This window comes from Panthera pardus, unplaced genomic scaffold (assembly GCF_024362965.1).
Source record: "Panthera pardus isolate Hobbes unplaced genomic scaffold, ASM2436296v1 HiC_scaffold_27, whole genome shotgun sequence".
Classification (NCBI taxonomy): Eukaryota; Metazoa; Chordata; class Mammalia; order Carnivora; family Felidae; genus Panthera; species Panthera pardus.
The window spans coordinates 79,027,263-79,150,654 of NW_026526843.1; the positions used below are offsets into that span (position 1 = coordinate 79,027,263).

Genomic DNA, 123,392 nt, shown 5'->3' on the forward strand with positions numbered 1-123,392 from the left:
CACACTTTAACTCAATGTGCTCCAAACTGAATTTAGTCTCTTCTTCCCCACCAAACCTGCTTTTCCTTCCGTACACTCCAGTTCAGTCAATGGCACCATCATCCACTCTTGACACCCAACCCAGAAATGAACTCACACTCCCTTCACTCATTCACCTATTTTCAATGAGTTCCCAAGCCCTGCCTATTCAACATCCAAAATATCCCACTTATCTAATCCTTTTCCACCTATGTTGCAGCTATCCTGATTCAGGCCTCATCTTTGTTTCATTACTAATGCAACAGCCTCCTCCCTCCTGTCTTCCCTTTTTTCCCTTTTTATTATGTAAGGCTTCACAACATTGTATGTCATCTTTGTGCAGGGGCCATGTTAATCTTATCTGTGTCTTTCCAATTTTATTATATGTGTGGCCAAAGTCAGCCACCCCCCTCCCCCTTAAGCTAAGAAAGCTTTAGCTGCAGGGCATGTCACTTGTCATATGGTCACATGGTCATATGTTTTTATAAAGTTTGCAGAATATATTTAAACCACAATTGATTAAAACCACTGTCCCCTTCCACTAGTTTCCCTAGTCACATTTTCTCTTGTATTAGGTGGTGTTGGAGCTGCTTCAGACATTTTTGAGATCCAGCTGAATGGAAGTTGATTGAAGGGGGGATACATTTAGTTTCATTTTAGTGAGACATTTCTATATGGTTTGTATCTCTTCTTTATAGTTATTACCTAGGTGTAGGAATAGCTTCTAGAAATACTCTACCTTTGAGCCTAATTTTGTATTCACAAGTCCATATTCTTTTCTTAAATTTTTTTTTTTACATTTATTTATTTTTGAGAGACAGAGAGAGACTGAGCACAAATGGGGGAGGGGAGAGAGAGAATGAGACACAGAATCCGAAGCAGGTTCCAGGCTCTGAGATGTCAGCATAGAGCCCTATGCGGGGCTCAAACTCACAAATGGTGAGATCATGATCTGAGCCAAAGTCGGACGCCCAACCGACCAAGCCACCCAGGCACCCCTCTATTCTTTTCTTAAAGACCTACCTCACAAACTGTATAAGCTTCAGGTCCCACTAATCCTGAATTTTCCCCTGGCTCAGATGCAAATGTGACTTTTGAGTTGCTTTTGCTCAAAAACCTTTAGTGGTTTGTTATTGTTTACAGGATAAAATATAACATTTAACTTCTTTTTGTAAATGTTTTTCCGTGTGCCTCCATGCATTTGTGCATGTTGATCCTTCAGTGAACTCTTATATAGCCTTCAGGTCTCCCTGAAACCTTCCTTGACAGCACCAAGTTGCTTCTGAGGCACTTTCATGACTTTATTTTGCACTTTGCAAGAGGTAGATATATGCTTACTGGACCTTGCAATCCCAATTGTTGGTTTGCATGTTTGCCTTCTGCACTGGCTGGCAATTTCCCCACTGGAGTCCCTCTTCATCATGGTATCCCCACGGTCTAAACCACCATCACTTAGGAAATTGATGTGCATACACACATTTTCTTGTTTAAAGTGGTGGTGCCCTTTAAAAAATGAAATAGTAAAAGGATTCCTAGAGAATATTCTAGAATGTCAGAGAACACCAGCGCCATCTTCTATGTCTGTGGAGTTCCATTCATTCAACCTCTTCTCCCACCCACTCTCAGGCTAGTCAGAAAACACTGGGACTTGTGCATAAAAATCATGGCACAGTATCTGAACCAAACTGAACTGAAATGGTGGGGTCAAAGAATAGAGAGTTCAGAGGGAGCTGGGAAGTACACAAAAGCTTTACGGAGGGACTAGGACCAAGGGACCGACTGAGGGACCGACAAGAGACAACTCGGGGCGGGGGGGGTGGGGTGGGAGAGGGGGTAGTAGAGGGTGCAAAGTTCAACTTCCCAGCTCTGATACTGAAGCCACTTGGCGTCCTTAAACCCATGTCTTCACTTGAACAGAGCTTTCCTTGTAGGGTGAAGAATAAACGATTCGGAGACCATGCAAAAGAGACCAGCCACAGAATGTGCTCAACAAACGGGAGCTACTGTGAGTACTCCATCTCTATCCTGGCCGAAGCCCGCCCCCGCGGCGACCCATTAGCTTTGCAGTTTGCAGTCACTGAGTTCACCTCCTCTCATAGGACGAGAAGGCTGCGGAGGAGGAGGAGGAAGTAGGAGAGGAGGGGTGGAGGGACAGTGATTTTGTGGGGGGGGGGGGGGGGGGTGGTGACGAGGGAGGAGGAAGGAGGGTGCTTAACTCCCTGTTGGCCCGGAGGAGGAGGAAGGCTTGGAAGGCTCTGGCCCCACTCAAAATGGAGCCAAGTGACTGCCTCGCCTAAGATGGTAGCTTAAGGTCCTCAGCCTTGATTGGGTACCTAGAAGAAACGAGCGGGTCCAAAGGTAGCCGAATCCCGTCCCCCTTTCTCAAGGTGGCGCCCCGCCTCTGCTGGCGTCACGCGGGAGCCGCTGGCCTCCCTTCCCCGCCTCTGTCGCGGTTACCTCGTGTGCCCAGCCCTCATAAGATGGCGGTCTGGTAGCCTCCCCGCGGCGGCGCCGCCACTCTCAACATGGTAGCTGTTTACCCCATATTTCTCCTCCCCTCTCCGCTTCAACTTCCTCCTTGTTTTGAATAAACTTTATTGACTACTTCGAATTGCCTACCATCGCCACCGGGTTTCTCCCGGCAGCTTTTCCGGCAGTTTTTCCTCCGACCTGGCCGCCGGTTATTCTCATTTCTCTTGCTTTGCTCGCAGCGATCTCCAGCCGGCCCAGGGACGACGCCGTTTGCCCGCTCCCCGGGCGGCCGCCGGACTAGGCCCGAGCTGCGGGCTCCAGTAGGCCCTAACAACCGGGCCCGGGGCAAAACCGTGGAGAAAGCTGCTCTGAAGTACCGCCGGGCGCCCAGGGCCGCGCAACCCAGCGGGTGGTTCTGGGGGAAGGCTAGCAAGATTCGCAGCGTTGCCGTGACGATCCCAGAATTCGGCGCGCGCCGCCGGTGGGGCCGGAACTGCTTGCCGATCCTCCGCTGAGCTAGGTGCTGAGGCGCTCCGGAGCAAGCCCGGCAGCCGGCGCGTCGGTGGAACAGAACTCCGCTAGTGTGAGCGATCCCTGTAGCTTTGCAGATGAGGAGGTCCCTGTAGGGTTCAGGGCAAAAGCCATTCTTGTCAGGTTTGGGGCGTGAGGAGGTTCCTGTCATTTTGGGCGGTGTGAAGAGATCTCGTAAGTTTCGGGGGCTGCAAGAATATTCCTGTCAGTCTTGAGATCTGTGATGAGATCTCTGTCAGTTTGGGGGGACAGGGGAGTCCTCGTCACTCTGAGGGGGCTGTGAGGAGATGCCTGTCCGTTCCCGAGCCGGAGTGGGGGGGGCGGGTGAGATCCTTGCTTAGTTGCGGGAGTGTGAAGAAATTCTAGTCAGTTTCAGGGGTTTAGAGGAGATCCTTTTTAGTTTTGGGGGTGCAACTCGGAGCCCTGTCGTCTTCGAAGTAGAGGACGATCTGATCTTTTCTAGAATTGAGATTTATTTAATTTGTTGGGGTGATGAGACTACTGACTGGTTGGGGATGGAATGATTTTGAAAGTGAAGGAGAAGACCATTTCAACTCTCAGCACGACCCCAGAACTGTGATTTGAGTTGGGCGCCTAGTCTTGTCTGCCTTGTTCCTGAAGGCATCGAGGTGATTCTCGAGTAATCTGAGGCGACTTCCAGGGATCCCTCATCTCTCTCTAGTTGCCCCTATTTTGGGAGTGAGAGAAAGGGCTTTTTCTAAGGTACCCCAGCCTATTTATTTTGCCTCTGGTTTGCGTCATAATAAAGAGAGCCCTGGGAAGCAAGGTTGCTAGCAAGGAGAGGGTTCAGTAAGGGATTAAAGAAGCTTCCTGAAAAGGCGTCAGATATTTCCCTGAAACCCGGAAAGAAGTTATCACTGACTCAGGGGGCCGATGGAGCTGGGGGGCGGGGGAGAAACCTCGACGGCCAAATGCCGTCCTTTATTTGTTAAAAACATTCTGGTGGCCGGTGGACTTTTCTCCGATTGCCCCCTACTGCCACACCAGCTGTGTTGCATCCCGGCAGCACTAACTGCCCATTTGTGAACTGAGGGTTGGTACCCTGGGGGACCTGATTCATTCGGTAAAAAGTGTTGTTTGTGCCCAGCTATCGTCCAGAAAGGACGCGTGGTGCTGCCTCCTGCTTCTCTTGACGCTACGAACCTGGCCCGCCGCAGAGCGCTCCAAGGCCGGGCGAAGATGGCCTCAGTACCAGTGTATTGCCTCTGCCGGCTGCCTTATGATGTGACCCGCTTCATGATCGAGTGTGACATGTGCCAGGACTGGTTTCATGGCAGGTAAGGAGGGCAGTCCAGACTGGACAGGTGCTCACTTGCACGCTCCTTTCTCAGTCCTGTTTTAGGTTCCTGCTCAGAAACTTTTCCCCCTTCTCTGGCCAAGAATTAGCTCCAACCCACCTCCCAGACCCATGTTTTTTCATCCTTCCTTGCAAGACCAGGGCGTAGCTCACAATGACCTCTGGTGTCTCCTCTTTTTTTCTATCCCATGTGTTTCTTCTTTGTCCCCTTTTTTATTTTAGGAAGTGTTCTCTTTCCAGCCACAAAGAATGTATCATTTTTGTATGCTGGCAGTTGTGTTTTGCCTCAGATTCCGGCTTCTTGGGAGACAGTGCTGTATTTTTGAAATAATTGAAACAAACATGGATTTCAATTGTGCCTTTCAACTTACTATCAGAGTGTCCTTTGGCAAGTTGCTTTGCCTCTCTGAACCTCATGGTCTTTGCCTATAAAATATATCTAATACATCTGTCCTGATGATTTGAAGCGTTTTGCATGCATTCAGCAGGTGGAGGCAGAAATGCAATAGTACTTTATTTCTTCAGTATTTATCTGCAGAACCATCCAACTAAATTGAAGTAAGCAGAAGAGGTATTGGGTAAAACAGCAGGAGCGAAACCACTAATGAATTTCCTCCAGTTAACCATGTGTGCACAGAAGCATCTGTCACCCAGGATTCCAGAGAAGTTAGTGTGTGGGAAGAAACTGATGTTCTCTCGTTGTTGGGACTTAAGGCCCAGTTATGGAAAGAAAACCATGAGAGGAATTTTTGCACTGGAGTACAGTATGATAGATTCCACAATTTTCAGTTGTCACTAGTCCCTTCTGAATGAGCTCCTGTTGTCCCAGCCAAACTGAAGGTTCTGGTACTGCTATGCTAAAATTCTGCTCTCAGCAGGGACGGCCCCTTGCAGCGCCTTCAAATTCATGTTCAGCTGATCTTTATTATTTATTGTGTGCCAGGTGCAGAGTTCTTTTTACTGCTTCATGTGATTTCACTTAAGAGAGGACAGACCTAGAGGGTGGGGCCTTTTTCTTTCCTCTGGAAATAAGCGGGATCAAGATGATTTTCAGGATTCCTGGTATCTTTGCTAGTGCTGATCAAGTCACTCCTCTGTTTAAAATTCTTTTGGTGGTTCCCCTACAGAATAAAATTCAGTCTCCTTTGTGTGACAGACAAGACCTTTTGTGATCTACTTGTTCAGTCTCATTTCCCGCCACTCCTCCTCCTGGTTCTTTCTTTATGTCCCAGCAAGACTGAACTACTTATAGTTCTGGGAAAATTTTATACTCCTTTATCCCTCTTTTTCTTTGTGCATGCAATTCCTACTAATGTCCTCCCTTTTATAGGTCATGGCATACCTCCTCTGTAAAAGGCCTCCTTCCTCCTGGTTCCCATTGTACTTTGTGTACATCCTTATTGAAAGTAATTATTTCATCATATCATAGTTATTAATAAACCTGTGTCACTCATTAGCCAGAGTTATTTGAGGGCAGAGATGTCATCTTTTCATTTTTGGTATCCCCAGAACCTAGTTTAGTGCTGAACAGGTAATAGATATACTGAGTGAATTTTTGAATGAATGAATGAATGAATGAATGGGCCTTCTTAAAATAAGCTATTGCCTGTGGCCTTTGCTTTGGATTATGTGAGAAGTGTGTAGATTCAAACCTGGAAAGTGAACTGCCCACAGTATAGAGACTCTAACTCCATAGTCTAGGAACAGAAAACCGGAACAAATGCTTTCTGAGTGCTTACTATATGCCAGGCCCCATGACAGGGACTTTGCATAAATTATTTGAATCCACACCCAATTAAAAGTTAGGTATTTCTTTTTTAAATAATGTTTTAAGTTTTTTCCTGATTATATGTGTGAGACATGCTCATTGTAGAAAAGACAAAAATAATAAGGAAATCAAAATCATCTATGAATCTGCTGTCCAGCATAATCCCCTATTAAATGTTTTGTTGCATTATCTCCTGTCTTTTGACTTAGGATATAAACCTATATTTTTATAACATGGGATTGTATTATAAATACCATTTGTAGCCTGACTTTTATTCCTATTTAACATTCTACTGTGAGTATTTTACCAGGTTGTCAAATATTCATGTAAATCTCATTTCTGATATCCCACCATATATCTATGTGTCATCAATTACTTGGTCATTTCTTCTGTGGTTGGATACTTAACATCATTTCTACTTTTTTATAATATGTTATGAGGGAAACTTTGGGAGTTCTGGAAATGTTTTTCATTTTGATACAAGTTGCTGGTCAAAACAAAAAGAGAAACATGGTGAACATTGTTGCACAGTGTTCTTGTTGACATTTAGAAAGAACACCACTGAGGCCATTATGAATTGCAAATTTACAAATGTAGAAATGGGTTTATGGGATAGGCTCCTCCTTAATTACATTTCTGTGGTGAATCATGGGTTTCTGCGAAGACCCTGACACAGGTTAATTGCCTTATTTTTTTTTCTATGAAAGAGACCACGTTTTTATCTCTTCTCATTCCTCTCTCTATGGGCTAGCAGAAAACAAGGAAGTCATCTAAGAATCAGGTCCTGGTGGGCTGCTCTTGCTTAACCCATGCGTTGTGTGCACATGCACACACACCAGGCTCACAGTGCTCCATATAAGATTGTACTTAAGCACAATCGAAAATTAAATATTGTGGACTTTTCATGGTTGCTCACAACATTTAAGCCCACAGATGCCTTATAGGTGATATAAATCTGTTCACATCTCTGATGATTTCCATAGGCTAGGCTGCTTCAAGTCCAGTTAGGGATTAATAATGCCAAGTTACTTCCTGGAAGATGACTATTCCATTTTGCTGCTGAGAATCTAGAATTCATGGAATTACTTTCTAAGTCTGGATTTGAACTTAGAATTATCTGGTTCCAGAGTCCAAGTTCTCAAAAGTGGAAAAAAGTTGATGTTAACTTTTTTTCTCCTGTGAAGGGCTGGGTTTTTGCAAATCACTTTGATTTGTAGAACAATGGTTCTGAAACTTTAGCATGGATCAGAATCACTTGAAAGACCTATTAAAAGACAAGATAGGTAGGCCCCACTTGCAGGGTTTCTGATTTAGTAGGTGAGTGGGGGGCCACCCTCAGAACCACTGATTAGAGCATTATTCTGTCTCAATTCCTTCCCTATCTGTGGAGTGTGACAGCTTCTGGTTTGGGGGATGGGTGTGCTAACATTTTGTTCTCAAAGTATGGTTCATTAACTGGGAATTTTTTAAAAATGTGAATTCTTGGGCTGGGACCCAGCAATCTCTATTTAACAAAACGAAAGATTCTGATGCACCCTAATTTTTGAGAATAATTGTTGTACACTGGTGAAGAATTAGTTTGTGAGCATTGACTTCTGGGGCTTTGGCAAAACCTCACCACTTTGCAGTTTTCCTATCTATAAAGGAAGTGCTGGTTGGCACATCTCCAAGGGGGGGGCGTGGCTGAGGTGTGGACTCGAAACTCTAGAGGAAATGGCACTGGCTTCAGAACTGGGTTCGAATTCTGACTCTTTAGCAAAGGATTTCAACTCTGTGAAGCCTCAGTTTCCCCAGGAGTGGTTGTAATGATTTAAATAAAATGATAATGGCCTTTGTTTATTGAGTACTAGCTAATGTGCCTGTCACTATGCTAAATACTTTGCTTAATTATCTTTATTTGATCTTTTTTTGGTTTTAAAATTATGGATTAAATTTATTTAATAGTTTTAGGACAATGAAAGTTCTCTAATACCAGATGTATTGTGGTAGTTTATGCTTTCCAAAGCATTGATACATTTCATCTAGGTTGTCAAATTTAAGTGTGTAGAATTGTTCAAAATATTACTACCCTTTTGATATCTGTAGGCTGGCTCTGTGGTGATATTTCATTCCTGATACTGAAAAATTCTCTTTATTTCTCAAACTTCATAGACGTTTGTCAGTTTTATCGATCTTTTCAAAGAACAAGCTTTTTGTTTCATTGACTTTCTCTATTGTCTTTCTTTCTGTTTTCAATCTGGATTTCTGCCTTTATTATTTCCTTCCTCCTGTTTTGGGTTTATTTTCTTACCTAATTTCTTGAGGTGGGAGCTTAGGTTATTGATTTAAGTCTTTACCTGTTTTCTAATGTAAGCATTTAGTGTTATCAATTTAGCTATGTCCCACAAATTTTGGTATGTTTTCCTTTTCATGTAGTTCAGTGTAATTTTTAATTTCCTTAGAGACTTCATGTTTGACCTAAGAATTGCATAGCAGTGTGTTGTTTAGTTTCCAAGTGTTTGTAGATTTTCCTGTTACTATTCAGCTACTGATTTCTTATTGGTTCCATAGTGATCAGAGAATATACTCTGTATGATTGCAATTTCTTTAAATATATTGAGGTTTGTTTTATGGCCAAGGATATGGTCTGTCTTGGTAAATGTTCCATGGTCACATGAAAATAATCCTATTGTTGGGTTGAGTTATTTTTTTTTTTATAAATGTTGCTTTACTCCTGTTGGTTGATGGTGTTTCCTGAATTCTTCTCTGTCCTTGGCTGATTTTCTAACTAGTTCAGTCAGTTGTTGAGAAGGACGTATTGAAGTGTCCAGCTACAAGTGTTGATTTGTCTGTTTCCTTTCAGTTCTATCATTTATTGCTTCACATTTTGCAGCTTTGTTGTTTGATGCATATGCATTTAGGATTGCTACATCTCAGTGGATTGACCTTTTATCATTATGTGATGTGCTTCTCTGTCTCTGATAATTTTTTTGCATGCAAGTCTACTTTATGTCATATCAGTGTAGCCACTCCACTTTCTTTGGATTAAAGTTTGCACGGTATATCCTTTTTCATCCCTTTACTTTCAGCTTCTATCATTGTATATAAGGTGAGTTTCTTGTAGACAGCATATAGTTCGGTATTATATTTATCCCCTTTTGGTATATTTAGACCATTTCTGCTTAATGTAGTTATTGATAGCTTAGGGCTCAAGTCTGTCATTTTTGTTTTGTTTTATTTTCTGTTTGTTTCCTCTGTTCTTTGTTTTCTTTATCCTACCCCCCTGTGGGTTACTTACACCTTTTCTAGAATTCCACTTTGGCTTATACATTGTGTTTTTGAATATAGATATATATAGCTTTGTATAGCTTTTTTAATGCTTGCTCTAAGTATTAACATAATACTTACATAACTTATTACCATCAACCAGTATTGACATTTTACCAGTTTGAGTGAAGAGTAGAAGAAACCTTACTTCCCTTTAAATTCCTTTATGCTACCCTGTTTATAACATAATTATCTTAAATTATTTTGTCTATATACATTGAGAAATACATCAGACAGTGTTATAATTTTTGTTTCAACTGTCAAACATGATTTAGAAAACTCAAGAGGAGAAGGAAAGCATATTGTAGTTACCCAGGTATTTACTCCTTCCCTTGTTCTGTCTTCCTGATCTTCCCAAAGATTCTTTTTATCATTTCCTTTCTTTTTAAATTTTTATTTTACTTTTTTGATGTTTATTTTTGAGAGAGAGAGAGAGAGTGAGAGCAGGGAAGGGGCAGAGAGAGGGAGACACAGAATCTGAAGCAGGCTCAGGTTCTGAGGTGTCAGCACAGAGCCTGAAATGGGGCTGGAACTCCCAAACCATGAGATCATGAACTGAGCCTAAGTTGGAGGTTTAACCAACTGAGCCACCCAGGTGCCCCATTTCCTTTCTTTTTAGAGAGCTTCATTTAGCCATTTTTCTAGGATAGTTCTACTGGCAACAAATACTCTTAGTTTTCCTTCATATGAGAATGTCTTGATTTCTCTTGGATTCCTGAAGGTCTTTTCATTTGATATTAGATCCTGGGTTTTTAGTTCTTTTCCTTCAGCACTTGAAAACTATTGTGCTACTTCCCCTGTGGCCTCCATTGTTTCTGATGAGAGATCCTTGGTCATTTGAATTGGTGTTCTCCTTTAGGTAATGTGTCATTTCTTTATCACTGCTTTAAAGATTTTTCCTTTGTCTTTTGTGTTCAGGAATTTGATTATGCTGTTTTTCAGTGTAGAAATATTTCAGATTGTCTTTTGTTTTAGTTGTCTTTTTTTATTTAAAAAATTTTTAAAACATTTATTCATTTTGGAGAGAGAAAAACAGCATGAGTGGGGGAGGGGCAGAGAGAGTGGGAGACACAGAATCTGAAGCAGGCTCCAGGCTCTGAGCTGTCAGCAGAGAGCCTGACGCGGGGCTCAAACTCCCAGACCACGAGAACATGACCTGAGCTGAAGTCAGGACATGTAACTGACTGAGCCACTCTGGCACCCCTGTCTTTGGTTTTGGTCTTATAGGTTGTTTAAGCTCTGTTCATAATTTTTTAATCTATTTTTCTTTCAATTTTATTGAGATATAATTGACATACAGTACTATATGATTTTAAGGTGTAGAGTATAATTACTTGGCTTATATATATTGTGAAATGATTACCACGGTAAGTTTAGTTAATATCCATCACTTCATATAAATACCTCCCAGAAGAAAGGAAAGAGGTTTTTTTCCCTTGTGATGAGAACTTTTAGGATTTACTCTCTAAGCAACTTTAATAAGATTTACAATACAGCAGTGTTAACTATAGTCATCATATTGTACATTATATCCCTAGTACTTAGTTATCTTATAACTGGAAGTTTGTACCTTTTGACAACTTTCTCCAATTCACCCATCCCCAGTTCCCCCCACTTCTGGTAACCACAAGTCTTATCTCTTTTACTATGAGTTTGTGGTTTATTTTGTTTTGTTTAGATTCCACATAAAAGATCATAAGTTATCTTTTTCTGACTGACTTATATAATGTAATGCCCTCAGGGTTTGACCATGTTGTTGCAAATGATAGGATTTCCTTTTTTTATGGCTTAATGAAATAGTGTTTCAGTGTGTGTGTGTGTGACATTTTCTTTGTCCATTCATCTTTTGGTAGACACTTAGGTTTGTTCCATGACTTGGTTATTGTAAATCATGATGCACTGAACATGGGGGTGCAGATATTTCTGCAACATAGTGATTTTGTTTTCCTTTGATATTTACCTAGAAGTGGAATTGTTACATCATATGGTAGTTCATTTAAATTTTTGAAGAACCTCCATTTTTTTTCCACAGTGGCTGTACCAATTTAAAATCCCACCAGCAGTGTACAAGGATTCCTTGTATGGACTTTTTTAATGATATTTTTCCAGTCTATGAACACAGGTTATCTTTCCATTTATTTGTGTCTTCAGTTTCTTTCATTGATATAGTTCTCAGTGTAGAGATTTTTCACCTTCTTGGTTATTTTTATTCCTAGTTTTTGATGCTATTGTAATTTTTTTGATGCTATTGTATGTTTTTTTGATGCTATTATATGTATTGTATTGTATGTTTTTATTTCCATAGTTTTTGATGCTATTGTAAGTGGGCTGATTTTTTTTTGTTTCTTTTTTAGATAATTTGTTTTAGTATGTAGAAATGCTACTGATTTTTGTATATTAATTTTGTATCCTGCAACTTTACCTAATTGATTAATTAGATCTGAGTTTCTTGGTGGAGTCTTTACAATTTTCTATATCATGTCATCTGCAGACAACTTTACATCTTCCTTTGTAATTTTGATGCCTTTTATTTCTTTTTCTTGCCTGATTGCCCTGGCTGGGATTTATAGTACTGTGTTGAATAGGAGTGGTGACAATGGGCACCCTTGTCTTGTTCTCGATCTTAGAGGAAAAGTTTTAAACCTTTCACCATTGAATATGATGTCAACTGTGGGCTTGACATATATGGCCTTTATTATGTTAAGTCACGTTTTCTTCTATAACCCATTTTTTGAGAGTTTTTATCATGAACAAATGTTGAATTTTATCAGATACTTTTTCTGTACTTTTTGAGATGATCACATGGTTTTTTTCTTCCATTCTATTAATGTGATGTATCACCTTTATTGATTTGCTTATACTGAAACATTCTTGCATCCTAAGGATAAATCCCACTTGATCATGGTAAATGCTTATTTTAATATATTGCTGAATTCATTTTGCTAGTGTTTTATTGAGATTTTTACATCTATATTCATTAGGGATATTAGCCTGTAGTTTTCTTTTCTTGTAGTATCTTTTAGTGTCTTCGTCTGGTTTTGGTATCAGGATAATGCTGGCCTCATAAAATGAGTTTGAGAGTCTTCCCTCTTCTTTGATATTTTTGGAGAGTTTGAGAAGAATTGAAATTCTTCTTTAAATATTTGGGTAAAACTCACTAGTGAAGCCCTCTAGTCCTGGGCTTTTCTTAACTGGGAATTTTGTTATTGCTGATTCAGTCTCCTTACTAGTAATTTGTTCAGACTTTCTATTTTTTCCCAATTCAGTCTTGGTAGATTGTATATTTCTAAGAATTTATCCATTTCTTGTAGATTGTCCAATTTATTAGTGTAGAGTTGTTCATAGTTCAGTCTATTTTCTTTCTGTTCAAAATTGGATAATTTCTATTCTGCCTTCAGGTTTACTGTTTTTTTCCTCTTGTCTCCATTTTGCTGTTGAGCCCATGCAATGAATTTTCATTAAACTTATCGTAGCGTTCTCTTCTAAAAGTGCCATTGATTCTTTTCTGTATCTTCTACTTTGCGGAAGTTCTTTATTTTTTGCGGACGTTTTCTATCTATTCATTTGTTTCAGGCATGTTTGTAATTGTTCCTTGAAGCATTTTTTATGATTACTCCTTTAAAAATCCTTGTCAGGTAATTCCAACATCTGTGTCATCTCAGTGTTGAGATTATTGATTTCCTTTGCTCATTCAAGTTGTGATTTTCCTTGTTCTTGATATAATAAGTGATTATTTTCATTATATCCTGGATATTTTGGGTATGATGTTAGGAGATTCGGGTATTATTACATCTTCTGTTTTTGCAGGCCTCTTTAGACACTGCAATTTTAGTGGCAGGGGAAGAGGGTACCCCTTAGTTACTGACAGGTAGGAGTGGAAGTCCAGGTCTCTTAGTCTCTGTTGACACCCACTACTTCAGGTCCTATTGTCCCTAGTCAGGTTGCTTTCTTCTCTAAGTTCACACATGCAGTAAGTGGCAGAGGTGATTCAAACCCAGGCAGTTTGGCTCCCAAGGCTGTACTTTTACCTCTGTGCTATATTGCCTGTGAATACTATACAGAATGCCCTGCTTAGTTGTGGAGAATAAATGTGATAATATACATATAACTCATAGCTCAGTTTTCTCCTCAGTTCCTTTTATGCAGGCTTCAAATTTGGTTGTTTTCTCCTCATCCCCTTAACCTGATCTGTTTACTTTTTACCACTTATGAAACCTCTGGCACCACTTGTCCATCTCTCCCTCTAGAATGTCTACTCCATGAGGGCAGTGGCTGTTCTCAATCAATATTTACTAAGTTTATGCATTTACTTTATTAACAAATATTGGTTGAGTGTCTACCATGTACCAGGCTCTGTGGTACATGTTGGGGATAATTCATCTTAATCTTGAGACCTGGTGCTGTGATAATTTGCCTCTTCACTAAGGAAGCAAATTAGCATCTAGGACCCTTGGTCTCAGTGATAATTATTGAGACAGTGCAGCCACAAGTCTGATTTTCATCCGTCTGTCTTCCTGATGTGAGGAATTATCTAGCCCAATGAATGTTTGTTGAATTGAGTTGAAGAATAAATAAAACAAGACTGGAAGATGGATAAGGTGAGGACTTCTGGTGAATGAGATTGATGCTGTCAAATGTAGTGGGGCAGGTAGCAAGTGAATGAGCAGTTGTAAGTCCACGTGACGAGTGCCAAAATAGGGATAGTGTGTCGGGGGGAGTGCCATGGCAGCAGGGAAGAGGAAGAGCAGGAATGTTTTAGGCATAGGGAGCCATGTGTGATGAGACCCATAGAACTGAAAGAGCATGGCACTGAGAGTCCAGGTGGCTTTTCAATTTTTTTTTCATGTTTGTTTATTTTTGAGAGGGGGGAGGGGCAGAGAGAGAGGGAGACACAGAATCAAAAGCAGGTTCCAGGCTCTGAGCTGTCAGCACAGAGCCTGACATGGCTCCAGGCTCAAACTCACAAGCCATGATATCGTGACTTGAGGCAAAGTCAGACCCAGCTGGCTTTTCAGAGCAGGGCTGATGTCATGGGTGTGTGACCAGTCACACAGAGCCTCATATTTGGAAGGGGACACCATGCTTGAGGTTTAATGTTTTATGGTTGTTTTGAAATTCTTAATAATTTTACCTGTTTGTATGTGAAATTTATGTTTTGCATGTGAAATCCAGTGGGACAATGGATTGTTTCTTAGGGACTTAGAGCTTTAGCTCACATGTGGTCCTACCTCCTACTGCCTCCCTACTCCCTGAACAGATTCTCAGTTGGCTGCCTGGGGCACCAGGTCTGGATGCAGGTGCAAGAGAGTCAGCGTTGAGTGCATGCATCCTGTGCACTGAGTCACAGGGTGTGGCCTGTACTTCCCCTTTGAGTATCCTCATGCCCAGGGAGCATGACAATAAATAACAAATAAAAAGGCCTATAACAAGTTGAGAGACTGTGGAAGAAAGGAAAATAGATTTTTTTCCTCTGTGTTATGAACAAGAGGCTCCTGATTTTCATTTGCACCAGGCCTTATAAGTTATGTAGCTGACGCTGCTCGTGAGAAGCCAGAGTTGAGGCCAGAGAGGCAAGGCTTGTAGACCATGGTAAGTTTATACTTTAAACATAAGAAAAATAGGAAGGCTGTGAGGGGTTTTGAGCAAGGGTTGACAAAATCAAATGGGTGGGTTTTTAAAAAGATTATTTATTTATTTGTTTATTTATTTATTTTGAGAGAGAGCACACATGCGTGTGCTCACACACATACCCGCGCACGCACAAGCAGGGGGAGGGGCAGAGAGAAAGGGAGAGAGAATCCCAAGCAGGCTCTGCACTGTCAGCGGGGCTTGAACTCACAAACCGTGAGATCATGACCTGAGCTGAAATCAAGAGTCAGATGCTTAACCTACTGAGCCACCCCAGGTGCCCCTCAAATTGGTGTTTTTAAAAGTGGTCCCTTTGGCTGTAGTGTGGAGGGCCAGTTGGGTGAAGACAGAGTAGAGGCCAGGAGCCCAGTTGGAGGGCAGGACAGTAATCCTAGCTGGAGATAACAGGGGCCTGGATTAGGGCGGGGGCAATAAGGATGACAGAAGGGCACAATTGATAGCTAATCAAGAGATAGAATTGCTAGGACATGATAGCTTGAATGATACAGAGCACTTTCTATGTATGAAGCAGTGTTGTAAACACCTTCTATGGATTAACTCATTTATTTTTGATAACAACTTTGTGATGTACATACAATTTTTATCCCCACCTTAGGGATGAGGAAACTGAGGCACAGAGGTAACATGCTCAAGTTCCCATACTAATAAGTGGCAGTTACAGCTAGGATATAAACTCAGGCAGTCTGAGGTTATGGTGCCACTTGCCAAGAGAGGGAGTATGTTGGGGGGGGCAGGCCGAGGGAGGAATTGAATTTGGACATGTGAAATTTGAAACATGTAAAGAGTCTATCCAGTAGAAGTACCAGGAAGCATTTCTAGGGAGGGGTCTGGAACTCAGCAGAGAGATCTAGCTTGCCGTCATAGGTGCATAAGGGGCACATTGAGCTCTGGGAGTGAGATCGACAAGGGAAAGTGAGGAGAGAAGAAGGCCTAGGAGCATCAATATTTAAGGAGTGGATAGGACAAAAAGGGTGCATTGGGAAACAGAAGGAGCAGCCAGAGACATAATTAAGATCACATCACATCCCTGCTTACAATTCTCCTATGGATTTCACCCAGTTCTTCACTCAGGAAAAGCCAACATCCTTTACGATGGCCTATGAGACCCTACTATGTGAGCCCATTACCTTTCTGACCTGTTACTGTCCCCCTTACACTCTCTATTCCAGAATACTGTCCTCCTCTGTTGCTTCAGTAATCTGGGCACACTACTACCACAGAGCTTTTGTACTTGCTATTCTCTCTACTTGGGATGCTCTTCCCTCATATCCATATGGCTTGCTTCCTTACTCCCTTCAGGTCCTTATTCAAAAGTTATTTTGTCAGTGAGTTCGTATGTAAGATTTCAGTACCTATTGGCTTCCTTACCTAAAATTTCAATACCATTGCTATCCCCTTACCCCACTTGTGTGTGTGTGTGTGTGTGTGTGTGTGTACACATGCACATATATTCCCCTTCCTGCTTTATTTTTCTACTTGGTTCTTCTCACTATTATACAATGTATCTCACTGATTACGTGGATTTATTTTGTTTCTTAAAAAAAAATTTTTTTGACGTTTATTTATTATTGAGAGACAGAGAGACACAAAGCGTGAGCAGGGGAGGGGCCGAGAGATGGAGAGACACAGAATCTGAAGCAGGCTCCAGGCTCTGAGCTGTCAGCACAGAGCCCGACGTGGGGCTCGAACCCACAAACCATGAGATCATGACCTGAGCCGAAGTGGGACGCTTAACCGACTGAGCCACCCAGGCACCCTGGATTTATTTTGTTTCTTGTTTGCTTCTGCCACTACAATGGTATCAGCTCCAGGAGGGCAGGGATTTCTGTATGCTTTGCTCTATGTCCTTACCTCCCTAGCAGTTGGACCAGGGCCTGGAAGATGCTCAGTAATGGGTTTTAAAAAAATTTTAATGTGTATTTATTTTTGAGAGAGACAGAGTATGAGTGGGGGAGGGGCAGAGGAAGAGGGAGACAATCTGAAGCAGGCTTCAGGCTCTGAGCTATCAGCACAGAGCCCGAGGCAGGGCTTGAACTCACAAACTGCGAGATCATGACCTGAGCCGAAGTTGGACGTTTAACCGACTGAGCCACCCAGGCTCCCCTCAATAATGTTAACTGAAGAAATGGGCATCAGGCAAATGGGGTGTTATAGAAGTCAAGGGTAGAGAACTTGTCAAGTGGGGAGAGAGCACAGGGTCAGCACTGTGTGCTAATACTGCTAAGAGATCAAGTGAGATAAAGGAGAGGAGTACTTATTGCATGTATCAATAAGGAAGTCAGAACATTGATGAACTCTGTTTTAAAGAAGGTGGGGACTAAAATCAGACTGCAGCAGGGTGAGAAAGTATACATAACAACTCTAGAAAATGCCTCTTATAAGTTTGGCTCTGATAGAACATCTCTGGGTAATACCAGGTGGCAAGAAGTAGGTAGACTTTTTAGTGTATACAGTTTTGTACCTTTTGAGTTTTGTGCCATTACTAACTGATAACTATTCAAATAAGTCAGTATCAACCTGCATACAAAGAAGATATTTGGCTGTGAAGTGGCAGAGGGGCAGACAGGAGAGAGGGTCTTATCTTTTTTAATTGTTTAAATGCTATTGTGAAGGGGAAGGAAGGGAGGGAGGAAGAGGTTGAAGATACTGAAGAAAGAAGGGATAATTGATTGAGAAGATTAAAAAAAGATGGGAACCTGGGTGGAAAAGCCAACTTTGGAAAGATTGAAGGATATTTCTTTCATTGTAACCAGAGGAAAGGATGGGTACAGAAGGAGGTAGATTTGGTGTGGAAAGTTGAGATAGTTCCCATCTGATTACTTCATCTTGTCTAAGAAGTAGGCAGGGTCATTTTCTGAAAGAGGTGGGAGGTAATGGGACCATGGATTTTATATAACCACTGTGAATGATGGGAGAGAGAATTGAGCAGGGAAATATAGGAGGATTCTGAGGAAACATGACCCAGATATTTTTTCAATAGACTTTATTTTTTAGAGTAGTTTAAAGTTCACAGTCAAATTGAGAGGAAGTTACAGATATTTCCCATATTCCTCTTGCCCCCACATGTGTAGCCTCTCCCATTATCAGCATTCCTCACCAGAGTGGTACATTACCATTGACAAACCTACACTGACACATGATTATCACTCAAAGTCCATAGTTTACAACAGTGTTTACTGTTGGTGTTGTACATTCTATGGGTTTGGACAAATGTATAATGACATGCATTCACTGTTATAGCATTTTAGTATCATGCAGAATAGTTTCACTGCCTTAAAAAAATTCTCTGTGCTCTACCTATTCATCTCTCTCTCCCCGATAACCTCTGGCAATCAGTTTTTACTGTCCCCATGGTTTTGCCCTTCCCATAATGTCATATAGTTGGAATCTATAATGCATAGCCTTTTCAGATTGGCTTCTTTCACTTCATAATATGTGTTCAGGTTTCCTCCATGCCTTTTCCTGGCTTGATAGCTCCTTTCTTTTTAGTGCTGAATAAACATTTCATTGGATATACCACAGTTTATCCATTCACCTATTGAAGGACATCATAATTGCTTCCAAATTTTGGCATTTATGAAAAAAGATGCTATAAACATCCATGTGTAGGTTTGTGTTCAGTTCCTTTGAGTAAATGCCAAGGAGCATGATTGATGGATTGTATGTTAAGAGTATGTTCAGTTTTTTAAGAAATTGCCAAACTGTCTTCCAAAATGGCTGTACCATTTTGCATTCCCACCAGCAGTGAATGAGAGTTCCTTTTGCTCTACCTCCTCCTTAGCATTTAGTGTTGTCAGTGTTCTGAATTTTGGCTATTCTGATAGATGATGTATAGTGGTATCTCATAGTTGTTTTAATTTTAATTTTCCTAACATATGATGTGGAGCCCCTTTTTATATGCTTATTTTCCATCTGCATATATTCTTCGGTGAGGTTTCTGTAGAGATCTTTTGCCCATTTTTAAATCAGGTTTGTTTTATTGCTAATTTTTAGGAGTTCTTTGTATATTTTAGATAGCATCCTTTATCAAATATGTGTTTATGCAGTTGTTTACTCCCAGTCTTTGGCTTGTCTTGTTTTTCTCTTGACAGTATCTTTCAAAGATCATATTTTTAATTTTAATGAAGTCTGTTTTATCAATTCTTTTTTTCATGGATCATGCCTTTGGTATTACATCTAAAAATAATTATTGCTATGCCCAAGCTCATTTAGATTTTTATCCTATGTTCTAGGAGTGTTGTACTTTCGCATTTTACATTTAGGTCTGTGATCCATTTTGAGTTCCGTTTTTGTGAAGTGTACAAGTTCTGTGTCAAGATTCATTCATTTGCATGTGGATGTCCAGTTTCAGTACCATTTGTTGAAAAGACTATCTTTTTGCCCCATTGTACTACTTTTGCTCTTTGTCAAAGATTAGTTGACCATATTTATGTAGGTCTACTTCTGGGCTCTCTATTCTGTTTTATTGATCTGTTTGTCTATCTTTCATCTATACCACACTGTCTTGATTACTGTAGCTTTATGGTGAGTCCTGAAATCAGGTAGCATCAGTCTTCCAACTTTGTTCTTTTCATTTGATATTGTGTTGGCTATGCTGTGACTCAGATATTTTGGACAGTGTGAATTTATTGTGGTGCTGATCCAGTGGTGATTTTTCTCCAGCCATGTCCAATGGTCCAGTGTTACATAGTTGGATTGAGCCAGGGTTGGAATGTGCACGTGGGAGTGATGGAAAGGCAGTGGGGCAAGGGAGTTGAGGATATCTGTTGGAGAATGGCTGAAGTGAGGAATGCTGGAATCTAAGCTAGATAGGGAAGAAGGGTGAAGTTAAGAATAGATGAAGAGGTGAAAAGTAGGCTCAAGGGATTTTGAGAGCAAAGAACAGGTGTAATGAATAAGAGTTGGATGATTATATTTGTGGTCACAAGTATGCTGTATGAATTTCATATTCTAGATGTGGAGCTATTGCAAGTATTGACAAGGGCTGGATGATGACCATGAGAATTGATAGCTGAAAGGGAAGTGGAGACACCAGCCTCTGAAGATAAGGAGGTCAAAGAGCTAAGAAGAGGCCAGTGTGTTGGGCCTCTGCATCAGTACTAACATCATGTGGGATGTTGGCAGGACTTGGGATGGAGAAGAATCTGTGAACAGGTTCTTAAATGAGTGAAAGGGGTATGTTGGGGAGCTGAGGAGCTGACAGTGAAGAGGAGTGGAAAGAGGCATGTCTAGATGATATGAAGCTCAAAGGAGTAAGAGATCTGGGGCGCCTGGGTGGCTCAGCTGGTTAAGCATCTGACTCTTGATTTCAGCTCAGGTCATGATCTCGTGGTTCATGGGTTTGAGCCCCTCATCAGGCTCTGCGTTGACAGTGCGGAGCCTGCTTGGGATTCTCTCTCTCCTCTGCTCCTCCCCCACTCGCTCATGCTCTCTCTCTCAAACATTTTTTTAAAAAGGAGTAAGAGATCATACACGGGGTAGAGGAGAGATGATCTCTCACTGGAGAGTGAGGGGAATGTCTGCTTCCAACACAGCCCTGAGTTACATAAGGGTCTGGTAGAATGCATAACTTCTGCCTGATTGGGGTTCTAGCACAGTGCTTCTTAGATGTTCTGTGGTGAAGAACCAGGTTTGTCTGGTTTTTAAAATTTCCAAACAATAATGGACCAATCATTTGGTACAATAAAAAATGAATTACTAGAAAAATGGATGAACCAAAAAAGCTGTACAAAATATAAGCCCCAATTTCTTATTGTTAGATTCAACAGAGATAAAATTACTCAGCCAAATTGTCATAAAAGTTTGTGGATGCTCATGCTGACTTTTTGTACTTATTACAGACCTGTGGTGAACAGTTCACGTATCAGCATTAGTCTGTGGACCACACCGAGTGGCACTTGTATAGAGAAGATGGCTTCTCCTAGGAGAAGCTGTGGTCAATTAAGCCAGGAAGGTGAAGAAGGGGTTTGTTGAAGGGGTTATGAATTAGATGGGTTTACCAAGAAATGGGGTTGCTTGGGGATACAAGAGAAAAGTTAGGAATGTTGATGACCAGTGGATGTTTGGGGGTGGAGAAAGTACATAGCTATATGGGATGAAAGTTCAGGAGAGAGGGATGAATAGTGGGTCCTTCTTGAGCAGTGTCCAAGGCTAATGGGTGTGAGACAGAGAAAGCATGTGGTCTGACAAAGTGAGTTAATGCTACAAGGTCTGGGGAATATATTTAAAGAAAGTTTAGGCAGGTGAAGGGTGAGATGTGCTTCTCTGTGCTCACTGTGCTAAGCACTTTATTTATTATTTTATTTATTATTTTTTATTCTCAAGTTAAGGTACAGTGTAGTCTTGGCTTCAGGAGTAAAACCCAGTGATTCATCACATATGTGTAATATGTGCTCATCCCAACAAGTGCCCTCCTTAATGCCCATTATCCATTTAACCCATACCCCCACCCCTCTACCCCCATCAACCCTCAGTTCTCTGTATTTAAGAATCTCTTATGGTTTGCTTCCCTCATTATTTTTCCTTCCCTTCCCCTATGTTCACCTGTTAAGCTTCTCAAATTCCACATATGAGTGAAATCATATGATACCTGTCTTTCTCTGGCTATTTCGCTTAGTGGCAAGATTTTATTCTTTTTGATCATTGAGTAGTAGTTCATTGTATATATATACCACATCTTCTTAATCCATTCATCAGTTGATGGACATTTGGGCTCTTTCCATAGTTTGGGTATTGTTGATAATGCGGCTATAGCCATTGGGGTGCATGCACCCTTTCTATCAGCATGTTTGTATCCTTTGGATAAATTCCTAGTAGTGCAATTACTGGCTCATAGGGTATTCTGTTTTTAATAAAAAAAATTTTTTTAATGTTTATTCATTTTTGAGAGACAGAGAGAGACAGAGCATGAGTGGCGGAAGGGCAGAGAGAGAAGGAGACACGGAATCCAAAGCAGGCTCCAGAGTCCGACGGAGGACCTGAACTCACGAGCCATGAGATCATGACCTGAGCTCAAGTCAGACACTTTACCAACTGAGCCACCCAGCCGCCCCTCTGTTTTTAATTTTTTGAGGAACCTCCATACTGTTTTCCAGAGTGTGTGCCAAGCACTTTAAATACATTATCTGAGCCCTTAGAAAAACTCTACCAAGTTGATGGTGATATCCCCAATTTATTGATATGCAGCAGATTTACAGACACAGGATTAGCAGTTAGCAGTTGGGACAGGGGTGGGGTCCTGATCCCAAGAAGTCAGTTTGTGAGCATGATCTTGGAGGAAAAAGTTGGAGTTCTGCTCTATTTTTATGCTCCCTGCTGTGTGTGGCTGACCAAGGATTTTAGGAGTTTGATCTTAGCCAGAAGTTATTAGGAGGGCTGCTAATGACTTTGGTGAGGAAGGATTTACTTTTGTGAGATGAACAGCTCACATAAACTTAAACTCAAATTTTCAAAATTAAATAAACATTACATACATACATACATACATACACATTACATTATGAAATAAGTAACATGTTCATTGTAGAGCATTAGAAAATACAAATAAGAGAAAAATGACCTGTAATCCTTCACTCAGAACCACTGTTGATTATAAAATACTCTTTTCAGTCCTTTTCATTTAATCAAGTAAAATAGTTCAGTAAAGTTTAAAGTTTTGATTATATGTTGAAGTCAGAATATTTTAGATATATTGGTTAAATTAAATTTTAAAATTAATTTCACCTGTTTCTTTTTACTTTTTTTTTTATTTTAGAGAGAGTGAGTGTGCACAAGCAGGGGAGAAGGGCAGAAGGAGGGAGAGAGATAGAATCGTAAGCAGGCTCCATTTTCAGTGTGGAGCCCGACATGGGGCTTCATCCCATGACTCTGGGATCATGACCTGAGCCGAAATTAAGAGTCAGGACACTCAACTGACTGAGCCACCCAGGCACCCCTCTTTTTACCTTTTTAATGTGATTATTAGAACACTTAAACTTATATATCTGGCTCACATTATATTTCTGTTGGACAGCACTGTTTTAGAATCTCTTCTAGCTTTTACCATTCTAAGTCTTTTTTTAAAATGTTTTACATGTTTATTTATTTTTGAGAGAGAGACAGTGTGAGCCGAAGAGGGGCAGAGAGAGGAGATACAGAATCTGGAGCAGGCTCCAGTCTCTGAGCTGTCAGCACAGAACCCGATGTGGAGCTCAGACTCACGAACCGTGAGATCATGACCTGAGCTGATGTTGGATGCTTAATCGACTGAGCCACCCAGGCGCCCCCCCCATTCTGAGTCTTAATGAAGCTTTGCTGTCTGTACATTTTTAGCTCTGTCATAATTGTTGTAGACCAGTGTGGTCCAATATAACTTTTTGCATTGGTGAAAGTGTTTGATAATCTGCCAAGTAGGGTAACCTCTAGCCATGTGTGGCTATTGAGCATTTGAAATGTAGCTAGATGATGCAGGGACAGCATTTAAAATTTTATTGAATTAATTTAAATGTAAATAGCTATGTATACTGGACAGCACAGTTTTAGACCTTACGAAAAATAAAATTCCCATAAACGTTGGCTGTTTTTCTCTTTTCTAGTTGTGTTGGCGTTGAAGAAGAGAAAGCTGCTGACATTGACCTCTACCACTGCCCCAACTGTGAAGTCTTACATGGGCCCTCCATTAGTAAGTAGATCTTAGAGTTTTCAAGAGAAAGTGGTCCAGAGGTGAGACAAAACGAAGGAAGCTTGAAAGGAAGATTGCCTTTGTCTGAGCGCTTGGGAAATAGCAAAAGCCTGTGTAGGCCCAGCAGGTTAGCAGCTGCCCCAGTGAGAGGGCAGAATTGCAGAGCTTTACCTCCCTCTCTTCCTAGGGAATTCCCAGAGGAAGCACCAACCTCACCAGGAACTTTTCCTGAGTATGTGAGGGCCTCGTTGACTTCAGGTGCTCCAAGGGGTTGTTAGACTGGAAGAGAAGCAGGATCTGCTGAGGCCTTTGCTCTTGGAACCCTACATAGTTCATGGCCATTCTGACTCAGTCTTGTGTCTTTCTCTGGCTTAGTGAAAAAACGCCGTGTATCTTCGAAAGGGCATGATACACACAAGGGGAAGCCAGTGAAGACCGGAAGTCCTACATTCATTAGAGAGCTCCGGAGTAGGACCTTTGACAGGTGAGGGTTGGTGAATGCCAGGGCTCTGGGAGGCTAGGATTCGTTTCTTCCCAACTTTGCCACTGGCTGTCTCATTAGATGCCTCCCCCATTTAGGAATGTTCCCTCTGGGAGGAATCTTCTGTTTTAGTCATTTTTCTAAGAAACATTGTTAGAGTTTCATCCTACATGCGGAGTACATTAAGGTCCACTTGTAAAAACTTTTGTTAGATTGGGAGGCAGTTTTCACCTGTTAGAGGATATTTGCATGCACCCAAGGAATGCTTCCACTAGGAGTCTAAAGATCAAAAAGTTCAATTCTCTCATTGTAGACAAGAGGAAACTCTTTTTAAGAATAAAAAAAATATGTTTGGTCATGTATTTCTTTTAAATAAAAAAAGTTTTCTCCCTTTTAATGTGTTTTTAAAAATTGTTTAATTTTTATTTTAAAATTAAACTCTGTGCCCAACTTGGGGCTTGAACTCACAACCCTGAGATTAAGAGTCACATGCTCTACTGACTGAGCCAGTCAGGTGGTTTATTTTTCCCTTTTAAAAATATTAAAATGAGCTTATTAAAAAGAAGTTCCTTACACAAAAATAATGAATTAGAAAAAGTAATGAATAAGGCACTCACTTTTGCTTGGTTTTTAATTCATGCAACCATTTTCAGCTTTCTTGTAATTGAAATGTTACTTAGAATTATGTGTTTCTTCACCTTAATATCTTTTGATTTGTTTGTTCAGAGACAGTGAGTCTCCTTTCTGTCCCAGACCCCTCAGATCCCTTCTTTAGTCAACGAGTTTCTTGTACATTCTTCCAGAAATAGGTTTTACTTATATAAATGTGCGTGTGTGTGTGTGTATCCTACTTTTCTAAAAAAAAGCATAAATACACTCAGTGTTCTTCATCTTGCTTTTTTTTAAACCTAAATTATATATCTCGGAGCTCAGTCCATACCAGCACATACTGGTGGTTTTCATTCTTTTTCATGGATGTTTAGTATTCCATTGTATGGATATTTATTTACTTATTTAACCAATCCTCTATTGATGTACACTTAAATTGATTCTAGTATTTTGCTGTTAGAAAAAAATGATGCAGTGAATGTCTTTGTACTTTTTTGCATATGTGGATTAAGTATATGTGTAGATTTACTAACTAAAAGTGAAGTTGTAAGACTAAAGATTATGTGCTTTAAAAATGTTTATAAATGTTGCCAACTTGTTTCCAAAGTGACTGTACCATTTCTTATTCCCACTAGATAGTGTGTGAGGATGGCTGTTTCCCTATATCCTGACCAACACTGTTTATTATCAAACTCTTTGCCTTTCCGATAAGATAAAATATGAAATGTTTCCACTTGCATTTAGTTATGAAGAAGGCGCATATTTTTGTGCCTTTGTAAGTCATCTTTATTTCTCTGTTTATTTCCTGCTTATTTGACAATTTTTCTATTGGGTTACTGCCCGTTTTTTACTGATTTATAATAGATTTTCTTACAGAAAATTTTATTTAAGCATTTATTTGCTGAAGTATAATTAACATACAGTATTATATTAGTTTCAGCTATATAATATAATGATTTAGCAATTCTATCCATTACTTAGTTCTCATGATCCACATATGAGTAAAATCATATGATATTTGTCTTTTCATATCTGACTTATTTCACTTAGTATTATACTCTCTAGGACCATCCATGTTGTTGCAGATGGCAAGATCTGATTCTTTTTATGGCCAAGAAATATTCCATTGTATATATATACCACATCTTCTGTATCCATTCAGTAATATTCCATCATATATATATACCACATCTTTTGTATCCATTCATCTATGCAGGGACATTTGGGTTGCTTCTGTATATTAGCTATTGTAAATAAGGCTACATTAAATAATGAGATTATCGCCTTATAACTGTCAGAATGGTGAGAATAAGAAAGACAAGAAATGACAGGTGTTACAGAGGATGTAGAGAAAAAGGAACCCTTGTACACTGTTGGTGGGAATGCAAACTCGTGTAGCCACTGTGGAAAACAGTATGGAGGTTCCTCAAATAATTAAAGATAGAAATTTTTTATGATCCAGTAATTCTACTACTGGGTATTTACCCAAAGAACATGAAAACATGAATTCAAAAAGGTATATTCACCCCTATATTTCCTTGTAGGAAATTTTAATTTTTATGTAGTTAAATTTATTTATTGCTATTTTTAATGACTAGTGGGCCTTGTCTCTCCCATGTTTTTTCTACTATATGGCTTCATTTTTTCAAGTTTTTATTTAAATTCTAGTTAGTTAACATATATGGTAAAATTGGTTTCAGGTGTAAAATTTAGTGATTTATCACTTATATATAACACTCAGTGCTCATCACAAGTGCCCCTCCTTAATATCCATCACCCATTTACCCCACCCCCCACCCACATCCCACATGCACCTCTCTCCTTCAACCCTCAGTTTGTTTTCTATAGTTAAGGGTCTCTTATGGATTGCTTCCCTCTCTTTTTTTCCCCCTTCCTTCCCATATGTTCATCTGTTTAGTTTCTTAAATTCCACATATAAATGGAATCATATGTTATTTATCTTTCTCTGACTACTTTGCTTAGCATAATACACTCTAGCTTCATCCGCATCATTGCAAATGACAAGATTTCATTCTTTTTTTTTTTTAATTTTTGTTTTTACATTTATTTATTTTTGAGAAACAGTGAGATAAAGCATGAGCGGGGGAGGGGCAGAGAGAGAAGGAGACACAGAATCCAAAGCAGGCTCCAGACTCTGAGTAAGTGGTCAGCACAGAGCCTGATGCAGGGCTGGGACCCACGAACTGTGAGATCATGACCTGAGCTGAAGTTGGACCCTCAACCGACTGAGCCACCCAGGTACCCCTCATTCTTTTTTTTTTTTAATTTTATAAATTTTGAGAAAGAAAGAGATCACTCATGCGTGTGAGCAGGGGAGGAGGAGGAAGAGAAGGAGGGAGGAAGGGAGAGAGAGAGATTGAGAGAGAGAGAGAGAGAGAGAGAGAGAGAGAATCTCAAGCAGGCTCTGCACTGTCAACACAGAGTCCAATGTGGTGCTCAATCTTGCGATCTGTGAGATCATGACCTGAGCCAAAATCAAGAGTAGGATGCTTAACTGACTGAGCCACCTAGGCGCCCCAAGATTTCATTTTTTTTTGATGGCCGAGTAATATTTCATTGTATATATACACCATTGTATGTATACACCACATCCTCTTTATCAATTCATCAGTCGATAGACATTTGAGCTTTTTCCATAGTTTGGCTATTGGTGATAATGCTGCTATAAACATCGGGGTGCATATACCCCTTCGAATCAATATTTTTGGGTATTTTGGGTAAATAGCTAGTAGTGCAATTGCTGGGTCATAGGGTAGTTCTATTTTTTATTTTTTTAAGGAATCTCCATACTGTTTTCCAGAGTAGCTGCACCAGTTTGCATTCCCCCCCAACAGTGTAAGAAGGTTCCCCTTTCTCTAAATCCTCACCAACATCTGTTGTTTCCTGTTTCTAGTTAGCCATTCTGACAGGTGTGAGGTGGTATCTCATTTGGTTTTGATTTGTATCTCCCTGATGATGAGTTATGTTGAGCATCTTTTCATGTGTCTATTAGCCACCTATATGTCTTCTTTGGAAAAATGAACAAAACTAAAAGGCAGCCTGTGGAATGGGAGAAGATATTTGCAAATGATGTATCTGATAAAGGATTAGTATCCAAAATCTATAAAGAACTTATCAAACTCAACACCCCAAAAATAAATAATCCAGTTAAGAAATGGACAGAAGACATGAACATTTTTCCAAAGAAGACATACAGATGGCTTCATTTTTTTTTTCAATTTAAATGTTGATCCATCTAGAATTATGTTAAGAGAAAGATAGACATTGAGCTTAATATTTTTCCAGTTGCTTGTTCCAACACAACTTGGTCAAATAGTCCATCTTCCTCCAACATGATTTAAAAAAATAAAAACTCCTGTTTTCTAGTTAATTACATACATGTGTTGAGAAATTGGTTGTAAAAATTGTTTTTTTAATCAGTCTTTTATTTTTTATTTATGTTAATTCCAGTATAGTTAACATACAGTGTTCTGTTAGTTTCAGGTGTACAGTATAGTGATTGACCAATTGTATACATTACTCAGTGGTCTTCAAGATAAGTGTACTCTTAAACCCCCTTCACCTATTTCCCCCATCCCCCCCCACTTACTTCCCCTCTGATAACCATGTTTATTCTCTGTAGTTAAGAATCTGTTTTTTGATTTGTCTATTTATTTTTCCTTTGTTTGGTTTCTTAAATTCCACATATAAGTAAAATCATCTGGTATTTGTCTTTTTCTGACTAACTTATTTCACTTAGCATTATACTCTATAGCTCTGTCCATGTTGTTGCAAATGGTAAGATTTCATTCTTTTTTACGGCTGAATAATATTCCAATGTATATATATGCCATTATATGTATATGTGTGTGTGTGTGTGTGTGTGTGTGTATACACATCTTCTTTATCCATTCATCTATTGATGGACATTTAGGTTGCTTCCATAATTTGACTATTGTAAATAATGCTGCAATAAAATAGGGGTACATGTTATCCTTTCAAATTAGTGTTTTCATATTCTTTGGGTAAGTACCCAGGAGTGTGATTACTAGATTATATGGTAGTTCTGTTTTTATTTTTTTGAGGGACCTCCATACCGTTTTTCACAGTGGCTGCACCAGTTTGCATTCCCGCCAACAGTACATGAGGGTTCCAGTTTGCCCACATCCTCACCAACACTTGTTGTTTCTTGTGTTTTTGATTTCAGCCATTCTGACGGGTATAAGGTGATATCTCATTGTAGTTTGGATTTGCATTTCCCTGGTGATGAGTTATGTTGAACATCTTTTCATGTGTCTATTGGCCGTGTGTATGCCCTCTTTGAAGAAGTGTTTGTTCATGTCTTCTGCCCATTTTTAAATTGGATTACTTGCATTTTGTGTGTGTGTGTTCAGGGTGTAAGTTCTTTATATATTTTGGATACTAACCCTTTATTGGATATGTCATTTGCAAATCAGTCTTTTTTATTTGCCAGTGTTTTAAATGGGTGACCCTGCTCTGGGTTAGAGTAAATTAACTAAAATTGCAGATACATCTTTTCTTTCTGGGCAGGTTATTGACTGATTTCTTCTTTTGCCATTCAGAGAAGAGTATGCTATTAACAAGATATCCTTGGGTTAGCTCCCCACCTCTGCCAGTGACCTGGCTTCTTACCTTGGATAAGTCATTTCTTCCCTGGCACATGAGGTATATGCCATTAGTTTACAGTCCACATTAAGGTCTGCTCAGGAAGGCCCCACCCCTTGGGTGAATGGCAGCATCAAGTGAAGCCTTTAGTGTCAGTGCCTCTGGGGCTCAGGCTTTCTCTCATGTGGCCCACAGCTCAGATGAAGTGATTCTGAAGCCCACTGGAAGTCAGCTGACTGTGGAATTCTTGGAGGAGAATAGCTTCAGTGTGCCCATCCTAGTCTTGAAGAAGGATGGATTGGGGATGACGCTGCCTTCACCATCATTCACTGTGAGGGATGTGGAACACTATGTTGGTAAGAAAGATGAACTATCCTAACTGTGACATCATTCACTCCCATCAAGACCAGTGACCCTTTGCTTCCAGTCTATCTTTGCATTTCTTTTCTGGCCATCTTGGGAATATGAGGTAAAGTGCTTTGCCCGGAGTCAGTCTTTGGCAAAACTAGGACCAAAATCCTGGTTTTCTTTTCCTTTTCCTCCTTAATAGGCCCCGAGCCCGCAGGCTGAGCCCCACTTTTTTTTTTACCAGGGAAATTCCAGGGATCATGGGAGTCTCCCTTCTTTTTTTTTTTTTTAATTTTTTTAACCTTTTTATTTATTTTTGAGACAGAGAGACAGAGCATGAATGGGGAGGGGCAGAGAGAGAGGGAGACACAGAATCGGAAGCAGGCTCCAGGCTCCGAGCCATCAGCCCAGAGCCCGACGCGGGGCTCGAACTCACTGACTGCGAGATCGTGACCTGAGCTGAAGTCGGACGCTTAACCGACTGAGCCACCCAGGCGCCCCGGGAGTCTCCCTTCTTTTGAGATAAGAAAGCCTCTGATTTTTGCCCTCATGTGCCAGTTGTCTTCTGAGCATTAAATTTTGGGGATAGGAAGAAAAATGAGGGAATAGGCCCAGGCATGTGGATTGTATCATGAGTGAGACTGTATGTCAGGCAGTTGTGTTACTCTAATAGGCCTGGACCCAGCACATTGGTATAAGGAGAGCGTGAGGGATTCCTACATACATACATACATACAAATACAGTGTGTGTGGTGAGAAGTTTTGAGTGTCAGTCCATTCTACGGACAGGTGAAGGGGGGAGGGAGGCTTCCCCGGTCCCTGAGACCACTTGGTGCAGAATCTATCTTTTTATTCTAGGTTCTGACAAAGAGATTGATGTGATTGATGTGACCCGCCAGGCTGACTGCAAGATGAAGCTTGGTGATTTTGTGAAATACTATTATAGTGGGAAGAGGGAGAAAGTCCTCAATGTCATTAGTTTGGAATTCTCTGATACCAGGTAGGAGGAACAGGGGTAAGTAAAAAGCCTAACAAAGTCCCTGGCACTTGTGATATACTGAGTATAAGTGTTCCTTTTTCCCTTCCTCTTGGTAGTTTCTTCCTTTGGGATGATGAGCTGGTTTATACTTTCTAGGGTAGCTCTTCCCATTATAACAACCAAATTGTATTTCTCTTCTACAGTTTCTAACATTGGATAGATTATACAGTAGCTATTTTAATTAATTTTTGTCTCCAAGACCCAGGACAGCTTTCTTAGACTTTTTTTTTTTTTTGTATTTAGATTGTAGTGTGGTCACTATTTAATTCCCAGTATAGGTCCTCTGTCCCTGGAAATAGATTTACTGAATTACCCCCAAGTAGTTTCTCTAAGGGTAAGGTTACTTAGATATAAAAGAAAAAAGAGCTTTTTATAACCTTTAAATGATTCTATCTGGACTCATGCACTCAGTAGATACATGTAGTCTTCTCTGTGCTCAGAAATGCGGGAAATTCCCCAAATTGTAACATATCTTTTTGCACTTAGAAAACTTATTGTCTGATTATGTACTTTTTTAACTTTTAATTTTGACATAATTATAGATTTACAGGAAGTTGCAAAAATCTGTACAGGGTGTCCTGTGTATTCTTCAACCAGTTTCCATCAATGGCAACATTTTGAATAACTATACAATATTAAAATCCTTGCTGTTGGTGTTAACATCAGAGTTAACAACCTGAGGGTTTTTTTTAAAGCTGTGTTTGTTTGTATCTCACTTCATCTTGAACGGCTATTTGAGGTAGCTTACAGAGATACAGAGAGGAAAGAATAGACAAAAATGGCACAAAAGGAAAATAAAAGTCGAGAAATAGGATGCATCTGGTGGGTAATCTGCACACAAAATGCGTGTATGAGTGTCTGGATAGTTGTTAGAGAAGGACTGTAGCGTTTTCAGTGAATTTCCTGAAAGTAAGGACAAGGAAGGAGTGCAATATCATAAGGTTTGTGGTTTTACGTAAGATAAAAACAACCAGATGTTGGGGAGAAACACTACCTGAAACTGAGCCCTTGAAAGGTTTCTCTAATGGTTCCTCATAAAGAAGACATTAAGACATGGGGACAGTACAATAACTGTTATTGACTCAGTGCCAAGTGAGTGGACCCAGGTGAAGGGAGTTATGAGCATTTTGTGGAGGAAATGACCTCCTTTGACTGGGGAATGCTGTGGAGCTGGGACTTGGGACTTCTAGAGCTGAGAGGAATGAGGATGCTGACCAGACTTATAGAAATAAGTATCCTATGTGCCCTTGGGGATCCTGTGGAAAGGACTTCTTTGTCTTATTTGACTCTCACTGGGATGGGGAGCATTTTATTCAGGCTTTAATCTTTAATTCCCAATCAGCTGACCTCTGCTCTCCACCCCTTCCTTGCTAGGCTTTCTAACCTTGTGGAGACTCCCAAGATTGTTCGGAAGCTCTCGTGGGTGGAGAACTTGTGGCCAGAGGAGTGTATATTTGAGAGGCCCAATGTGCAAAAGTACTGCCTCATGAGTGTGCGGGATAGCTATACAGACTTTCACATTGACTTTGGTGGCACCTCGGTCTGGTACCATGTGCTCAAGGTAGGAATGAATGTGGCTTCTAGAGGTAGCCTGGCCTTGGGCCACCTCTTTGTTTCAGGTGGCAGCACAGAAGAGGCTGCTGAGGTCTACCTGCCTCCCAGATTCTGTTTGGGTGACATTTCCATATAACTACTCTATCAGGGTTGGGCACTAAGTGGATATGCCATATAAACTGTCTCTACAGTTTTGATGCTTAACATTTTTTTGAATAACAGCAGATGCCTAAGGTTTTCTGGCTGTCCATTGAACCAATCTATACTCCTATGACTATGTATAGAAATGTTCATATTTACTGCAGATTCTTGGTAACATGAGAAACTTCCCATCCCCCATCCTTATTGAGGTATAATTTATACACCATAAAATTAATATGTTCTAAATGTATAGTTTGATGAGTTTTGACATTGTATGTAGTTGCATAACTGCCACCACCAAGATAGAGCATATATAGAACAAGTTTTTTTTAATGTTTATTTATTTATTTTGAGAGAGAGACCATGTGCAACAAGTAGGGCAGGGTCAGAGAGATAGAGAGAGAGAGAATCCCAAGCAGGCTTTGCACTGTCAGCACAGAGCCCGATGTGGGGCTTGATCTCACGAACCGTGAGATCATGACCTGAGCTGAAACTAAGAGTTGGACACTTAACCAATTGAGCCACCCAGGTGCCCATGACAGGTTGTTTTTTTTTTTTTTTTTAATGTTAGCCTTCCTATGGGTAGTTTCCCTTTTAGTGATTGTTTCAATTTTGTAATTAGCATATTGATTATCAGTGACTATGAAGGATTTTTAAAGTCTGGAAAACAATTTTTTTTAATCTTTATTTATTTTTGGGAGAGAGAGAGACAGAGACAGACAAGCGAGCAAGTGGGAGATGAACAGAGAGAGAGGGAGACACAGTATCCGAAGTAGGCTCCAGGCTGTCAGCACAGAGCCCAACCCAGGGCTTGAACTCATGAACCGTGAGTTCATGACCTGAGCTGAAGTCAGATGCTTAACTGACTGAGCCACCCAGGCACCCCTGGAAAACAAATTTCTTAATTTTGATTCTTTTCCACCATCATACTATTTATTTTTCTTATCAGAAATGCCAAGGAAAGAGCAGAAGACTTGGATATGGCTCTTGTCCAAATGATCACAAATCCTAAACTAGTTGTTTTCACTGGTTTATCATGAAATGGGAGCATGTAAATCACTGCTATGCAAATGTTAGATTTAACTTTTTCATTTTAAAATAATTCCTTTTTTATAGAAAAATTGCAGAAATGGTAGGAAGAATGCCTGTGTGCCCTTCACTTAGATTCCCCAAATGTTACATTTTATTATATTCTTTCTATAAAGCAAACATAATAATAAAATATATATATATGTATATATATATATTTTCTGAAACATTTGAGAGTAGTTGCAAACATGTGTCCCTTTATAATTCAGTGCATATTTCTTGAAAATAAGGGCATTCTCGTATATAACTGCAGTATAGTTATCAAAATCAGAAAATCAATATTGATAGGATACTGTTATCTAATCTACAGATCTGAATGAAATTTCTCCAATTGTACAATAGATAATTTCTAGTGTTATTGCTTTTCTCCATTGAAATTTATTATCAGGAAATATTGGTTAAACTAATCAGCTGTAGGTTGAGGATATTTTTGTGCTGGTGGGCTTTTATTTCTTTTCAACCAAATAATCTGGTGATTGTCTAGGCAAAACATAATTAGGAAATAAAATGTTTTTCCAACAGATAATCACCTAACATATAATCTTGTAGAAGTCCTTGGGCAATTACTGAACTTTTAAACTTTTATTAGCTTTGATTGCAGGTGTGAGAAGGAACACTCTCTGTAAATGGCATTTAAAGGCAAATTCAATTTTCTCATCAGTAATGTGGCCTTAAATTCTCCTAGGGCTAGTAGTATTGATCTACTCATCTATAGAGGCCATTTTTCATTTGACTTTGCATCTAAAGTAGAAGCTTTTGGTGTATATTTGTCCTAAGTTGAACAATTTTGTTTGGAATGCCCTTTCCAAATCATTTTTTGTCAATGTTAACAGTGGCTCAAAAGCACAAAGTGCAAAAGGAGCTTTTGAAGTTTTCCAAATCCGCATAAAAATGATTATTGGATGGGTTTGGGGGAGAATCTGTCATATTACGTGGTCTTGGAGCATGGGAGAGAAAATATCCTTTTGGAGACCCTCTGGAGGATTTTTATGGAAATTGTTGATGTTTTTGGCACTTAAACCTGTTTTGTTTCAGGGTGAGAAGATCTTCTACCTGATCCGCCCAACAAATGCCAATCTGACTCTCTTTGAGTGCTGGAGCAGCTCCTCTAACCAGAATGAGATGTTTTTTGGGGACCAGGTGGACAAGTGCTATAAATGTTCCGTGAAGCAAGGACAGACACTTTTCATTCCTACAGGTCTTCCCTGGGCCCCCTCTGGGAGGGTTTGAGGAGGGCTGGAAGAGGAAGGGAGGTTGTGGTACCAGAGGTAGACCCTTCCTATAATATATTGATCCGATTATGTGGGAAAACCCTCTCATATCAGCTGATGACTCAGAATTGGACCTTAAGAAAATGCATGTGATGGCTAGTAGGCAGCATAGTTCCTTGGGGAGATTGCAGGTGGGAAGGTACAGGAAGAGGTTGATGGACCTCTTGCACTGGGCTATGCCAACTTGGTGGACAGATAGAGAATAGGTCTCTCAGCCCCATGGCTCTAGGAATAGTGACTGGGAGGCTGGCCTTGCAGTCTATAAATCAGAATTACCTGGGGTGGGGATGGGGCTTCCCCTCCCCGCCCCTAAACAATACATGCCTAGGCTTTACCCCTAGCATTATGGATTTTTAGGTCTGGGGTGGGATCTGAGTGTATGTTTTGAAAAAGTGCCCCCAGTTGTCTCAATTTGGGGAAGTTGACATCTTTACCATGTTGAGTCTTTGATGGACCCAGTATGTCTTTCCATTTATTTAGATCCTCCTTGATTTCTTTTCTTTTAGTTTTTTAATGTTTATTTCTTTTTGAGAGAGACAGAATGCAAGCAGGGGAGGGGCAGAAAGAGAGGGAGACACAGAATCCAAAGCAGGCTCCGGGCTCTGAGCTGTCAGCACAGAGCCTGACACAGGGCTCAAACTCCCGAACTGTGAGATTAAGACCTGAGCCAAAGTCAGACGCATAACTGACTGAGCCACTTCAGGTGCTCCTTCCTTGATTTCTTAAACTTCATTCTTTGATTTCAGAATTAATGTTAAATTTTCTCAAACCTTTGGTAGAATTCTCTAGTGCAGTCACATGGACCTGGAGATTTCTTTTGTGGGGAAGTTTTTAATTAACATTCAATTTCCTTAAACTTTAGAGGTTATTCAAATTATCTGTTTCATATTGGGTGAGCTATGGTAGTTTGTGCTTTTTTTTTCAGTAATAAAGAATTTTATTTTTATTTTTATTTTTTTTTCAATATATGAAATTTATTGTCAAATTGGTTTCCATACAACACCCAGTGCTCATCCCAAAAGGTGCCCTCCTCAATACCCATCACCCACCCTCCCCTCCCTCCCACCCCCCATCAACCCTCAGTTTGTTCTCAGTTTTTAACAGTCTCCTTTGCTTTGGCTCTCTTCCACTCTAACCTCTTTTTTTTTTTTCCTTCCCCTCCCCCATGGGTTTCTCTTAAGTTTCTCAGGGTCCACATAAGAGTGAAACCATATGGTATCTGTCTTTCTCTGTATGGCTTATTTCACTTAGCATCATACTCTCCAGTTCCATCCACGTTGCTACGAAAGGCCATATTTCATTCTTTCTCATTGCCACATAGTATCCCATTGTGTATATAGACCACAATTTCTTTATCCATTCATCAGTTGATGGACATTTAGGCTCTTTCCATAATTTGGCTATTGTTGAGAGTGCTGCTATAAACATTGGGGTACAAGTGCCCCTATGCATCAGTACTCCTGTATCCCTTGGGTAAATTCCTAGCAGTGCTATTGCTGGGTCATAGGGTAGGTCTATTTTTAATTTTCTGACGAACCTCCACACTGTTTTCCAGAGTGGCTGCACCAGTTTGCATTCCCACCAACAGTGCAAGAGGGTTCCCATTTCTCCACATCCTCGCCAGCATCTATAGTCTCCTGATTTGTTCATTTTGGCCACTCTGACTGGCGTGAGGTGATATCTGAGTGTGGTTTTGATTTGTATTTCCCTGATAAGGAGCGACGTTGAACATCTTTTCATGTGCCTGTTGGCCATCCGGATGTCTTCTTTAGAGAAATGTCTATTCATGTTTTCTGCCCATTTCTTCACTGGGTTATTTGTTTTTCGGGTGTGGAGTTTGGTGAGCTCTTTAGATTTTGGATACTAGCCCTTTGTCCGATATGTCATTTGCAAATATCTTTTCCCATTCCGTTGGTTGCCTTTTAGTTTTGTTGGTTGTTTCCTTTGCTGTGCAGAAGCTTTTTATCTTCATAAGGTCCCAGTAATTCACTTTTGCTTTTAATTCCCTTGCCTTTGGGGATGTGTCGAGTAAGAGATTGCTACGGCTGAGGTCAGAGAGGTCTTTTCCTGCTTTCTCCTCTAGGGTTTTGATGGTTTCCTGTCTCACATTCAGGTCCTTTATCCATTTTCAGTTTATGTTTGTGAATGGTGTCAGAAAGTGGTCTAGTTTCAACCTTCTGCATGTTGCTGTCCAGTTCTCCCAGCGCCATTTGTTAAAGAGACTGTCTTTTTTCCATTGGATGTTCTTTCCTGCTTTGTCAAAGATGAGTTGGCCATACATTTGTGGGTCTAGTTCTGGGGTTTCTATTCTATTCCATTGGTCTATGTGTCTGTTTTTGTGCCAATACCATGCTGTCTTGGTGACTACAGCTTTGTAGTAGAGGCTAAAGTCTGGGATTGTGATGCCTCCTGCTTTGGTCTTCTTCAAAATTACTTTGGCTATTCAGGGCCTTTTGTGGTTCCATATGAATTTTAGGATGGCTTGTTCTAGCTTCGAGAAGAATGCTGGTGCAATTTTGATTGGGATTGCATTGAATGTGTAGATAGCTTTGGGTAGGATTGACATTTTGACAATATTTATTCTTCCAATCCATGAGCAGGGAATGCCTTTTCCATTTCTTTATATCTTCTTCGATTACCTTCATAAGCTTTCTATAGTTTTCAGCATACAGATCTTTTACATCTTTGGTTAGATTTATTCCTAGGTATTTTATGCTCTTGATGCAATTGTGAATGGGATCAGTTTCTTTATTTGTCTTTCTGTTGCTTCATTGTTAGTGTATAAGAATGCAATTGATTTCTGTACATTGATTTTGTATCCTGCAACTTTGCTGAATTCATGTATCAGTTCTAGCAGACTTTTGGTGGAGTCTATCGGATTTTCCATGTATAATATCATGTCATCTGCAAAAAGCGAAAGCTTGACTTCATCTTTGCCAATTTTGATGCCTTTGATTTCCCTTTGTTGTCTGATTGCTGATGCTAGAACTTCCAACACTATATTAAACAACAGTGGTGAGAGTGGGCATCCCTGTCGTGTTCCTGATCTCAGGGAAAAAGCTCTCAGTTTTTCCCCATTGAGGATGATGTTAGCTGTGGGCTTTTCATAAATGGCTTTGATGATCTTTAAGTATGTTCCTTCTATCCCGACTTTCTCAAGGGTTTTTATTAAGAAAGGGTGCTGGATTTTGTCAAAGGCCTTTTCTGCATCGATTGACAGGATCATATGGTTCTTCTCTTTTTTTTTTTATTAATGGGATGTATCACGTTGATTGATTTGCGAATGTTGAACCAGCCCTGCATCCCAGGAATGAATCCCACTTGATCATGGTGAATAATTCTTTTTATATGCTGTTGAATTCGATTTGCTAGTATCTTATTGAGAATTTTTGCATCCATATTCATCAGGGATATTGGCCTGTAGTTCTCTTTTTTTACTGGGTCTCTGTCTGGTTTAGGAATCAAAGTAATACTGGCTTCATAGAATGAGTCTGGAAGTTTTCCTTCCCTTTCTATTTCTTGGAATAGCTTGAGAAGGATAGGTATTATCTCTGCTTTAAACATCTGGTAGAACTCCCCTGGGAAGCCATCTGGTCCTGGACTCTTATTTGTTGGGAGATTTTTGATAACCAGTTCAATTTCTTCGCTGGTTCTGGGTCTGTTCAAGCTTTCTATTTCCTCCTGATTGAGTTTTGGAAGAGTGTGGGTGTTTAGAAATTTGTCCATTTCTTCCAGGTTGTCCAATTTGCTGGCATATAATTTTTCATAGTATTCCCTGATAATTGTTTGTATCTCTGAGGGATTGGTTGTAATAATCCCATTTTCATTCATGATTTTATTGATTTGGATCATCTCCCTTTTCTTTTTGAGAAGCCTGGCTAGAGGTTTGTCAAGTTTGTTTATTTTTTCAAAAAACCAACTCTTGGTTTCATTGATCTGCTCTACAGTTTTTTTAGATTCTATATTGTTTATTTCTGCTCTGATCTTTATTATTTGTCTTCTTCTGCTGGGTTTAGGCTGCCTTTGCTGTTCTGCTTCTATTTCCTTTAGGTGTGCTGTTAGATTTTGTATTTGGGATTTTTCTTGTTTCTTGAGATAGGCCTGGATTGCAATGTATTTTCCTCTCAGGACTGCCTTCGCTGCGTCCCAAAGCGTTTGGATTGTTGTATTTTCATTTTCGTTTGTTTCCGTATATTTTTTAATTTCTTCTCTAATTGCCTGGTTGACCCACTCATTCTTTAATAAGGTATTCTTTAACCTCCATGCTTTTGGAGGTTTTCCAGACTTTTTCCTGTGGTTGATTTCAAGCTTCATAGCATTGTGGTCTGAAAGTATGCATGGTATAATTTCAATTCTTGTGAACTTATGAAGGGCTGTTTTGTGACCCAGTATATGATCTATCTTGGAGAATGTTCCATGTGCACTCGAGAAGAAAGTATATTCTGTTGCTTTGGGATGCAGAGTTCTAAATAGATCTCTCAAGTCCATCTGATCCAATGTATCATTCAGGGCCCTTGTTTCTTTATTGACCGTGTGTCTAGATGATCTATCCATTTCTGTAAGTGGAATGTTAAAGTCCCCTGCAATGACCACATTCTTATCAATAAGGTTGCTTATGTTTATGAGTAATTGTTTTATATATTTGGGGGCTCTGGTATTCGGCGCATAGACATTTATAATTGTTAACTCTTCCTGGTGGATAGACCCTGTAATTATTATATAATGCCCTTCTTCATCTCTTGTTACAGCCTTTAATTTAAAGTCTAGTTTGTCTGATATAAGTATGGCTACTCCAGCTTTCTTTTGGCTTCCAGTAGCATGATAAATAGTTCTCCATCCCCTCACTCTCAATCTAAAGGTGTCCTCAGGTCTAACATGAGTCTCTTGTAGACAGCAAATAGATGGGTCTTGTTTTTTTATCCATTCTGATACCCTGTGTCTTTTGGTTGGCGCATTTAATCCATTTACATTCAGTGTTATTATAGAAAGATACGGGTTTAGAGTCATTGTGATGTCTGTATGTTTTATGCTTGTAGCGATGTCTCTGGTACTCTGTCTCACAGGATCCCCCTTAGGATCTCTTGTAGGGCTGGTTTCGTGGTGACAAATTCCTTCAGTTTTTGTTTGTTTGGGAAGACCTTTATCTCTCTTTCTCTTCTAAATGACAGACTTGCTGGATAAAGGATTCTCGGCTGCATATTTTTTCTGTTTAGCACACTGAAGATATCGTGCCAATCCTCTCTGGCCTGCCAAGTTTCAAAAGAGAGATCAGTCACGAGTCTTACAGGTCTCCCTTTATATGTTAGGGCACATTTACTCCTTGCTGCTTTCAGAATTTTCTCTTTATCCTTGTATTTTGCCAGTTTCACTATGATATGTCGTGCAGAAGATCGATTCAAGTTACGTCTGAAGGGAGTTCTCTGTGCCTCTTGGATTTCAATGCCTTTTTCTTTCCCCAGTTCAGGGAAGTTCTCAGCTATTATTTCTTCAATTACCCCTTCAGCACCTTTCCCTCTCTCTTCCTCCTCTGGGATACCAATTATGCGTATATTATTTCTTTTTAGTGTATCACTTAGTTCTCTAATTTTCCCCTCATACTCCTGGATTTTTTTATCTCTCTTTCGCTCAGCTTCCTCTTTTTCCATAACTTTATCTTCTAGTTCACCTATTTTCTCCTCTGCCTCTTCAATCCGAGCCGTGGTGGTTTCCATTTTGTTTTGCATTTCGTTTAAAGCATTTTTCAGCTCCTTGTGACTGTTCCTTAGTCCCTTGATCTCTGTAGCAAGAGATTCTCTGCTGTCCTCTATACTGTTTTCAAGCCCAGCGATTAGTTCTATGACTATTATTCTAAATTCACTTTCTGTTATATTATTTAAATCCTTTTTGATCAGTTCATTGGCTGTTGTTATTTCCTGGAGATTCTTCTGTGGGGAATTCTTCCGTTTGGTCATTTTGGATAGTCCCTGGAGTGGTGAGGACCTGCAGGGCACTTCCCCTGTGCTGTCTTGAATAACTTGCATTGGTGGGCGGGCCGCAGTCAGACCTGATGTCTGCCCCCAGCCCACCTGCCGGGGCCACAGTCAGACTGGTGTGTGCCTTCTCTTCCCCTCTCCTAGGGGCGGGATTCACTGTGGGGTGGCGTGGCCATCTGGGCTACTTGCACACTGCCAGGCTTTTGGTGCTGGGGATCTGGCGTATTAGCTGGGGTGGGTAGGCAAGGTGCATGGGGGCAGGAGGGGCAGGCTTAGCTCGCTTCTCCTTAGGTGATCCACTTCAGGAGGGGCCCTGTGGCAGCGGGAGGGCGTCAGATCTGCTGCTGGAGGTTTGGCTCCACAGAAGCACAGAGTTGGGTGTTTGCGGGGAGCGAGCAAGTTCCCTGGCAGGAATTGGTTCCCTTTGGGATTTTGGCTGGGGGATGGTTGAGTGAGATGGCGCTGGCGAGCGCCTTTGTTCCCCACCAAGCTGAGCTCTGTCGTCCGGGGGCTCAGCAACTCTCCCTCCCTTTGTCCTCCAGCCTTCCCGCTTTCTGAGCAGAGCTGTTAACTTATGACCTCCCAGACGCTAAGTCACGCTTGCTGTCGGAACACAGTCCGTCAGGCCCCTCCGCTTTTGCCAGCCAGACTCCGGGGCTCTGCTTGGCCAGCGAGCCGCCCCTCCGCCCTGGCTCCCTCCCGCCAGTCCGTGGAGCGCGCACCGCCTCGCCGCCCTTCCTACCCTCTTCCGTGGGCCTCTCGTGTGCGCTTGGCTCCGGAGACTCCGTTCTGCTAATCCTCTGGCGTTTTTCTGGGTTAGTTAGGCAGGTGTAGGTGGAATCTAAGTGATCAGCAGGATGCGCGGTGAGCCCAGCGTCCTCTTATGCCGCCATCTTCCCTCTCCTCTCAGTTTGTGCTTTTTAAGGAATTGGTCCATTTTATCTAAGTTGTTAAATTTATGTATGCAGAGTTGTTGATTGTATTTTCTTATTATCCTTTTGATGTCTTCCAAGTCTCTAGTGATATCCTCTGTTTCTTTTTTTTTTAAATTTTTTATGTTTATTTATTCATTTTGAGAGAGAGAACAGGGAGAGGGGAGAGAGAGAGAGAGAGAGAGAGAGAGAGAGAGAGAGAGAGAATGAATGAGAGAATATCCCAAGCAGGCTCTGAGCTGCCAGCACAGAGTCCACCACCTTGGGGCTTGATCCCACTACTGTGAAATCATGACCTGAGCTGAAACCAAGAGTAAGATGCTCAACTGACTGAGCCACCCAGGCACCCTGATATCCTTGGTTTCATTCCTGGTATTAGTTTTTTGTGCCTTTTCTTATTCTGTGTCAATCTGATGGATGTTTGTCAATTTTTCAAACTTTTTAAAGAAACAGTTTCTGTCTCAATTGATTTTTTTCTGTTTATGTTTTCAGCTTCATTGATTTCTGCTTTTATCTTTGTTTTTCCTTCCTCTGCTTGCTGTGGGTTTATTTTGCTCCTTCTAGTCTTGAGACAAGAGCTTAGATTATTTTCAGACTTTACCTCTTTTGTAATGTAAGCATTTAGTGCTGTAAGTTTCCCCTTCAGCACTGATTTAGCTGTGTCATATATTTTGATATGTTCAGTTTTCATATTCATTTAGTTAAGTGTACTTTTCAAAAAAAATTGGTATGTAACACACACCATAAAACTTGCCATGTTCGGGGCGCCTGGGTGGCTTGGTCGGTTAAAGCGTCCGACTTCAGCTCAGGTCATGATCTCACGGTCCGTGGGTTCGAGCCCCGCGTCGGGCTCTGTGCTGACAGCTCAGAGCCTGGAGCCTGTTTCAGATTCTGTGTCTCCCTCTCTCTCTGCTCCTCCCCTGTTCATGCTCTGTCTCTCTCTGTCTCAAAAATAAATAAACGTTAAAAAAAAAAATTAAAAAAAAAAAAAAACTTGCCATGTTAAAGAGTGCAGTTAAGTTTAAAAAATATATCCAGAATGTCGTGCAGCCATCACCACTGTGTAATACCAGAAAATTTTCATCACTTCAAAAAGAAATCCTGTACTCATTAACAGTTACTCCCCATTCCTTCCACTCCTCCTCTCACCCCTGTCAACCCACTTTTGGCCATTCTTTGTATATAGATTTGCCTGTTCTATTTCATACAAATGGAACTGTTCAATATGTGGTCCTTTGTGTCTGGCTTTTTCACTCTGCAAAATATTTTCAGGGTTCATCCAAGTTATAGCATTTGTCAGTACTTAGTCTTTAAATGGCTGAACAATATTCCACTGCATGGATATACCACATATTGTTTATCCTTTCATCATCTTATAGGCGTTTGTGTTGTTTTAAGTGTTTTTTTTAATAAAATTTATGTTTATTTTTTGAGAGAGAGCAAGAGAGAGTGCAAGCTGGGGAGAGTCAGAGAGAGAGGGAAAGATAAATCCCAAGCACGCTCCATGCTTTCAGGACAGGACCCGATGTGGGGCTCACTCCCACAAACTATAAGATAATGACCTGAGCCGAAACCAAGAGTTGGATGCTTAACTGACTGAGCTACCCAGGCGCCCCCACTTTTTGACTATAATGAATAATGCTGCTGTGAATGATCACGTGCAAAGTTTTGTGTTAATGTATATTTTCAGTTCTCTTGGGTGCATACCTAAGAAAGGAATTGCTGAGTCATATGTTAGCTCTGTTTTAACTTCTTGAGGAATTACCAAACTGTTCTCTAAAGTACCTAACACCATTTTACATTCCCACTAGCAATTTATAAGGGTCTCAAGTTTTCCACATCCTCCTCAACACTTGTTCTTGTCTGTCTTTGCGATTATAGCCATCTTAGTGCATGTGAAGTGGTATCTCATTGAGATTTTATTTTTTATTTTTTTTAATGTTTATTTTTGAGAAAGTGAGACAGAGTGTGAACAGGGGAGGGGCAGAGAGACAGGGAGACAGAGAATCTGAAGCAGGCTCCAGACTCAGCTGTCAGCACAGACCCTGATGCAGGGGTTGAACCCACAAACTGTAAGATCATGACCTGAGCCAAAGTCGGATGCTTAACCGACAGAGCCACCCAGGCACCCCTCACTGAGATTTTAATTTGTATTTCCCTAATGATTGTTGATGTCAAACATTTTTTCATGTGCTTATTAGACATTTGTGTATCTTTTTATGGAGTAGAATCTATTCAGAACTTTTGCTCAATTTTTGATTAGGTAATTTGTCTTTTTATTGTTGTGTTGTAAGAGTTTTTTTAATATATATTTTGGATATTGTACCTTATCTGATAGGTAATTTAAAAATATTTTCTCTCTGGGGGTTGTCTTTTCAGTTCATGATAGCGTCCTAGAAAGAACAAAAGTCCAGTTTATCTACTTTTTTCTTTATTTGCTTGTGTTTTCGGTGTCATATCTAAGAGACCATTGCCTAATTCATAGTTTAAGGTCATGAAGATGTACACCTGTGTTCTAAGAGCTTTATAGTTTTAGTTATTACATTTAGGTCTTTTATCCATTTCAAGTCAACTTCTGTATATGATGTGAGGTAAGGGTCCAATATCATTCTTTTTGATGTGGCTGTTCAGTTGTCCCAGAACCATTTGAAAAGACCATTCTTTCCCTAATGAATTGTCTTGACACCTTTGTTGAAAATCAATTAACCACAGATGTGTTTGTTTATTTCTTCACTTTGAATTCTATTCCATTGGTCTATAGGTCTGTCCTTATAACAGTATCACACTATTTCAATTATCATATATTTCTAGTAAGTTTTAAAATCAGAAAGTGTCAGCCTTCCAACTTTGTTTTTCTTTTTCAAGATTATTATGGCTATTCAGGGCCCTTGTATTTCCATATGAATTTTTAGCCTGTGGTTTGTATAGGTTTTTAGTAGTTGCTCTTGTTTAATTTATATGTATAATAGATATATACTTCATATCACAGTCTGGTATTGACATTTTAATTAACATTTTACCAGTTTGAGGGGAAGGTTGAAACCTTACCTCTATTCACATCCCTTTACCCTTCCCATTTATAATGTATTTGTCTTAAATATTTCTTCATACATTGAGAACCATATCATACAGTGTTTCAATTTTTGTTTCACTGTCAAACATAACTTCTAACACCCAAGAGAAGGAAAGTCTATTGTATTAACCTGTATTTTTTTTTAATGTTTGTTTATTTTTGAGAGACAGAGAAAGAGACAGAGAGCAAGCAGGGGAGGGGCAGAGAGAGAGGGAGACACAGAATTTGAAGCAGGCTCCAGGCTCTGAGCTGTCAGCACAGAGAACTCAATGCAGGGCTCAAACCCACGAACCACGAGATCATGACCTGAGCCGAAGTCGGGCGCTTAACCGACTGAACCACCCAGGCGCACCTGTTTGCCTGTATTTTTACTCTTCGGTTGTTCTTCCTTCCTTCCTGGTATTTCAAGATTCTTCTTTTATCATTTCTTCTCTGTTTAGAGTTTTAGGGTAGGCCTGCTGTCAGTAGATTTTCTTAGTTTTCCTTCATCTGTAAATGTCTTGATTTCCCTTTTATTCCTAATGGATATTTTTGCTGGATTGATAGTTCTTTCAGCACTTGGAAGAATGTTGTGCTGCTTCCTTCTTGCCTCCATGGCTTCTGATGAAATTTTGGCTCTCATTCAAATTGTTTTTTCCCTTACATGTGTCATTTCTTGCTACTTGTAATTTCTTTTTTCTTTAGTTTTCAGCAGTTTGACTATAATGTGTCTTGGCATGTATTTCTTTGGGTTTATACTGTTTGTGTTGACTGAGCTTCCTGAATGTGTAGGTCTATGTTTCTATCATATTAGTGAAGAAATTTTTAGTTGTTATTTCTTTGAATGATTTTTCATTCCCACACTCTCACTTCTTTTCTTTGGGTCTCTGATTATCTGAATGCTGTATATATTTTGCTGTAGTCCACAGATCCCTGAGTTTATTTTTTTCAGTCTATTTCCTCTTTTGTTAATATTGAGTACTTTCTATTTCTCCATTGTTTTTATTCTTCTGTTGAGTCCATCTGTTTTCATTATTTCAGATATAGTATTTTTCAGTTCTAAAATTTACGTTTGTTTCTTACATCTTCTGTTTCTGTTTTTTTTGTTTCAAGCATGTTTATAATTGTTCATTGAAGCATTCTTATGATCACTGCTTTAAAATTGTCATATAGTTCTAATATCTTTGTCTAATGTTATGTATTGTATAATTCCTGGATTTTTTGTTGCACAGATTTGTCTATTCATATGTCAATATCATATTGATTTGATTACATTGGTTTTATAGAATGTTTCACATATGGTGAGGCAAAATTACCTCCCCTCATACCATCTGCTTTTTCTCTTTTATAGGTTTCTGAGCCCAGGCACTTATTCATCCATTTAATCCTTTGCCTAATAGGCTCTCACGTAATACCTTTTCTATGCTGGGCACTTAATAACTATTTGATGAATTGAATTTGTCTACCAGAGATTTGAGTTGGATTAATTGCTTATTGGTATAAAGTCACACAAACTGGGTGTAATCTACTTAGTTCCATAAGCATTGCAGGTATACTGAATGCCCCTGCATTGGTCTAGGTGCTAGGGACAAAAGATTGATAGATCATTTCAGTATAATGTTCTAGATTTTTTTTTAAGTTTATTTTGGGAGAGAGAGAAAGCATGATCAGGGGAAGGGCAGAAAGAGGGAGAGAGAGAAAGGATCCCAAACAGACTCTGCTCTGACAGCATGGAGCCCAACACAGGACTCAGTCTCATAAACCGTGAGATCATGACCTGAGCCAAAATCAAGAGTTGGATGCTTAACCGACTGAGCCACCCAGGCTCATTTCAGTATAATGTTCTAATAGCCACAATGGAGGCATTCACCAGAAGTTTTGGGAGCATGGAAAAGAACACTTAGTCTAGCTGAAGGTTTGTGAAAATATTCTCAGAAGAGTAACACCTGGCAGATAAATGTAGGAGTGACCAAGAGGAGAAAGGCAGAAAAGGCCTCTCAGACATAGGGAAAGGCATAAGCAAAGCAAGGCTATGTGAAATAGTTTATGGATACCAGAGCCTAAAGATCAAAGGCTGGGAACAGGTGAAGCTGAGAAGGTAGGTGGGCTGAACTTACCCAAGAGGTGGCTGGGGGATCACCAAAAGTTTATTTGTTTATGTAGCAAAAGATATAAAGAATAATGTAATAAACATTTATGTGTTTGTAACCCAACTAAAAACATAAAACGTTGCAATTATATTTGAAGCCCCCTGTATACCTCTCCTCACTTCCATTCCCATTTTTCCCTCTCTGAGCTAGCCATTGTTCTGAAGTTGGTGATTATTTCTATTTCTTTATTGGATAGGTATAGCTCACCAAACCAATATCTAGTATTGTTTTACATGTTTTTGGATGTTATGTAGATGGAATCATATTAGACAGTTCTTCCCAACTTTTTCCTGTGGACATTATGATTATGAGATTCATGCTGATACATGTAGTTGTTCAATATTCTATTGTATTAGTATATGGCAATTTATCTATTCTCCTGTGGATGTACATTTTATTTAAGAGTTTTGAGCAGGGGATGACATGAGCAGATTTGTATTTTAGATATATCACTTAGGGTTGAGATGTGGAGGATAGACTTCAGAGATTGAGATTAGCACAGAGCAGTGGTTTACAAACACTTTGCACTTAGGACCCGTTTATACTCTTTAGTATTACCGAGAACCCAAAAGGGCTTTTATTTATGTGGATTATAGTCATCAATATTTACCATATTATAAATTAAAACTGAGAAAATTTAAAAATATTTGTTTATTAATTCATTGAGAAATAAACTCATTACATGTTAGCATGATTAATAATTTTTATGAAAAATAGCTATTTTCAAACCAAAAATGCAGTGAGAAGAGTGACATCTACCTTTTTAAAAATCTTTTTGATGTTTAGATTAATAGAAAATGACTGATACTTAAATCTGCTTCTCGGTGTTTGTGATGTCATGTCATTTACCCTCTGGAAAACTCCACTCTACACCTGTGAGGGAATGAGGGTGAAAAAGACAACATCTTAGTATTATCATGAGCATAGTTTTGACCTTGCATATGCTCTGAAGGAGTCTCAGGGAGCCTCAGGATTCCCTGGACCATACCATGAGAACCGCTGGTGTAGAGGAGCCAGTTTAGAGGCTGTTGCAAATAGCCTAGGTGACAGGTAATAAGGGATCTGAACCAAGGCTTTGATAGGATGGATGGACCAGGAAAGGAAGATGAATATGAGAGATATTTAAGAGTAGAATTAGAACTTCCCAGAAGGCAGTGTAGGGTCAAGGGCAAGGAGAATAATTGAGTTCCATCTAGGTGCACACTGTACACAACCACCTTGTGAAATATTTAGCTAGAAGATGGCAGACTTTGAACCCAGGTTTGTTTGACACAAAAGCTCTTTGTTTTACCTGGAGTAGAGTTAGAAGGGATAGACTTGGCAAGGAGGTAATGCCCTTCTAAGAGATGGGAGAGAAGATGGGTGAGGCATCAAAGAGACTTGAAGTTGAGAGGACGAAAGTCGAAAGAGTTTATTAACCCCAAAAGGTGGTCCAGTTTAGGGTTATAATGGTGGCAGAATGGGTGTTGGAAGAGTGGAGGAGCTAGAACTTTCTGAGTCACTGCGGGCTGGCTGCTCTAAGGACTTACGTTTGAGATGAGTGGGCAGTGATGTCCAGAGGAAGTAAGGTCCTCTGCCAGCTATGATTTTGCCATGTTACACTGCAGGATGGATCCATGCTGTGCTGACTCCCGTGGACTGCCTTGCCTTTGGAGGGAACTTCTTACACAGCCTTAACATCGAAATGCAGCTCAAGTGAGTACTGAAGCTATTGTGATCCTGAGTTGGCCATTCCCACCTGCTAGAGTCCTTGAGTTCTCCCCTATAGTGAGAAGTGCAGCATAGAAGGTGGCGAGATGATGAGAAGGGAATAGATACTGGTTCCTGATAATGATCAGTGTGAGGATGAATACCCCTTCCTTACTTAGTAGTTTTGTGACTTTGGGCAAGTCACATAACATTTGAGCTCAAGTTTCCTAACCCTCAAAGTTGGATCTTACAGGGTAGTTGTGAGGATTAGAGATAATGGATACAAAACATTCAGAACAATACCTGATACACAGTAGGTACTCAGTAAACAGGATCCTTGTTATCATTGCTATTATTGTGCCTGCTTCCTCTAGAGCCTATGAGATTGAGAAGCGGCTGAGCACAGCAGACCTCTTCAAGTTTCCTAACTTTGAGACCATCTGTTGGTACGTGGGAAAGCACATCCTGGACATCTTTCGAGGTATGGATCCCTTTCCTAGCTGTCCCTTTTGCCCTGCTTCCCCAAGTGTGTGTGTGTGTGTGTGTGTGTGTGTGTGTGTGTGTGTGTTCGTGTTCGTTCCATCACCACAGAGAACTTCCTAGTGTTACTTCTTTATAGTCTCACCCATTCTTTCCCCTTGCACTATCCATACTTTCTGGAAACCGCTGATATGTTTCCCATCTCTATAATTTTGTCAAGAATGCTGTAAAGATGGAATCATATAGTGTGTGATCTTTTGAGATTGACTTTTTTTTAATTAAGTATAATGTATGGTAGAGCATGTATTTTAACTTTATTTAGCAAAGGTGGCTGAGAAAATTGAATTACAGTGAAATTATCCCTATCCCCTGCTAATTAAAGTAAGAAACTCAAACTGGACAGTCTCAGAGTTTCCTGAATGTGCTTCCCATGAGATGAGGACAAGGCCAGTCCTGACCATGCTGGCATCATTGTGTTGGTATCAGCCCAGGTGGGAAGCCAAACTGCTGGGTTTCTTCTTTTCTGCTTTGAAATGGAGCAGCAACCTTGCTCAGACCTGAGATTCTTCAAGGTAACTTGGCCATGAGCAATCAGTATTTTAGATTTACAAAGAATCTCAAAGGCCAATGAATACAGTCTTCTACCTACTACTTCAGGCCCTTAATCTGCCACCTAGACAGAGTGCACTTAAGTGTTCAATCAGAGGCTCAATGATTAGCCACTTGTTACCTGTTCTGAATAGCTCAGTTCAGTAGAAAATTCTGTATTGACCCGAAAGCTGGCTATTTGTCATAATCTCCTCTTGGAGTGACTCAGGGATAAGGGCATTTATTAATGGCCCTTCATGTCTGTGTAGGTTGCAATCATGGTTTTCCTGAGTGTTTGCATTTTGAAACCCAAGAGGCAGAGCACACTTCCAGTGTGGTAGAAGGAACATAGGCCTCAGATTCAGATATACATGGCTTCAGTCTTAGCTTTGGCAGTTACTAGGTATGTGCCCTTGGTTAAGTCTCTTTGCTTCTCTGAGCCTCAGTTTCCTGGATAGTAAAGTGAAGATAATGATGCTTGGGTAGTAGGTGGGTATAAAGATTAAATGAGATAGTAGATGTTAAATGCCCAGCATGTAGTAGGTACTCATTAAATGAACACTATTGTAAGAACTGAGATCTGGAGTCATGCCTAGAACCCTAAGTATTTTCTCTGATTGCCTGAAAAAAGAAACAGTTCCTTTGCTTCCCCACATGGCTTTATTGACCCTCTGCCTTCCTCCTTCGCCCTTTAGGTTTGCGAGAGAATAGGAGGCACCCAGCATCCTACCTGGTCCATGGTGGCAAAGCTCTGAACTTGGCCTTTAGAGCCTGGACAAAGAAAGAAGTAAATATACTTATTTCTCTACCTCCTTTATAGTTGTGGCCTCCACAGAGACTGGCTTTGGGTAGATGCTTTGGGGTGGTGGATGAGACCAGGGAGGCTTGTGGCCTTCTGGGGTTAGAATGGAGGACTGGGTTAGGACTTTTTGGATTACATTTTTAAACCTTTCTTTCTGATTATAAAAAGTGATACAGGCTTACTCTAGAGAATTAGAAAAAATACAGAAGAGTGTAAGGAAGGAAAAACATCACCTGTAATTTTAGCACTCAGAGGGAATTAACATTAATCTGTGGGTGTATTTCCTTCTGGTCTTTTTTATATACATTTAAGAAACATGATTGCTATCACTATACATACAATTTTGTATCTGAATTTGTTAGCTTATGTTAATTTCCTGTGTCCTCAAAGTTCTCCACGAACATTTAATAGTTACATGATATTCTTTTGCAGGGATATACCATCCTTACCTAACTGCTTGTTTATTGTTGCTTTATTTGGGGGGTAGTTATTGAAAAATCATGCAGTGACTATCTGTTTGCATCAGCCTTTTTCCCTCATCTCTTGATTTTTGCTTCAGGATAGATTCCAAGAAGAGCAATTTTTGGCTCAAAGTATATGAAAAAAACGTAAGGCTCTTACTGCATACTGCCAAAATGGCTTTGTAGAAATACACCAATGTCCATCTATCCAATTGAATGCTAAACAGCTATAAAAGAGAATAAGGAACTTTTCTCTGTACTGATCTGGAAAGATCTCCAGAATTTGTCAAGTAAAGATGTAGAATCATGTATATATAATGTGCTTCTTTATGTGTTAAAAGTGGGGAGGGGGGACAAGAATTACATTTATATGTGCTTGTATTTGCCTGAAGACACAATCTGGAGGGATGTAGAAGAAAAGTGGTTACCTGTGGGTGCGGGCTAATGGGACTGATGGCATGGACAAATGTATGTTGAGACTTTTCAGTATATCTCTTTATATTATTTGATTTTTGAACTCTGTAAATGGATTACTTACTCCAAATGTTGACTTAAAAAAGCAATTTTAAGAAATACAAAAAAAGAAATATCAATATTGTTCTCATGCTTTTGATATTCTGTATAGACTTTTCCCCCTGCATATGGAGATCTTCAGCCATTATAGGCTTAACTTGTACAATGTCTCCATTTCCTGTTGCCAACCTTCCCCTCAGATATCCTTGGACTTCATGTCTTGGGCCTTCTCTTCGTCCCTGGACTCACCTACACCTGGGCCTTAGCCTACTGTTCTGTTTCTCCACATCCCTCAGGTGTGGCTGCCTTGGGTTTCATTTCGGACCTTCCCCTCCCCGCCTCCATGAGGTGAACTTTGGAGTGACTCTGTCCCAGGAATAACAAAAGGGAGGGAGGGCGGGAAGAGTCTTAAGCACTCGGGCCCTGAGCCAGGTTGGCCCCAAATAGCACAGCCAAAGGGAGCTGGAGGAGAGTAGGACACAGATCCTACAGAGAGGAGCCCATTCTTATGGAATAAGTCTTTTGTGAAGTGAAGATGACTTCCATGGGAGGTACTCACTCCCTGACCTTTCCAGAGCCCTTGGGCTGGGTGGAGGGAGCTATTAAATTTATCCAGCTGGATCACATGGGTTCTCAGACCCCACCCCTGCCCAGCCACCAAAATAAATTCCAGATGGATTAAAAGAGTCAAGGAAAAAAGAAGATTCAAACCATGGGAAGTAAGAAGGTAATGCTGAGGAGTTTTTATCAGTCCTCTGGATACAGAAGTGAAGTGAAAACTGGTAGAAGAAATCACAAGAGAGAAACTTGGGAGATCTGTCTACATAAAGATGTAAATCTTGAGGATTCAAAAAGATTACAAACAAATTAAAAGAGAGACAACCAAAAGGTCTTAGCCTTGGTTGCTGTTGAGCTAGCCATGGGCCTGTAGCTGCTCAGCACTGAGCTCTGTCCTCACAAGTAAAGAGGCCATGTTCTCCCCAGGGATTCTGGACTTTTTGAGGGCTATGGCCCAAGCCCACCACTGAGTTCCTCACACCTCTTGACACTGCCCTTTATCAGATACAGGTTTTGCAAATACTGCCTCACAGTCTCTGGTTTGTCTTAACAGTGGTTTTGGAAGAGAAGATTTTATTTTTTATGAAGTCCAGTTTATCAGTTGTTTTTCTTTTATGGTTCATGCTTTTTGTGTCCTCAGAAATCTTCATTTAACCCAAGGTCACAAAGATTTTCTCCTCTGTTTTCTTCTAAAGGGGTTATAGTTTTAGATTTTACATTTCAGTCTGTGATCCAATTTGGGTTTGTGTGCCTGTGTGTGAGTGTGTGGTGCAAGATGGGGATTGAGGTTCTTTTTTTTGCATATGGGTATCCAGTTGGTCCAGTACCATTTGTTAGAGTAACTACCCTTATCCATTGAATTACCTTGGTACCTTTGTCAAAAATCAGTTGTCCGTTTACGTGTGGGTCTATTCCTTATGCCTTTTGTTTGACAGGCTCTGCCAGACCACGAGGATGAGATTCCGGAGACAGTACGGACCGTACAGCTCATTAAAGATCTGGCTAGGGAGATCCGCCTGGTGGAAGTAAGAAGCAGGGGAGCAGGGGAGGCGTTTGGGAAGGGCTCAAGGCTCAAGTGGCAGGTCAGGCTTCTTCAGTTGGCTTGAGAGCTCAGGGGAAGGGTTGGAAAAACCCCACCAAAGATTCTGTTTATTCATTCATTTAAATAATTATTATGTGCCTTGAGTGTCTCTCACATTAGGCTAGGTGCTTAGAATACATAAGTAATTCAGTGTCTTCCCACAAAGAACTTGGAATCCTGTAGAGGACTCTGGGTGAAGTTTACTGCCTGAGCGTCAGTTTCCTTGTTTCTAAAGTGGGGATAATTATACCTACTCAGAAGTTTGTTAAAAGGGTTACGTAAGGTAATATATGTTGAGCACTAAGTACAGTACTTGGCACATAATAGGTATTCAATAAGTTCTGATGATGGGTCACAGTAGTAGTGGGTGGTAGAGTTCATAGTAGTAGTTGTTGTTACTAATATTTTGACTCAGTCTCTGCATTCTACAAAATGACAGCTCTTCCATGTTAAACATGATTACAAAGCCATGTTTCAACAGGTGCTTATACCACAAGGCAGTAAGGTGTAGATGGTAAGAGACTCAGAGAAACTTGGGTTCTGGTTCCTGCTCTGTCACTTGCAAGCCTTTCAGAGCCTTAGTATCCTTATCTGTAAAGGGAGAATAACACCACCTTTTCAGAGTTTTGTTAGGATTAAGAGCTAATGTATGTAGAGCCCCTCGCACAGTGCCTGGCAGAGTAAGTACTCAATAAATGTGAGCCATTGTTATTAATAGACTTTGCAGCAAAGAGAGAACTCAGTGTGGGCTGGTGAAGTAGCAGAGGCACCAGAGGAGAATTGGACTTAGGGAAGTGTAAACTTTCCTTTAGCTCAGAAGCTGTCAACTTTCCATTTATCACTCAGGATATAGGCACTCAAATCCATGCTAAAGGGTGGTCAGCATGAGCTACTGGGAAGTTGGGCTTTCTAGCCTCACCGCTTACAGCATGTTTCACTGCCTACACCATAGCTTACATTGTCCACCTCCTACCCCATTTTCCTGCATTCCCATCTGTCACAGTCCTTCAGAGTTTAGTTACAAGGCCTACCTTTTCTCCAGCTCTTTGCACTTAAACCAATTTTGTATATACAAAATTTTGGGCTTGTTAGGAAAGGACTTAGAGATGGATCATGTCTGGTCCATTGGCTTTCAAATGTTTTAAGACAGTGGAACCTTTTTTTTTCAAATGAGATCCTACATGGAAGCTGAATCAAAGCATAGCTGCAGTGAATAAGATAAAAACAAGAGGCTTAGAATTACACATGTTCCTCTTGTTTGCCTTCTACCTACTTCCAGTCTTCAGGGCTCCTCCCAAGAAGTTCAGAGGAGCCACAGATCATCTTTTAAAACCACCTTTCCAGTCTGATCCTTTAATTTTACAGCCAAGCAAACAGCCTCAGAGTGTTCAGATCACTTATCTGTGGTCATAGAGCTAGCTAGTAGCAGAATCAGGACTAGAACCTCTCTCCTCTCAAATCCTGCAGTCCTTAGAGTTGGAACCATAGTTTAGTACTCAAGTATTTTCTGTCTCATGCCAGCTGCATTTGGAGTCTTTTCTCTCCAATTTTGACAGTAGTGCTGGGCTTTTTCTCTGCTCGTCTTCTCCTCACTTGTCAATGGCTGGGTAAAGATCTGCCACCCCGTAAATTCTTGATGACACTTTGTGAAAAAAACTAGGGTGTGCATCTAGATGTGGAGCATCTGTAAGCCACTTCCATGGCAATAGTGCCAGTGCCATGAACAGTCCTCTGCTCTTAGCATAGAGAGAACTCTTGAGTAAGCTCTAACCCCCTCGTGTACTAACACTCTTATAGGATATCTTCCAACAGAACGTTGGGAAGACGAGCAATATCTTTGGGCTGCAGAGGATCTTCCCAGCTGGCTCCATTCCCTTAACCAGGCCAGTCCATTCCACTTCAGTATCCATGTCCAGGCTGTCACTGCCCTCCAAAAGTGGTTCAAAGAAGAAAGGCCTGAAGCCCAAGGAACTCTTCAAGAAGGCAGAGCGAAAGGGAAAGGAGAGCTCAGCCTTGGGGCCTGCTGGCCAATTGAGCTATAATCTCATGGATACATACAATCATCAGGCACTGAAGACAGGCTCTTCCCAGAAAGCAAAGGTGGGTGCTGGCCCATGGGTTCAGCCCAGCCCTTTTGGGTCCCTTGGAAGAGCAGGGTATCAAAAGGATTGTCCTCTCTTCCCACCTCCCTTACGGCCCCTGGTGTTTGGCTACCAGTCCCACTCATATAATAGGCATTTATTGAGACCTTGTCTGTGCTGGGCACTGTGATAGGTGCTGTGAATGTAACCTTCAAGAGGCTGACAGGCTAGTGAGAACGGCAGGCATAAAAACGAATGAGTGCAATGAGGTATTGTGGATGCCATAATCAAGGGTGTGTGGGGGACCCCGAGACACAGAGGGGTGGATGATTTTATGTGGGCATAAGCTATGATCAGGAGCTCTTCTCCCAAAAAATGACACTTGAGCTGAATCTTGAAATGCTGGTTGGGAATGACATTTAAGAACATGCATGGTATATGAGTGTCATGTTGGAGTCTTGAACAGGTCCTTAAGAAAAGCCCTTCTCTGGGGCTCTACCTTGCTTCAAGATTGTGGTGCTCTCCATGGGCATGTGAAGATCCTCTCCCCTCTTTTTAGAGAACACGGTTTACAAGATTGATAGGTTTCCCCTGGGGTAGCCATGCATTGTCAACCTCCTGTTCCTGGAATCATTGGGGTGGGGGTGGGAGACAGTGTAGCAGAAGGCCTTGGTTCAGGTGATTTTAACAGTGAACTCAACCAGTGAAACCGGAAGGAACTGGTCATCGTGATTCACATGGGAGTCCCAGACAGGTGACAACTGAGCCTTCTCCTTCTACAGTTCAACATCACTGGTACCTGCCTGAATGACTCAGATGATGACTCGCCAGACTTGGACCTTGATGGGAATGAGGGCCCGCTGGCCCTGTTGATGTCTAATGGCAGGTGAGGTGGGAAGAAGGAACACAGAGATATTGGGGCTGTCAGTGGCAACATGTTACTGAGACAAGGCATGGAATTAGGACCTGGGGCTGGAACATGGGTGGGGGGGGGCTTACTGTACTTGGGGAAGGACCCAGATATTATCAGATATCATTGCTTAGTTCAGAGAACTATGGTTGTGTTAGGGGAGAGGCCTGGAATCTAATTGGCAGTTTGAGAAAAATCTTGTATACAAGTTCTAAAAATTTCAGCAAGTCAGTGGGTCAGAACCACTGGCAGGAATAAGGAAGTATAGCATACTGGTTAAGAACATTCGTTTTTTTATATACCTTTTGCGATTAGATTTTTAGGAATTTTGCAGAAATATTTGCACAGGTACATAAAGAGAAATGTTCAGTGTTCACTGCATCATTGTTTGTAATAGTAATTAGGAACATGTTCATCAGTAAGCATTGGTTAAATGAATTATGGCACATCTATAGAGTGGAATAGCATGTAGCTATTAAAAATAATTGAATTAAAAAAGAGTTAAATATCTATTGACATGGGAAAATGTCCAAGATATATTCTTAAGTGAAAAAATCAGGTTACAAAATAATATATAGTAATAGTTTTAATTTTTAAAAATGGTGTGTGTGTACACGTGTGTGTGCGTGTGTATATGCTTGTGTAGAAAAGTGGCATACATATTTCTTTATTTTTATTAAGTGTTTGTTTATTTTTGAGAGGAGGACAGAGGATCTGAAGTGGGCTCCGTGCTGACACAAACAAGCCCAATGTGGGGCTTGAACTTACAAACCATGAGATCATTACCTGAGCTGAAGTCGGATGCTCAACCGACTGAATCACCCAGTGCCCCTTCCTTCATTTTTAATTTAACTTTTTTTGAAGAGGTTTAAAATTTAATTTATGCAGTTTAAAATTGAAAAAGTACAGAAGAATACTTAGTGAAAAATTTTGTTCCTGCCCCTCCTTGTTCCCCAGTTCCCTTCCCCGTGGACAACCAGTGTCAATGATTTTCTTCTAGAGATAATTCTACACATTCATGCAAATAAAGTATATTCATCGTATATTTTATACTTGTCACATCAAACTTGTAATAGTAGTTCTCTCTGGAAAGTAGGAGAAGGGAGCCAGGAGAGGAAATTTTTACTTCAGTAGCATTTGAATTGTGTACAATGAGCATGTATTACTTTTCCTAAAATAATTTTTAACAGAGCATTTTCTAAAAGAATAAAATAAAAGCATTCACAGCAAAAAGCACGGGCTTGGGAATCAGGCAGGTCCAAATTTGAATCCCAGCTCTGACACAAATTCACTGTGTGATTTTAACAAGTTAATTAACCCTGCACCTTAGTGTCCTCATTATATCTCTTCTATAGATAAAGCTTCCCCTCAGGTTGTTGGAGGACTAAATGAGATTATGTATGTAAAGTGCCTATCACAGGGCCTGGCACATAGTAAATGCTTAATAAATGGTAGCTCTTATAAATAAAATGATGAAGATTAAAGGTGATGGTGGTGGTGATAGTGATGATGGTGTGGGTATAGCCAGAAGCTAAGTAGATCATCAGAAACCCTGAAACACATAGGGAGGCAGAGGCAGAGGAAGACCGCAAGAGTGATCATCTGGACACTCAGAACACCAGACAGGAAGAGTCAAGAGCCAAGTAAAGTATGAACAGCAGAGGAATACAAGCATCAAGGATACCTTCATAGCCTTTTTGTAGGAAAAGGCCTTCAGATCCCACTTAGCTGAGAAATCAGTGAAAAGGGAATGTGAGAGCAGGGCAGATTCTGAAAGCAGCAGAGCTGTTCTTGGGGTTTGAGAATTTAGTTACTAAATAGTAATAGACTGTTGAGCATTGTCTTTGTCCATGGTCGATCTCCTGGGGAGTAGAAAATTGAGAATCCTAAGGATCCAACCTATAATGGCTGTTGAGAATACAATGAGACATTTTCCCCTTCCCCACCAGTCTTTTTTTTATGTTGCTTCTGTCACCTCCTGCAGCTGCCAGAGACTGATGTTAAGTCAACCTAAAGAGACAAGGTACAGAAATAATTTACAGACAATATGATATTATGGCTGGGCTTTTCTCCAGAATAATCCGAGGTATAGACGAAACAAGACTGGTTATTGATAATTGCTGAAACTTAGCTGAATGAAAGGTACATGAGAGTTTTTTTATACTTTTATATTTTTGTATACGTTACACATTTTTCACAATTAAAAGTTAATAAAAGATCCAGGGTATAAATAGCTGCCATTTATTGAGCTTCTGCTTTGCGTCAGATTTTATCTTAGCTGTTTAGTACATTATTTAGTCCTCACAACAACCTTGAAGTGTTGTTATCCCCATTTTATTAATATGGAAACTGGGGCCCAGAGAACTTAATTATAAGATTAACTACCATTGGGCACTTGCCTTGTGTTGGGCTCTTCATGTAGCTCATTTAATCCTCCTAAAACCCTGTGGGGTAGGAAACAGGTCAATTTAATGTCAGCCAATTTACTGAAAGAAAGCCAGTTCACCAAATGGCTGCTGAATGTATCAAGTATACTGATTTACCAAAAACTGGTTTCTTTTTAACTATACGGTTTATTTCAACAGTTTTTACTGGTTAATATTGTTTACCATATGTAACAGGATTATTTAAACCATTTTTAAATTTTTAATTTTTTCCATTTCGTATGTATATATATATACATACATATATATGCATACATCTATATATACACACATATAGGAAGTATATATATATATATACATAGATACATATATGTATATAGGAAGTATGTGTATATATACATATAAAGTTTGTTTGTTTTGAGAGAGACAGAGCGCAAGTGTAAGCAGGGGAGGGGCAGAGAGAGAGGGAGAGAGAGCATCCCAAGCAGGGTCTGCACCATCAGCACAGACCCCAGTGTGCGGCTTGAACTCACAAAGCATGAGATCACAACCTGAGTCGAAATCAAGTCCTATGCTCAACTGACTGAGCCACCCAGGTGCCCCTTTATGTATTTTTAATAGCTTTTTTTGAGGTATAATTTATATACCATACCTGCTTTAAGTATACAATTAAATGACTTTTAGTAAATTTAAAGAATGTGCAACTATCACCACAGTCCAATTTTAGAATATTTCTATCACCCCGAAAAGATGCCTCATGCTCACTCATACTTAGTCCTTTGGTTCTCTTCTCCAAGCCCAAGCAACCACTAATCTACTTTCTGTCTCTGTAGATTTATCTTTTCTAGACATTTCATATAAATGGAAAAATATAATATGTGGTCTTCTATGTCTGGCTTCTTTCACTTGTTTTTGAGGTTCATCCATGATGTAGTATGTATCATTAATTGGTTCCTTTCTACTGCTGAATAGTATACCATTGTATGGATATACCATATTTTGTTTATCCATTAACTAGCTGACAGTCATTTGGAGTGATTCCACTTTTTGACTATTATGAATAATGGTGTGATGAGCATTTGCGTACAAGTTTTTGTATGGGCATATGTTTTCATTTCTCACTTAGTAAAATTTTTGGTCATATGGTAATGTTATATTTAACTCTTTAAGAAACTGCCAAAATTTATTCTGAAGTGTGTGTACTACTTTATGTTCCCACCAGAAGTATACTGGCTAACATTGTTATTGTCTGTCTTTTTTATTATAGCCATTCTAATGGATATTAAGTGGTATCTCATTGTGGTTTTGATTTGTATTTTCCCAATAACTACTGATACTAAGCATCTTTTTGTGTGATTATTGGGCATTTGTATATCATCTTTAGAGAAATGTCTATTCAGATCTTTTGCTCGTTATTAAATTGGCTTGCTTGTCTTATTATTGAGTTCTAAAAGTTATTTAAATATTCTGGATACAAATCCTTTCCCAAATAAATGACTTGTAAATATTTCCTCCCAGTCTATGGCTTATCTTTTCACTTTCTTAATGGTATCTTTTGAAGCACAAATGTGTTGGTTTTTACCTAATCCCAGGTCATAAAGATATTTTCCTGTATTTATTTCTAGAAGTTTTATAGTTTTAGCTTTACATTTATCTCCAGGATCCATTTTGAGTTAATTTTTGTATATGATGTGAGGTAAGAATCCACATTCATTTATTTGCATGTGATACCCAGTTATCTTAGCACCATTTGTTGAAAAGACCATCCCTTCTCCCACTGAATTGCCTTGGCACCTTTGGCAGAATGCAACTGACCATAAATTTAAGGGTTAGTTTTAGACTCACAGCTCTGTTCCACTGTTGTATATGTCTGTCCTTATGCTCATATCACACTACCTTGATTATTGTTGTTTTATAGTAAATTTTGAAACCAAGTAGTAAAAGTCCTCCAACTTTGTTCTTTTTCAAAATTCATTTGCCCATGTTAATTCCTTTGTATGCCTATATACATTTTAGTATCAGCTTATTAATTTATGCAAAAGAAATTAGCTGGATTTTGATAGAGATTGCATTGAATCTGTAGACCAATTTGGGGGGTGGGGCTTGCCTTCTTAAGAATATTGAATGTGACTTTTTATGCTCTCCTTTTCTTCCTTTTTAGTGCCAAGAGGGTAAAGAGCTTATCTAAGTCTCGGCGAGCCAAGCTCACAAAGAAAGCAGATAAGGCTAGGCTGGTGGTGGAACAGGTGATGGAGGATGAATTTGACTTGGATTCAGATGATGAACTGCAAATTGACGAGAGATTGGGAAAGGAGAAGGCAACCTTGATAATAAGACCAAGTGTGTACCTATTCTTTCTTGTTCCTTCCCTGCCCATTTCACATTTGTTTCTGGTACCCTTGATAGACCAGAGGCCTTAGGCCTGAGCTTTTTGACATTCTGATTTACAAGCTCTTTAGGCCTCCATGTATTCTCTGCTCTAGAGATTTATATATAAACCAGTCCAAACCTCCCTCAATTAGTTTTCTGTGGTCATTACTTTTAGGAAAATTATAGTCTTACTTTTCCTCCTGGGTGTTTGGCTCAGATGCTTATCTTAGCTTCATGATAAATGCATTTCATTATTTTCTAGAATTTCCTCGAAAGTTGCCCCGTGCAAAGCCTTGCTCTGACCCCAACCGAGTTCGGGAACCAGGAGAAGTTGAATTTGACATTGAGGTAGGAGCCTGCTCTGTGTCTAGTCTTCTGCCATTCTGGTTACAGAGACAGAAGACAGATTGTCATTCTAGTCGGAGGTAAAAAGATATCTTATGCATTCAATTCCTAAAATACTTATTAAGTGAAAGATTGTGTGCTAAGTACAGCTAAGCATATAACTGGGAGATCATAATTTAGTTGACATGTTTTAAAAATCCTTTAATGCAGTGGAATGCCTAGCTGGCTCAGTCGGTTAGGCTTCCAACTCTTGATTTTGGCTCAGGTCATGATCTCACCGTTTGTGAGATAGAGCCCTACGTCAGGCTCTGCACCGACAGCATGGAGCCTGCTTGGGATTTCTTCCTCTCCATCTCTCTCTGCCCCTCCCCCACTCACACTTTCTGTGTTTCCAAACAAACAAACATTAAAAAAATCCTTTAATGCCGGGTAGAAGAAAAGGCACTGCAATGTAGCAGAAAGAGTATCTGATATGGAATATCTGATTATGACATTACACAAATTATTTACTGAGCCTTAGCTTCCTTATCTGTAAAATGGGAGTTATAATACCTACCTCACCAAGATGCTGTGAAGATTAAAATACTTGGTGCTTAGAAGATACTAGTATCCGGAGTGAAAATGTCAACACTGTATTGGGGCCTAACTAGACCTACCCTCAGCAGCTGAGGTGATATCCTCTTTTCCCAACAGGAGGACTATACAACAGATGAGGACATGGTAGAAGGGGTCGAAGGCAAGCTTGGGAATGGGAGTGGTGCTGGTGGAATTCTTGATCTGCTCAAGGCCAGCAGGCAGGTGGGGGGACCTGACTATGCTGCCCTCACGTGAGTACTGTCTTTGATCTCCCCTTTCCAGGTGATCAGATGCCACACCCTCCCACCCCCACCCAAAAGACTAGATCAGCCAATCAGCAGATATTTATCAAGATATTTAAAGGGACAAAGAATTAGCAAAGGCATTCAGGCTGAGAGACTAAAACAGACATGAAATCTGTCCTGGGGAACTTAAGATCTGACAGAAAGTGGATGTATATATAGACTTCAAAAGGGATCAATTTTGGGTTTTTTGGGACTTGGAAGAGGGACTGGAAGAGGCATGGAAGGAAAACTGGGCCTTTTCTGGGCCTTGTTTAAAAAATGAATTCAGCATGGGTGAACAGTGTGGGAGGTGCACCCCTCTTTTTGCCACCTTCCTGCTGTCTGCGGAAAAACTTGAGGCAAGAAGGACTGGCCTTGATGTGAAGACAGTCTCTGATATACTATCTTGATCCATTGGCTTGATTTCTGGTTTCTCATCTGGAATGGTTCTCTCCTTCTTCCCACCCTAAGCCCCACTATTGTCCCTTCTCCCTGACTGTTCTGATGACTGTTTTCCTCTGACAACTACAGAAACTCCCTCAGCATTTCTCCTCTGTCCCTTGCAGCGAGGCCCCTGCCTCTCCCAGCACTCAGGAGGCCATCCAGGGCATGCTGTGCATGGCCAACCTGCAGTCCTCATCGTCCTCACCAGCTACCTCCAGCCTGCAGGCCTGGTGGACTGGGGGCCAGGACCGAAGCAGTGGGAGCTCCAGCAGTGGGCTGGGCACAGTGTCTAGCAGTCCTGCTTCCCAGCGCACCCCAGGGAAGCGGCCCATCAAGCGTCCAGCATACTGGAGAACCGAGAGCGAGGAGGAGGAAGAGAATGCCAGTCTGGATGAACAGGACAGCTTGGGAGCATGCTTCAAGGATGCAGAGTATAGTAAGGGTCCAGGCCAGAAGCGCTCCCCCTAGTCCCAGTCTCAAACCCAGTCCCAATCTCAAACCCAGTCCCAATCCAGGATAACCTGGGACAGTAGTGAGCAAAGACCTTGCCTTAAGCCCGATGCTTGCCTTCTTTTAGCCATGTTTTCTTAATCTGTAAAATGGAAATACCTACAGGTTGATTCAAGAATTAGAGATGGTGTTTGTCCAGAGCACCTGGCACATTGTCTTTCTCATGGAAGACCCTCAAAAAATGGTAGCCATTATAATTAGCTATCATCCATTTTTAAAATTGTCTAACCTCCTTTGCTGGTAATTCTTTTTTCCCTTCTTGCCTGTTTTACCTCCATCACTTCCACTTCTCTGTTTGGTTCATCCCTTGCAAAGGTATATAATTACCTTTCAGCGGGCTTTTTACATTTAAGAGAAGATCTTTTTCTAAGTTAAGATTTATTAAGTACTACAATATATAAAGCACTTTTTATATAGTGCAGTTGACTTTAATCTGGGTTTTAATGTTGGTTTTTTTAAATTCTTATTGATCAAAATTCAAACAAGACTGAGAAAGCAAAAGAGCCCTTTGACTCTTCCTCCTCTTAGGAAGGTTACTTGAAGGTAACCTGTGCTATTAGTTGATGTATACCTTTCATTTTCTTGTACTTACAACCACATGTGGACATAAATAGATAGGGTTTTGTGTAGTATACATGGTTCTACAACTTGCTTGGATATCTTTCAATATCAGTACATGGAGATCTATCTACTTGATCAATAACATTGAGATCTACCTGTTGCATAGTAGCCTATAGCATAGATGTGCCACCATCTGTTTAACCATTGCCTTCTGATTAACATTTAGGTTGTTTCTGATTTTTTAGTTTGACTAACAATGCTGCATTGAAAATGCATGTAAATAACTCTTGGTGTGCATGTGCCAGCTAACATTTCTATAGGGTAGCTAGACCTGCTGGATTGGAAGGTATGTATAAAATAAATGTTAATAGTGCCAAATTTCCCCTTCAAAAGGGCCAGTATATGAGCAGTGTATGAGACATACATGTTTCCCCCACAGCCTTACCAGCTGTGGATATCATCAGTCTTCGTAATTTTTTGCAAATCTGGTAGCAAAAGAAATGGTGTTTCAGTTTGTTTTATATGCTTATTGGCTCTTTTTAAATTTATTTTCTGTGAATTGATTCATTGTTTCCCCCATTTTTCTATTAGGATGTTGATTTTTTTATTGATATGTAGGAGTTCTTTATATATTCTAGATTTGTTAGAGTGTTTTTTTTAAATAATTTTTTTTAATGTTTATTTTGGGAGACAGAGTGCGGGGGGCGGGGGGCAGAGAGAGAGGGAGACACAGAATCTGAAGCAAGCTTCAGGCTCTGAGCTGTCAGCACAGAGTCCATTGCAGGGCTCGAACCCACAAAGCGTGGTATCATGACCTGGGCCAAAGTCGGACGCTCAACCAACTGAGCCACCCAGGCACCCCTAGAGTGTTTTTTTTAATTTATATTCTGGAAATGTTGCAAAATGTTTTCTTTTAGTCTGTTGCTTGTATTTTATTTATGGTGTCTTTTAGCATGTAGAAGATTTCAGTTTTTCCATAGTCATCTTTATCGATTTTTTTTTGTATTTTATGTCTTGTATAAGAAAACTTTCTTATATTTTTACCTAAAGCGTGTGTAGAAGTCAAAATTGTATCTCTTTCTCTGAAATTAAGTTTTATGAATTGTGGGAGGTAAGAATGTAAATGTAATTTTTTCCCATATGGATAGTTATTTGCTCCGACACCATTTATTGACTGGTTCATCATTATCCCCCTGGTTTGAAGTTCCGCTTTTGTCATAAACTAAATTCCCATGTGTATGTGGATTTGTTTTTCTACTCTATTTCCAGTTCTGACCTTTAATAGCTATATGACATTGGGAAAACTAGTTAACCTCTCTGTGCTTCTCTAATAGTACCTACCTCATAGATTGTTGTGAGGATTAAATGAATTAATCTACATAAAGCACTCAGAACATTGCCCAGCACATGATAAGTGTTAGATATTATTAATATTTTCTGTTCTATAAAATTTGTCCATTCCTTTTGTAATACCACGTAGGTTAGTTACTATGGGCCTTGTGTCTGGTAGGACAGATCCCCTCTGCAGAACTTGCTTTAGACCTAAAGAGAGCACAAATGCTCAGCAAGCCCATCATCTCTGAGTGGAGCTGTGATTGGTCTTAGGGGCCTTCCAAGTTCCCCTGGCCACCCACCATACCTTCAGGAGACAGTCACATCAGCCTACAGCTAAGACATCTGCCCCTGGCCTAACTACTTCCTTTTGTTCCCTGCTTTACCCAGCAACACGAGAAAGGCAGTTTAATAAGGAGATACTGATCTACTTGTTCTTATTTTTCCTGAACTTCCAGGCCATTATTGAGTTTTTTCTATTCCAGATGGATTTTAGAATCGGCTTGTCAAATTACATGGAAAATTATATTAGGATTTTTTAAATTAGGATCGCATGCATTTGTAGATAAATTTATGGAGACTGACATCTTCCATCAGAGAGGCCTTTCTGCTCTAATGGGATGTATATATTCTTGAAAAACTTCATGTCCTGAAAATGTGTACACTAAAAATAATAGGGCTTACAAGAAAAAGAGGGTTAAGGGCACACTCCTCAAAGTCTCTGTGGCTTTGAAGGCAAAACACCCAAATAATGGCAGTCCTAATAATAATCCTTGCCCAGTTAGCAAGGTATTGGCATTTGCACCCAGCATCAGAATCAGTGGTTTCTTTGTCGCCTTAAACCCTGGGCTCAGGCTTTTTCCTTCCAGATGTGGGTTCTTGAGGGCATTTGCTTAAGATAGATACCAGCTTCATCAAATTAAAATCTGATTCAGGGCCTAGTCTTCAGCAGTCTTTTTGTCTTTTTTAAACATAGGGCAAATGTCTTCACAACTTCCTCATCTGCTTTCTTAGCTATCCTCTTCCCACTGGAGCTTCATTTTGTAGGAAACAAAGGCACCATTTTCTCTTCCTCTAGTGGGAGGCACTATTGCAGGATTTTCAGCTTCTGTCTGTAGGTATTCATATATTGCTAGGGCTTTCTCTGTAATTGTGAGAAAATTCATCCCTGATTGGTTAAAAATAACATGCCAAAGAAAATTGCTTTGGAACCAGTGTAACTTCTGGATGACTTTGACGTCATTTGGACATGAGCAGTCACAAAACAGGCCATCTCGTCCTTCTGTCTTCAAACATGGTCTATCTCTCTATTCACATGGGTTTTCTTGTATATCTGTTGTTCAGTTTATTTACTAGGTGTTTTAAAGTTTGGTTCCTATAGAAAGTGGCATCTTTTCATCTATTACATTTTCCATTTGGCTGCTGCTAGTATGCAGGAAAATAATTGATTTTTCTATTTTGATCCTGTATTGGATTACCTTATTATGCTCTTATTAGTTGTTTCAGTTAATGGTCTTGGGCTCTTGAGGTAGATAATCTGTGTCCCCTATCTTAGTCTGCTAGAGCTGCTATAACAAAATGCCACAGACTATACAGCTTAAACAACAGACATTTATTTTCTCACAGTTCTGGAGGCTGGAAGTCCAAAATCAAAGTACTAGCAATGTTAGGTTCCCCTGAGGCCTCTCCTTGGCTTGCAGATAATCTCCCTCTTACTGCTTCCTCACCTGATCTTCCCTTTGTGAACATAGGCCCCTGATGTCTCTATGTATATCCTAATCTCTTCTTAAAAGGACACAGTCAAATTGGATCAGGGCGCACCCTAGTGGCCTCATTTTAACTGAATTATCTCTTTGAAAGCCTTATCTCCAAAGATAGACATATTCTGAGGTACTAGGGGTTAGGAATTCAACATATGAAATTGGGGGGGCAGGACACAATTTAGCTCATAATATCCCTTTTCTTTCTAGTGTTCCATAGCTCTAGATTTTTCTAGTTTTATCACACTGTTGAATAGTAACAGTGATAGGGGGCATCCTTGTATTGTTTCTGACTTTAAAGGTAATGCTGCCAGTATTTCTCCACTCGATACATAGGGCTCTCTGTAGGTCTCTGATAGGCGGTGTTCACGAAGTTCAGGGGGGAGTATCGATCTCTAGTTTGAGAGGTTTTTGTTCGTTTGTTTTAATCAGAAACAGAATTAGGTTTTGGCAAATGGGTTTTTTTTTTGGCATCTTTTGATTATAAGTGCATAGTTTTTCTCTGTTAATTTGTTAATGGTAATATATGTTAATAGAGTTACTGATTTTGAGTTGACATTTCCTTCTTGGGATTGGCTGTACTTGATCATGGTGTTTAACAGTAGTTTGTTTATTTAGTTCATCTGACTACTAATCATCTTGTTTGTTTACTATTAATTTCTGGTTTTATTTTAGTCCTTTTTCTTAATGCTCTTTGCACAACACCTCAAGTTGAAAGCTCTGTTCCTTTCTTTTCAGTCTCTTTTCCCTTTTGATAAAGGGTTTTTTTAATTTTATTTTTCAAATCAGCATGAAGTAAAATTGGCTTTGCTGCTATACACATGTTTAGATTCTTGTAACCACCACCACAATGAGCATACAGAACCTCCTCACACTCCCTTATGTTGTCCCTTGGTAACCGTGCTCTCCCTCTACCCTAACGCCTAGCAACCACCGATTTAATTTCCATCCCTGTGGTTTTAGCCTTTGCCAGAATGTCATGTAAGTGGAGTTACGCAGTATATAATATTTTCAGATTAGCATCTATTATTCAGTATAGATGTTCTTATGTATCAATAGATGTTTCCTTTTTACTGCTCTCGTCCATTGTAAACCACAGTTTCTTTATCCATTCACCTGTTGAAGGACATTTGGGTTGTTTATAGCTTTGGATGAGCTGCTGTGAACATTCATGTGCAGGCTTTTGTGTGAACATGAGTCTTCATTTCTCTAGGGTAAATGCCTTAGAATGGGATTCCTGGACTGTATGGGCAGTGGATAAGAAATGGCCAAGGTGTTTCCCAGAGTGGTTGTGCCACTTTACATTCCTACCAATAATGTATGAGAGTTCCAATTGCTCCACATACTTTTCAGCACTTGGTATTGTCATTGTATTTATTTTAGCCATCCTAATAAGTGTATAGTGATATCTCATTTAATGGGTTTTCTAATGTCTAATGATATATCTATTGACCATTCATGCATCTCTCTTTTGAGATGTCTTTATTTTTTTTATTTATTTTTTTTTTAAATTTTTTTTTTAACGTTTTTTTATTTATTTTTGAGACAGAGAGAGACAGAGCATGAACAGGGGAGGGGCAGAGAGAGAGGGAGACACAGAATTGGAAACAGGCTCCAGGCTCTGAGCTGTCAGCACAGAGCCCGACGCGGGGCTCGAACTCACAGACCGTGAGATCATGACCTGAGCCGAAGTCGGACACTTAACCGACCGAGCCACCCAGGCGCCCCAGAGATGTCTTTAAATAGATGCTTTGAATGACTTGCCTATATTTTTTTAGAGGTATAATAAACATAGAGTGTTATATTAATTCCAGGTATACAGTATAAAGATTCAACAGTTCTGTACGTGACTCACTGCTCATCAAGATAGGTGTTCTCTTAATCCCCTTTATCTATTTCACCCATTCCCCATAACTACCTGCCCTGACAACCACCAGTTTGTTCTCTATAAAGATTCTAGTTTTTTGTCTCCTTTTCTGTTTGTTCCTTCATTTTGTTTCTTAAATTCCACATATGAGTGAAATCATGTTGTATTTGTCTTTCTCTGACTTATTTCACTTAGCATTAAACTCTGTAGGTCCCTCCACACTGTTGTAAATGGCAGGATCTCATTCTTTTCTATGGCTGAGTAATAGTTCAGTGTGTGTGTGTGTGTGTGTGTGTGTGTGTGTGTGTGTGTGTGTAATACCACATTTTCTTTATTCATTGATCTGTGGATGGGCTTATCTGTGGTTGAGTTGCTTCTATATCATGGCTATTATAAATAATGCTGCAGTAAACATAGAGGTGCATATATCTTTTCAAATTAGTGTTTTTATTTTCTTTGTGTAAATAGCCAGTAGTGACATTGTGACATTACTGGATCATATGGTAATTCTATTTTTAATTTTTTTGAGGAACCTTCATATTGTTTTCCACAGTGGCCACATCAATATGCATTCCCACCAACAGTCCACAAGAGTTCTGTTTTCTCCACATCCTGCCCAATGGTTGTTATTTCTTGTCTTTGATTTTTAGCCATTCTGACAGATATAAAGTGATATCTCATTGTGGTTTTGATTTGCATTTCCATGATGATTATTGATGTTGAGCATTTTTTCCATGTGTTGGCCATCTGTAGGTTGTCTTTGGAAAAACGTCTGTACAGGTTCTCGGCCCATGTTTAAATCAGAGTATTTATTTGCTTTTTTTGGTGTTGAGTTGTTTAAGTTTTTGTATTTTTTGGATATTAATCCTTTATTGAATATAGCATTTGCAGATATTTTCTCCTATTCCGTAGGTTGCCTTTTTGTTTCCTTTGCTGGCTTCCTTTGCTCTGCAAAAGCTTTGTGTTTTGGTGTAGTCCAAATAGTTTAATTTTGCTTTTGTTTCCCTTGCCCAAGGACACATAGCTAGAAAAATGTTTCTATGTCCATTGTCAAGATTATTGCATATGTTTACTTTCTAGGAGTTTTATGATTTCAGGTCACACATTTAGGTCCTTAATCCATTTTGAGTATATTTTTATGTATGGTCTAAGAAAGTGGTCCAGTTTCATTTTTTTGCATGTAGCTGTCCTGTTTTCCTGTCACCATTTAATGAAGAGACTGTCTTTTCTCCATTGTATCTTCTTGCCTCCTTTGTTGTGGATTAATTGACCATATAGGTATGGGCTTATTTCTGGCCTCTCTATTCTGTTTGATTGATCTATGCGTCTGTTTTTGTGCCGGTACCATACTGTTTTGATTACTACTGCAGCGTTGTAGCATATTTTGAAATTTGGGATTGTGATAACTTCCAGCTTTGTTCTTCTTTCTTAAGATTGCTTTGACTATTCAGGGTCTTTTGTGGGTCGATACAGATTTTAGTGTTATTTGTTCTAGTGCTGTGAAAAAATGTTGGCATTTTGAAAGGGATTGCATTAAATCTGTAGATTGCTTTGGGTGGTATGGACATTTTAACAATATTTGTTCTTCCAATCCATGAGCATGGAATATCTTTCTATTTGTGTTCTCTTCAATTTCTTTCATCAGCATTTTATAGTTTTTCAAAGTGCAGGTCTTTCACTTTCTTAAATAAATTCATTCCTAGGTATTTTGTTATTTTTGGTGGAGTTGTAACTGGAATTATTTCCTTAATTTTTCTTTCTGCTACTTCATTTTTAGTATATAGAAATGCAACAGGTTTCTATATATAATTTTGTATCTTACAACTTTACTGAATTTATTTATCAGTTCTAGTGAATTTTTGGTGATATCTTTAGGGTTTTATTATGTCATCTGCAAATAGTGAGAGTTTTACTTTCCCTGACCAATTTGGATACCCTTTATTTCTTTTTCTTGTCTGACTGCTGTGGCTAGGACTTCCAGTACTATGTTGAACAAAAGTGGTGAGAGTAGACATCCTTTTCTTGTTCCTGATCTTAGGGGAAAAGCTCTCAGTTTTCTCCATCAAGTAGGATGTTCTCTGTGGGTTTTTCATATATGACCTTTATTATGTTGAAGTATATGTTCCCTCTAAACCTACTTTGTTAAGAATTTATATCATGAATAGATGTTGTACCTGGTCAAGTGCTTTTTCTACATCTATTGAAATGGTTTTTAATCTTTCTCTTATTGATATGATGTATCACATTGATTTGTGAATATTGAACCACCCTTGCATTTTGGGAATAAATCCCACTTGAGCGTGGTGAATAATTTTTTAAATGTATTGTTGGATTTAGTTTGCTACTATTTTGTTGAGGATTTTTGCATCTGTGTTCATCAGAGATACTGGCCTGTAGTTTTCTTTTTTTAGTGTGTTCATCTGGTTTTGGTATCAGAGTGATGGTGGCCTTGCAGGGTGAATTTGGAAGCTTTCCTTCCTCTTCTGTTTTTTTTTTTTTTTTTTTTGAATAATTTGAGAAGAATAGGTAGGTATTAATACTTCTGTAAGTGTTTGGTAAAATTCACCTGTGAAGCCTAGAATTCACCTTTGAAGGTCTTGGAGTTTTGTTTGCTGCAAGTTTTTTGATTGTTGATTCAATTTCATTGCTGGTAATTGGTCAGTTCATATTTTTGTATTTCTTCATGATTCGGTTGTGTAAGGTTATATGTTTCTAGGAATTTATCCATTTTTTCTCAGTTGTCCAATTTGTTGGCATATAAGTGTTTAGAGTATTCTCTTACAATCTTTTGTATTCCTGTGGTGTGGTTGTTATTTCTCCTCCTTCATTCTGATTTTGAGTTCTCTCTTTTTCTTGATGAGTCTGGCTAAAGGTTTATCCATTTTGTTTATATTTTCAAAGAACCAGTTCTTTGTTTCATTGATGTGTTCTATTGTTTGGTCTCCATTTTATTTATTTCTGCTCTACTCATTATTATGTCTTTCCTTCTACTCGGCTTTGTTTGTTCTTTTTCTATCTCCTTCAGGTGTAGGGTTAGGATGTATATTTGAGATTTTTCTTGTTTGTTTAAGTAGGCCTGTAGTGCTGTAATCTTCCCTTTTAGAACACCTTTTGCTGCATTCCAGTTATTTTGGACAATTGTGTTTTCATTTTCACTTGTTTCCATATGTTTTTAAAATTTCCTCTTTGATTTTTCGGTTGATCCATTCACTGTTGAGTAGCATGTTATTTAGCCTCCATGTATTTGTGCTTTTTCCAGAGTTAGTCTTGTGGTTGGTTTCTAGTTTCATACTGTTGTAGTCAGAAAAGATACATCATACGATTTCAGTCTTTTTAAATATATTGAGACTTGTTTCATGGCTTTACAGGTGTTCTATTCTGAAGAAGGCTCCATGTGCACTTAAAAAGAATGAGTATTCTCTTTTTAGTTGGAATATTCTGAATATATCTATTAGGGCCATCTGGTTCAATGTGTCATTCAAAGCCATTGTTTCCTTGTTGATTTTCTGTCTGAATGATCCTTGCATTGATCCTTACTGCAGATCCTTACTTTGTTAATAGTTGCTTTATGTATTTAGGTGATTCCATGTTGGGCGCTTAAATATTTACAATTGTTCTATCCTTTTGTTGAATTGTTCACATTATCATTAGGTGGTGCCCTTCCTTGTCTCTTGTTGCAGTCTTTGTTTTAAAGTTTATTTTGTTTGATATCAGGGGTGCTTGAGTGGCTCAGTCAGTTAAGTGTCCAACTCTTGATCTCAGCTCAGGTCATGATCTCACAGTTCATGGGATCAAGCCCTGCATCGGGCTCTGCGCTGACATCACGGAGCCTGCTTGGGATTCTCTCTCCCTCTCACTCTGCCCCTCCCCTGCTCATACTCTTGCACTCTCTCACTCTCAAAATAAATAAGTAAACTTATAAAAATGAAGTCTATTTTGTTTGACATCAGTATTGATACCCAGCTTTCTTTTTGCTTCCATTTGCATGGTAAATGTTTTTCCATCCTTTCACTTTCAGTCTGCATATATCTTAGGTCTGAAGTGAGCCTCTTATAGATGGGTCTTGCTCTTTTATCCATTCAACCACCCTGCGCCTTTTGATTGGATCGTTTAGTCCATTTACATTTAAAGTAATTATTGGAAGGTATGTACTTATTGCCATTGTTATTTGTTTTTCAGTTATTTCTGTAGTTCTTTTGCTCTCTTCCCTTGTAGTTTAATTGCATTTTTGCGTGATATGCTCAGATTCCTTTCTCTTATTTTTTATGTATGTATTACAAGTTTTTGATTTGTGGTTACCATTAGGTTCATAATAACATCTTATGCCTATAGCAGTCTATATTAAGTTGATGGTCGCTTAAGTTGGTACCCACTTAAAACATTAAATTTTTACCACTCCCCATGTTCTATATAACATCATACTTTACATCCTTTTATTTTGTGAATCCCTTGACTGATTTTTATAGATATAATTGATTTTACTGTCTTTGTGCTTTAACCTTCATACTGATTTGATAAATGATTTATGTACTACTTTTATTATGTGTTTGCATTTACCTGTGAAATTTTTTCCCATTATTTTCTTACTTGTGATTAAGGCCTTCTCTTTCCACTCAAAGAATTCCCTTTAACATTTCTTGCAGGGCTGGTTTATTGGTGATGAACTCCTTTAACTTTTTTTTGCCTGGGAAATTCTTTATCTGTCTTTCTGTTCTGAATGATGTCCTTGGTGGGTTTGCATATTCTTGGTTGCAGGTTTTTTCCTTTCAGCACTTTGAATATATGATGCCACTCCCTTCTGGCCTGACAAGTTTCTTCAGAGAAATTAGCTGATAACCTTACGGGGTTTCTCTTGTATGTAACGGTTTCATTTTCTCTTGCTACTTTTAAAATTCTCTCTTTATCACTGCTTTTTGCCATTTTAATTATCATGTGTTTTGCTGTGGTCCTTCTTGGGATAATTTTGTTGGGTACTCTCTGTGCTTCCAGGATCAGGATATCTGTTTCCTACCTCAGATTAGGAAAGTTTTCAGCTATTATTTCTTCAAGTAAATTTTCTGCTCCCTTCTCTCTCTCTTTTCTTCTGATTCTGTGATCCCTATAATGTGAATGTTGTTATACTTGATAATGTTATTGAGTTCCTTAACCTATTCTCATTTTTTTTCTTTTTGCTGCCCAGCTTGGTTGCTTTCCATTACCGTCTTCCAGATTGCTGATCCATTATTCTTCCTTCTCTAATCTGCTATTGATTCCTTCTAGTATATTTTTATTTCAGTTATTGAGTTATTGGCGTCTGACTGGGTCTTTTTTATATTTTCTGGCTCTTTGTTAAAGGTCTCACTGAGATCCTTCATTCTTTTCTCAAGTCCAGTGAGTATTTTTATGACCATTACTTTGAATTCTCTTAACAGGCATATTACTTATCTTCATTTAATTTAGCTGTTTTGTTGTGGTTTTGTCCTGTTCTTTGATTTCATACATATTCCTCTGTCTCCTCATTTTGTCTGACTCTGTCTTTGTTTCTATCTATTAGGAAATTAGGCTTCAATTCCTGATCTTGAAAGTAGTGACCTTATGAAGAAGTGGTCCTGTGGTGCCCTTTAGCACAATGTCCCCTGTTCACCAGAACCAGACAAGTTAGAGGTGTCTCTTTTGTGGGTGGGTGTGCCTCTACTATTGTAACTGAGCCACGTATACCTTCAGTCCACTTGGTTGCAATGACCTACTCTGCCTACTTTGGGCACACAGGGCAGGATTTGGTCCCTGTGCTGTTAAAGGGCCTGTCTGGGTTTGCCATGGGCTTATAAGTTGGGTGGTGTCAGTAGTTACACACTTGCCTGCCCTCAGCTCATCTCCTGGGGCTGTAGTCACATTGACCCACAGGGCAGTCTCTATATTGTACTCCCAGAGGCTTTCATTGATCCGTGGAGCTGACAGTTGGACAAGATGCCTACCCCCAGTCTAGGACTGATGGGCAGGGCACTATCTCTGTGCTGCCAGTTCTAAGGTTCAGGCACTGGGACTGAGGGCATACTGATGTGTATGGTTATCTTCCCTTCTCTCCCAGACAGTAGTCACTTTGGACTGGTGCTTTTCTCTGATGGGGTTCCTTGCAGAGCATATTGGGACAGGAGTAGCTTTGGAGGGAGACCTGTCTCTTCAGTGGGGTAGGTTGGATGGACCGACTGGCAGGAGAGCATGGGGGAAGGGCACATGGTGCTAGCAAGATAGGTAGACAGTGTTTACACTGGTTCCCACAAGTGACCTGCTATCCACACTGGGGACAGGGAAAGAGAAATGGTGCCTACCAACAGTTTTGTTCTTGGAGACGTCTCCTAAAAATTCCTGCTCCTCTAGTGCAAGTTCTGAGATTAGTAAATAAATCTTCTTCAGTATACCCCAGGTGCTTTTCAAACTGCTGCTTCCGTGCTGTATCTTGGCCAGGTTATTTGTTTTACTGGCCCTTGAAGGGCTGGGTCCCAGTTCCCTATTGCCCTCCAATTCTCCAGAATATAATATAGCTCTTCCCAGGATCTAAGCCCACTGGTTTTTAAAGTACCTGGAGGTAAGCCCTGCTGAGTGTAAAAACTCTCAAAGTGAAGCCCCACTTGTTTTCAAAGCCAAATGTTACAGAAACTCGTCTTTCCAGTGTGGGTCCTCTGTGCCTCGGGTGGGGTCTGATCTTCTCACTTCTTTGTGCTTGTAGTGTCCCTTCTGTTTGTGATTAGTCTCATCTCCATCCCTCCTACCCTTTTGATGTGGCCTCCTGTTTACAATTAACTGTGTAATGTCTGTTCTACCAGCCTTTGGTCATTTTCAGTGTCAGTTGCACTGATGTGGCTGTTACCTTGGTACGTCTGTAGGACAAGCAAGATCAGGATCCTCCTACTCCTCCATCTTCTAACTTTTGCTCCTTTTTTTAGTTGTGCTTTTTATTTCTTAAGTGTTGAGCTTTGAAATTTCTTTATAGTCTGAGTTCAAGTCTCTTATCAGATATATTTTCCCCTAGTCTATAGCTTGTCTTTCATTCTTAACACTTTCTTTCTTAAAGTAAGCACTTACATTTTCTAGAAAAGTCCAGTGACTCAATTTTATTTATTTATTTTTTAGAGACTACAAGCGAAGGAGAGGGGCAGAGGGAGGGAGGGAGGGAGGGTGGGAGAGAGAGAGAGAGAGAGAGAGAGAGAGAGAGAGAGAGAGAATATGAATGAATGAATCTTAAGCCTGACATGGGACTCGATCCCACAACCCTGGGATCATGACCTAAGCTGAAATCAAGAGTCGGACACTCAACCAACTGAACCACCCAGGCGCCCTTCAATTTTATCTTTTAATGATTATGCTTTTGATGTTTCCTTTAGCAATTCTTTATGTAAACTCAGGTCATAACAGTTGTCTCTTTTCATCTAAAAATGTTATGGTTTTACATTTCTATCCATGATCTATTCTGACTGAAGTTTTACATAAGGCATGTTTAGGTTGAGGTTCTCGCCCCTTTTTTGGCATATGGATGTCCAGTTGTCACAACACCACCATTTGTTTAATAGACTTTTTTCACCATTGACTTGCATTTACACCTTTGTAAAACGTCAAATGGCCAAATTTGTGTGGGTCTGTTTCTGAATTGTTTCATTCTTTTGCACTGATCTATGTATCTGTGCCTTTGCCAGTACTTCATTGTTTTGATTACTATAGCCCTATAGCAATTCTTAAGATCAAGTACTATGAGTTCAATTTTGCCTTTCCATGTAAATTTTAGAATTAGTTTATCTGAAGCCACAAACATTTCTTCTGGAATTTTGATTGGAATTGTATTTAAATGTATAGATCAGTTTGGTGAAAATTAGCATCTTTATTTTTCATTGAGGTAAAATTCACAAAACATGTAATTTAACCATTTTAAATTGTACAATTCAGTGGCATTTAGTGCATTTACAGTGTTATGAAACCGGTGCCTCTCTCTGTTTCCAAAACATTTTCATCACCTCAGAAAAACTCCCCACATCCATTAAGTGATTGTTACCCTGCTGGTAACACTCATCTCCTGTTAATCACTAATCTGCTTTCTGTCTGATTTCTTTCTTGCCCATTATAGATATTTCATATAAAGTAATAATGTAATATTTGACCTTTTGTGTCTGGCTTATTTTGTTTAGCATAATGTTTTCAAGGTTCATCTAAGTTGTAGAATATATCAGTATTTTGTTCCTTTTTATGGATGAACAGTATTTCATTGTATGGATATGCCACAATTTGTTTATCTGTTCATCTGCTAATGGGCATTTGGGTTATTTCCATCTTTTGGCTATTATGAATAATGCTGCTATAGACATTTGCGTCTATGTTTCTGTGTGGATATGTTATGTTTTCATTTGTCCTGAGCATATACCTAGGAGTAGAATTGCTAGGTCATATGATAATTCTATGTTTAAGTCTTTGAGAAATCACCAAACTATTTCTACAATGACTGTAAGACAATTGGCATCTTAGATATATTGAATCTTCTAATCTATGTATATGGTATGTTCCTCTGTATTTAATCTTTTTAAAATATCTTTCATCAGTGTTTTATAGATTTTACTTACAGACCCTGTACATGTTTTGTTAGATTTATCCCAAAGTTCTGTATTTTTGGAGATATTATGAATGGTACCTTTTTTAACTTTTGGTTTCCAATTGTTAAATGCAGTATGCATAAATATGATTTTGGTGTATTGACCTTGTATCCTGCAATATTGGTATATTAATTTATTCTAGGAGTTTCAAAAATATATTCTTGGGATTTTTTGTATAGATGATTATGTCATGTGCAAATATAGACAGTCTTATTCATTTCGTTCTAATCTGTAAGTCTTTTATTTCTTCTTGCCTTTTTGTTTTGGCTAGAACTTGAAGCACTGTATGGTGAGTGAACAACCTTACCTTGTTTCCAATGTAAGGGGGAAAACACTCAGTCTTTTCACTATTATAATATTAGCCATAGGTTGTCAGGTTAAGGAAGTTCATTTTTATTCCTCTTTTGCTGAGTTTGTTTACGAGTGGGTATCGAATTTTGCCCAGTGTTTTTGTTCTGTCAATGGATATGATCATGTGGTTTTTCTTCTTTTGTCTATTAATATGGTAGGTTACATTGATTGATTTTCAAATATTGAACCAGACTTAAAATTACGGTATAGACCTTACTTGATCATGGTATATTAATATTTTTATATATTACCGGATTCAATTACTAGAATTTCACTGAGGATTTTTGTGTCTATGTTTATGATTGATACTGGTCTGTAATTTTCTTTTACTCTCTGACTTCAGTTTTGGTATAAGGGCAATGCTGGCCTCAAACAATGAGCTGGGAAATACTCCCTTCTCTTCTATTTTGTGGAACTGGTTGTGTAGAATTAGTGGGTTTTTTTTTTCTTTTTTCAGGTGTTTAGTTGAATTTGTAAATGAAACCATCTGTGCCTAGAGACTTCTTTTTCAAGTTTTAACTATGGTTTTATTTTCCTTAGTAGGTATTATTACTAGTAGTAATAGTATTAATACTACAAACAGAATTGTTTGTAGTATTCTCCTAATATCCTTTTAATGTCTGTGATGTCTTTAGTATCTCCCTTTTTATTCTTGATATTAGTAATTTGTGTCTTGTCCTTTTTCCTGTGTCATTCTTGCTAGCATTTTATCAGTTAATGGATCTTTTCAAAAGACCTACTTTTGGTTTTATTTAATATTTACTATGATTTTTTTTATTACTCAGGATTTAGTCTATGTTGATAATTTTGCACTGTGAACTTGATAAGAATGTATATTCAACTATTGTTGGGTTGAGTGTTCTAAAAGTTTCAATTAGATCAAGCTGATTGATGATGATGTTCTATATCTTTGCTGATTTTCTGTGTACTTGTATCAATTACTGAGAGAGAAGTGTTGAAGTCTCCCAATTAAAATTAAGGATTTGTCTATATCCCTTTTTAGTTCCATAAGTTTCTACTTCATGTACTTGGAAGCTCTGCTATTAGGTGCATCCACATTTAAGATTGTTATGCCTTCTTATTGAGTTCAACCTCTTGTCATTATGTTAGTTCCCTTTATGTTCCAGGTAATTTTTCTTGGTCTGAAGTTACTTTGTCTGATAATATAGTTGATCCAGCTTTCTTTAATTAATGGTATGATATATCATTTTCTTCCCTTCTTCCTTTTTATTTATGTATTCATTCATTTATTCATTGATTCATTTATTTTTGCCATGACCCAGAACTCAGCCTGTATCCTTTATCTTTGGTTCCCAAGTGATATTTGATTCACATCCATACAGAATTAAGAGAAAAAAAACTTGAATCTGTTCTCACTGCTATTCACTGAAATAATTTAGAATAAGATGAAGCCTCATTTCTCTAAACTGAACCAAGAGGAAACTTGTATTCACTGTTTGAAAAAAAGAAAGGAAAATAAGCTTCTAAGATTGAACTGATTCATTGGAGGTCAGGAAACCGCTGTACACCTCACTTATTTGCAGAAAAATGCAAATGGATACAACCACATAATCACTTAGTGTAATTTAGAATTCTGACTTCAGTGCTTACAGGGATGTGGCAGGACCATACTGGTGCAGTCTGGTGGCAAGAATATTAATCGTGAAATCTTACTGTGGAACATGTAGCCCAGAGAATGTCTCCCACAAATCCATCAGGAGACAGGTATGCTAATATTCCTATAGGGGGCCTTGATGCCATCCCTTGGGGAAAGGAGAAGTCATGGGTGGTAAATGTTAGCACAGTCAGAAATAACGAGTTAGATTTACACACAGAAACATACAGATTTCAGATGTAGTACTGAATAAACTGAGAAACAATGGCATTTCAACAAATTAAAAATGCACACAATGGTAGGTATTTTTCAGGGGAAATTTAAGTTATTGTTCTGTCCTTTTATTTCTTACCTATATGATTTCATTTAAAGTGAGTTTTTTTGTAACCATTTACTTGAGTTATATGGTGTTTTAAAAAATCCTTATTGATTATCTATTTTTAGACCATTTATGTTTAATGTAACTAATGATATGTTCAGATGAAGGCTTACCATTTTATTGTGTCATTTATATTTGTTTTCTCTTTTTGTTTCTCTTTCTCATTTCCTCCCCTCATTTGGATTATTTGAATAATTTTTAATATTTGATTTTAATTTATCAGTGAGTTTTTTACTATGTTTCTTTGTATAACGCTCACTTTTAAAGAGACTGTCTTGTCCCCATAGAATGTTCTTGGAACCCTTGTCAGAAATTCAATTGACTATAGATGTTGGGGTTTCTTTCTGGACTCTCAATTTTATTCCATCATTCTATTCTTTTTCAAGATTGTTTTGGCAATTCCAGGTACCTTGCAATTCCATTGGAATTTTAGGATCAACTTTTCCATTTCTGCAAAAAAATGCCATCAGTATTTTGATAGGCATTTCATTGAATTTGTAGAATGCTTTGGATATTATTGCCTCTTAACAATATTAAGAACTTCAATCTATGAACATAGGCTGGTTTTCCATTTATTTAGGTCTTCTTTAATTTCTTTCAGTAATGTTTTGTAGTTTTCAGTATATAAGTCTCATACCTCCTTGATTAAAATTTATTATTTGCTTTATTCTTTTTGATGCTATTGTACATGGAATTGTTCTCTTAATTTTCTTTACATATTGTTCTTCTAGAAACACAACTGATTTTTACATTGATCTCATAATCCTTAAACTTTACTGATTTCTGTTATTAGCTCTCATGATCCTTAAACTTTACTGATTTCTGTTATTAGCTCTAATAGATTTTTGAAGATTCTTTAGGATTTTTCTGTACATAGCATAAAGTCATCTGCAAATAGAGTTTTATTTCTTCCTTTCTAATTTGATGCCTTTTATTTCTTTTTCTTATTTGTTCTGGATAGAACTTCCAGTACAATGTTGAATAATAGTGGTGAAAGTGGGCATACTTGTCTCATTCTTGATCTTCAGGGAAAAGTTTTAGCCTTTCACTTTTGAGTATGATGTTAGTTGTGGGTTTTCATAAATGTCTGTTACTGTATTGAGGAAGTGCCCTTTTATCTGAGTGTTTTTTATCTTGGATGGGTGTTGGGTTTTGTCACATTCTTTTCAACTGAGATGATTATGTCTTTTCATTTTATTAATGTGTGTATTATATCAACTTTCCTTTTTTAGGAACTAGAAAATATATTTTTGTCATTAAGTCTTAAATGAATTTAATTTTCTCTTTCACACAATTTTTTAAAAAATCCTTTTTTCTTTTTTTTAAGTTTTATTAAGAAATAATTGGTGTACAGAATTGTATAAATTTAAAGTATACCATATACAGTATACAGACTTGGCTTACATATATTGTGAAATAATTACCACAGTATACTTAGTTAACATCCATGATCTCATGTAGTTACAAAAAAAAAAAAGAGGTCCCACTAGAAGGAAGTACAAGACTGGATTCCTCTGATGAAGTAGAATTCTACAGAAATTTGAAGCTGGTCATTAGAAGATGTGGGAGTAGGATCATTAGGAAGAAGTTTCACTCTCACTTTGCTTCTCTTTTAGGTTTAGCAGCAGTAGTAACAGAGTTGACTTCAGTAGGATCTATCTAGACCATTTTCCCATTAAATCCTATAGGTGTTACATGTGGTTTATGAGGAGAGTATGATAAAACTGGATGTTTGTATGTATGTGTATAGGATGAGATACTTGTATATGTGTGTTTTGTCATTCAGATAATTCATTTCCAGTAATCTTGTTGCCAGTTCAGTTGTCACTCAGCCCAGATGGTCTTTTTGTTCCCTTTCTGTAAATAATGTGCATAGCATTTCTTTTTCCATTTCAGCCAACACTTATTGATTGCCCACTCTGCATTGTTAGGCTCCCTTAATTTGAAATCAAATAATACATATCCCTGTCCTCAGGGTAAATCAGGGGTGACCTATTTACTTATCAACTCTTAAATGCTGTATAACAAGTAACTCCAGTAGAGGTATACCCAGGATGCTCTGGAGAGTTGAGGAGGCATTTCAGTCAGACTGGGAGAACAAGGAAGGCTTCTTTAGGTAGTGAATCTGGAGCTGAATTTTGCAGGGTCAGTAAAGTAACTCATAAGGTTGCTCACTAAATGGATGTTGAGAATGAATCAGAATTAGGTGATGCTTGGAGAAGGACATTTGCAGCAAAAGTACAAAGGTAGAAAGACATGAAAAATATGTGGCACATTCAGGGGTTCCTGCCTTTGTATATGAATTAAGTAAAGAGTCTACTGGTAGGAGTGGGAGGAGCTGAAATATAGGTATCCATCTGTCTTCATGCTTCTGAACGAAATCTCAGTTTACCCTGCTTTTCCCTTTCACTGCAGTTTATCCTTCCCTGGAGTCTGACGATGATGACCCTGCTTTGAAATCTCGACCCAAGAAAAAGAAAAATTCAGATGATGCTCCATGGAGTCCTAAAGGTGACCCAGTATTCTGTCCTTAAACTCTGTAGGTATGGTTTGGGGAAAATAGGCTGGGGGTAGTTGGGATATTTAACATAAGGAGACATGATTCAGTCATTCATTTGTTTATTCAGTAAACATTTGTTGATTACCATCTGTGTGCCAGGTACCGTGTTAGGGGCTGGAGTAAAAATGATCAGTAAGACACATTTCATGCACTCAGCTCAGCATAGCCAGAGGTAACGAACCATGTTGCTTCTGATATTATATGGCTTGAAGTGAAAAGGATACCTTGAGGGACACCTGGGTGGCTCAGTTGGTTAAGCATTCAACTTTGACTTTGGCTTAGGTCACAATCTCACGGTTTGTGAGTTCCAGACCCACATAGGGTTCTGTGCTGACAGTGCAGAGCCTGCTTGGGATTCTCTCTCTCTCTCCCTCTCTCTGCCCCTCCCCCACTCATACTCTTGTGCACACTCTCTCTTTCATTATAAATAAATAAACTTTCAAAAAAAGATCTTGAGCATATTCCAACAAGCAGTCTCAGACTTCTGAGAACATTCTGCTACTGTCATCCCAGACCTTTGGTAATAAATAATTTTGTCAAATGAAGGAAATTCTGCTGACTGCCTAACTCCACAAGGCCCAAGACTCCTTAGACTGTCACCTATACTGGCTGAGAGGCCAGCTCTGAGGAAGGAAAAAAGAATGGTCATTGAGTTGAACATGGAGTTTAGAGGGTAATTTTATTCATCTCATTGGTTCGGTGGTTTTCACAGTGGAGTCTGTGTCAGTTAGCTTTTGCTGCTTATTAAACTATCCAAAACTTAGCGGCTCAGAACAGTAACGGCTGATCATTTCTCATGATTCTGTAGGTTGGCTAAGCTATTGTCCTAGTCTGGACTGGCTTGGCTGGGGCTGGATGGTCTAAAAAGATCTTCCTCAGGGGTCTTGACCTAATTTGGGGTGGCTAGGGCCTCCCCATGTGGTCTCTCCTGGTCTACCAGGAAGCCAACCTGAGCTTTTTCACAGGATAGCAGAAGCATGTCCAGTAGTAAGAGAAGGAAAGCCCCAGCTTACCAGCACTTTTCAAGCCTCAGCCTGTGTCATGTTTTCAATTGTCCCACTGGCCAAAGCAAGTTACATAGTCAAGCCTCAATTCCAGGGTTGGAGAAATACATTACATCTCAAGAGAGAGAGGAGAGAGAGAGAGACAACTGCAGAATCCTATGCTACAGGGAGATGAGAGCAAATTGAAAGCCATTACTGCAGCAGTCTATCACAGAGGGTGCTGGCATCTCAGTTACCCATGGTTCCCCAGGAAATAAAGATCCTGCTGGCCCCACCCATCCTTATTTGGCCTTTCTGCTGTTGGCTTGGGGTTGGGGGACAAGGGTGGCAGAGTAATCCTAGGAAGTGTTCTCTTAGTGAGCCAGTCAGCAAATGTTACTTTTTTCTTTTTTAAGTCCTATTTTCTGATTGTATTTTTTCATATAGTTTCTGGCTGATTAGCAAAATAGAAAAGTGGGAAAATATGGAAAATAGAGGAAAGTGTAAAGAAGAAACCACCCATGATCCAGTTACCCGGAAGCAACCACTGTGTTAATGTTTTGACACGTTTCCTTCAAGTCTGTTTTTCCTATGTATTTCTTTTTATGGTTAAAATTACACTGTGTAGAGACAGGCCTATATCCTGCTTTAAGCTTTTTTTTGTCTTTTAATCAAATTAATGTGTATATTTGGTAGCAAATCAAATAGTACAGAGGAGTTTAGGATGAAATTCAGTGGTCTTTGCCCCTGCTTTCCCCACTTCCAATCCTGTGCCTGAGAGGCAACCTCATAGTTTTTTTTTTTCTGGTTGTTACCTCCAAAATTCAAGATAATAGGGTTTATTTATACCACCATTCTTGATGTACCAACTTAGTCTCTATTTCTCTGTCTCTCAGCTTCTGTCAGTCTGTCTTGATTATCCACTTTCTAAGATACAGACATTAGTACTCCTTCCTGCTTCCCACTTCTCATGAACTGCACATTTTTGTTTACATTGTCAAGGTTGTTAGCATTTACATTTTCTTGTGATAAATACTCTATAGTAACTAGCGGTTGACTATAAAAGTTGAAAACCAGTAAATATACCTGGCCTTTTAAATCAATATTATTTCATAAGCATGTCCTTACGCCATTGTTTATAAGTATTTTAATGGCTACAAAATATTCTATTCTGTGGATATACCTTGTTTACCTAACTTCTCTTTAACGTGAGGCATTTAGCCTATTGCCACATTTTCACAATTAGTAATATTTGAGGTGAACATCTTTATATGTGTTGGTGTCTCTGATTATTTACCGACGATGGATCCCCAATGATGTCCAAAAGGGCAGGCATCTGGGTGGCTCAGTCAGTTAAGTGTCTGACTTCGGCTCAGGTCATGATCTCAACGGTTCATGAGTTCAAGCCCTGCATCGGGCTCTCTGCTATCAGCACAGAGCCTGCTTCAGATCATCTGTCTCCCCCACTCTCTGCCCCTTCCCCACTTGTGTGCTCTCTCAAAAATAAATAAACATTAAAAGATAATAATAATTGTATAAATTCCAGGAGGGCAAAAAGTACATGTGGATATACAATAAAAAGTGTCCTTCTCACCCGTTTCACAGTCTTCACTTCCCTACTAGAATTCACTAGAGGGTTACTGTAAGCCTTTAGCTAATTATCCAGAGTTCTGCAAAAGTTTTTTTCTGACAATTTTTACCAGTTTTTTCATTGTCTTAATTCAGGAGTGTGTTTTTGGAAGTCCTTAACTTTGTCATTCTTGCTATTGCCATCCATCATGACATACCAAATAGTTCAGTATGCTTTGCTATGAAAATGACATTTTCTTCTATAACCATGGTACCATTTTATGACACCTAAGTCAAGTAACATTTATTTTCTAATGTCATTTAATACCAAATCCTTATTCAAATACCCCCCCCCATTGTACCAAAAGTATCTTATAATTTGTGTATTCAAATCAGGATGTTTTCAAGGACTAAACATTTCATTGGGTTGTTATAATCTTAGTCTCAGTCATTTAAAATTTTTTATGATGACAAATTTCAAACATACATAAACGTAGAAAGATAGTACACAAACACCTATATTCTCAATATATTTTGCTGTATTTGCTTTATTCATTTATCTTCTAGCTTTTGCTGAGCCACTTCAAAGTAGTTGCAGCCATAACATGATATTTTACCCCTTAATACTTCAATATCGCCTAAGGACACCCTCCTATGTAACCATACTACCTTTGTTGTACTTAACAGTTAATAATTCCTTAAGATCGTCTAATACCCAGTCCATCATTAAATTTTCTCCACTGTGCCCCACAAAATGTCTTTCATAGTATTTTTTCCTCAAAATCCAGGTTCACTGAAGGAGGGTTTTTTTTTTCCAGCTTAAAACAAGAACTTTCTCATGTATTATACAGGTCAGGCATTTGGAAAGGGTACAGTAGGGGTAGCTTGTCTCTACTCCATATAGTATGGGGCCTTATCTGGGAAAATTAGAAAGCTGAGGGGGTTTCTTGATGGCCAAGAGTTTGAATCATCTAAGGTGTCACTAACTTACATATCTGGTGCCTAGGCTGGGAAGACTCAAGGACTAGAACTGCCAAGCATAGTGCCAACATGTGGCCTCTCCATGTGACTAGCTTCCTCATTGCCTGGTGGCCTCAAGGCAATCGAACTTCTTCCATGCCTGCTCAGGGCTCAAAGTGTGTGTTCTAGCAAGCAATGCAGAAACTGAAATTGCCTTTTCTGACCTAGCCTGGGAAGTCAGGCAGTGTTACCTTCACCACATTCTATAGGCTACAAATGAGCCTGCTGAAATTCAATGGGAGGGAACATAAGACCCCACCTATCAATAGGAACAATGTCAAAGAATTTGAGGCCTTGTTTTAAAACCACCACACATAACAAAACTATAGAGAACAATATAAAATATACCCAAGAATCTATAACCAAAATTGTACATTAACGTTTTTGCTACATTTGCTTCACATCATTTTTAAACAAATATCATCTTTATAAAGAGAGGACTTCAGCCTTTTGAATTGCTTATTCTGTAATCTGCATACTGCTTATATGGAAAGTCTTTTTTTATAATAATAATAATAGCTAACCAAGGAATCTTTAAATCTAGGTCAATAACCACCACCACCTCTTTTTTTTCCTTTGGCACTGACTTTTTTCTTTAATTAAAAATAGAATAGTACAATAAATTCCCATACACCCACCACTAAGAATCAACAGTTACCAAGATTTTGCTATGTTTGATTCATCTATTTTCTTTTTATCAAAATTGTCAGTGCTTTAAAGCAGATCCTAAATATTGTGTCATTCCTCACTTCCAATGTACTTTAATAAGCATCTCTAAAAAAATACATTTTCTCATATAACCATAATCCTATTATACATAACAAAATTAATAATGTGATAATTCCTATCCATGATCTAATACTAAGTCCATAATCAATTTTCCTCAATTGTCTAACCAAAAAAGGTATTTTTACAGTGGATTTGTTTAAATCAGGATCTAACAGAGTTCACAAAGTATTTGGCTGTCATGCCTTTTGAGTCTTTCTTAACCTAGAGCATTCCCCCTTTTTTGTTTTATGCTGTTGATTATTGTAAAAGCTAGTGTAATTGTAACACATCCCACCTTCTAGATTTTGTTTGTTTCCTTGTGACATTGTCTTTTTTTTTTTTAATTTTTTTTTTTTTTCAACGTTTATTTATTTTTGGGACAGAGAGAGACAGAGCATGAACGGGGGAGGGACAGAGAGAGAGGGAGACACAGAATCGGAAACAGGCTCCAGGCTCTGAGCCATCAGCCCAGAGCCTGACGCGGGGCTCGAACTCACGGACCGTGAGATCGTGACCTGGCTGAAGTCGGACGCTTAACCGACTGCGCCACCCAGGCGCCCCAGTGTGACATTGTCTTTTTAATGAAACAGGCCAATTATCTTGTAGAATGTCTGATTGTTTTCTCATGTTGTCATTTAACTTGCTGTCTTATCTCTTCATTTCCTAAAAACTGGAAGTAATATGAACCACTTACTTGATTTTCGGTCTTTGGCAAAACTACTTCCCAGGTGATGCTGTGAATTTCATATTGCACTGTATCAGGAGGCACATGAAGTCAGCTGTCTCACTATTAGTAACAATCAGGTTAATACTTACCTAAGGGGAGGGGCGCCTGGGTGGCTCAGTCAGTTAAGCGTCCGTCTTCAGCTCAGGTCATGATCTTGAGGTTTGTGGGTTCGAGCCCTGCATCAAGCTCTGTGCTGAAAGGTTGGAGCCTGGAGCCCTCTTTGGATTCTGTCTCCCTCTCTCTCTGACCCTCCCCTGGTCATATTCTGTCTCTCTCTCTCCCTCAAAATAAATAAACATTAAAAAAGATTTTTTTTAATAAAAAAATATGCTTCGTTAAGGGGGTGATAGGATCTTACTGTCATAAAGCTAGTTTTTTTCCTTCTTGAGACTACAAGTAGTATGTGAGGTAATACTTTGGTACTGTGTGAATATCCAGTGCCCTAGAATCAATTGTTTTATTAGGCCTTGCAAACCTGTGATTTTCTAATTCTGTCATTCCATTTATTAGCTGGCATTCTTCTATAAAGAAGAGTTCGCCTTCATCATCTGGGGCCATTTGGTTATCCTGAAGTATACTTCCTATGTAAAATGTGGGATAAGTAACTATTTTTTGATTCAAGATTCTTATGGCACTATAAAAGGGTTATACAAGAAGACAGTCTTCTTCAGGAATTCATAGCCTGTTTGGTTGACCACATAACACACACAGCAGCACATCAATGTTAGGGAATGAGACAAGATGGTACATAATATATATTGAGTGACTTGTATGTATTGTAAGTTCAGGAGAGGGAGAAGTTGGTGTGAGCCAGAGAGGTCCTAGAGGTTTTGTATAGAAAGTTGATTTCAGCTTGCCTTTGAAGGATGGGCAGGTTTTGAAGTGGGGGACAAAGGGAAGAGGGTACTCTAGGCAGTATGGATGGTGAGGATGAAGGCACAGGGAGAGAGGATGATCTGTACTTATTCTAGAGGTATAATAAGCCATTCTGTTTAGAGAAGCTGAGAATATGGATGTAGAAATAAGGTTGAGGAGGTAAGTAGGCCAGGAGCAGAACATGGACAACCTTAAATGCCAATTCAGGGAAGTTAACTTTTACCCTGTAATCAGTGTGTGCATTGTGTTCTTTGAGCATTTGTAAATTAGCTTCTTCCCTGATAGGAAACAGAATCTAACTTTCTAAAAAGCTATAAGCAGGGAGACCAGTGAGACCACCTTTGGGGAGGCTCAGAGGTAGGGAATATGGTTGACATTCAGATAAATGTTTTCATCCTGTTTCCTCTGCAGCCCGTGTGACCCCAACTCTACCAAAGCAGGACCGTCCTGTGCGTGAGGGGACCCGGGTAGCTTCCATTGAGACAGGCTTGGCTGCAGCAGCTGCAAAACTAGCCCAGCAGGTAGGTGCTGACATCTAGGCAGTGGCCTTGCTACTGACCCCAGTTTACTTAGAGCCTTAAAACTGAGACCTTCAGGGAACTGATAGGTTCCCACTGTTTCATCGGGGAGTGGGTGGGTAGCCTTTGATCTTTATATATGGCATTATCCTAGGCTCCTCCTATATCCTTCACAGCCCAACTCGATGACAAGCTGCTTCCACAGATCACACAGTTGACATGATTTAGGATGAAAGGAAATAGGGGGCCAGAGAAAAGCTCTTGTTGATATCACTTGCCTTTCTAGGTGTGTAAAAACCTGTTAGGTGGGAAGGACCAGGGCTGTCCTTGAATGAGAGCATTTGCCATCAGATAGAACCCCGAGGAGGTTACTAGCTGAGTGTACTCAAGTTCTCTGCCACCCAACCAGTATTGGATTTTGATTTTGGGGGAGAGGCTTTCCTTGTCCTCTGTGCCAAATATTATTGCCTTAATCTTCAGCCCCTACTGCCCAAGAAAACTTCACCCACTAGTTTTTGTCCTAAAGGGTCACTTCACTAGAATTAAATTGACCTCCTAGCAGGTTACAGTTTACAAAGTTCTCTAATGTGTATACTGCGCTCAGCAACCCTGGGAGCAGTTGGAGTTGAATTTTCTGGTTCTCTCCTTATCAACATCTTCTTGGCTCTTCATGCCACAGACTATTGCTTAGAGCATTTGTTGGGTATCTGCTTTTATGTTAGGGGCTTCCATGTACAACGTCTCATGTAATCTGCCCAGTAGCCCTGTTCAATAGGTGATATTTTCATCATTTTACAGGTGAAGAAAATGAGGCTCTCTTTAAGTGACTAGTCCAGGATAATACAGCCAGTAAATGGAGGAGACAAGATTCAAACTCATATCCTCTAACTTCAAATTTCATGTTACTTGCTATTTCAATAAAATAGTTAAATGTTTATAGAATTTAATAATCATATCCTATCTCAATAAAATTTAATAGAATTATGTTTTAAATATGCTATTATATGGAGCGCTCGAGTTGCTTAGAAATGTCTCAGAGGCTGTTGTTGGGAGTTAGCAGAGACCACGCAGGGCAGGCAGGCCATCTCTGACCAGAACTTCCCTCTGTTATATATATATCCTAGTGCCATGTTAGATGTAATCTGGAAAAAAGTGGGGGAGGGGAGTGTTCTACTGCTTTAAATAAACACATACATTAATTAAAGCTGTGAAAACTATTTTTAGTGCCTTCTAAGGAGCTCACTTCTGTTTCGGTTGATGAGGGATGACTTGAAAGAAGAGGATTTGAAATTTGGGAGGTGTTTTGCAGGCTGAGCTTTTGGAAGGAACAGAAAGGCATTCTAGGAGAAGGGAAATCCTTAGCAAAGCACACAAGGCCCTCTTAATTTGTTCTCTGGTCACCTCTCCTCCCTAACCTCCTACCAGCCCCTCATACATGCCCTTCACACCAGCTATACTATTGTACCATGATACTTGAAGTTCACTTAGCGTGTATCACAGTGTCTCATGCCTCTGCCTTTGCACAGGTTGTTCCTCTGCCCATTGGGAATTATCCCTTTCGGATGCCTTACCTAACACACCTTCATACCACCTACCACCAATTTATTACAGTAGTCTTCTGTGCTTCTGTAGCATTCTCTCTTAACAGTCATAAGTGTGCTTTTCTGTGTTCCTTATTAAACTGTAAGTGCCTGAAGGGTGGGGATATATCTAATTTAACTTGGTATCCCCACTATACTAAACATATGTTTAGTCAATGTTGGATGAATGAATGAAGGAATGGATGGATGAATAAATAAATGAGCAGATCTTTTCTGGATTGGAGGCTTCATGGGGAATAGGGTAAGATAAATTCAGATTAAAAAATGGATTGTAGAACTAGCCTGCCTGACTTTGAATCTTCACTCTACCACTTTAGCAAGTTACTTAATTTCTCTATGCCTCAGTTTCCTCATAAACTTTGAGGATTAGATGAGGTAATATATGGAAAAGCTCAGAGCATGGCACTTGTCACAGAGTAAGTACTATAGACGTGTTAGCTTCTCAGTGTAATCATTATGGGTTGGATAGGGATGGATGGCCAGACTGTAGAAGACCATGAATGTCAGACTGGGAAGTTTGAACTTGGGTGAAGACCTGCTAACAGGCTTCTGAGCAAGGAAATTGGCAAGTGTAAGTGATCCTGTCATAAAACAGTCTAGTCTTCTGTAATTCATCTGGATGAATTACATGAGATTGGCAGCAAAGGTAGAAAAATTTCAGCTATATGATCTAGGTGTGAATAGATAATCTCTGGATTCAGATGAGAGAAATGGGGGCAGAAATGCAGTTTCTGGTATGGGTGGAATAGCAGTATGGCTGAGAAAAGTGATTCTGAAGCCCAGTGGCTTAGGTCTGAATCCCATCTTGGTCACATATTGGTCCTATAACCTTGGGAAAATGACTTAATCTCTCTGTGCCACAGTTTCTTCTCAAAATGTGATTTTAATTCTTTCTTCTCATACTTCTTCTGAGTATTAAATGAGTTAAATTGTAGAACAGTACCTGGCCTGTATTACTAATATTATTATTTTTATCCCCCAGAAATTCCTATTGTAGCCACAGCCTGGCAGGAGTAGGCCTGTGCTGCCAAGGCAAAGAAATGTAATCACTGAGTTGGTCTGTGAGGCTGTGTAGCATTTCAGAAGGTGAAGTCGTTCACATGCTCTCAGCACCACCTTTCCAGGTTCTCAGGGCTCCAGATGCCCACTCTACAGGTACCCACTACACAGTGGATAGTAGCTCCATAGAGCAATGGATGGATGAAATCCAAGATGTTGGGAGAAGTGACATAACTTCATATTCATCTCTCCCATCCAGAATTGAGGTTTTAAGACCTAGTGGCCTGGAGGATTGCCAAGTCCTCTATTAAAAGACCAGCAAAAATAAGAGAAACCTTTGTAAGATATGAAGATAGAGCAATAGTTTACCACTTGCTGAGTACCTACTATGTGCTATGTGTTTTTACATCATTATTTTATTTAATCTCTCTGACAACCCTGAAAAACAGATTTATTTGGCCCATTTTACAGATGAGGCAATTGAGATTCAAAAAGGTTAGTAACTTGTTGAGGTCATCCCACTCAGGGAGCACAAGCCTATATTTGAACCCCAGTTTTTGTTTGTTTGTTTTTGTTTTTGTTTTTGTTTTCTTTGTTTTTTTAAAAATTTTATTTTATTCCAAAGCTACTCCTCTTTCACTCTCAGAGTTCCTTTTTGAGAAGTATACAGGGTGGGTATTCAGATAGACCTGGCTGAATCCTGGACCTAGCAGTTCTTCACCTGTGAGGCTTTGGGCTCAAACTACTTAATATCCCTGCACCTCGGTTTTCTCATCTATAAACTGAGGGATTTTCCTTCTCAGGGCTACTCTGAGGATTAAATGAAGTTAAGCAGACTGTTGGCCCTTGCACAACACAGGTTTGAACTGCACAGGTCCACTTATACGTAGATTTTTTTTTTTTAGTGTAGTACTGTAAATGTATTTTCTTTTCCTTAGGATTTTCCTAATATTTTCTTTTCTCTGCCTTTATTGTAAGTCAGAGAAAGACAGATAGCATATGTTTTCACTCCTATGTGGATCTTGAGAAACTTAACAGAAGACCATGGGGGAGGGGAAGGAGAAAAAAAGTTACAGAGAGGGAGGGAGGCAAACCATAAGAGACTCTTACATACAGAGAACAAACTGAGGGTGGATAGGGGAGAGGGGAAGGTAGGTGATGGGCATTGAGGAGGGCGCTTGTTGGGATGAGCACTGCGTGTTGTATGGAAACCAATTTGACAATAAATTATATTAAAAAACAAAAGATACAGTATATAATATGTAGAACATACAAAATATATGTTAATCGACTGTTTATGTTATCAGTAAGGCTTCCAGTCAACAGTAGGCTATTAGTAGTTAAGTTTTTGGGGAGTCAAAATGTGGATTTTCGCCTGCATGGGAGGTTAGTACTACCTTAAGGGTCAACTGTATAAAGGGCCTTAGGTGCCGACATAAATGTGGCTATTCTTATTAGAAGTATCCATAGTCCACCTCATAAATGGCAATGTTAGGACCAAAACCCAAGTCTCTGAACTCATTTACCCTTCTGTTACCACTGTACTGGTTAGTGGCAGTGATAACTTAAGGGTGGATGGTACCAAAGAGATGACCTCTGGTGATGGAAGGTCTGTGTGTTTTGTATACATAACATCCAGGCTAGACTTAGGGTGGGGAGATTTATAGAACCACATCTACCAGTGTCTAGTTTCCTTTCTGGGCAATTCTCTCTTCTCCACTCCTGAATTTTCCCCTCCCACTTGGCTTATATTTCAGGAGCTGCAGAAAGCCCAGAAGAAGAAATACATCAAGAAGAAGCCTTTGTTGAAGGAGGTAGAACAGCCTCAACCTCAAGAGTCCAATCTCAGCGTGGCAGCGCCAGCCCCAACTCTGGCGACTACACCCCAGCTTCTCACCTCCTCCTCACCCCTGCCTCCTCCTGAGCCTAAACAAGAGGCTCTCTCAGGAAGTCTTGCTGACCATGAATATACTGCTCGTCCCAATGCCTTTGGTATGGCCCAGGCAAACCGCAGCACCACACCCATGGCCCCTGGCGTCTTCTTGACCCAGCGGCGCCCTTCAGTTGGCTCCCAGAGCAATCAAGCAGGACAAGGTACGGCTGCCATATGGTTGCAGAACTGAGAAGGATCTTAGGGTCACCAGCTCCAAACCCTAAGTACCCTGGTAGATGAGAATACCTGGGAGGGATCCTGACAGTCAACCTAAGGCACTTGTATTTGATCTCTTAGGCAATGAAGGGACGTTAACTGATGTTAAACAGGGGCATTTCAGATGTGGGTTTAGAAAGAGCCTTCTGGTGACCAGAGTGGAGGGTGGGCAGTGGGTGAGAAGTCTAGGGAGGAGACATATACACAGGTTTCAGGCTGCAGTGAAGAGAAGCTGGGGCTATAGCAGAGGGAATGAAGAGGGAGAAGATAAATTGATCAAATATGGAGGAGGTCACAGTGGACATGGGAAGTGATTTGATGTGGGGAGAGAGAGGAAGAGGCAATGGGGGGGCATGGCTCAAGCTCTCTTTTTCCTCACTTTGGCCTTCAAAGCCCAGTCCCTAGAGTATGCAGCTCAAGGGTGGTGAAGTCAGTGTGGCATTGGATGATGAAGATGAGGGTTGCTAACGAAACAAGGCCGTGGGAATGCCACCTTCCAGGACACTGAGCTATAATCACTAACCAGGCACTTGTCCAGTCTCCGTGGTCAGGATAAGAGGACAGGGAGGCATTACCACATCCCTGCAGAATTTAGGAAGGAAAATGATTGGGACCAAATAAATCAATGAGGAAAAGGAATCAGACAGGCTAATCAGGGAGTAGATAGCTGCTGCAGGAGGTCATAGGAGGAAGCGCCAAGGCATGATGGAAGTAGTTAAGAAGGGCCTCTTGCCCAAGATGTGCCTGGAGCCAGTATAAGAATGGGGATAGGGGCGCCTGGGTGGCGCAGTCGGTTAAGCGTCCGACTTCAGCCAGGTCACGATCTCGCGGTCTGTGAGTTCGAGCCCCGCGTCAGGCTCTGGGCTGATGGCTCGGAGCCTGGAGCCTGTTTCTGATTCTGTGTCTCCCTCTCTCTCTGCCCCTCCCCCGTTCATGCTCTGTCTCTCTCTGTCCCAAAAATAAATAAAAAACGTTGAAAAAAAAATTAAAAAAAAAAAAAAAAAAAAAGAATGGGGATACTCTGTGGGCAAAGGAACAGAGGAGGGGGGTAGAACAAATATAGATGGTGCTGGAGTTGTTGCTGAAGCCCTTGCCATAGCCTTTACTTACCTCTCTTTTCCCCCACAGGAAAGCGTCCTAAAAAGGGCCTGGCCACAGCAAAGCAGAGACTTGGCCGTATCCTGAAAATCCACAGAAATGGCAAACTACTTCTGTGAGCCCCCTAGTATCCTGCCCCTCACCCCTTCACCCCCATTGCCTTCTCCATCGTCAACTCTCGGGGCACTCCTGGATCCTATCTGCCCCGGACAAGGTGCTGAGGCGCATTGTCCTGCTTTCTTGGAACTGACCAAAGGCACGGACTCCCCAAAGGGCCCCTTCACCAACTCCCCTAACTCCCTTTTCTACTTCCACTAGAGCATCCTGCCTTCCTTCTCCATACCTCTGACTAGCAGGTAAATGGGAGAGGTTTCTGGCTGACCAGAACCTTCTTCTGCTGCTTCAACCCGTTTCTTTTTTACCAGCCTTATCTGCCCTATACTCTCATCCCCACTTAGAGCTAGGAGGCAGGATGAGGAGAAACATAAAGTGAGCCTGGGCCCCTTGCTATTTCCCTGATTATGGAGTTCCCAGTGCTCAACACTTCCCACAACTCCAGCCCTGTCTGCAGAAGCCTGTCCACCTTTGCCCATATGTTCTTCCCCTTCTGCCCCCCAGCCAAGTGGACATATCCCATTCCAGATTCGTTCCTGGGAGAAGGGTCTAGCCTCTTTCCCCTCTTGCCAAATCCATCATGAAAATAAAGAAGAGGGCCCGGAGTCTCCTTACTGCCCCAGTAGGGGCCATTTCCAGAGGTGGACTAGAAAGGCTGTGGGCTGACTTCATTCATCTTTGGGAAGAAGAGAGATTTCTGTCATGTCTAAAGGTGGGGAGAGGACCAACACCCAAGCCTTTGACCATGACTTTGTAGCCCATTGGAGGAAGCTACTTTTGGGTGGCTACAGATGAGGTCCCCTGTCCCAGGGTGAACTTCAGGGATTTGCCTGGATTTTGAGGTCCTGCAGAACATTATCCATGTGGCTATAGCTGGGCCCCAACAGGTGATCTCCCAACAGTCTGAAAGTTCCTACCACTGAAGCAGATAACTCTGGCCCTATGTACAGCCTGCTCTCTTCACCTGTACCACAGAGCACAGCCTGGACCTTCTGGAAAGGATGTGACAGGACAGCTCTGGGTTCTCCATCAGGAGACTCCCTCCTTTCCCCACCTAAGGTCTTGGTCTAAAGAAGACCTCAGAACTCACATTTCGCTTCTGGGTCTTTGTGCTCCCAGACATCAGGTCAATGCTCAAGCAGAGTACAGATGGGCTATTCGAGAGCCTGAACCTGGGAGAGGAGATGCCCATCTGTAAAGGAGCAGATCATCTGATCCTCCCCTCCCTGTCTTCCCTTTGTGGATGTCTCTATTGTCCAGACAGTGCCCAACCCCTCCTCCTCCCCTGTATCCCTCCACCTCAGTCTGTCCTGCCTCTCTGGCAACCTGGACTGGATGGATAATGCCCCACTCCCTCCATTTTGGTACTGCCCAAGTGGAGTGCATCCTTGTCCTCTACTCCCCACCTTGACCTCACCCCAGTTTGCCCAGTGCTTCTGGGGAATTTAATAGCTACCATTGCAGGCTACGGGAGTATGTGAGGCTGCCCTTGTTGTCTTTGTGTCTCCAGTTTCTTTTCTCTACAGCCCCACATCTACTCTCCTCATTTGGAATCAGGGGCCCCTTAACCCCATTCCTTTTTTTTATTTTGGGGACCCCAGGGGCCATGCAGTCCTCCATCTAGTCACACCAAAGGCAAAAAGCCTGGCTACCTCCCCCCCTAGAATGTGAGGTCCCCACTCCCCTCCCCTCTATTTCCACCAAGCTTTGCTCTTCTTGGGGATTTCAAGGCAGCAGAGGGTAGTGAGGGGAGGGAAGGAGGGACAGTCTGTGTCCCTGTGTAGGCAACTGCCTGACTAGGCCCTGACTGCTGTAACAAAGACCAGGACCCCAGCCCTTCTGCCCATTAACACCCTCGCCCCTTGATATTTCAAAGGCAGCTAATTGCTAGCAAATCCCCCTGGTTCCAGGCCTCTTTCCCCTCTGTTTCTTTGTTAGAAGTTTCTGTGGAGCTGAAACCCAACTTCCATTTGACTGGGTTTCCATTTAGTTTAGTTGGGCTCTCAGAGTCTCCTGTATGTTGTTTTGTGTTTTAAATGAAAAGCAAGTTTACCCTCAGAGTTATGCTTTTCCAAAGAGGCTAGTGTGCTTTTTCTTTCTTTCTTTTTTTTTTTAATGTTTCAGGTTCTAAGTGAAGTGAGTTGGGGAGGGGTTGGAGTGGTAGTAACTAAGGTGTAGAACATGGTGAGAGTTAACCTCTGGTATCCAGTCCCTAGCACAGAGCTGGGGGTTGGATAGGGGGCAGGGAGAGAGGATTTCTATTCACCTTTAATATATTTTTACAGAAAAGCAAACAATTTAAAAACAAGCCCACCGCTTCTGTACATGTCTAAATATATTTTTAGAAGTGGGTAGGATTGTGAATTTCTGATGCAGGGCCTTTTTATAAACAGGTTAGAATAGCATCATACAGACTTCTCTGTTGTTTTTTCCCCTGTTTTTTTCTTATGTTGTGTTACTAATGTAATTTATATTTTTTTTAGATCCTCCCTTTCCTATATAGATAAAAGTGATTTATCTTGGCAATTGCTTTGCTTGGCATTCTTTTCTGGTGGTGGTGGTGGTGGTGGTGGTGGTGGTGGTGGTGGGTGGTGGGGTGGGTCCAGGAGTGCCGCCTTCTCTTTACATTTTCTCTTTCTCTCCCTTTTGTGAACTCCGCACTTCCTTGGTCCCCAACCTTACACCTGAGGTGGGGAGGGGACAGAATCCCAGCTTTCATGAGAGACACAATTGACACACTAGAAACATAACCAGAAGTACAGTGAGCAGAAAAGAAAGAGGCAACAATTCAAAGTGGCCTGACAAGTTTGTTGGGAAGGCTTTCCATATCTTCCATGGGCTGTTCTTAGTGGCTACACCTGTGTTGTCTTTGAATATGGAATTTTGGTGTTTTGTTTTTCTTCCCTCTCTCTTTATCTGACATGCTCCTCTAGGCTGAACTTGATTACTGTGTTTAGGTCCAGTGCAAGGGATAAGATAGAATTATTAGAGCTAACACATCATGATTATTTCCTTGTGCTAGACACTATACATAGTGATCTATGTATATTGATTCACTGATGTCCTCATCCTACTGATCAGAAAACAGAGGCAAAGAAACCTTCTAGCATCAAACATCTTAAGTTGTGGGGCCAGCCTGGTTCCAGAGTCTGTGTTCTTATCACAGTACCACCTCTCACTGATAACGACTACAATTTATTAAGTGCCTTTTCTGTGCCAGGCATTGGGCTAGGGGTTTTACTTAGGATATCTCATTTAATGCTCACTGACAGCGTTGGGAGATAGTTGTTAGTCCTGTTTACAGTGAAGGAGGTTGAAATTTGCCAGTGGTCTTCCACAGCAGGATCTGCCTAACTCCAAAACTCATGTTCTTTCCCCTCACCATGTTAGAAAATCTTTTGCACATAGGGGCACTTGTACCCCAATGTTTATAGCAGCACTCTCAACAATAGCCAAATCGTGGAAAAAGCCTAAATGTCCATCAACTGATGAATGGATAAAGAAATTGTGGTTTATATGCACAATGGAGTACTACATGGCAATGAGAAAGAACGAAATATGGCCCTTTGTAGCAATGTGGATGGAACTGGAGAGTGTGATGCTAAGTGAAATAAGCCATACAGAGAAAGACAGATACCATATGTTTTCACTCTTATGTGGATCCTGAGAAACTTAACAGAAACACATGGGGGAGGGGAAGGAAAAAAAAAGAGGTTAGAGTGGAAGAGAGCCAAAGCATAAGAGACTCTTAAAAACTGAGAACAAACTGAGGGTTGATGGGGGGGGAGGGTAGGGTGGGTGATGGGTATTGAGGAGGGCACATTTCAGGATGAGCACTGGTGTTGTATGGAAACCAATTTGACAATAAATTTCATATATTGGAAAAAAAAAAAAAATCTTTTGCACATCAATGACCCAACAGATGTTTATTGAGCACCTGTTGTGTGCAAAATGCAGCATTGGGAATTGTGTCCTGAAGAGAGCCCAAGGGATAATGTCAGGAGCATCAGTTCCAAATCTACTACCACCCTGACTCTGTGACCCAGGGCAGGCTGCTTCCTGTCTGAGACTCATTGTAAAAGGACTTTGGACCCAATGAGAATTTCTTTTTTTTTAATGTTTATTTTTGAGAGAGACAGAGACAGACTGCAAGCAGGGGAGGGGCAGAGAGAAATGGAGACACAGAATTTGAAGCAGGCTCTAGGTTCTGAGCTGTCAGCACACAACCTGATGCGGGGCTCGAACCCATGAGTCGAGGGATCATGACCTGAGCTGAAGTTGGATGCTTAACCAACTGAGCCACCCAGGTACCCCAGAGAATGTCTTCGTCCTAGAAATTCTGCTACTGTGCGTCTGGGGTGACTCTCTGTTTGGCATCTACTGGCTGGATAGCCTCCTCTAGCTCTTTCAATCTGAATGTTGGTATTAGGATCTAGGGAGGAAAGGTTCCTGTCTGGGGCATGGGGAACTGTGTCTTCTGGTAGAAATGCAATAGGAAAGAGGGGAGGGATTTCAGAGCCTTTGCAGGAATGGTGGGTTGGGTTCTCTTTGTCATCAGCTTAAGGATAAGCTAGAGTCTTGGTTACCTTACCTCTCATCCAGACAGGAGGTGCCAGAAGATTAGAGGATCCTGTCGAAAAATTAGGAGGAAAACAAGCACCCAACTTCAGTTTTTCCTCTATGGAGTGGAAAAGTACACAGGACTTGTCACTAAGAACCTGCCTTCTCAATGACCAAATAATTTGGGGGAGATTGCTTGTCTGGATCTCAGTTTCTACATTGTCTAGATGGAATTATTTCAACTATGAAGGCCTCTAGAAGTATGGTCACCCCCAAACTTTCTGGATGCTGTTGATTCCCAAACCGAATCTTCTTAGACCTGACCTGTCCTGAGTACAGATCCCCAATTCTGCTTGTTCATGTTGTGTTCCCTGCCTCAGGTGCACAGGCCTTTCCCTTTCCATCAGGACCCTGTTCATATCAAGTTGACTGAAATGGCACTTGCCCTCCACTAAACTGAGTAGATCAGAAGGGCACCAGAGATGAGCACAAGATGCTAGTTAGGGAATCTGTCCTGGGGAAGCAGGGTGTTCAGGAAGCAGGTAAATCTTGTCAGGGGTGATTCCTGAACTTAAGGATGAAAAGTAGCCAGTCAGGTGGAGAACAGTAGGAAGAGTTGTCCAAGCCAAGGCAACAGCATGAATAAAGTCAGAGGGGAGCACCCATGTGCATATAGGGGACAAGCAATTTGGTATAACTACAGCTGTGACTTTCACCTGGGGAATCATGAATAATCTCCAAGAGGGCATGTCTAGTTCGAGAAGACATGATCAAAGTTGATTAGTTTTAGGTGTGATGTTTATCTTTAAACCTCAGATAGTGGAGGATATGTAATTTTGATGTTAGTCAAAAGACTTAACTGTATCCCATGAATGATAGAGAACCATTAAAATGATAGGGTTTAAGCAGAAAATGGCATGATCTAACTTGCTTTTAAAAAACATCCCTTAGGAGTGGATTAGGAGGAAGTGAGATGAAGTCAGAGAGACCAGTGAGGATGTTACTGAAGGAGGGATGGAGAGGGCACCATCTCATCTTCTAGTGCCCCCATCGAAAGCTGCTTCCCGAAGGTAACCTTCATTCAACTGTCCAGTCAATTCTGGCCTTTTCCTGGACTTCTACATCTCATAAAGGGCAGAAATCCTAGGCTATTTCCAGGAGGCAGACACATGGAGTTGTCCACTCATACAACCCACAAGACAGAAATTGCACTCCTTTATCCCCCTTTTAGCCTTTTAACTCAAAATAGCTCACCTCTTGAGGCCCTCTCCTTCCCCATAGGACCACAACACAATGCCAGCAGTCACCAATGAATGTGGTAAGAGATACACAATATCCATTTTACATTTTCCTTGTCGGAGCCCAGCAAGCCTCCCTTACATTCCATTCTATTATACACAACTTTTCAATGTTACCTCCCCAAAGGCCTCTTTTCATCATCCCCTCCTGCACAAGAACATTCGAGACTTCCTGCTGCTTATTATACCTTCTGGGTTTCAAGGCTTTCCAGAACCTGGCCCAGCCTGGAGATAATGGGCTGTAGTAGAAAGAGGATGTTCCTGAAAGTTGAAAAGACCAATGATTGAATTACATCTTTACCACCTATGTGATCTTGAGCTGGCTACTTTATATTTCCTTGACTTAGTTTCATCATCTGTAAAATGAAGATATAATCCCTACCTCATTGAATTGTTGGGAGGAATTACAGTAGCTTTAAAGAACTTACTTCAATATCTGACACTCCAGTGATCAGTAAATTTACCCACTTAAGATTTTCCCAGCACATCCTATAATCTTATAGAGATTACAGAAATAGTAAGCCTTTAAAGGAATTGGAGAGAATATTCCAAACTGGGGCAGGAAATCAAGTTGGTTCCATGATGAAAGTGTTTGAAAGACCTAGAAAAATGGCTGAGTCAATAGGTGTGATATGCCTTAAAGTCCTGTAGAAGAGGTACAACTAAGTCTATGATGAAGTTGCTGGAAGGTGCCAGATTATCATCCATGCTAATTCAGTATTGGTTCAATTTTACAGTGGTTTATCAAAACTTCCTTTGTATTAGGCCCTGTGCATGCTATCAGAGGGCTTGATCCTCAAGGAGCATGTGGTTTAGTACACAGACTTGGAGACCCAGGTACAGCATACTGGATAAATATTATGTTACAAATAAATGTGGGGTGCTATGAGAGCATGAAGGAGACTGAACCCAGTCAGAGGAACAGGAAAGACTGAGAAGTCTGATTTGAATGTTGAAGGGCATTCACTAGGCAAGGGAAGGCAGAATAATGTGTTGGAATAGAGCATTCCAAGCAAAAGGACTAGCATAAGTAAAAGTGGAAAGTGGAGGAAGCCTGGTGTATGGGTGGAACTATAAGCCCTTGAGTTGGGCTGGTGTAAAGGCTAGAGTAAGGTATGGCAAGTGCTGGGGAATGAAGCCTAAAGAGGTTGGCAGGGACTGTGGAGGTCCAATTTATGTTTCAGAATATTTTCTTTGGTAATCCTTGGGGTGGCAGCGATAGAAGCAGGTTAGTATGGAGGCCAGTGTGAAAGGGGTTGTTGCGTTTCCAGTTAAATTGTAAGGCAGTGGCTGTGAAGATACCAGAGATGTTAACCCATAGCCCTTTTTCTCCTGACATTTTACTATGAACATTTTCAAACATTTCAGAAAGTCAAAGTAATTGTTCTACGAACACCCATATATCCACCATCTAGGTTTTACAATTAGCATGTTACTATACTTGCTTCTCACACACACACATCTATTCATCCCTCTATCCATCAACCCATATTATTTTTTATGTATTTCAAATTAGACATCTTTATATTTCCCCTTAAGCATATCTGCATGCATGCCAATAACTAGAGTTTAGTGTACATTTGTGATTCTTTTTTAAGCTAAAATTTCCATATAATAAATGTATCCCCGGTCAATCACAGCCCTTCCCCCTTCTGGAGTAGGCCTTGAGTTTGAAAGCATAGAATTTGGAATGTGTGAAAATAGAAAGATGATCCAGAGCCTGAGTGGCTCACTCCCCAGTGAAGGATAAAAGCAGGTAACCATAAGGGGTACACAAGCATTAGTAAATAAGCTTGAATGGATGCCTTTCAGCCTCCTCCTATCCCACTACAGAGCCTCATCTTTATGGATCAATGCATTTAACAGTGGAGCAGAGAAGAGTGGAGTCAAGGGACTGCCAAGCCCTCAGGAGCTAACAATCTTTCAGGGAGAGACAAACACTGACAGTCACAATTCAGTGTTAACAAATGTTGAATGTTGCATTGCACCAGGGTTAGTGCCATAACAGTAAAGAGTAAAAACTGAGGTAAAACACAAAAGTGCCATAAGGGTTTGCAGTGTGTGTGTGTGTGTGTGTGTGTGTGTGTGTGTGTGTGTGTGTATGGAGAGGAGAGGAAAGTGGGGAACAGGGAGAGATAAGATGAATGACTCAGACTCTTGAGACTGGAGGAGCTCAAAGGAAAAAGGGGGAAAGTAGCAGCCATGAAAAATTTCCTGCAGGTGAGAGGAGTTAAGTCTTGAAGATTATTTACTTTGATAATAAGTGTGGCAGACATAAAGATATTTTAAGTTACAAATAACAGAAAACCCAAGTAAAGCATGGGCTATTAGCTCATGTACTTACAAAGTCTAGATGTATGTGGATTTCAGGCACAGTTTAATCAGATCTTTGGTTCTGATTATCTCAGTTCTGCCCTCGTGTGTGTTAGCTTTATCTTTGGATACTTCTTCATGGTTACAAGATGGCTGTACACAATTCTTCCACTTGTGCTTATTTGCCATCTATACATCCTCTTTGGTAAAAAGTGCCTGTTTAAGTTTTTTCATATTTTTAGTTGGCCTATGGTTTTCTTACAATTGAACTTTGAGAACTTTTCATATATTTAGGGTACAAATTATTTGTTACATATGTAATTTGCAAATATTTTCTCCCAGTCTGCAGTTTGTCCTTTTATTCTCTTATTAGTGTCTTTTGTAGAGGAACCCTTTTTAATTTTGACAATTTCTTTATCAATTATACCCATTTTTTAAATTGTCCTGTTTAAGAGTTCTTTGACTAACCCTAGGTCATGAAAAATTTCTCCTATGTTCTAAAAGTTTTATAGTTTTATGTTGTACATTTATATTTATGATCAATTTTATTATTTTTATTTGTATTTTGTATTAAATCTTTTTTAATGCTTACTTTTGAGAGAGAGACAAGAGTGTGAGCGGGGGGGGGGGGGGGCAGGGAGAGAGGGAGGCACAGAATCCGAAGCAGCCTCCATCCAGGCTCTGAGCTGCCAGCACAGGCCCCGACGCAGGGCTTGAACTCATGAACTGCAAGATCATGACCTGAGCTGAAGTCGGATGCTCAACTGACTGAGCCGCCCAGGTGCCCCTCTATGATCCACTTTAAGATAATTTTTGTATACTGTAAGATGGTTAGGTCAAGGGTTTTTCTTTTTTTTTGCCTTAAAATGTCCAATTATATTAATATCACTTGCTAAGAAAATTGTGCTTTCTTTATTGAATTCCTTTTTCCTCTTTATCAAAAATCAGGTAGCTGTACTTGTGTGGTTCTGTTTCTGGAATCTCTATTCTGTTGATCTTATGTTTCTATAATTCCACCAGTACCACACTATTTTGATTACTGTAGCTATATAGAAAGCCTTAATATCAAGTGGGGTAATTCCTCCCACTCTATTCTTCTTTTTCAGCATTGTTTACCTATCCCAGGGCCTATGCCTTTTCATAAATACATTTTAGAATAAGCTTTTCTGTGCCTACAGATCTCTTGCTGGTATTTTGAAGGGAATTGCATTAAATCTATAGATCAATTTGGAGAGAATTAACATGTTGCAAGTTTTAAATACTTCTAGATTTTATATAATTTTTAATTGAAATGAAAAGACTTTGTGCCCAAGAAGTGCCCTTCTCTGTAGGGCACAAAGTCTAAATGTACAGACTGAGGAATTGTCACAAAGTGAACACATCTGTGTAATCATTACCCAGTTCAAGAAATATAGAGTAGCACCTAGAGGATTGAGTCTTAACACAAAACAGAGAGGAGATAAGCTCATGGACCACCCGAGATGAGAAAGAAAGTGCTTAAAGATCTATATCCTCATGGAAAGGTGCATTTTCTAAAATAGACTTCCCACTGGCATATGGACACAATTGAGGCATCTTGTCTGTCTTGGCCTAGGCTTTGGAAGGGGGACAAATTTTTCTCCTATATGAATTATTAATCATGTAACTGAGCTTTACATGGGTTTGTGATTCAAGCTTATACTGCTTATGTGGTCCCAGAACCTACAACTTGTGAAATTAACAGAAAAATTGGTCTCTCTGGGGCATCTGGAAAAAACACACCACACCTCTCAATATAAACGTGTCTGTAAACCAGGCTGAACAAGAATTTCATATATAAAACCCAATTGAACATAAAGTAACTCACAATAAGCAAGAGCAAATAAACAGTAGGAATAAACCTCCATGAACTTTAGATAATAGAAGAATCTAATAGAGTTAATAAAGTATGTTAAAACTGATTATGGATATAAAAGAAGAACTAAAAGAACATAAAAGAACAAAACACTAAAGAATAGGCATATTTGAAAAGAAATGAACCAAAACAGATTTCTAGAAATGAAAAATGCAATAATTGAAATTAAATACTCAATGAATGAATTAAACAGATTAAACACTGTTGAAGAGAGAATTTAACTGGAAGACAGATCTTAGGAAATTACTCAGCAAACGGCACACACAGTGAAAGGAAAAAAGTAAGAGGCTAGAATATGTGGAAAACAATGAGAAGGTCTCATAAATGAGTAATTGGAGTTGCAGAAGGAATAAGTAAGGGGAAAGGGGAATATAATATACAACTGCCTACTCAACAATTTCACTTGGAAATATATCCAAAATGTGACTCCTGATCCCACCCCCTGCTCCCAGCCAAAACCTGCTTCTCCCCTGACCTCCCTCATATTAGTAGATGGCAACTTCATCCTTCCGGGTGCTCAAGTCAAAAACTTGGGCAATTCCAATTCATATCTTTCTCTTTCTCAATCTATATCCAAGCTGTAGGCAAATTCTGTTGGCTTTCCTTCAAAATGTTTCCAGAATCTGACTACTTCTCACCATCTCCACTGCTACCACTTTGGCCAGAACCAGCATCGTTTCTTACTACAATAGCCTCCTAACCCATCTCACTGTTGCCTCCATCCCCCCTGCCCCCTGCCATAGTCTAATCTCAATACAGCACCAAGAGAAATCTTTTAAATATGTTGGAGACTTCAGAGAAGATAGAGAAGACATACCTTTTCCTATTCCAGCCACTAAGTGCAATAAACCCCCTGGATATTCAATATAAAACAGACATAAGACTTTGAATGGTAAAGAGAAGCCAGATCACTAAGGGCATTGGGCCTGAGGAACAACACAATGGTAAGTTCCTTGGTTTGCTTTTTGCCTCATACATCCTAGACTGGATACTGGAGAAGCCAGCAATCCTCAAACACCAATAGAGGCAGACAAAACCCTGTTTTCTCTAGCTGAAGGACTAATAAAAGTGGCAACCTGGCAATACAGAAAACCTTTAGACCATGACCATTCTGCAGCAAACCATAGAAAAGCTATGGCTCCACCCCCCACCCTCAGAAACAAAGACTCCGCCTACTCTTTCTGGGTTTTGATGAGAGTCTCCCAACCTCCCTCCACTCACCACCAAGGTGGTGTCAGAGAAAGCCAAGTGGAGAACTTGGACTTCCACCCCGACCTGGCAGTAATGTGACACCACACCTTCCCCTGCCACAGCCTTCTCAGAAGAGGCCAGCTCAACCAGAAGATTTAACTAAGGTTCAGACTCATGAAATAATACCCAAAATGTCCAGATATAAATAAAAAATCACTCGTTCTACTAAGAACCAGGAAATTTTCAAATTGAATGAGAAAAGACAACAAAGCTAACACCAAGGTAACACAGATGATATGATCTGGCAAGTGTTGTAAAGGAGCCATAATAAAAATGCTTCAACAAGCAATTGCAAACCCACTTGAAATAAAAAAATTAGAAGTCTCGAAACGTTAGAAATATAAATCCAGAGGTTCCGGAAGATGGCGGCGTAGGAGGACGCGATCACTTAGATTCCACCTACACCTGCCTAAAGAACCCAGAAAACCGCCAGAGGATTAGCAGAAGGGAGTCTCCGGAGTCAAGCGCAGACTAGAGGCCCACGGAAGAGGGTAGGAAGGGCGGCGAGGCGGTGCGCGCTCCACGGACTGGCGGGAGGGAGCCGGGGTGGAGGGGCGGCTCGCCGGCCAAGCAGAGCCCCCGAGTCTGGCTGGCAAAAGCGGAGGGGCCGGACAGACTGTGTTCCGACAGCAAGCGCGACTTAGCGTCTGGGAGGTCATAAGTTAACAGCTCTGCTCGGAAAGCGGGAAGGCTGGAGGACAAAGGGAGGGAGAGCTGCTGAGCCCCCGGACGGCAGAGCTCAGCTTGGCGGGGAACAAAGGCGCCAGCGCCATCTCCCCCGCCCATCCCCCAGCCAAAATCCCAAAGGGAACCAGTTCCTGCCAGGGAACTTGCTCGCTCCGCCCAAACACCCAACTCTGTGCTTCTGCGGAGCCAAACCTCCGGCAGCGGATCTGACTCCCTCCCGCTGCCACAGGGCTCCTCCTGAAGTGGATCACCTAAGGAGAAGCGAGCTAAGCCTGCCCCTCCAGCCCCCGTGCACCTTGCCTACCCACCCCAGCTAATACGCCAGATCCCCAGCAACACAAGCCTGGCAGTGTGCAAGTAGCCCAGACGGGACACGCCACCCCACAGTGAATCCCGCCCCTAGGAGAGGGGAAGAGAAGGCACACACCAGTCTGACTGTGGCCCCAGCAGTGGGCTGGGGGCAGACATCGGGTCGGACTGCGGCCACCGCCCACTAACTCCAGTTATACACCACAGCACAGGGGAAGTGCACTGCAGGTCCTCACCACTCCAGGGACTATCCAAAATGACCAAACGGAAGAATTCCCCTCAGAAGAATCTCCAGGAAATAACAACAGCTAATGAACTGATCAAAAAGGATTTAAATAATATAACAGAAAGTGAATTTAGAATAATAGTCATAAAATTAATCGCTGGGCTTGAAAACAGTATACAGGACAGCAGAGAATCTCTTGCCACAAAGATCGAGGGACTAAGGAACAGTCACGAGGAGTTGAAAAACGCTTTAAACGAAATGCAAAACAAAATGGAAACCACGATAGCTCGGCTTGAAGAGGCAGAGGAGAGAATAGGTGAACTAGAAGATAAAGTTATGGAGAAAGAGGAAGCTGAAAGAAAGACAGATAAAAAAATCCAGGAGTATGAGGGGAAAATTAGAGAACTAAGTGATACACTAAAAAAAAATAATATACGCATAATTGGTATCCCAGAGGAGGAAGAGAGAGGGAAAGGTGCTGAAGGGGTACTTGAACAAATTATAGCTGAGAACTTCCCTGAACTGGGGAAGGAAAAAGGCATTGAAATCCAAGAGGCACAGAGAACTCCCTTCAGACGTAACTTGAATTGATCTTCTGCACGACATATCATAGTGAAACTGGCAAAATACAAGGATAAAGAGAAAATTCTGAAAGCAGCAAGGGATAAACGTGCCCTCACATATAAAGGGAGACCTATAAGACTCGTGACTGATCTCTCCTTTGAAACTTGGCAGGCCAGAAAGGCTTGGCACGATATCTTCAGTGTGCTAAACAGAAAAAATATGCAGCCGAGAATCCTTTATCCAGCAAGTCTGTCATTTAGAAGAGAAAGAGAGATAAAGGTCTTCCCAAACAAACAAAAACTGAAGGAATTTGTCACCACGAAACCAGCCCTACAAGAGATCCTAAGGGGGATCCTGTGAGACAAAGTACCAGAGACATCACTACAAGCATAAAACATACAGACATCACAATGACTCTAAACCCGTATCTTTCTATAATAACACTGAATGTAAATGGATTAAATGCGCCAACTAAAAGACATAGGGTATCAGAATGGATCAAAAAACAAGACCCATCTATTTGCTGTCTATAAGAGACTCATTTTAGATCTGAGGACACCTTTAGATTGAGAGTGAGGGGATGGAGAACTATCTATCATGCTCCTGGAAGCCAAAAGAAAGCTGGAGTAGCCATACTTATATCAGACAAACTAGACTTTAAATTAAAGGCTGTAACAAGAGATGAAGAAGGGCATTATATAATAATCACAGGGTCTATCCACCAGGAAGAGCTAACTATTATAAATGTCTATGCACCAAATACCCGAGCCCCCAGATATATAAAACAATTACTCATAAACATAAGCAACCTTATTGATAAGAATGTGGTCATTGCAGGGGACTTTAACACCCCACTTACAGAAATGGATAGATCATCTAGACACACAGTCAATAAAGAAACAAGGGCCCTGAATGATACATTGGATCAGATGGACTTGACAGATATATTTAGAACTCTGCATCCCAAAGCAACAGAATATACTTTCTTCTCGAGTGCACATGGAACATTCTCCAAGATAGATCATATACTGGGTCACAAAACAGCCCTTCATAAGTTTACAAGAATTGAAATTATACCATGCATACTTTCAGACCACAATGCTATGAAGCTTGAAATCAACCACAGGAAAAAGTCTGGAAAACCTCCAAAAGCATGGAGGTTAAAGAATACCTTATTAAAGAATGAGTGGGTCAACCAGGCAATTAGAGAAGAAATTAAAAAATATACGGAAACAAACGAAAATGAAAATACAACAATCCAAACGCTTTGGGACGCAGCGAAGGCAGTCCTGAGAGGAAAATACATTGCAATCCAGGCCTATCTCAAGAAACAAGAAAAATCCCAAATACAAAATCTAACAGCACACCTAAAGGAAATAGAAGCAGAACAGCAAAGGCAGCCTAAACCCAGCAGAAGAAGAGAAATCATAAAGATCAGAGCAGAAATAAACAATATAGAATCTAAAAAAACGGTAGAGCAGATCAACGAAACCAAGAGTTGGTTTTTTGAAAAAATAAACAAAATTGACAAACCTCTAGCCAGGCTTCTCAAAAAGAAAAGGGAGATGACCCAAATAGATAAAATCATGAATGAAAATGGAATGATTACAACCAATCCCTCAGAGATACAAACAATTATCAGGGAATACTATGAAAAATTATATGCCAGCAAATTGGACAACCTGGAAGAAATGGACAAATTTCTAAACACCCACACTCTTCCAAAATTCAATCAGGAGGAAATAGAAAGCTTGAACAGACCCATAACCAGCGAAGAAATTGAATCGGTTATCAAAAATCTCCCAACAAATAAGAGTCCAGGACCAGATGGCTTCCCAGGGGAGTTCTACCAGACATTTAAAGCAGAGATAATACCTATCCTTCTCAAGCTATTCCAAGAAATAGAAAGGGAAGGAAAACTTCCAGACTCATTCTATGAAGCCAGTATTCCTTTGATTCCTAAACCAGACAGAGACCCAGTAAAAAAAGAGAACTACAGGCCAATATCCCTGATGAATATGGATGCAAAAATTCTTAATAAGATACTAGCAAATCGAATTCAACAGCATATAAAAAGAATTATTCACCATGATCAAGTGGGATTCATTCCTGGGATGCAGGGCTGGTTCAACATTCGCAAATCGATCAACGTGATACATCACATTAACAAAAAAAAAGAGAAGAACCATATGATGCTGTCAATCGATGCAGAAAAGGCCTTTGACAAAATCCAGCACCCTTTCTTAATAAAAACCCTTGAGAAAGTCGGGATAGAAGGAACATACTTAAAGATCATAAAGGCCATTTATGAAAAGCCCACAGCTAACATCATCCTCAACGGGGAAAAACTGAGAGCTTTTTCCCTGAGATCAGGAACACGACAGGGATGCCCACTGTCACCGCTGTTGTTTAATATAGTGCTGGAAGTTCTAGCATCAGCAATCAGACAACAAAAGGAAATCAAAGGCATCAAAATTGGCAAAGATGAAGTCAAGCTTTCGCTTTTTGCAGATGACATGATATTATACATGGAAAATCCGATAGACTCCACCAAAAGTCTGCTATAACTGATACATGAATTCAGCAAAGTTGCAGGATACAAAATCAATGTGCAGAAATCAGTTGCATTCTTATACACTAACAATGAAGCAACAGAAAGACAAATGAAGAAACTGATCCCATTCACAATTGCACCAAGAAGCATAAAATACCTAGGAATAAATCTAACCAAAGATGTAAAAGATCTGTATGCTGAAAACTATAGAAAGCTTATGCAGGTAATTGAAGAAGATTTAAAGAAATGGAAAGACATTCCCTGCTCATGGACTGGAAGAATAAATATTGTCAAAATGTCAATACTACCCAAAGCTATCTACACATTCAATGCAATCCCAATCAAAATTGCACCAGCATTCTTCTCGAAACTAGAACAAGCAATCCTAAAATTCATATGGAACCACAAAAGGCCCCGAATAGCCAAAGTAATTTTGAAGAAGAAGACCAAAGCAGGAGGCATCACAATCCCAGACTTTAGCCTCTACTACAAAGCTGTCATCATCAAGACAGCATGGTATTGGCATAAAAACAGACACATAGACCAATGGAGTAGAATAGAAACCCCAGAACTAGACCCACAAACGTATGGCCAACTCATCTTTGACAAAGCAGGAAAGAACATCCAGTGGAAAAAAGACAGTCTCTTTAACAAATGGTGCTGGGAGAACTGGACAGCAACATGCAGAAGGTTGAAACTAGACCACTTTCTCACACCATTCACAAAAATAAACTCAAAATGGATAAAGGACCTGAATGTGAGACAGGAAACCATCAAAACCTTAGAGGAGAAAGCAGGAAAAGACCTCTCTGACCTCAGCCGTAGCAATCTCTTACTTGGCACATCCCCAAAGGCAAGGGAATTAAAAGCAAAAGTGAACTACTGGGACCTTATGAAGATAAAAAGTTTCTGCACAGCAAAGGAAACAACCAACAAAACTAAAAGGCAACCAACGGAATGGGAAAAGATATTTGCAATTGACACATCGGACAAAGGGCTAGTATCCAAAATCTATAAAGAGCTCATCAAACTCCACACCCGAAAAACAAATAACCCAGTGAAGAAATGGGCAGAAAACATGAATAGACACTTCTCTAAAGAAGACATCCGGATGGCCAACAGGCACATGAAAAGATGTTCAACGTCGCTCCTTATCAGGGAAATACAAATCAAAACCACACTCAGATACCACCTCACGCCAGTCAGAGTGGCCAAAATGAAGAAATCAGGAGACTATAGATGCTGGAGAGGATGTGGAGAAACGGGAACCCTCTTGCACTGTTGGTGGGAATGCAAATTGGTGCAGCCGCTCTGGAAAGCAGTGTGGAGGTTCCTCAGAAAATTAAAAATAGACCTACCCTATGACCCAGCAATAGCACTGCTAGGAATTTATCCAAGGGATACAGGAGTACTGATGCATAGGGGCACCTGTACCCCAATGTTTATAGCGGCACTCTCAACAATAGCCAAATTATGGAAAGAGCCTAAATGTCCATCAACTGATGAATGGATAAAGAAATTGTGGTTTATATACACAATGGAATACTACGTGGCAATGAGAAAAAATGAAATATGGCCTTTTGTAGCAACATGGATGGAACTGGAGAGTGTGATGCTAAGTGAAATAAGCCATACAGAGAAAGACAGATACCATATGGTTTCACTCTTATGTGGATCCTGAGAAACATAACAGAAACCCATGGGGGAGGGGAAGGGAAAAAAAAAAAAAGAGGTTAGAGTGGGAGAGAGCCAAAGCATAAGAGACTGTTAAAAACTGAGAACAAACTGAGGGTTGATGGGGGGTGGGAGGGAGGGCAGGGTGGGTGATGGGTATTGAGGAGGGAACCTTTTGGGATGAGCACTGGGTGTTGTATGGAAACCAATTTGACAGTAAATTTCATATATTAAAAAATAAAAAAAAATAAAATAAACCTACACATAATCAAAAAAAAAAAGAAATATAAAAAAATTAGAAGTCTCAGCAAAGCAATAGAAGATATAAAGGAGAACCAAACAGAAATTTTAGAACTAAAATATAAGAAGTTTTGGGGCACCTGGGTGGCTCAGTCAGTTAAGCATCCGACTCTTGCTTTCGGCTCAGGTCATGATCTCATGGTTCGTGAGATTGGGATTCTCTCTCTGCCCCTCCCCTGCTCGTTCTCTCTCTCTCTCTCTCTCTCACACACACACACAATAAATACGCATTTAGAAAAAATCAGTGGATGGCTTCAACAGCAGAATGAAGACAAATGAGGAAGTAATCAGAGAAACTGAAGATAGAATACAAATGACCCAGTTGAACACAGTTCCTGGCACTGAAAAGTGACTTCAGCTAGGCTATATTTATATACAAGATAAACAGAAAAAAATTGTATTTCTATATACTAGCATAAAATTAAGATTATATAAATTAAAGTATATAAATTTAAAACATGCAATTGCTAAAAAAACAAAGTGCTTGTATGTAAATCTAACAAAACATGTATAGGACTTGTATGCTGAAAACTAAAAAATGCTACTGAAAGATATCAAGGAAGATCTAAATAAACAGACATTCCATGTTCGTTGATTAAAAGACTCACCATAGTAAGGATATTTTTTATCCCAGAATGATCTAGAAATTTAATGTAATTCTAATCAAAGCTCCCAGCAAGATTTTTTTGGTACATAGATAAGATTATTCTATTTGTATAGAAAGGCAAAGGAACTAGAATAACTGAAATGGGTTGAATGTTGGTCCCCCAAAACATATGTTCACTTCTTAACCCCCAAATCTGTGAATGTGACTTTATTTAGTAAAAGTATTCTTACAAATTTGATTAAGGATCTTGAGATCATCCTGGATTATCTGAGTGAGCCCTAAATGCAATGACAACTGTCCTTAGAAGAAATGGCATAGACACAAAGGATATGGCCATGTGAAGATGGAAGCAAGGATTGGAGTTATGTAGTCACAAGCCAAAGAACACCTGGAGCCACCATAAATTAAAAGAGGAAAGGAAGGATTCTCCCATATAGCTCTTGGAGGGAGGGTGACCATACCAACACCTTGATATCAGGCTTTTGGCCTACAGAACTGTAAGAAAATAAATTTATGTTGTTTTGGGCCACCAAGCCTGTGATAGATAATTTGTAATAGATAATAAGAAGCTAATAAAATGGCTAAAACAATTCTGGAAAAGGAAAAAAGTAGGAAAAATTACTCTACTTGACTTCAACAAAGTGTATATAGCTACAGTAATCAAGACTATGTGATTTTAGCAAAAAGATGGGCACATATATCATAAAAACAGAGAACCCAGAAATAACTAACCTATCTACACACAAATCCAACTCATTTTTTTGGCAAAGGTGCAAAAGCAGTTTAATGGAGGAAAGATAGTGTTTTCAACAAAAAGGTTCTGGAGCAATTGGATATCTATAGGCAAAAAGTGAACTTCAACCTAGACTTCACAACTTATAGAGAAATTAACTCAAAGTGGATCATAAATTTATGTGTCAAATGTAAAATTATAAAATTTATAACATAGGGGAAATCTTCAGGACCTAGGACTTGGTGAAGAATTTTTAGACATGATGCCAAAAACCTGTCCACAAAAAGTTGATAAATTGACTTAACCAAATTTTGCTCTGTGTAAGACCTTGGATTAAAAGGCAATGGGGTGCCTGGATGGCTCAGTTGGTTCAGCATCCAACTCTTGATTTCAGCTCAGGTCATGATCTCATGGTTTGTGAGTTCAAGCCCCACATCAGGAGCTGTGCTGACAGTGTGGAGCCTGCTTGGGATTCTTTCTCTCCTCTCCTTGCCCCTTCCCTGCTTGCACTCACGCATGCACTCTCAAAATAAACTTAAAAGAGGATTAAAAGTCAAGCTAAAGACAAAAAATACTTGCAAACCTCATATAAGGACTCATATCTAGTATATATGAAGAACCCCCACAACTCCACATTAAAAAATCCAATTAGAAAATGGTCAAGAAAGCATGAAGAGACATTTTATTGAAGAGGATATACGATGGAAAATAAACACATGAAAAGATGTTCAAGGTCATTATCCACTAGGGAAACGCAAATTGTAACTATTATGAGGTATCTCTACACACCTATTAGAATAGTTAAAATAAAAAATGACAATGCCAAATACTGGAAAAACCGAGGAGAAACTAGATCCACCATACATTGCTGGTGGGGATATAAAATAGTACACATTCACCTCAAAAAACAGTTTTTCAGTTTCCTAAAAAATTACACATACACTTATCATATGACCCAGAAATTCTACTTCTAGGCATTTACTCTAAAGAAATAAAAATAGATGTTGGTGCAAAACCTGTACACATATGTTCACAGGAGCTTTAGTTTTAATAGCCAAAAGCTGGAAATAAACTTTTCATATATAAAACTTGTATGTACTTCAAGGGCATTATGTGGAATAAAAAAAACCCAAATGCCCAAAAGGTCAAATATTGTATGTCAGTAGGTAAATAGTTAAACTGTGGTACATCCATGCCAATACCAAAAGTGGTAAGCTATTGATGCACACAACTTGGATGGGCTTCAGGGTCATTATTATGCCGAATTAAAAAAAGCCAATTTTAAAATGTGATACACTGTTATGATTCCATTTATATAAAACTCTCTAACAAAATTATAAAAATGGAAAGATTATTGATTGTCAGATATTAGGGATGGTCATAGGGAAAGTGGGAAGTGTTACTATAACAGTGGGGAAGCATAACGAAGATCTTTATGGTGATGAAATAGTGCTGTATCTTAATTGTGGCTACATTAATCAACACATGTGGTAAAACAACAGACTAATACACAACCACAATGCAAAAAAACATCAAATTCATGGTTACACCCACAGTACAATATAATATTGTAGTATAATTAAGATCTATCCATTAGAGGAATCTGGGTGAACATGGGAACTCTCTGAACTGTCTCTGCAACAGTCTTTAAATCTATAATTTTAAAATAAAAAGTTTAAAAATGTAAGTCGAGGAGCACCTTGGTGACTCAGTTGGTTAAGCATCCAACTTTGGCTCAGGTCATGATCTCACTATTCCCAAGGTTTCTTTTTTCTTTTCTTTTTTTTTTTTACATTTATTTATTTTTGAGAGACAGAGCACAAGTGGGGGAGGAGCACAGAGAAGGAGACATGGAATCTGAAGCAGGCTCCAGGTTCCAAGCTGTCAGCAGAGAGCCCAATACGGGGCTCAAACTCACAAACCGTGAGATCATGACTTGAACTGAAGTTGGACGCTTAACTGACTGAGCCACCCAGGTGCCCCACACTATTCCCGAATTTAAGCTCCATTATCAGGCCAGCTCAGAGCCTGGAGCCTGCTTCAGATTCTCTGTCTCCCTCTCTCTCTGCCCCTCCCCCACTTGTGCTCTGTCCCCCTTTCTCAATAAATAAATACTTACAAAAACTAAATATTAAAAAAAAAATGTAAGTCATATCAGGGGCACCTGGGTGGCTCAGTCGGTTAAGCATCTGACTCAGGTCATGATCTCAGTGTTCATGAGTTCTAGCCCCTCATCTGGCTCCGCATTGGCAGTGTGGAGCCTGCTTGGGATTCTCTCTTGCTCGCTCTCTCTGCCCCTCCCTAGCTTGTTCTCTCTCTCTCTCTATCTCTCTATCTCTCACTCAAAGTAAATAAATGAACTTTAAAATATGTAAGTCAAATCACATCATTACTCAGCTCAAAATCCTTTTAATGATCCCTCACTTCACTCGGAGTAAAAGTCCAAATCTTTAGCTTGTCAGGCTTACTTGTCACCCATATCAATTTTCTGACCTCTTTTCTCACTCTCCCTTGATTCACTCTGGTCTAGCCACACTGGCCTCCTTGCTGTCCCTTGAAAGTGCCAGGTATCCTCTTGCCCTTGCTTGCTCTGGCTAAAAATATATAACCTTCAGTTCTGGGAAATATTTCTTTACTTTTTGATTTCTTTCTATCTGTTATTTGCCTGTTCTTTCTTCAATCCCCATTAATTGGAAGTTAGCTCTTCTTGTCTGGACCTCTTATTTCTTCTCTCTCTGTATATTAATTGTTTGGATTTACTTACTTGAATATTTTTTTCAAACATATCATCCAATCCTTCTAACGAGTTTTCCATTTCTGCTAATACAGCTGACCCTTAAATAACAGGTGTTTGAAACTGTGTGGGTCCACTTACATGTGGATTTTTAAAAAAATTATTGTCAAGTTGTTAACATACAGTGTAGTCTTGGCTTCAGCAGTAGATTCCTGTGATTCATCACTTACATACAGCACCCAGTGCTCATCCCAACAAGTGCCCTCCTCAATGCCCATCACGCATTTTCCCCACCCCCATCAACTCTCAGTTTTTTCTCTGTATTTAAGAGTCCCTTATGGTTTGCCTTCCTGTTCCTTATTTTTCCTTCCCTTCCCTTATGGTCATCAGTTAAATTTGTCAAATTTATATGTGGATTTTTTTGGGTAAATATAGTACAGTACTATAACTATTTTCCTTATGATTTTCCTAATAACATTTCCTCTAGCTCACTTTATTGTAAAAATACAGTATATATCACATGTAACATACAAAACCATGTAATTGAAAGTTTGTTATCAGTAAGGCTTCCAGTCAACAGTAGGCTATTAGTAGTTAAATTTTGTAGGAGTCAAAAGTTATATATAGATTTTTAAAATTTATTTATTTACTTATTTTTTAAATTCTAGTGTAATTGATGTATAGTTTTATATTAGTTCCAGGTGTAAAATATACTGATTCAACAATTCTATACATTACTCAGTGCTCATCACAATAAGTGTAATCTTTAATCCCCGTCACCTATTTCACCCATGCACGCCACCAGGGTCAATGCCCCAACCCAAATTGTTCAAGGATCAACTGTATATTTTTAATTTCCAAGAGCACATTTTGTTGTTTTAAAGTATTTTCTTCTTGGGGCGCCTGGGTAGCTCAGTCGGTTAAGCACCTGACTTTGGCCCAGGTCATGATCTCACAGCTTGTGGGTTCGAGCCCCATGTCGGGCTCTGTGCTGAAAGCTCAGAGCCTGGAGCCTGCTTCCAATTCTGTGTCTCCCTCTTTCTCTGCCCCCTCCCTGCTTGGACTCTCTCTCTCTCTCTCTCTCTCTCAAAAATAAATAAAACATTAAAAAAAAATAAAGTATTTTCTTTTTGTTTCATAAATATTTTATCTTCTGAGGAATGGCTAAATGGCTTTTTAAAAAAGATTTACCACACAGTTTCCTTCAAGTTTCTTTCCACCTCCCTTTTTCATGTTTAGACTTACCTCAGGTGACCAATAGTCTGTATAAACATGTTCCTTTAGCTCCCTATTGCAATATAGGATTCCCAACCTCAATTATGTCTTGAATCCCCCATTTGAGAGACCCTCTGTTTTACCTTCTCCCAAGAAAAATCATTGAGTCTTCTCCTGGGACACAGGAGATAAATCAACCAGTTCACAGTATGACAAGGGGATCTGGAAACCTAACCCAACTTTCACACAATTCATCTGCTTTCATGCTTCTTAATCTGACTTTCATGCAATTCATCTGTTTTTAGCCCCCCTTTCATCGTCACTTCCCAAAGTATCTAAAATAACCCAATGGCCTTTTCTACAGAAATAGAAATAGCCAATTCTAATTTTTTTATTTTAGGGAGAGAGAGTGCATGAGCATGAGGGAGAGAGAGAGAGAGAGAGAGAGAGAGAGAATCTCAAGCAGGCTCCATGCTCAGTGTGGAGCCCGACACAGGGCTCGATTCCACGACCCTGGGATCATGACCTGAGCCAAAGTCAAGAGTCAGAAGCCCAACCAACTGAACCACCCAGGTGCTCCCAATTCTAAATTTTATATGGAACTGAAAGGGACCATAAAATTAGCCAGGACAATCCTGACATGAACCATGAACAAAGACAAAACACTCAAAATTCTCTATTTTAAAACATGATACAAAACTACACTTATCAAAATAGTATGGTGCTGGCAAAAATACAGGTATATAGGAAATGCAATGGAATTGGGAGTCCAGAAATAAACCCATTCATCTATGGTTAATTGATTTTCAACAATGAGACAACCAAGTAGGATTTACTACAGGTATACAAGTCTGGTTCAATATTCAAAAGTCAGTTAATGCAACCCAGCTGATCAACAGGATTGGCACATAATTTGCACAGAAAAAGGGATTTGACAAAATCCAACACCCATTCATGATTTCAGGAAGAAAAATCTCTCACTACACAAGGAGTAGAGAGAAACTTCCTCAACTTGAAAGGAGCATCTAAAAAAAAAAAAACCCACAGGTAATATCATACTTAGTGATACAAGGCTAAATTTTCTCTAAGACTGAGTACTGAAAGATCTAGCCATTGCAATGAGGCAATTAAAAAAAATAAAAGTAATACAAATTGGAAAGGAAGAAATTAAACACTCTCTTCACAGATGATATGATTGTCTATGTAGAGAAGCACCTGTGTGGCTCAGTTGTTTAAGCGTCCGACTCTTGGTTTCAGCCCAGGTCATGATCTCATGGTTCATGAGGTTGAGCCCCACATCAGACTCTGCACTGACAGTGCAGAACCTGCTTGAGATTCTATCCCTCTCTCTTTGCCCTTCCCTGCACATTTTCTCTCTCTAAAAATAAATAAATACATATTTGTCTATCTCTGACTTAATTCACTTAATATGATTTCACTCATATATGGAATTTAAGATCACAACAAATGAACATAGGGGAAGGGAAGGAAAAATAAGATAAAAACGGAGAAGGAGGCAAACCATAAGAGACTCTTAAATACAGAGAACAAACTGAGGTTTGCTGGAGGGGAGGTGGGTGGAGGGATGGGCTAAATGGGTGATGGGCATTAAGGAAGGCACTTGTTGGTATGAGCACTGGGTGTTATATGTAAGTGATGAATCACTGGATTCTATTCCTGAAACCAATACTACACTACAACATAAGGAATATAGTCAATGGTATTGTGATAGCACTGTGTGGTGACTGATGGCAGTAGCTACACTTGTGGTAAGCATAGTATAATGTATAGAGCTGTTGAATCACTATGTAGTATGGCTGAAACTAATATAACATTGTGTGTCAACTATAATTAAAAAAAGAATCACTTCAAAAGAAAATATGGCTTAAAAAAAGTATAGCTTAAAACTGGGGCTTTCAAAAACCAAATTTATAGAGGAAAGGAAATAGTTTGAACCATTTAACATTCTAATGAAGATGATTTGGCTTTGAATTTTGGCCCATCTGATGCTGAAAACTAGCAGAATCAGGGCAAGAACCTAGCTGCCCTTGATAACTTGAATTTAAATATGTAAATTTAAAAATTAATAATAATAAATAAATGAATAAACATTTAAAAAATAACTCATTAAAACAATGATTGTCCATATAGAAAATGAAAGGAATCTACCAAAAAAAAAACCCCACTTAGACAAATGAGTGAGTTCAGCAAGGTTACACAATACAAGATCAATACATAAAAGTAACTTACATTTTTATACACTATGAAAAAATGGAAAACAAAACATAAAAAGGCAACACTATTTTAATTGCTCCAGAGGAAATGATACATACATATATGTCTAAGACAAGTGTATAAAATCTGTATGATGAAAATGATGCATTTCTGATAAAAGAAATCAGAGAAAACCTAAATGTCAAGAGCTAGGGGAGAAGCAGTCCAGGCCAACTATCTTAATCAATGTTCAACTAACAGGAGAGAGGAAGGGTAGAACTATGTGGCATCTCCCACACTAAAAGAGCACACCATGTACTAGAGAATATTGTCCCAGAGAGACAATATTAAGACACATTTTAGCAAAATTACTAGGCCTTTTTTTTAAGGGAAAATATTTGGGGCATTTAGGGAAAAAATATAACTTGTGACTTACAAAATTAAGAAATTTAGATTATCATCAGACTTTTCAACAGAAACATTTTATATCAGAAGAAAATAGGGTCACATATTTAATATACTTAGAGAAAAAAGAAGTGGCATGAGCTAAGGATTTTATACCCAGCAAAACTGACTTTCAAGTATAAGTGACATAGAGAAACTGTTATCAATATGCAAGACTCAGAGAATATTGTTTCCATGAGCCCTTCCTGAAGAAGAATCTCCTGGAGAGTCAGCTTCAGAAGAATCAACATGGGTTAAGTGGGAGAGAGTATTATGTAGGCTATATTGTAAATATATTATGATTGTTTTAAAATATTGGTGGCAGATAAAAATTGGGATAACATGTATCAAAAATGCTCTATCTCTAGTAATTATATTGATAGTATTATTGGTATAAATATAAATGGTAAGTAAAAATGATGAAGGAGTATATATTCAATTATACTGTGTAGGGAATCACATTTGGGTGATAAAACTTGTACAACACAACAAAACAAAATTACAAGGAACTGATTACTATAAAATTCAGGATCGTGATTTCTTATTGGCAGCAAGAGAGTCTGTGATTGGAATATGGTACATGGAAGGGGCTTCTTAGGTGACTGGAGAAACTATATTTCATACCTGAGTGGTTTTCACCTCATAATAAATTCATTAAGCCATACATGTATTCCATGTGGTTTTCTGTGTCTAAGTTATATTTTACAATAAAATGATTATTTTTAAAAAGAAAGTATCAGAAAACGATGTAGAAGTTGTACCCTTTCCTCTGTAGCTAGAAGATTACCAATCTTCATCCCAAACTATTTAAAAGAATCTGACTTGATAAAGTGTTGCAAGGTTGAAAACATTCATAATAATATCAGTTTTGTTTCTCTGTGCACAATAGAGTCTTCTGTATATTGAATAACTGTTATAAAGTGTTGTATTCTCTCTTTATATAAATATAACCTTGAAAATATCATTTGCACAACAGGATCTTTTAAGATTCCAAAAACTTGAGAAGTTGTTGCAATGTCCTGTTAAAATAGCCTCTAAAAGAAGCCTGTAATTCTTTTTGGTTGTCTTATTTGACAAAAATCTTTGCCCTGGTAATAATGTTGCAATTGACATTGTTGCAGGATATTTTACCACAATACCCCCATATTTATTTGGTTTTGTTGTCTCGCTGCTTGGAAGACTGAAGAGGTGGATACAAAATGAACAGCAGGCAAAAGTTTATTAGAGTATGAGCTCAGAAAGTAAGAATAGTAGTGATGAGGAAGTGCGGGGCAAGCTGAGGGCAAAGTACAGGCTAACAGCACCCCACCCCACCCCCACAAAGGTGGGATATATGTGATATTCCTTGGACACTCCTGGCTGCCCGAGAACAGGGGAAAGGAAAGAAAGCAAATGGCTGACTGATAGAGATCACAGTCATGCAGGAGAGGAGTCTCCTTCAGTTTATGGATAACTTAGTAAACTGCAAGAAAAAGGCAATCTTATCCATAGCCTAATCTCTAGAAACCTATAGACTCCGTTTCCTGGAGCCCTAATACCACCCTCATCAAGATGTAAGGGGGTTTAAGCGCTTGCCATGGTGATGTGGGAAACAAAGGCAAATCAAAAATTAAATTCCCTTACCGCCTACAGCCCATTGACAAGTGTTTGAAACCAGAAGAGTGACCTCCCTCTACGAGATTAGCTGCCTCCATGATGACACTTTGATAGGGGCCAAAGGGAATCTTGGCTTAACATTATCCTGACCTCCCAGGGTCCTGTAGGTCTACATTAAAATATAAAAATTCCTTTGGAAACTTCCTTTATCTCAACTGCCCCTAGATATATGTTGGCAATCATACTCCAAGCTTATGGCTCCCTAATATAGATCTGAAGGGTCTCATGACTGAGGTTTTACTAAATGGTAACAAATGGAATTTTCCTAACAACAGCCAGCCTCTCAAGGTCCTGGAAGCCTTGCTTCCAAAGCTCCTTAGAGACTTACTCTATCCCTAACCCCCTCACAACCTGAGGGCCTATAATCAGTTACTCTTCACAACCCCAATGCAGCTGTTTCTGCCCATGGGTCCTGTCCCTGTGCTTTAATAAAATAACCTTTTTGCATCAAAGATGTCTTCAAAAATTCCTTCTCAACCATCAGCTCTAGACCACCCCACCACCATCCCCAAACCCCATCAGTAGGAAAGCTCTCTTTACAGAGAGGGTACATTTGAAAGTGAATGCCCACAACAATAGGCAAGGGTCTTTGTTTTATAAGGTTTTAGTTAGCCCTCCCCTCCCCCCATTCTCTCTCAGGTCCCACCCTTATTGGATTGATAGCTCTAGGTGCTGGGTGGTCTGTTACTGATTAGTTCTATTCCATTGTATGAGGGGTGGCTTATGGCCATACTTAGGTCTTTTGTCAAATTCTTGAGGGAAACCTGAGGGGGAGTAGGTGGGGTCTTTTACATTCTTAAGCAGACCTTAAGCCTGAAGGGCTTTGCTGTGGTCAGACACTCCCAGCATCATTCCAAAAGACGTGTTTTTTCCCACCCAGGGACCACAGGTCCTAATCCTTCCCTCTCTGCCTACTGAATCCTATATTTTCCTATCATAGCATCTTTAGATGTTACTAAAGGATTTAAATAGTAATTTGTAAGGTTGCTCAATCAAAGCAGAAGCCAATCATTGGCACTTTCCTCCTTTTCCATATCATGACTTTTTAAAAAAACATTTTTAATGTTTATTCCTTTTTCTTGAGAGAGAGAGAGAGAGTGGGGGAGGGGCAGGGAGAGAGGGAGACACAGAGCTGTCTGCACAGAGCCTGAAACGGGGCTCAAACTCATGAACCACGAGATCATGACATGAGCTGAAGTCAGATGCTCAACTGACTGAGCCACCCAGGCACCCCCATATCACAACTTTTAAAAGGACCCTTACTTTGGGGCACCTTGGTGGCTCAGTCAGTTGAGCACCTGACTCTTGATCATGATCAGGTCATGATCCCATGGTTCCTGGGATTGAGCCCTGTTTGTCTCTACACTGAGAGCATGGAGTCTGCTTGGGATTCTCTCTCTCCCTTCCTCCCTGCCACTCCTCTGCTCACACTCTCTCTCTCTCACACAATAAATAAATACACTTAAAAAAACCAGCACCTTTACATTGAAAATTTTCTCATTTTAACAAAAGTGTATTATAAGATGGAAAACTCCATAATAATTACAATAAATGAACTACTGTTAGACACAACAGGGTTGAATCTCACAATGTTTAGCAAAAGAAGCCAGAGACAAAGACTATCTTAATACATAAT

General features: G+C 39.9%; 1 protein-coding gene and 1 non-coding gene across 4 annotated transcripts; one reads left to right on the forward strand and one right to left on the reverse strand.

Annotated features, from left to right (window-relative positions):
- Positions 1-316: 316 nt before the first annotated feature.
- LOC128773961 (U6 spliceosomal RNA) lies at positions 317-424 on the reverse strand. The gene has a single exon (XR_008418452.1). It is a non-coding gene; the product is annotated as a U6 spliceosomal RNA (small nuclear RNA).
- Positions 425-2,956: 2,532 nt separating this feature from the next.
- Positions 2,957-97,049, forward strand: PHF8 (PHD finger protein 8). Of its 3 annotated transcripts, none has more exons than XM_053891585.1 (22): positions 2,957-3,073; positions 4,130-4,319; positions 23,636-23,721; positions 24,097-24,205; positions 29,633-29,793; positions 30,644-30,785; positions 32,199-32,385; positions 34,644-34,806; positions 48,593-48,680; positions 49,049-49,155; positions 50,438-50,529; positions 53,012-53,101; positions 54,955-55,257; positions 56,021-56,124; positions 60,694-60,872; positions 61,165-61,250; positions 61,941-62,074; positions 62,674-62,987; positions 81,957-82,052; positions 88,456-88,565; positions 92,920-93,256; positions 94,440-97,049. In XM_053891585.1, the coding sequence occupies exons 2-22, from the start codon at positions 4,222-4,224 to the stop codon at positions 94,526-94,528; spliced, it is 3,075 nt and encodes a 1,024-aa protein (XP_053747560.1). In that variant the 5' UTR covers positions 2,957-3,073; positions 4,130-4,221; the 3' UTR covers positions 94,529-97,049. The 3 variants fall into 3 exon arrangements, with proteins under 3 accessions (XP_053747560.1, XP_053747559.1, XP_053747561.1); XM_053891584.1 differs by lacking the exon at positions 2,957-3,073 and adding an exon at positions 3,086-3,195; XM_053891586.1 differs by lacking the exons at positions 2,957-3,073; positions 54,955-55,257 and adding an exon at positions 3,086-3,195.
- Positions 97,050-123,392: the final 26,343 nt, after the last annotated feature.

What these genes read in the sequence shown, in the direction of transcription:
- PHF8 (XM_053891585.1), top strand. Translation starts at nt 4,222, where the DNA reads ATGGCCTCAGTACCAGTGTATTGCCTCTGCCGGCTGCCTTATGATGTG. An exon ending in GACACTTTTCATTCCTACAG is followed by an intron (nt 34,807 to 48,592) that starts GTCTTCCCTGGG and finishes GTTACACTGCAG; the next exon opens with GATGGATCCATGCTGTGCTG. An exon ending in AAGTTGAATTTGACATTGAG is followed by an intron (nt 61,251 to 61,940) that starts GTAGGAGCCTGC and finishes TTTTCCCAACAG; the next exon opens with GAGGACTATACAACAGATGA.